This window comes from Danio aesculapii, chromosome 11 (genome assembly GCF_903798145.1).
Source record: "Danio aesculapii chromosome 11, fDanAes4.1, whole genome shotgun sequence".
Taxonomy (NCBI): domain Eukaryota; kingdom Metazoa; phylum Chordata; class Actinopteri; order Cypriniformes; family Danionidae; genus Danio; species Danio aesculapii.
In genome coordinates this window covers 35662163-35802162 of record NC_079445.1, presented here as the reverse complement: position 1 = coordinate 35802162, position 140000 = coordinate 35662163, and the positions used below count along the sequence as shown (strand labels likewise).

The window sequence follows — 140000 nt, the reverse complement described above, 5'->3', positions numbered from 1 at the left end:
TTATAGTGGTTTTGTGACTTACTTTCATTTACTACATTACAGTTGTATTGAAAATTTTATCCAAGTTACCCATAATGAAGTTAAATCGTTTTGGAATGACCTAATGATGAATAAATAATGACGGCATTTTTTGGTGAACTATCCCTTCAACAGTACCTTTAAAATGAACAGCTCCTGACTGAAGTCAGATAATAAATCAGGATTCCTCAAGCACCTCTTTCCAAAATTTGGCCGGCCATCAGACCAGATCGGGTGTGTTTTGTGAATCAAACCAGACACTATTTGCAATCATGTCTTCTCACAGCTAACTTTTCCCGGCTGTTTGTTCGTCTGCGGAGGGGCTTGACATAAATTCAGTGCAGCTATTTCACTTCTCTTTGATTTTGACTCAAACCGATGGCTCCGTGTTTACAGAATGATGACGGCGGTCACTGCTGCTTGGTCAACAAGTGGAGCACCTTCCTGAAAGCCCGTCTCATCTGCTCTGTCCCAGGCGCTGACGGGATTGAAACGCACTTCGATGAGCTCAGTAAGTGTCCGTTCCCATCCCCAACAGATTAAAAAAGGCCTCATGTGGACTGTTAGGGTGCTCTTTCAGAAACTGCCATATTTCTCCCTTAGCTCTGTTTTGGGCATATAGTTGAAGTCAGAATTATTACATCTCCTGAATTATTAGCCCCCCTGTATATTTTTTCCACAGTTTGTTTTTTTTAACGGAAAGACGATTTTTTAACACATTTCTAAACATAATAGTTTTAATAACTCATTTCTAATAACTGATTTCTTTTGTCTTTGCTATGATGACAGTAATATTTTACTAGATATTTTTCAAGATACTAGGATTCATCTTATTTAAAGGCCTAACTAGGTTAATTGGGTTTATTAGGAAAGTTGGGGTAATTAGGCAAGTCACTATAGAGTGATGGTTTGTTCTGTAAACAGTCAAATTAAAAAAATATTGCTTTAGGGGGCTAATAATATTATATAATAAATAAAAAAATAAATATAAGAATATAATAAAGAAATTAAAACCTGCTTTTATTCTAGCCTAAATAAAACAAATAAGACTTTCTCCAGAAGAAAAAATATTATAGGAAGTACTGTGAAAAAGTCTTTCTTTCTCTGTTAAACATAATTTGGAAAATATTTGAAAAAATTATAATAATTCTAATAATTTTGACTTGAGCAAAACAAGCGGCTTGAGATTGCCTAAACGAGATGGTCTCAGCTCAGTTTCAACAAACTCTGGAACTCTTCGATTGTAATGAGAAAGCAATTCAAAGCAATGAACCAGGCTATATCACTGCGTATGATGGTTATGTAAGAAGACACATAATTGAAGTCAGAATTATTAGCCCCCCTTTGTTTTTTTTAATCTTTTTTAAATATTTCCCAAATGATGTTTAACGGAGCAAGGAAATTTTCACAGTATGTCTAATATTTTTTTTCTTCTGGAGAAAGTCTTATTTGTTTTATTTCAGCTAGAATAAAAGCAGTTTAAAAATTTTTAAAAACCATTTTAAGGTGAAAATTATTACCCCCTTTAAGCTATATATTTTTTGATAGTCTACAGAACAAACATACAATAACTTGCCTAATTACCCTAACCTGCCTAGTTAACCTAATTAACCTAGTTAAGCCTTTAAATGTCACTTTAAGCTGTATAGAAGTGTCTTAAAAAATATCTAGTCAAATATTATTTTCTGTCATCATGACAAAGATAAAATAAATCAGTTATTAGAAATGAGTTATTAAAACTATTATGTTTAGAAATGTGCTGAAAAAAAATCTTCTCTCCGTTAATCAGAAATTGGGGGGAAAAAGCAGGGGGGCTAATAATTCAGGGGGCTAATAATTCTGACTTCAACTGTATATAAATAAAGAGTTCAAATGCAAAAACCTCTTATTGCCATCTGAAATTTTCTTTCTAAAATTTGCATTTTCCCCAGGCTCTTATGTGCATGTTCAGTAATTCAGTAATATCATTTAACATAAACACAACGCTCATTTTAGAATAAAATTTCAGATGGCACTTAGAGGTTTTGCATCTGAACTTTTCAAATATATACAGATAATTGTAAAATAACTATAATAACATTACTAAATTGAAATGTGTTATTAACTGTATATGAAGCCTGTTCATTTAGGCCTTTTAACTTTGTGCATTGTATATACTGTAGATAAGGATATATTTTGTATTGTTCTGTATTCTGCAGGTGGAAATGTAATGTTCTGTTCAGGCTGCGATAATTTGCACATGGAAAATTGAACACCTTAAAATGTTGTTATTATTATTATTATTATTATTATTATTATTATTATTATTATTATTATTATTTTAATAATAATAATTATTATTATTATTCTAAAAATTTTAATTTTATTATTATTATTAATATTATTATAATTAACATTATTATTGTTATTGTAATTATTATCATTATTATTGTTATTATTTATTTTTATTTTTTTATTATTATTATTATTAATTATTATTATTATTATTATTATTATTATTATTATTATTATTATTGAATCAAAGTCACATATTTATCTATAATTCAAACTTAACATCTGAATGGTAGGCAAATAAGTGCTGTTTACCTGTTAAGAAAATTAGCCAAATGACCCCCATTTTCCATATATATATTTTTTTATTGTATTTTGTGTTTTTTTTGTTGTTGTTGGGAAACAAGACAAAACATTCATCTGCTTCATCTGTTAATTCTCGCCATAAATAAATGATAAGTGTATACATGCATAAACCTAGCCAGCTCGTTCTGTGAGCTCATAATTAATAATAAAAATGTGAATGAAAGCAAAAGTTATTATCTCTTTGGTGCTGAGGTCTGTGGGTGTCACCATTCATAATTGAAACCTTTCTGTTTTATAATCCTTTATTTAAATGCTAAAATTCCATTTAGGGACTTTGCCGTGTAAAAGCGAACTGCACCAAGAAAAAAAAAGGGAACATTAAAACATTGTTTCAGAACAAAACAATCGATCTACAGGTGTAAAAGCACCCTTAAAGAAGTTTGCTTTGGCTGCAGGCCAGTTAGGGATCACTTTAGCAGTGTGTGAATGAGAAAGATCCTCTCCCGGTTAGTCAGGTTTCAGTGGCCCTGTCCAATGTCGCCCACACCCTACTACAAAAACCACATGCAAAATCCCTCCGTCCACCCACAACATCCTGGATCCCCTAATGTGGGCCTCCAGGTCTGCATTTACACCGGGCCAGGTGACGTACCTCACCCTCTCCCCGCCATATGGCACTACATTCCCCCTTTGGTCGTACGCCGAGATGGATAATAGCTTATTCGGAGCCGTGTTACAGAAATCCACACTGTTTCTCTGAACAAAAGGCTCTTTTGAGAAAGCTGAAGGTGTGGGAGATGTGCCATGAGCTGCGGAGGGAGACATAAAGGGAGTTCGGATGACGTCCAGAGAGAAGGACATGCCCTGTGGACGGATCAGGTGGAGCGCTAGGAATGCTGGGACCACTAAAGGTCCCGCTTTTGCACTTATAGTCTAATTGGCCCCAGTGATGGAGAGGTTATGATCATGCTGGAATTTATTGCTATTGCCTATATTAGAGAAGCAGATCTGGGCTCCCGCCACTTATAAACATGTTTGGCTCTTTATTAGTGGGGAGGATGTTTACATAGGCTCATGGAGAGGTGAGGATTTAGATGTGTGTGTGTGCATGCGTGTGTGTGTGTTGAAGGAGGGATGTCCAGGCATTTTAATAGAACAGTAAAGCTGTATTTCATTGAGTTGTGGTGGTATATGAATGAACAGCATTAAGGTTTTATTGGAGAGAGAAAGAGTTGTGGAAAATGCTACGTTGTGTAGTAGTAGGCATAATTATACATTTGCTTTTTATAGAAATTATAGGTACATCACATATATAAATAATTGGAATGCTAATCCTCCAAAGGTTGACTTTATTATGATTTTGTACACTTACCGGCCACTTTATTAGGTACCCTAACTAGTACCGGGTTTGACCACCTTTTGCCTTTAGAACTGCCTTAATGATTATAAATTCAACAGGGTACTGGAAATATTTTTTAAGAGATTTTGGTCCATATTAACATAATAGCATCAATCAGTTGCTGCACATCCATGATGCGAATGTCCCGTTCCACCACATCCCAAAGGTGCTCTATAGGATTGAGATCTGGTGACTGTGGAGGCCATTTGAGTACAGTGAACTCATTGTCATGTTCAAGAAACCAGTCAGAGATGATTTGTGCTTTGACATGGCGCGTTATGCTGCTGGAAGTAGCCATCAGAAGATGTGTACATTGTGGTCATAAAAGGATGGACATGGTCAGCAACAATACTCATGTAGGCTGTGGCGTTGATAGGATGCTCAATTGGTACTAATGGGCCCAAAGTGTGCCAAGAAAATATCCCTCACACCATTACACCACCAGCAGCATGAACCATTGAAACAAGGCAGGATGGCTCTATGCTTTCATGTTGTTGACTCAAAGTTCTGACCCTACCATCCGAATGTCGCAGCAGAAATCGAAACTCATCAGACCAGCCAATGTTCTTACAATCTTCTATTCTCCAATTTTGGTGAGTCTGTGTGAATTGTAGCCTCAGTTTCCTGTTCTTAGCTGACAGGAGTGGCACTCAGTGTGGTCTTCTGCTGCTGTAGCCCATCCGCCTCAAGGTTGGATGTGTTGTGTGTTCAGAGATGCTCTTCTGCATACCTCGGTTGTAACGAGTGGTTATTTGAGTTACTGTTGCCTTTCTATCAGCTGGAACCAGTCTGGCCATTCTCCTCTGACATTAACAAGGTATTTGCGCCCACAGAACTGCCCCTCACTGGATATTTTCTCTTTTTCGGACCATTCTCTGTAAAGCCTAGAGATGGTTGTGCATGAAAATCCCTGTAGATCAGCAGTTTCTGAAATATTAATCGAGCCCGTCTGGCACCAACAACCATGCCACGTTCAAAGAAACACTGAAATCACATGTCTTCTCATTCTGATGCTCGGTTTGGAAAGCAGCAAATCATCTTGACCATGTCTACATGTTTAAATGCATGCCATGTAATTGGCCGATTAGAAATTTGTGTTACCGAGCAGCTGGACAACTGTACCTAATAAAGTGGCCGGTGAGTGTATGTAGATACCTTGCTTATTGTGAAATTGTATTGCTAAACCATTTTTAAAAAATAAAATAAATAAAAAAAATAATTATACCTTTTCTTTGTAAACATATTTTCAAATGTATTTTTATTTCTGCAATCCAAAGCTACATTTTCAGCAGTGTTAATCCAGTCTACAATGTCACATGATCCTCAAAAAAATCTGTTAATAAGGTTATCAATTAAATATATATTTTTTTTCACCAGAAAACATATGTGCTGGCCTTGTGTAAGCTTTAATGCAGTTGTTTTTTGTTTGTTTTATTTTTATTAGTTTTTTTTATTATATACTATATATTTTGTTTCTTTGATCAATTATTAGTTCAAAATAACTGCATGAATCGTTGCACATTAATCTGTTTATATAAGAAGTCTTCGTCATAATTGATTTTCTCAGACTCTTAAAGGTCACATTGGTCTAGAAATACAATATTAACCATAGTGTTTGCAATCCAGTCTGTAATTTATATTGCATATCATTGGAATTTAAAGTCTTGCGCTTCGTGTCTTACATTTCTTCTGAAAGAACTGTTCTGTGTGCTTTTTCTGTTGTGTATTATTGAGTATGACACTGTAAGTCTTTATATTGATTCTATACAGCTGCTGTGCTCATGTGACTCTGCCTTTGCATTTAAAAGCTTTCGTGAATTTGAACAGTTGGAAGACATTAAGGATTTGGCAGATTCGTCCCAGATGGACAAATGTTTGTTAGAGAATGCTGTAAAGATGTGTCAGATTAAAAGTATGTGTTCATCATTGTTGAGGATCCTCAGATACACTCCATTAACTGCATCTCTCCTGTTGTGAAAGAGGAATGGGGAAAATTTGCCTCGGGTTGCCAAATGCATTGATGTGAGTTGGAGAGAGAGGGTGTTTAAGATGATATTAGTTGAAAACATAAGAAAAATGTTTCTTAAAAAAAAAGAGAAATGTTTACTATATTATTATTGGCTGTAGTATATGATTGTGTGTGTGAATGTGAGAGTGTATGAGTGTTTCCCAGTACTGGGTTGCAGCTGGAAAGGCATCCGCTGTGTAAAACATATGCCGGACTAGTTGGTGGTTCATTTCGGTGTGGCGGCCCCTAATAAATAAGGGAGTAAGCCGAAGGAAAATGAATGAATGAATGAATGAATGGTCGTCTCATAAACCCAAGTCTTTAATCCATATCCACATGATGCTTCACCTGCATTACAGTATACTGTATGTACAGCTCCACTCAGATAGGATATAAAGGTTGGCAGGATGTGTGTGTGAGGCAATATGAACCATATGCTTTGCTGTCCTCATCCTTATTATCCTGTGAGTTTCCCTGAGGAGCAATTCAGTCATCCTTACACACACACGCACACACTTACTCTTCTATACACACAAACACATGCACACACAAGTGTTTATGCATGCCAGCTCAGCAGTTTTCAGAGTAGATTTTACACACAGTCTCTTTTTTTATAAATGAGGTAAACAAGGCGATGATCAGTACTTGTATAGTGTGTTCTAGTTAGTGAAAAGGCTAAAATATTTCAAATAATTATGCTGTAAAACTGAAGTACAATAAAATATCAATATTAGATGAAAACCTACACTGTTTACACCCAGCAGGCACACGTCATAAGACATTAATATTAGGTTAGATTAGGTAATGATGTCGGGTGACCAAAATTCAGTGTACGTTATTTTGATGTCCAATAATGATGTCAAATGACATTGATATTTGGTTGATTTTAGGTTGCTTTGGTAAGTGACCAAAATCCAATGTCAAGCCAACATCTTAGGCCAACGTCAAATTAACATCAAATACCAACATTTATTCGTCAGGTAGGCTATGGCAACCAAAATCCAACGTCTGATAGACGTCATAGTGATAACGTCCACACAACGTCGTTAGACGTGATGTAACATCATTAGACGTTGATATTTTGTTGATTTTAGGTTGCGTTGGAGCGACCAAAAAGCGATTAAAACAAAAAGCAGCATCTGCCGGACATTGACGTCAGCCTGATATTGGGTTCTGATGTCAACCCGATTTTAATTTTCATTCAAAATGCAACATCCCACAATTTCATATTCGCCTCCTGTGCCTGCTGGGCACTTGTTTTAATTTCAGTGAGTTGCAATATTCTCTTGTTATTTTTATGCACTACTACTACTACTACTACTAAAAATAACAACAACAATGATCATTTTAATAATAAAGCTATATAAGAATATTACACAATCAAATAACAAAAGCAAATCTTGAGGTAAAATATGGGCAAACCAACCCTGGTCTAAAATGATTTTAATAATATTTTTTAAACCAAGTGGTTGGGTTTGCCCATTTTTAACTCAAAATTGAGTTAAAACAACTTAAATTTAAAATGAACACCTGGATGGGGAAAACACGTAAAAGGATAATAAATACTAAAATCATAATAATGCTTAAAAAACCCACTGCATAAGAATTTATCTTGTTAAATGTATTCATTACTGTTTAAAATACAAATGTAGTGCAGTTTTACATCTTTCTTTATCTTTATGAAACATGAAAAAAATGTCTTGGACGTCTCATCTGTGTTTAATAACGATATACTGTAACCCAATCAAGCCTGATTGAAGAGATGCTAAAAGGAGAACCGAATCTCATGTTTCTTCATAGATGTTGAGTGAAATGCAGCGAGAAACTCTGAGTCACAGGAAGTTTGTCTCAACATTCAGTAAATGCGTTTGATTTATGCACTGCAAATATTAGCAGTGTTTCTCATCCAACTCCTTCACTCTGCTGTGTTTGTGTCTTTTAGGAGATGTGTACATACAGCCCACGCAGGACACTAAAAACCCAGTCATCTACGGGGTCTTCTCTGTGTCCGGGTGAGTCTCAGCTTTTCCTCCATCTGGAAACTGTAGTAACTCTGGAAGGTGTTTGCATCTGCTTTTTTCTCTTTTCACCTCTAGCAGCACTTAGTTCCACATATGAACTTTCTAACAAAAATGCTCATATTTTCCCCTCTAGGTCTGTATTCAAGGGCTCGGCGGTCTGTGTCTACTCCATGGCGGACATTCGGATGGTGTTCAATGGACCTTTTGCCCACAAAGAAGGTCCCAATTATCAGTGGGTGGCCTACTCTGGAAAAATCCCCTACCCCCGTCCGGGAACAGTGAGTTCTGCCTTCATATGAACCAGAATATTGATAATAAGATGGATTATAGAAAACTAGTGAGTAATATTAATCTAGACCTGCTGTTGAAGGTTAAAGGGATAGTTCACCTAAAAATTTAAATTGTCTTTATTTCAGTTCAGATCAGTTTTTTTTTCATCTGTTGAACACAAAAGAATATATTTTGAGTTATCAACATTCTTCGAAATAGCTTCTTTTGTGTTGTTGGTGAACACAAAAGAAGATGTTGAAAACTGGTTACCATTGACATCCATAGTAGGTATTAAATATACTATGAAATCAACGTCTATGGAATCAACAGATATTTTGAAGAATGTTAGAAGCCGTTGATTCCATAGTATATTTAATCCCTACTATGGATGTCAATGTAAGCAGTTTCCAACATTCTTCAAAATATCTTATTTTGTGTTGTTGGTGAACACTCAAGAAGATATTTTAAAGAACGTTAGAAGCTACTGACTTCTATAGTATATTTAATCCCTACTATAGATGTCAATGGTAACAAGTTTTCAACATTCTTCAAAATGTCTTTTTTGTGTTTTTGGTAAACGCAAAAGAAGATATTGTGAATAATGTGAGTAGCCATTGAATTCCATATATTTAATTCTTACTACGGATGTCAATGTAACCAGTTTCCAACATTCTTCAATATATTTTCTTTTGTGTGGTAGGTGAACGCAAAAGAGGATATTTTGAAGAATGTTAGAAGCCATTAACTTGCATATATTTAATTCTTACTACGGATGTCAATGGTAACCAGTTTCCAACATTCTTCTAAATATCTTGTTTTGTGTTGGTGAACGCCAAAGAAAGGTATTTTGAAGAATTTTAGTATCCATTAACTTCTATAGTATATTTCATTTCTACTATGGATGTCAGTAGCAACCTGTTTACAACATTCTTCAAATATCTTCTTTTGTGTTGTTGGTGAACACAAAAGAAGATATTTTGAAGAATGTTGGTAGCTGTTGACTTCCATAGTAAATTTAATTTCTACTATGGATGTCTGTGTTAACCAGTTTCCAACATTCTTCAAAACATCTTATTTTGTGTTGTTGGTGAACACTCAAGAAGATATTTTAAAGAACGTTAGAAGCCACTGACTTCCATAGTAAATTTAATTTCTACTGCGGATGTCAATGGTAACCAGTTTACAACATTCTTTAAAATATCTTCTTTTGTGTTGTTGGTGAACACAAAAGGAACATATTTTGAAGAATGTTAGAAGCCATTGACTTCCATAGTATATTTAATTCCTACTACGGATGTCAATGGTAACCAGTTTACAACATTCTTCAAAATATCTTCATTTGTGTTGTTGGTGGTGATACTTTTTTATCTGTCCCTTTTATATCAACAAGCTTCAAACAATCTGAAGCAGCAATTGAAAGTGTGTTAATGGTTTAGTATAAGCAAAATAATTGATTTTTTGTTGTTCGTTTGCTTGTTTTTCAGTGTCCTGGTGGGACTTTCACCCCGAACATGAAGTCCACTAAGGACTATCCAGACGAGGTCATCAACTTTATGCGGAATCATCCTACAATGTACAACTCTGTGTATCCGGTGCACAAGCGCCCCCTGGTGGTCAGGACCAACGTGGACTATGAGTTCACCACCATCACTGTGGACCAGGTCACAGCGGCCGATGGAAACTATGAGGTGCTCTTCCTGGGGACAGGTGAGTTTGATGAAAATCTTTGTTTTATGCATGTTCAGTTACTACAATTATATATAATACAAACTATTATCCATAATCAAATGTAAAAAAATTTTAACTATTCATATTGTAGAGCAGGGAGCTTTCACTTTTTCTTTTCTATTTTTCACAGTTTGTTCCATTCTGAATTTTTGTTTTCATATTTATCTAAAAATATTTGTTATTTTACAATTTTGATCTGTCAGTTAATGTGCTAATTACTATCATTTAGAAATATTTAAATTAGAATTTTTAATAATATATTTTAAAACATAATTTATTTCTGCTATGCTGAATTGCTGCATTATTAATTCAGTCTACAATGTAGCATGATCATTCAAAAATCATTGAATTTAATTACCAATTAAATCTTTAACAAAAAAAATAACATATGTGCTGACTTCATTTTAAATTATTTACCTGATTTTAAGGTCTTAAAATTACAAGAAACTATTATTATTATTATTATTATTATTATTATTATTATTATTATTATTATTATTATTATTATTATGTTTATGTTTTTGATTTTGGAGTAATTATTTTAGCTTTGTTTTGAAAATTTGACACCCTAACTAACTATGACCTATTTTCATCACTAATAATTATTATTATTATTATTATTATTTTATTATTATTATTACTATTATTTTTATTATTAGTAGTAGTAGTAGTATTACTATTATTATTTCTATTATTATTATTATTATTATTATTATTATTATTATTGGCGTCACGGTGGCGCAGTGAGTAGCACGATCGCCTCAACCGGGTCAGTTGGCATTTCTGTGTGGAGTTTGCATGTTCTCCCCGTGTTGGTATGGGTTTCCTCTGGGTGCTCCGGTTTCCCCACAAGTACAAAAACATGTGGTAGGTGAATTGGGTAGGCTAAATTGTCTGTATTGTATGTATGTGAATGAGTGTGTATGGATGTTTCCCAGTGATGGGTTGCAGCTGGAAGGGCATCCGCTGTGTAAAACATATGCTGGATAAGTTGGCGGTTCATTCCGCTGTGGCGTCCCCTGATGAATAAAGGGAATAAGCTGAAGGAAATGAGGAAAATGACAAGGAATTATTATTAATATTTATGTTTCTGATTTTGGATTAATTATTTTAGCTTAAGTTTAGAAAATTTACACAACCTAAGCTATGACCTGTTTTCATAATTAATGTTTACATGGTTTTGAGCCCTTAAAATGACAAGTATGTGTTTATTTATTTGTTTGAGGTTTTTGTTTACACTGTTCCAACTTTCTTTCATGTTTCATCTCATTTCTAATTTGATATTTTAAGTTTCTAACTCTGTAAAAGTCATGTATAGTAGTTTCTCTCTCTCCACTGATCCTCTGAGACCCTTTTCTGAAGCTGCCGCAGGATAAATGAACTCTATCTCCTCATTTATCAGAGACGCTGAAACGCATCTGACTGTACTTAGATGGATGTCAAACACCCCAAAAAAGGCTTTTGTGTTTCTCTTTCTGTTCTTGATATAAAATCTGTGAATGCAGCACCTTAAGGCCAGACGGTCACTGTCTGAGGATCTATCATCCTACACTAAACGATCCTTACCGTGTCTTATAACCTTAAAGAGTCAGACTTACATCATTTTGTGGGTGCTGTAGGTTTATCCCTTTATGTCTGTTTTTCTTGCTTTTGTGCGTCTGAGAGTCTAATGGGTTTTTAAATCAACTCTTCTTGCCCCATTGCTCCTACAAGCACTTACAGGAACATTCTAAGCTCGGGTCAGATGTATTGCTCCGCTTGCATTAAATCTCCAGCAGCGTGTGCAGAGGAATGCAACGGGCACGCTTAAATCAAACAAGCGTTTTGGTAGAGCAAAAAAGTCATTGAAATACCAGCAGAGACGGAGCTGAAAGATGAGTCTGCCATCAAACACAGAGAAAACAAAAGAGGGATTTTAAAAGGAAATGATGCTCCATGGAGAACGTGAATGGTAGATGGGACGGAAAGAAAGAGTAACTCAAGGGTTTCAGGAGTCAGTGAAAGATAATCATCGAGACGTTTTGTAAGATGTAAACACAAAAGGCTTGAAGTATATGAAACAGACTGTAAGATGTCAGAGGAATGACGTGATACTTTGAATATTTTTGGGTCAAAGATGGCCATTCTTTGTTGTTTTTATTTAATTTTATTTTATTTTAGAATTTATTGTATTTTTATTTTATTGTATTTTTTATTATTTTAATTTTATATTAATTTTTTATTTTACAATTTATTTCATTTTTATTTTATTGTATTTTTTATTATTTTTATTTTATTTTTATTTTTTATTTTATAATTTATTTCATTTTATTTTATTGTATTTTTAATAAAATTGTTAAGAATTTTTACATTTTATTTAATTTTATATTTTATTTCATTTTAATTTTATTGTATTTTGTATTTTATTTTATAAAATTTTATCTTATTTTATCTTTTAATTTATTTAATTTTTATTATTTTATTTCATTTTGTTTTATAATACATTTCATTTTTATTTTATTATATTTTATTTTATAATATATTTCATTTTTATTTTATTATATTTTATTTTATAATATATTTCATTTTTATTTTATTATATTTTATTTTGTAATTTATTTCATTTTTATTTTATTATATTTTATTTGTAATTTATTTCATTTTTATTTTATTGTATTTTTTATTTTATTGTATTTTATTTTAGCAAAGTGTGCAAAACATGGACAAAAATGTAAACAACCGGAATGTATGCACAGTAAGGACAATCAATTAGAATCTTTAAATAGTATGATAATAACAATAATAATAATAATAATAATAATAATAATAATAATAATGATAATGATAATGATAATAATAGTAATGATAATAAAAATTATAATCCTGACGTCTGTGATAATGCAAGTAATGTTTTGTGCATGCTACAGTGATATTAATAATTCTGAAGGTAATAATAATAATAATAATAATAATAATAATAATAATAATTATTATTATTATTATTATTATTATTATTATTAGTAGTAGTAGTAGTAGTAGTAGTAGTAGTAGTAGTAGTATTATTATGTAGTGACATTAATATTGAGAGAGAAAAAAAGAAAAGAAAAGAAATACACCTACCTAACACACATCACATCTGTCCTGTCTTCTGTATCAGTGACCTGGAAAGAGTCTGTTTCATAAATAGTGGTTGTGTTTTTGAATGCTATGACTGACAGAGTGACTTTGATCTACAGACAGAGGAACGGTGCAGAAGGTGATTGTCCTGCCCAGTGATGACCTACAGACAGAAGAACTGGTGCTGGAGGAAGTGGAGGTCTTTAAGGTCAGATTTCCACCCTTGATTTTCTTTTCTTCTGAATTCGTAATGCTGCATTTTTGGGTAACTATCCCTTTAACCGCCATCTCATAGCTATGCTAATGTCTTGTTTTGCATCTTTCATTAATTAAATTTTATTGAATAATTGTCATCTAATTTAAAGTCAACTTTTATACTTAGCAGTTGTTTAATCAAAATACATTCATTATTTAAAAATAGTAATAGTCTTGATATTTAATTTTAGATACACAATATCAATGTTTACCAAACTTGGTTCATAAACTAATCACAACTAGTGAATGCATGTTGTGTTGTACAATTTTCGTTTTCTTGAAAAATAAATAATTCTTGAAGTGACAATAATTTGATATGAAATTTGGCAGAAATGTTAGTAGACCTTAAAATTAGACCTATAAAATCAGACAACAACTAATTTTACTCTACTTAATGCATTTAACTCAAACTAACACCTAATAAATGCAGGTAAACTGATAATTGAAGAGGTCTATATTTTTTCTGTAGCTGTATATATAAATTTTCATAAAGTTTATATTTCATTTTCAGGTCCCTACTCCCATCACAACTATGAAGATTTCTTCAAAACGGGTAAGAATTAGTTACTAAACCTGGTCAAATTACTTGCTAACATTAATGTATTTTTTATGAATAAAACCATCAAGAGGAAAACAATGAACCAATTTAAATGGGACCTATTATGAATTAGTAACCTGTTATTAAGTTTCAGATCACAATATCCCACAAGCAATGTTTTATAACTCTTTGAACCTGCCCCTTTTAGGCTTTGATCTAAACTGTGCCATTTTGGTGACTGTCGCTTTAAATTCAAATGAGATTGTGATTGTGCTCTCAGCCCCACTTTGAAAAGAGGGCGGAGCTAAAATGCCTTTGCATTAGCAGAGCAGCAGATGCAAAAAGGCTGCTTCTCACTCAGGGCTGTTTATGCTAATGAGGGAGAGATCGTCAATAATGGGCGGGGCTTACCGAATGACACGTATGTACAAAGGGAGAATGTCAAAGTGTTTCTGCAGACTGTTTTTATGAAGTGTGATTATAAAAAAAATAATTAATACATTTTTACCATTAGAGGCTGGCTATTTTCACAGACTGTCACCACAAAATTGTGTTTAAACCCTTTATAAAAGTGATTTTTGCATAATACTCTAGGTTCCCTTTATACTAGACCCGCAGCTGCTATCTGTCTAAAACTGATCCCAGGCTGCTTTTATATGGGTTTACCAATTTCACAGATGCGTGGAGTTAAAATGTTAAACTTCATTTGTGTTTTATTCTTTCATCATAATCGGTATTGTTGGCAGATGTGGTATGACATCAGTGCTAGACTGTAATTTAACCCCCCCCTGCCAGAATAACTGATTTAAAACAGCTGATCCTAAAAACAGAAATGTCAAGTGTCTAAACGCTTGAAGAAAAACACTCCATTATCAGGACAGGCTTAAATTTGCAGTTCAGAACCTGCACAGACCTGCCTGCTCCTGCAGCTCAGAGACATTAGGGTTGCCGTCTTTCCAAAAGGGTTTTACAGCAGACGATTTATCACTTTGGCTTCTGTGATCAACTGTATGGAAGCATGTCAGTTGCAAAATTCATTTTGAAATGTACTATGCAAATCGGGCATCACAGTGGCGCAGTGGGTAGCACGTTCACCTCACAGCAAGAAGGTTGCTGGTTCGAGCCTCGGCTGGGTCAGTTGGCATTTCTGTGTGGAGTTTGCATGTTCTCCCACTGTTCGCGTGAATTCCCTCCGGGTGCTCCGGTTTCCCCCACAAGTCCAAAGACGTGCTATAGGTGAATTGGGCAAGCTAAATTGTCTGTAGTGTATATGTGTGAATGAGTGTGTGTGGGTGTTTCCCAGTGATGGGTTGCAGCTGAAAGGGCATCCGCTGCATAAAACACATGCTTGATGAGTTGGTGGTTCATTCCGCTGTGGCGACCCCTGATTAATAAAGAGACCAAGCCGAGAAGAAAATGTTAACGCGACGTTAACGTGAGACTTATCGGGCGATTAAAAAAAAATATTGCCGTTAATCTATTCTTAAAGTTGGGTTGGGAGCTGGGTCTATTCTACGCAAGCTATGATGACTTTCACCTTGATATTTTAGCGCGGATGTATACCTGACCGATGAGCCATCTGACAAACAAGTGCCCTTCTGAATCAAATCAGCAGGATGCCTTACTTTAACTGCAGTTCGGCAGTTTCACTGTAACTCATGAACATGAACATTCATGTCATTGTGACAAAATGGGGTATTAGACACAAATAAGGAGTAAGGACTGGTGAGAGTGTTATGGAATTTAATAACACACGCCAATTGGAAAGAAAAAAAACTTCCGCATTTTGCGATTTGTGTGTGTGTGTGCTGACAGTGTCAGTGTGTGTATATACTTTGCCGACAGGCGCGTGTGTGGATCTTGTCGGAAAATATGGCGAATAGTTCTACATGACGGTAATAGTTTGATCGCGGTGTTTACTTCAATAATGCAACTAATATATGCATACTCCACGTCTTAATTCCATTCCTGTTTAGTTCAGTTATGACTTAAGTCATATTAAGGTAATCAAAAGTCGTTGTTTGGAGCTTATGTAGGCCTACAGTTCAAAATTCATGTTTAACTGAATAAACAGTTAGTGTAAACAAGCAAATCTTATTGAACATCATTTATTTTCATCACCAATTTTCATAGTAAAACAGTTTCTCCAGCAGTTTGTGATGCATTTTGGAAATAGGAGATGAGCCCCTGGTCTAATGCGCCGCCTGGCCTGATAAACCCTGTCTCAAAGACTTATTATTTGGGTAGCACACATATTCTATATGGGGGGGTGCAAGGTGGAGAGCGGGTATGGAGATGGTTGCGCGTTGGGTTTTCCGGGAGACAGAACAATACGGGAGATGGGTCTGAAATACGGGAGATTCTTGGGAAAAACAGGAGTGTTGGCAGGTATGAAATTCTGAATGCCTTCGGCAGAATTCAAATGAGCCATTATAATCTAGATTAATTCTGAAATTAATAAAATGGCATATAAAATGGCAAATGTAAAGTATATCATTTAATTTTCATTTTGCATGAAACTTTGCTTACATGGGTGACATGGTTGCTCAGTGGTTAGCACTGTTGCCTCAGCTGGGTCCCGGCTGGGTCAGTTGGCATTCCTGTGTGGAGTTTGCATGTTTTCCCTTATTTTGGCATAGGTTTCCTCCGGGTGCTCTGGTTTCCCCCACAGTCCAAAGATATGCGCTATAGGTGAATTGAATAAACTAAATTGGCCGCAGTGTATGTGTGTAAATGAGTGTACAGTATATGGATGTTTCCCAGTTCTGGGATGCAGGTAGAAGGGCATCCGCTGTGTAAAACATATGCTGGATAAGTTGGCGGTTCCATCTGTTGTGGCGACCCCTGATAAATAAAGAGAGTAAGCTGAAGGAAAATGAACGAATGAACGAATGAATGAATGAACGAATGAATGAATGAATGAATGAATGAATGAATGAATGAATGAATGAATGAATGAATGAATGAATGAATTTGCCTACATGTCTTGGAAAATACAAATTTAAACACAGAAATGTGCTGTAATAGACTGCCATATTACATTTAAAAATGATTTTGACTACTGATACTGAATGCTTCCATACAGATGATGCTTCACCATGCAAAGGTAATGCTTAAATAACTTTTTTTTTTATTCTTTTTGCAGCAACAACTGTATGTGGCGTCTGCAGTGGGAGTGACCCATGTGGCTCTGCACCGCTGTGACGTCTATGGCGAGGCCTGTGCTGACTGCTGTTTGGCGCGGGACCCATATTGTGCCTGGGACGGCAAATCCTGCTCTAGATACTCAGCCTCACAGAAGAGGTAAATATGCCAAAGCATGCAAATAAGGCTCACATTCCAGGCATGAGGATTCAGAGGAAAAATGAGCCTCATTTCCAGTCACAGCCTCCTAATTTCTAGGAACATTGGGTTTTGTAACTGAACTTCATTTCTTTGCATGTGATCAGATGCATTAGTCATTTGTGAAATCACAGTTTTAATTGACTCTAAAGTGTTTGATTTGTTTGAACGTCATTTAGAGACATCATTCAGATTTTGAAACGGCAAAGGATTTTCCCCAAATGTTGCAAAAAAGATGAAATCCCTGAACAGTTTCTTCTGTTGAACTTAACACATACAAGATTATGTGTTGAGGATCGCTCATCGTGGCTTTGTGATGTAATACTGATGAGCAAAACACTGCTTTGGGAAGATTTCAAACTTTCACAGTTTTTATCCAATCATGAATTAATTTAAAAATGTGTTCATTATACATTTGTATGATAAAAAGTGGTAATTTAATAATCTCTTACAATCATGCTCTATGTAAAACAGCCAAACTAACTACAACATATTATAAAAACACTTCATATTTAATCCTCTGGCCACATTGTGCAGTCAGCCTTGAAATGATTTTTTTTTTTTACTCAGGATAATCAATCAGTCAATATATTTTTGTTCAGTAATATTTTTTTGATAGTTATTTAAAATTTAAAGAAGATTTTATGATGGATTTTATACGCTTTGAATATTTAAAATATATTATGTATTATAATATATAATGTATTTTTGTCCGCAAATAGGCAAGTGTTTTTTTTAACCCTTTAACATATTCACATCATTGCCAATCATGATTTTGATGACAAAAGTAACGAGATTTCATCCGGTTCCAAAAAAAAAAAAAAGTAATGATTTTAGATTGTGTTGCGTTTGCACTGATTTTTCAGTGCTGCGAAAAACCGAATCATTTATTGAAGAAGTTGATTCAGAAAGTTCTGTTTCTCCCATCACTATACTTTACACTATTCTTTTAAAGTTTGACAAAATTCCGATCCGATATCTACTACAATTTTCCCCCATGTGATATGCTTTCATGCTCTAATGATTACAGATGGAAATAAATCTCTTATTTTGTCTCATTGATGTCCTTTTAGACGCAGCCGTTGACATTTTAAATACACAATCATATTCAGATTGAATTCTCAAACATATAATTCATTTTGCATAAAAATCTACAAAGCTAAAATCTAAAATCCATCAGAACAGCAGAAACCGTCGCTACTTCACCAACGTCACTTTAGAGCTAGTATTTGAATGATTCTCTAGCGTAATGTCTAAAATGATGACAAAACAGGTGATTTTGCTCAGCATTTTAAGATTATAAGGCTGTACGGATTTAAATGGATACATCCCCCTCACTTTTAGAGACATTTAGAAACATTTAATTAATAATCATATGAACATAAACTATTGGATCCCATACAGCTGACCAGCATATGAGCCCCCCAGCAAATGGCATCAGTCTAGAGAGATTACCCAGTATCAATTGGGAGATCACAATAATAAACCCCAAAAAAGCCAAAGCAAAGCAAACACTACCAGATTACTATGGTATAAATACACACTACAACATACAGAAGAGAGAGATGGACTTAGAATGTCACTTACCTGTTTTAAAATGATTTTTCAGCAGTAGTTTAAATTTTATGCTGAGTTTTTCTCCCTAAGGACTTATTATGCAGTCTCTGTCACCATCTTGTAGCAGAACATCAACCGTCAATTTCTTTGCTCTGTTCAGTATGACAAGCTCATATCCGACAACGTGCTGAATTGAAATTTATAAGTATTTTTAAAATAGGCACTATCCTTATAAAATAACTGCAATTATTGCAATCTAAACTACTACATTCACGCCAAAAAAGCCTACAAAGTAGATCATGTTGTCCAACAGCTGCAATATTTGTCAAACTGAAGTGAGTTTATTCTTTTGCTTCTCATGTAGGTGGAGTAATACACAAGGGTGAATTATTTCTGTACGAGTGCTGTTATTGCATGGCTATCAGCCAATCATATTCGAGAACCAGACAGAACTGTTGTGTGTGTACAGTTGAAGTCAGAATTATTAGCCCCCCTTTTATTTTTATATAATTTTTTTTAAGTATTTCCCAAATTATGTTTAACAGAGCAAATAAATTTTCACAGTATGTCTGATGATATTTTTTCTTCTGGAGAAAGTCTTATTTGTTTTATTTCGGCTAGAATATAATATATATATATTATTTAAAAAAACATAAGTTTAATTTTAAGGTCAAAACTATTAGCCCCTTAAGCTATATATATTTTTTTGATAGTCAATAGTACAAACCGTCGTTTTACAATAACTTGCCTAATTACCCTAACCTGCCTACTTAACCTAATTAACCTAGTTAAGCCTTTAAATGCCGCTTTAAGCTGTATAGAAGTGTCTTGAAAAATATCTAGTCAATATTATTTACTGTCATCATGGCAAAAATAAAAGAAATCAGTTATTAGAAATGAGTTATTAAACCTATTATGTTTAGAAATATGTTGAAAAAAATTGGCGAAAAATAAACAGGGGGGCTTATAATTCAGGGGGGCAAATAATTCTGACTTCAACTGTATTTGTGTATATATATATATATATATATATATATATATATATATATATATATATATGTATGTATGTATGTATATGTATATATATATATATATATATATATATATATATATATATATATATATATATATATATATATATATATATATATATACACATGTATGTATATATATATATATATATATATATATATATATATATACATGTATGTATGTATGTATGTATATATATATATATATATACATACATGTGTGTATATATATATATATATATATATACATACATGTATATATATACACACACACAAAATTGTCTAATCAGATGTATTGTCTACTACTACTGTCCCCATGTAATATGCTTTGATGCGCTGATGTTTACAGATGGAAATAAATCTCTTATTTTGTCTTATTGGCTTCCTTTTAGACGCAGCCGTCGACAAGACGTAAAATACGGGAACCCCATACGCCAGTGCAGAGGATACAATTCCAACAGTAAGCTATCAGTCTAACATCACTTAATATTTGTAAATACACTAATTTAATGCATATAAGCTCAATAAATAGACGTAGTCCTGTCTGTTTTGTTAGTAAATACGTCTGTCGAATAAACATTTTTACGCACGACTAAATCACTCCTAGTTAATACTGCTTTGACACATTTATCAACATCATCAGCTCATACATTCAGTTTCATTAATTTGCGAGATTTGTTGATGTGAATGAAGCGTGTGTGTGAAATTCAGTCATGTTTTCTTGAATGAGCTGTTAACAGAAGAGCGTGTGTTTACATGAGCTCAGTCTGCTGGTTCTGATGTGATGGATTTGATGTGGAGGATTGAGGAGTGACGTGGGTTTTTTTTTTGTTGTTCAGTTAATAAGAACACACTGGAGACGGTGCAGTATGGGGTGGAGGGCAGCAGCACCTTTCTGGAGTGCCAGGCCAGATCACCACACGCTGCCATCAAGTGGCACCTTCACAGAGACAACAGCGACAGGAGAAGAGAAGTGAGTACTCACACACACACACACACATACTGTACATGTACAGGCATGAATAAATACAGCAGATGCAAAGAATGTGAGTCAGTAACCTTATTGGTAAGAGACAGTATTTTTTCATCTTAGATTCATCCGTAAGAAATATCGATAAACACAGAATTTGCCCATGCAGAAATGCAGATTTTTTTTAGCCCATCATTGAGTCCATTTATTTCATAAATTTAAATGTGTGTAGGAATATTTTTATTCAATTTTTCTATTAATGTCAGTAATATTATTGACTAATATGCAAATGTTTATATGATTTATTTACATTACAGTTTGTAAAGTAATATTTGCTGTCTTTTAGTAGATATATGAGAGACTTGCTTTATCATACAAGTAGATTAGATTTGCATTGTAAACCTTAAATAAAAGGTTAAAAGTAGTTTATTTTATTTTTTATTACCTATTTTAAGTTTTTAGTTACTGAATACTTGCAAAATCATACTTGCAAAATCTGCAGATTTTTAAAATTATTTATTTTTTACAAAATTCTGCACAGGAATAGCAAAAAACATACAGTTTCTGTCATGCCCTGCTCTCAATGCTTTCCTGTCTGTCCTCGACTATCCTATCTCAATAAATTGTGAAAAAATAATTATATACAATATAAAAAATGACAAAATTAAATAGTAAAATACTATAATGTGTGTGTGTGTGTGTGTGTGTGTGTGTGTGTGTGGTGTGTGTGTGTGTGTGTGTGTGTGTGTGTGTGTGTGTGTGCGTGCGTGTGTGCGTGTGTGTGTGTGTGTGTGTGTGTGCGCGTATCTCTGCCATAACAAGCAAATGAATATTGGTAATTAGTATGAACTGTAAACAGTGCCAATAATAATGCCAATAATTGTTACTGTGTGTGTTTGTGCAGGTCCGCAGTGATGGCCGTGTGCTGAAGACGGATCAAGGTTTACTTCTGCGCTCTCTCCAGTCCTCAGACTCTGGCATCTACATCTGCACCGCCACAGAGAAGAACTTCAAGCACACCCTGGTCAAACTGCAGCTGCTCGTCTTGACCAATCAGGCCGTCAACAACATCCTTGTGGACACTGGGCGTCCGGCCGTCTCTCCACTCCAGTCCAGCACCTGGACCCCCAGCACCGGGCAATACAAAGACCTGCTGACCATCCTCAGCCAGCCCGAGATGGGCCTCATAAACCAGTACTGCCAGGACTATTGGCAGTATGGAGACCCTCTGACCGGGGTCATCAAGGCCAAAGACCTCAAAGAGCTCAAGGAGCAGAAGAAACCACGAAATCGCAGACATCACGGGGACGAGGAGGAGACATGAGAGAAAAATAAAACAAAAATAAACGAGTAAAACTTCCACCAACTGAACTTCAGAAGGGAAGACATGTCCTTTTAACACATAAAGATGATATCATACGCAGTATTTATTGTAGGTTGTATATAGTACCATTCTGTGGATTTCTTTGTACTTAAATAGAAAAATGAATGCTCTTTTGTGTATAAGTACCTAACGGGCGAATATTATTGTAATATTATTTTTCAATTTCCATCTTCCGGGCATTTGACGACTCGTGTATATCGAAATGAACTCACAGACTATTAAACTACTCTGAGAATGGAAAGAGCGGACGGGAAGGATTCTTCCCTCTTGGACTCTTCATGCGGAAAACAGGCGGGGCATGCGGCGGTGACATCATAATGCTCTTCACCACTAGTCCCACCCCCTAAGTGCATTCTGGTCCCTCATTGGTTACAATGAAACACCAGCTCATATTGTCTTCCTAATGTCAGTCTATATGCACACAAAACATCTGTTCTCATTGCACAAATGTTTCAAGTAATCATGGCACAACTTTTATTTTTTGTGACTGGACAAGTTTTGACTAATGTACAACAGCTGCTGAGGGCTCTTAGTACGCTTTTATTGTTTTTTATGCCACTTTTGAAAAGACTAAAAGCACAATCCAAATTTCACCATGATGATGATGTCTTGTGTCCACATATAGGAAAGTATGTCCAGGTCATATTTCAACATTTCATTCATTTGAGCCGTTTTGATATACAGTAAGCATATTTTAATGCTTTATTTTACTGTGTTATAGACCATTTTAGGGATGTAAACAAAAACAATGGTCCCAACGTATTTCCTGTTTTACATTTTTATTTTCTATAGCCTCCAAGAATCTAAAAAGAGCCACATATTGATAAATAATGTTATGATAGCTGTGACATAAGTTATTATTGAATTGCCTCTTGTTACAGTTATGAAATAGTTTGATAACAAGCAGGAAATGTTCATGGGCCAATGACATGACCACATTGAAATAGTCTATACTATGTTTTAGATATTTTGCCCCATATTTTATAGTTTTACATTAGAATCAGTATAATTATTAGGTTTGAATTAGTATAAACCCAGGTAAATACTAATATTTAAAATTCTTCAAAATTAAACCAACATGTTTAAACCAAGAATGGAAATTTATAGACAGTTAAGCCATTAATTGACATCATTTTCATAAGCATATCCCCCTTATTTTACTGTTACAATACATTTATTAAAGTTTTTTTTATTTGCATTAAGAACACATACTAACATTTTTTTTCAAATAGATTTACAAAGCTTATCATCACAGTAATAATTAGGCTGAAAGATAATTACAATTAAAATTACAGTCAAAAAAGTAAAAAGGCCTCATTTGTAATATATAGATGAGCAATATCACACGAGTAGCAGTGCAATGTGGCTGTATATCGGCACTGGTGGGAGGCGTGCATGCGGTATACAGCAACATCACACTGCTATTCATGTGATATTGCGTTTTTATACAACAGTTTGACTGCGTAATCGAATATATAAAAAAATTAAATCAAACACGGAGAGTCTAAAAATCCTTTTGTATGAGGAACTACTTTCTTCTGCCATTCCTTCACATCTACAGCTGACGTCAGAACAGCAGAAACCTTTACTCGTTCACCAATGTCACTTTAGAGCTAGTATTTGAATGATTCTCTAGTGTAATGTCTAAAATTATGACAGAACAGGTGATTTTGCCCACATTTTAAGATTATTAGGCTGAACAGCATGAAATACAATTAGTCTACAGAGATTTCCCAGTATTTCTCTGTTGCAATTAGATCACAATAATTAACCCAGAAAAAGCCAAAGCAGCTGGAATTTAAAATTATGCTCGGTTTTTCCTCTCATGTAAGGGCTATTATGCGGTCTCTGTCGCCATCTTGTGGATGGACAGCGTCAACCGGCAACGTCTTTGGCCTGCTCAATGACAGGCTAATGGTCTCGGAGAAATTATAAAAATTTAAAATAGGCACTATCCTTATAAATAAACTGCATAGTTGCAATCTAAATAACTACATTCTCAACTAAAAAAAGCCTTAAAAGTACATTATGTTGTCCAACAGCTGCAATATTTATCAAACTGTAGAGTGTCCTCTGCTTGTTGCTGTATGTGGGCGGAGTAATAAACAAGGGTGAAGGGGTGAAAAGGCTGGACGAGTACTGTTACTTGCAGAATATCGCCTGGCTATCTGCCAATCAGATTCAAGAACCAGACAGAACTGTTGTATAAATACTTTTACTTCATTCATTTATTCATTTTCCTTCTGCTTAGTCTTAGTCCCTTATTTATCAGGGATTGCCACAGTAGAATGAACTGCCAAATATTCAGGCACATGTTTTATGCTGGGGATGCCCTTTCAGCCGCAACTCAATACTGGGAATACTTTTACTTTTGGGATGAAATATGATCTGGACAGGTTTTATGAAATTCAGTCAACGATGGCACATAAGTTAAATACGTATTTAGATAAACTGGTGAAGGCTACAATATAATATAAGACGGATCTACATTCATTTTCAAAACGTGTTCACACTGTATAGAGCATTTTATCATGGTTTTAAACTACTCGAGGTCTTGGGAAGCTGGCTTTTCATTGTGTGCATGATTTATGTAGTGGTATCGTAATTACGAAATTAAAGATAGCTACGTTGCAGTTCTGTTCCTATATTTTATGAAAAGGTCAGTGTTGGGCAGAAGGGCAAAGTGTTATTTTCTCTGAGTGGCTTATCCAGGCAAATGAGGACAACAATTCACCTTAAAGTGATGATGACAAACCATTTAGTACAACGGTTGGTGCTATTTGAAGAGTTTTCCCTGCACAACACACAAACGGCCCCAAAACCAGTGTCTTGCATTGAGAGGAAATGGTTGTACAATTTCTTGGTATTTTTAAGATGAGTCTTTAGAAATGTTTATGTTTTTATTTTGTCATCAGTTTGAAACTAAATGCACAGGTGACGTTACTGTGATAATTGTGTAAATGATTTTCCTTTTCCCCTCTTGCTGTTGCTAACTAATAAATTAAAGCTCTATATTTTATAGTAATTCAACTGTTCATTTTTATCTTTATTTACCTGATGATTCTTTGATCAACTTCAGATTGATAATAAGGTTGCAAATGGTTGTTTTCTGGAAAAATGCTATTATAGTTCTTGCACGTGGTCACAGTGGCGCTATTTCTGACGAAATGTGTGTTTTTCAAGCTATTTTATAGGATTAGTTCATCCAAAAATTACCATTTTGTCTTCTTGTACCTCTCACCTTTCAGATATAAGACTCTTTCTTCCAATAAACACAAAGGAAAGCACTATGACCACTTTTGTGAAAGTACTATAGTAATTTATAGTAAATTATAGTAAGCTGTTGTTGTGGTAAATACTAAGTAATCTAAACCAATACTGAGTTTTCTTCAACTACACAGGCAACTGTATATCAGGCCTATATTACTGTTAATGTCAGACACCCCATACACAGTTATAGGCCTACACAAACTACTGTATGTTTTATAGTTGATCAGCTCACTAAATAACAGCTAGGCCTACCTGTACTGTAGGTCATAGCATTTATGAACAAAGTGTAGTCAGTGTGTGTGTGTGTGTGTGTATATATATATATATATATATATATATATATATATATATATATATATATATATATATATATATATATATATATATATATATATATATATATATCAAAATATTATAGTTAATGCTACTGTAGTACGGTTTTAATTAATAATTTAATCGGTTTAGTTGTAATTAGTTTCTATTATAAAATGTTGTGGCGATCATAGACTGTAAAAGGGTGATCCCATCTATTAGTTTGCACAACACATCGAACAAACGTGCAAATTATAATTTAACACAAACTAAAAAAAATCATCAAAATCAATTAAAGTACATATAAAATAAAGCCTAATGGATTACTTATTATAACCAACCAAAAATTACCAAAGTAGTTATATAGAAACTGGCCCAAAGTAAGCTTCGTTCCATTCCGCGCTCCCCTGTTTAGTAATTTGAGTTGGTATCTGCCGACTGAATAAATGCGCACCGCGCAAAGTTTTCCCGTTTGTCAGTCGAGAACTGCGGCGAGTAGAAGGCGGATCATTCCAGTCTAACACACAGTTGAACTCAAACCCAAGTAGGTAACACTTCAAACTTAACAAAACGACTACTAAAGTTGATTTACAAAGCGCTAATAGTATCAAACAAAACCGGTGTGATTTTTTTGTAAAAATTTCCTAGATAAAGCTAATGTATTTTTTAATGGGTCGACAAAGTAAGAATTAGCTGAGAGAATTAACGTTAAACTCACAGTGAATGGATGTCATCGAGGTAAAAGTGGTTTTATATTCGCACATTCGTTCATTTTAACGCACACTAATAGTTTGCCATGTTAATTTGAATATTCCGTCTGTAATCGCATGAAATTTACTTCAAAACAACATTAGCATCATTTGACTGTAAACAATGTTGAACTAGTCATAGGCTGATGATGTGATTTCCAAATTTAGCATTCGAAATAATACTTCTCTGGTGTTATATTATTAAGGAGAAAGTCTAAATGGGCGAATATAAAACCAACTTTACCTCAAATTTATCCAATCCTATTGACTGACTTAAATTTTCGGATGCACAGCAAACAAGCTTTAAAAACTTGTATTTTTAAGTAATTTTTTGTTGCTTGTGTCATACTTGATTTAGTAGTATGTGGATATTATGGACATATTGTTTAAACACGTAATATTTTTGGATTTTGGAAGGTCCTTACATCAAATCAATATCAGTGAATAACTAAAAAAAAAGGTGTAAAAGTCTCTAAAATGTATTTCTTGAGTGTTGACATTATTGTTGCTAATTTTAGTAAGACTTTTTTTTTTTTTTAGGAATAATACCAAAAGTTTTATTTTTTTACATTTTAATTGTAACCGATTTGAGGGGATAAGAGTAAAATGAGTTACTAAAATTTAGATTTTATTAAACCCTTTTGTTTAACTAAAATTGACCAAAATCCCAAAAGTTTATATGAACAAATTAATGAATAAATAATTAAATAAAGCAGAATTTGGGGTGGGGGATTTATATTTTATACACTATAGATTATTTATTAGGGCTGCATGATATTGAAAAAATTTTGATATTATGATATTTTGCGATATGATTTATATTGCGATATGAATCAAATTTCAGCAAATGAATTGAGTTGCTCTATTTGGAGTGAAATCATTAACTTAGATGAAATAGTCTTGTAGAGGAGTAAATCAAAGAAATTGCAAGAATAAATAAATAAGATAAAAGTGAAATAAGTAGTCAGATATTCAGGTTCAGTAATACAATACGATATGATATTTTGTCCCTGATAATGATAGATCACAAGAAAACCATCCACAATGAATTTTGTAAAAGAAGAGGGAAAAATGCATCAAAGTTATAAGACGTATTTCTTTTGTTAACAGCACATGTGTTTTAGATTTGCCACATTGATATGTTCAAGCCAGCATAACGAGAAGTGCCAACTCATGCATATCATTATTTTGTCCTGCCCCTAGGGTTGGGCGATATGGCAAAAATGCAAACTCTATATATATATATATATATATATATATATATATATATATATATATATATTTTTTTTTTTTTTTCCCATATTGAACAATAACGCTTTAAAAGTGATCACAACAATGACTGTTGCAACCAAAATTAGAGGGTTCAATAAATTACAATTTAAATATTTTTTATTAGCAAAACAAATTACACATATCATTGGTTTTGTATTTTTTAAGTTAGCTGCATAAATGGGCAACACATAGGCTATTTGTTCAGAGAACCCACAGGCTCTTAAAAGCATTGAAAAAGTCTTAAATTTGACAATCTCAAATTAAGACCTTAATAGCCTTGAATTTCGTTACAAAGGTCTTAATTTTATTCATTTATTTTTGCCTTTCCTAGGATTAAGTTCATATCGTAACAAAATTAACTTGCGTAATGTTATGTAGGCTAACAAAAATGTAATCATCGTAACGTTGAGTGCACGCTCCACGTCATAGCAGAAAGCGCAAAAGCGTGCGCACCCGTTACTATGGTTACTTGAGGTGAGGTACAAAACAAGATAGTCGCTAGCCTAGTTTGTCAGCTAAAATGGGAAAGTGTCGCTATGGCCAAGGAATCCGAATTGCGTTTGGGTCAAGCCTGTGCCAGGAAATGACCACGACGCCTACTGTTGTTGATGCCGGAAATCTTTTAAGCTAATGTTAGCGACAATGTGTGTTACGGCCCTGGACTCCCATATGGGGGGTTGCCAAACACACTGCCTGTAGTACTGCTTGTCAGCGCCAACCACCTATTGTGCAGTTCTGTGCACCGAGACCTCTTCGGTTACTGAAACAGCTTTGGCGATCAGTAATGAAGAAATTTCTACATTAGAAGAATGACAGTTTCTTCTTCTTCCTGTTTTACGGTGGTCGATAACAAAGTTTTTGATGCGTTACTGCCACTTCTCACTCTGCTTGAGGATGTCGCCAAACAATCATTGGGCTGACACGAGAAACTTGCTTGATTGAAAGATGACTGAGGGAGATTCTATTAGTTCATGATAGTTATTAATGATACTACATTTTATAGTGTAATTCTGTAATGAAGAGTTGTAAATATATATACAATATAATGCTTATTGCAAAGTATTTCCCTTTACTATAAATTACTATAGTATTTAATGTGTAACACCTGGTTTTATTGGGGTTTTTTTTGGTGCATATTATTTACAGTAAATAACTGAACTGAATTATGTCTCATATGTTTCATTGACAGTTTTATTGATTACTAAGATTTGATTGACTTGGATTTAAGTTGCTTCGATTTAAAAATTAAAATTGTTAAAATTTCTTAGATGTAGCTAAGCTACTTTTGCCAAGTAGTTTTTAGCTTAGCTTGCTACATTTCCCAGAGGGTAGCTTTTAGTGTAGTTAAGCTACATTTTAAGTAGAGTAGCTAATAGCTTAGCTTACTACATTTTTCAAGTAGCTTGCCCAACTACCACAGCAGATGTAAGGACATCCTATCTTACTGTGGCTCAACACCAACTCTGCAGGCAGATGTGATGTGGGTCTTTAAAACAATCTCTGAGCACCACTCTTACACATTGAATGAGAACATTACAGAGGTTTTTAAAACCATGTTTCCTGACTCTGAGGTTGCAGTTACATTCTTGTGCGGAAGCAACAAAACTGCATAAATTACTTTATTCAGATCCTTTTATAACTAAAGAACTGACTGACCAGGTCAATAAGGCCAACGGGTTTGTGGTCATGTTTGACCTTCAGTTGGACCTTCATATTCACTACTGGGTGGACGACCACGTTGTTGTGTAGTGTAAACACTGTACATTCTTCATTGCTAATTAACAGTAATAATCCAAACTCCACATTACAGATGCTGCAATGTGACTATTGCGGATGCACACATTGTGATATTGGTGATGAAATGATATATTATGCTGTGTCCCAATTCACATACTATCTGCCCAAATAGTATTCAAAAGTAGAATTAGTATGTCCCAAATCATAGTATGTTGAGTATGACAAAGGTACCCAGATGGGCAACTATTTCAGGCAGATATTCAAAGTGCTACTTCCACATCACATTGCGCGTTGGATGTAAATTCAATTAGAACTACAAACCCAATTACTGTAAACCAACTACAAACATGGTGGACACGAGAGACTCACGGTCATTAGGCTTCAGTAAAGATGTTTGAATTACTATTATTAATATCTAGCCATCTGGAAAATATTGAAATCATGTTTTCCGTGATATTTTTCCCCTGCAACAACAATGTGAACTTTAAGACGTATGTCGACTTTACCTTCTGAGTTAATAATTTTGCAAAGGCCTGAGGAGATTTCTCTGCATGAAAGATTTATGAATGCAAGATTGTCCTGCTGCTGCATTTCCAATATGGTTTTTAATTAAATATAAAGGAAATGTGGATGATGTGTCAAGATGATTGTAGGAGCCAGACATTGTAAATTGGTGATTGGCCACAAGGTGTCAGTACCAGACTATATAACTGTGGCTTCACTGTATGAAGGAAAGAGAGAGCGTTGGTAGGAAGCACACAGTTTTTGACCGTAACGAAATGTAACTCAACGTAACAACTTTAGGTAACAGAGAAGTGTGCATATAGATTAAGGAAAAGTGAAGTAATTCTGTTGATTGGAAAATAAAGACGTTTTTATTTCCATCTATTTTGCCTACTCTGACTTTACCCGTTAAAAACTTGCTCACTCTACCAACAATAGCGGCAATTGGAAAGCCGCTACTATGATTGACAGGGGACGTAAATAAGCAACACAGCTCTCTGTTAATGAGGAAGTAGTATGTCCCAAAATTTGCATTCTCTTCTGTTACACACTCAAAAGTATATACCTTTATTCACAAAAAGCTACATACTTTTAAAACGTAGTACAAGTATGCGAATGGGGACGCAACGCTAGATTTTATACTGTATTTATATATAATTAAAAATGTATACATTTGCAGAACTGGTTGCAGGCTAGAATTCATCTAATCTGTCGATCTTTTGACATAACGTCTGTCGTATTGTTGTATTTGTCTCAGTTTCTGAATATCATTCCAAATGATGACATACAGCACTTTTCCCTGATACTATACACTACTGTTCCCTGGGTATCGCAGGCATCACATTCAGACAATAAGAAAAGCATCATCACTAGCCTCTTTTGTGTAGTTTGTGTCCCTCCGCAACAGTCAGAGCTGTGTCTCAGTCTTATCTGATCAGTGAGTGGCAGCGGTGGGCACAGTGGCATCAGCAGCTCTTCATGTGATGATGGATGATTATCAGAATGAATAGCTGAATATCTGCTCACAAACCCACATGCTTATCTTCTCCACCCATCTGAAGCGCTGCCATCCTTTCAGCATGCCATCATAGGCTGTCATTATTATGGAAAGGCCTCTATTCATGCTATTGTTCACTGTTTCAAAACCTCCGACATGAAAGCTCCGGTTACTTTTTAATCAGCTCTGTTTTTAGCAGGTGGTGTTTTGGAAGTGTAGCACTTTGGGTATGAAATGAAAGCTTCGTGTAACCTGATGGGTCTTTATCAGGGTGTGAAATCAGGGAGGAGGAAGGGAATTACTGGTATTGCTATAATAAGTGAGTGTCTTTTGCCTGAATGTGAACAGTATGTGATGTTTTGTGGTCTGGACGGGACATTAGTAGGCTAGTGCAGACTCTGATGTCATTGTAAACAGCTTTGGAAGTGGTTTAGATGCAGACGATAAATGTGGATTCATCCTCATTATTTTATATTATGTCATTTGAGGTTGAAGTGATGCACTGGACTGACAATGAAATGCCATTTCTTATCGGAAGCATGTGGGCTTATTGTGTGGCTGGTGTTCTCTCATTCACTGTGATGATCAGATTTCTTTGTGTATTAAGTGATGTGAACCAGCAGAGGGCAAGCTTTGCTAAACATTTATGTATGATTCTCTTCATTAGAGGAATCCACTAGTGAAGCAGTTTCTTATGCATCTGTTGTTGTTTTTGTTTTTTTTGTTTGTTATTTTAAAGCTTTTAATTTTAAGATTATTTTGATATATTTAATATATTTCATCTCTCTCACCACTCAAATTCTCACGATTTTTTATTTGAATTGAATAAATTGAATTTATTTATTTATTTATCTGATTTTAGACAAGCTGTACTAAAATACAAGTATCCCATACATTTTTTAATAAAACTATTAAGGATAAAAACACAATAAAGCCTTGAGCTTGTTTCCACTGTGGTCCTCGCTGTTAAATAAAACAAAGTATGGCTTCAAAACACAGGTGATGCATAAAACAAACAGTGCCTCCACATTTTAAAACAGGAACAAAATTATTCACAAATACATTAATTCCGTCATTCATTATCTTTTCAGCTTAGTCACTCTGTTAATCAGGGCTTGCCACAGTGGAATGAACCGCCAACTAATCCAGCATATGTTTTACGCAGCGGATGCTGTTCCGGCTGTAACCCTATTCACAATACAATTACATATAAAATAAAACATCATCATCATCCAGCATGCACACTAATTATCCTCATCAAACAACCATCTTCAGATCGCCTTTTCGAACCTCCCCAAGTCTTATTTTCTTGATCGATTTTGGTAATTTGTTCACATGATTGCACTTGTATATAAAAACACATGTTAAAATCCCAACCTGTAGTACTGTGTAAATGCTGTTGCCTCACCATTTGAAAATATTTGACCAAATAACTAGGAACCACATTATTAAACATTACATTTTACATACTGTATCATTCCCAGTTTTAAAGAACAACTATTTTACTAACCGTTAACATCACTAATTCTTTAAACTCTGGTGCAAGTGCTCTAGAATTAATTTTTAAAATTACTCATACTAATTTATTTTGTGCCTTTTGCAGTTACAGGTCAAATAATATATATATATATATATATATATATATATATATATATATATATATATATATAATATATATATATATATATATATATATATATATATATATATATATATATATATATATATATATATATTTTTTTTTTTTTTTTTTTTTTTTTTTTTTTTTAGACCTGTAACTGCAAAAGTGCATGAGATTTAAAAAATAGTTTTTTTTTCTTTTGCATAAATCTGTTAATCAACCTGTAAAAATTAAAGAATTTTAACTCTTTAATTGCCAAATTCATAAATGTCACTGATTTGGTGGAAAAAAAATGCATAAAATGACATTTTCAATATAAAAAGTAATTGTGGACTGGATTTAGTTTTACCTTTTGTCAGTCTTGGACATGTGAACGATTATAACAACATTGCCTTTGATGCATTGTTAGATTTGTATTTTTTTCTCCCTAATTTACTGTTGGTAGCTATTTTTGCCCCATTGACTTCCATTATAACCACATTTGATGGTGCATAAATAAAGTCTTTGTTTTTGTTTACTCCATGTAGTTCTGAGAGCTGAGATGCATTTTTAGATTTTCTCAGACACATCAAGGATTTCAAACATTTTCTCCAAACAACTCTTATTTTTCACACTTAATGAATTCAACCAAAAAAGCAAGGAAAAGGATAACAGTGGCTGAAATTTTGTCTGTAATTGGTGTGCCTGTTGAACAGGTAGAGGAGATTAGGCTTCTTGGAGTTCTTCCTGAAAGTAGGTATGTTCGAGTGCATCAAGTAAAGATTGATCTTTCAAGTAAAGATAAATTAGTTAGTCCACAATAGAGCTGCACGACTCATTTTCTGCAATAGAAGAGTTAATATTATGAAAATGCATCAAGCTTTAGATTGGTTGTTGGTGAAGGATAGGGTAATTGTTTCTCTACTGTGTTTCATAGGATATATGTCTGTCAAGAGTTCCAAGTGTATTGTACTGTCAACTTTTGTATAGTAATGCTAGTCATAATTTTAAAGCCAGGCATGCATCAAAAGGACATTTTTTGCTTCCTGTTTCAAAAACTAATGCAAAGCAACAGACTGTAATGTATAGAGGAATAAAACATGGCATGAATTACCATCTGACATTACATGCTTTGTAACAAGTAAAATGAGGTTGAAGAAATATTTAAATGCACAATATTAAGTGTTTTGTTGATCTGGGTGTTATGAATGAATTTGGGGTTTTTATGATTTGTTTTGGTCTTTGTTGTTATGGGTTAATGTAATTTTGGGTTTGATGGACCCCATGAAAGAATACCTTGTTAGTGGCTAATGGGGATTCTAAATAAATAAATAAATAAATAAATAAGCAGAAGCCCACTCTGTCATGGAAATGTTGGCTTAAACCATTAGGGAAATAAAATAATTTTTTAAAAATTATATAATTTTTTTTACAGATTGGTGATTAAATAACTTGTAACCACAAACCTTTTTTTAAAAAAATATTCTTATCTTTATATTCCTTTTTTTTTAATTGTCTGTATTATAAATAATCCAATCTGAGCTTCAAAAAGTTTTTGCAGGATGTCAGTTACAGTGTTTAATATCTTCATGAAGTCTGTGCCTAATTCTATTATTACTGCACTTTTCAATAAACATTTCACGGACTCTCCAGCATCCCCAGTTTGAAAATGTAAGGAAGTTTCCATATTACAACATTGCCATTCACATCATCTTTCTTTCCCAGTACCACATAGCAATCCACCAAGCTGTATTTCTTCTGTATTTCCTTTCATCTCTTTTTTCTTTTCACCAGCAGATGGCAGCTACTAGAGGACAAAGATTGATAAAGGTTGTTGCAGAAAAGAAGAACAATGTCAAAGTCAAAACACTTCAGGTAGGGACGTGTCTCCATGCTAAAAAGAAGGTCAGGCTGTTAATGTGACTGTCTACTTAAAATACAGGGTGTCTGCGAGCTCTTAAAGTCTTAAATTGACTTAAATATTTTGTTGTAGGGTTAGGGTTGTTTAATCATGTTAAATAGGTCTTAATTTCCCTATGTCCAAGTGAAGCTACCCAATGACCAATAATCAGGGTTCATACGGTCATGGAAAAGCTGGAAAAGTCATGGAATTTTGACATGGCATTTTCCAGTCCTGGAAAAGTTTTGTAAAAACTGAAAAACCCACAGAGTTTTGGAAAAGTCCAGGATCCAGATATCTGGATACCTGAATTAGGGCTACACAATATTGGAAAAATCTGACATTATGATATTTTGTATTTCTGTGATATATATTGCGATGTGAATACAATTTCCCCAGATGATTTAACAGGTTTATTGGGATTGATTGGGGGATTTTGTAGGGGAGTGAATCTCGAATAATATATAACAAATAAATTACAAGCAAAGATGAATAAAATATAGTAAAGACAAAAGTGAATTCTAGTTTTCAGGTAATCACTATTCAGGTACAGATATTGAATAATCAACACTGCATAGTCTTCATTGTATATTATTTCATCTTTATTAAAGTTACAAAAAATTACTTGTGGCCGGATGTTTGAAACTCTGAAATATTAAAATATTCACACAGTCACAGGCCTTAAAGGAACAGCTCACTCAAAGATTAAAATGTACTCACCATTTACTCCCACTTCACCTGTTTCAATACTATAGGAGTTATTTAATTATATTCTTTTTGTGTTCATTTAAAAGAAGAATGTTTGAAACAAGTGAAGAATGTAATGAAAATGGTAAGTAATTTTGGGGTGAACTGTCTCTTTAAAAATGCATGCAGATGATAAACTTTAACTCCATTATAATTAAACTCTATATTAAACTATAATCCCAACATTGCATATGCTGCGATGTGACTATTGCGGATTCACATATTGCAATATCGATGCTGAAACCATATATTGTGCAGCCCTAACTGGAATAAAGGTTAGTTGTCTTTACTTCTTTTCTGTCCTTGGCCAAATACATGCTCTCAGATTATTAGTGCTGTGTAAGCATTATCTAAATCAGTTTTACATGGATATAAAAACAAATTTAAACAAAATAGATTGTTGCGTGCTCTCCGATATGCTGTAATAAAATTGAACGTCATTGTTTTTCTTATTATTTACCATGTTTACATAGACATTACATAAAACTTTGTCATGAAAATGTACTTGAAAGTTCTGGAAAAGTCATGGAATTTTAGTAGTAAAAATGTGTATGAACCCTGAATAATCCATCTTAAAAATGTATATATATATATATTTGTTTCTATTGCAAAGAGATACAAATCACAACAGCTGTTAGACATGTTTACAGCAAATTCTCCTAATCAATCTTCCTAAGCAGGGAAAGAAAACTAAAGCAACACATCCCTTTACATGATCTTCCATTAATGCAAAAACTATTTACTGAAGGAACTGGGCCATTAGAAAAAACACTCACTGTGTAACCCTGTATAAGTCTAAAATTTCATTCAGAATGGTCTTAAAGGGGTCTTAAATTTGACTTATAGAAACCTGCAGAATCCCTAATTTGATTATTTAATGAATAATCTATGAATTCTCCATGTAGCATATAAGAAATAACTCAGAACAGTCATATTTAATCATTCAGGATGTGTTTATTCTGAAAGCATGAAAGTCAGTTGAAGAATACAGAGGTTAAAGTGGAGAGAGGCCAGTCCTCAGTGTATTCACAGGTTCACAGTCAACCACACTGAGAAAAAACATCAGAGAGAATGTGGAAATCAACACACATCGAACACCAAAGGCAATAGTGAAGCACTATTCCAAAAAAATTGCTTTGAGTTGTGTAACACAGTATCTAGTTGCGGTTTTAGTATACACAAATGCTATAGAAAAACTTTCAGACCTACATGAAACATTATTTACCACTCGTTTTTTATTTTAGGTCTCACCAGTTTAAGCTTTTAGGAAGAAATCAATGACAGAAAAACAAATAACATCTCAAAGATAGAACAGATCAAGGTATGGGATAGGTTTCATAAGGTAATATAATAGAAAAGAGAAAATAAATGACTGACACCATGTGAGATCTAAACTGACTACAGTAGAAACCTGTAACAGAACACACACACACACATACACAATCCATGTGGTGTGTCATCTTGAAATCAATAGACCACTGACAGCGTAATTGCAGATCAAGGCCTTCTTCAGGCAAACCTCCACTGACTCCTATGATGTTTGGAAAATTACAGTATGTCGCCGCTGCACAACAATTACAGATCGTTGGCCACTGGAGGGGAAACTGCTCTTGTTGGTGACAGGCTGTAAATAATTGTCCGATAGTTGCACTGGCTTCATCTGTCCTGCTTAAGTTTTGACCTGGATCACATTACTATTGTCAACTTTAACGTAGGACACGCCAATCAGAAATTGAGCGCTCAGACGGACACCGACATTGACGTTAGCATCACAGTATCGCAGTTGTAGACTATTGCTCATATTAAGAGGTCGACCGTTTCATTTGCTTTCAATAAATATGCTCTTGTAATCCTACATCACCTGCCGTTTCTGTGCTAAAACATCTTTGTGTACTGAAAACTTCTGACAGCACAAAATTATTGTCCAATTTAAAAACGCATCATCTATGAAATGAGTAAATACTGGCGTCATGAGTTACAGATGTGTCTAGTGAAGCATGAATGTTTCATGAGGAAAATCTCTATAAAATTGTGAAATCTTGCAATCCCTCATCGTTTAAAATGAGGGTTTGTTTACAGTATAAGGTTTAAAAAAAAAAAAATGTTTACAGATGACAAAATAATCCCCATTCACGCACAAGAACAACTAAAACTGCTGTATTCTGCTTTATTTGTAGGCTCTAAGAAGCAGGTGTTGTGTAAATGAATGGCCAAACATATAAACATGTAAATGTCCCTGAAATAAAAACTAAAATATAACTATCATTTAAAATGGTTCATGTTTATGATCAGGTTAACGGGTCTAGACTTCATTAGCATAATCATGTCCACTAACTCAAATCTAGATTTCCAATACAGAGTGCTGCAGGGAGGATTTTTGTAGGTCAAAGTTAGTATCATCTTGGTTCCCTTAAAAAAAAGTATAATAATAAAAAAAAACTGCGACCAGTCAAAGTCAAGCAAACGTAAAATGTAAGCTAAAGATGATCTATGCTGTGTTCAGACTGAAAGTGTATGTTTCCCAGTACTAGGTTGCAGCTGGAAAGGCATCCTCTGCGTAAAACATATGCTGCAATAGTTGGTGGTTCATTTCGTTCTGGCGACCCCTGCTAAATAAGGGGCTAAGCTGAAGGAAAATGAATGAATGAATTTAACAGTTCCAAGTTACAGCGGGTTTTCTCTGTTTTTATTAAGTTAACTTTCGTCTTTTGGTGAAGTTTGTTCCTCACCACTGTTGCCATTGGCTTGCTTGGTTTGGCACTTGTGGAGCTGTGCATTGATGGATTTGCCCTTCAGTGTTTGGAATTTAGTGGTAATTAAACCACACTGAAGTGAATTAAACTGAACTTCAGCTCTTGAAACTGGACTCACACGGTTTCAAATTACCAGAGCTTCTATGTTAAGCTGCTTTGACACAATCTACATTGTAAGAGCGCTAGAGGAACATGAATTGAAGTTAACTTGTCATCTTCGAGGCAATGGGTTTACTCACTTTTTTAAGGTAAATCACTTTACTGTGTACTTTTCACTATAGTGTGATCATAAGCACTGTGGAGCTGTAAAATGATGTTTTTCTGTTTGCTTTGATGACTTGCGATGTCAGCCGGTGCTGTGAACTGTTTAATTGATTAGGGTAAAGTGGTTGTTTCAGCTATTGTACAACGGGTGCTATAATTTCTACAGAGAGATGAAGATTAAAAAAGGTAAGATAAACATATTATCCCTCCTGTGAGTTTTTTATTATTATTCACATATTTCCCAAGTGATGTGTAACAGAAGAAGAACATTTATCACTGGGTTTCTTATGAAAATATTCTTCTGGAAACTCTCTTTTTTTAGTTTGGCTGGAAATAACAATATTTTTAAATATGTTGATCACAGAACAAACCATTATTGTCTAATGATTTGTCTAATTAACCGAACTTGCCTAATTATCTTAGTTAAGCTTTTAAATTGCACTTTAAGCTGAATACTAGTATCTTGAAAAATATCATGTACTGTAATGGTGAAAACAAAAAATAGTTATTAGAAATTAGTTATTAAAAATAGTTAAAAAATGGCTTGGAATTAAAAAAACATTAAATCACAGAAGGACTAATAACTTTGTTTTTAACTGTACTGCATATACACTCTTGTTTGTAAGATGCAGCCACTTGTTGACCACCTTTTTAAAGATCAGTAAACACTTAACAGATGTATTTTATGTAGAAGCAGAATTATTTGATAAACCACAGACTTTATTTCAGGCAATCAAAAACCTATTGAAACTTCATGACAATGGAACCAAAATCCAAAAAAGAAAAGTCTTTCCTGCAGCACTTTACATCATGGAGATGTTTTAATCTGACCCAGTTTACATTTCCTAAAGAAAAAAAATATTAACAATGAAATTACTTTGATACAATCTGTATTATATAAAGCGCTATATTAATAAATATGAATGTGTATATATAATTCCTGTCAAGCATTTGCAATTCAAAAAAGATCTGTGTTCAACTTAAACAGTAAATATATAATATGTTTTATTTTCAAGAGTAAAGACTATTTATTTAATGCAATAATACTTGAATTTCATCAGTTTAGTAAAGGGAAGTATTCAAATTTAAGTAGTTTTATGATGATTAAGAGTATATTTAACCTAACACAAGGCATGTGCAATAAAGCCTCGTGAAATCCTGTTCAAAATAGTGTAGTTGTGTATTTTTAAAAGGGACATGTATCTTATTAAAGCATGTACAATGTATGTAAATGAGTCTATATTACATTATAAGAACAGATACGTTTTCCACTGTCCATGTGGCTAGCTACCAAGCAGATCTACAGTATTAACGTTACCTGCTCTGCTCCGTTTATTGGGCCACATGTCTCAACCACTGAAACACCATCACGAGATGAATTGAGCCGCTTTAGTTGCTGCAGAAGCGCTGTGCACGTAAATCCTGACATTTCATGAGCATGTGTTTGATAATGAAAAGTAAAGCTGAAGCCGGACATGTGTCGTAAACAGCAGATCTGAAAAAGCATGCTGTTCTTGGCTACGTCTAATCTCCAGAAGTTAAGAAGCTATTTACAGAAACTTTACATTTCGCATGAAGCTGTGTTTCTGTGTCCTCGAGCTGCGATGCAAATAAAATAAACAGTAACTTTATAAAATGATAAATCTACCCTAAAACATGTAGCAGATCAGTGCTAGAGTTTCCAATCTTGGCTTAATGTAAGCAGAAAACAGCTTTTTTTCTTCTTTTACATAAAGTGGCTGGAGCCTTCGCTTCACACAGCTTTGATTCAATAGAAAACAGATGTATGCTGGGAAATTGTCGGCTCGTGAGAGAGTGTGGTCAGATTAATGCTATGTGCTGCAGAATCATCAGTATTAGCATGCTTGCTGCTTATGTACAATGTGTGTGCGGGTCTAACCCAGGGTGGGAGAATTAGCAAGATTAGCCGCTCTGTTCCTCCACTGTGTCCAAAGCTGAAGCCTCTCCGTTGCATCGTGACGTGGGAACGGGCTGTTCGGGCTCTGGGATGTGGACAACAGGTTCAGCTGGCGGCTGAACGACTGCGCTCGATGCTTCTGCATTGGCAGCTTCCACGGCAGGGGCTTCTATGCTTGCCGAGAGGCTTTCAGCAGTACTGGACGGGGCTGTGGAGGCCTCTGATGCAGCCTGAGGGGTTTCCTGAGCTCCTGCTGCAGGATTGGCATCACTGGGAGATGCTGCGGCAGCTTCTGCTGCTGGTGCTGCTGCTGCTGTCTGATGCTCTGGTGCCCGGAGACGTTTCATCATGGTCGTGACCCGCACTGCTTTCTGTGGAGAGGTGAGAAGCAGATTTAACTTGGACATATCCAGTACATTAACACAATAGTGCTGCGAAGAGAGAACTACTACTAGAACGGGTGTCCAAACTCAGTCCTGGAGGGCTGCTGTCCTGCTGTGTTTAGCTCTAACTTGCTTCAACACACCTGCCAGAAAGTTCCTTATATATTTAGTAAGAGCTTGATTAGCTGCTTCAGGTGTGTTTGATTAGGGTTGGCGCTGAACTCTCCAGGACACCGGCCCTCCAGGACTGAGTTCGGATTCCCCTGTTCTAGAACATACCTTCCACTTTGCTTTGGCGAAATTCTTCTCAATTTGAGCGCACACGTTTTCCTTGATGTTCTTGTCTGATGCAGCATTTCCAGATATCCTTTAACAGCACAATAAGCTTGTTAAAAGACTTCTTTCAGATATAAACAATCTTTCAAAAATGTGGGGTCAGTAATAGAAAAAAATAAAAACAACGAGAACTTAATTACCAACAACTGCTATCTTTTGATCAGTAAAAAAGCTTAAATTTAACTTTTAAAAAAAAAAAGTTTACTCAAAAAAAAAAAGTGGAAAAATGGTTTCCACAAAAGTGTTCATCAGCACAACTGTTTAACACTTATAATATAAAAAATGTTTTTAACACCATATCGGCATATTACAATGAATTCTCAAGGGTTATAAGTAGGGATGTTCCAATCAGGATTTTTGCAGCCAATACAGAGTACCGATTCTAATGCTTCACGCTTTATAATGCATAAAGCACAATTTCCCTATAAGTGTAAACCTTAAGAGAAGATCCTGCCTTACCTCAGAATAAGAATTAAGGATGCTGCATATAATACCCTAAACACATGTCTTATAACCATTTAGATCAGAACATGTCATGGCCAGAAGCAGCTTTACAGGAAATAAGTCATTCACTAATTTTATTTCGGCGTAGTCCCTTATATTGGTAAGAAAAATGACAATGCAATGCAATCTGGAAAGACTGCAAATGATAAACAATTCAACATGTCTCAATCAAGAAAAAGTTTGGAGCGCTTATTTGAGATATATATATATATATATTATAACCTGCTGTGACTTCAATAATATAATATACGGGAGCACACCTGCATCTTCCTCTGCTTGTAAACTCATAAACAAACCCTTGCGATTGGTTCATGAGATCGACCAGATTGGCAAGTATCGATAGAGTCATTAAATGTGATTATTGGCCGATACTGATCTTTGGCCAATCAGAGCATCCCTAGTTATAAGACTATGAAGACTGAAGTAATGATGCTGAAAGTTTGGTTTTACATCACAGGAATGAATTACATTAGTATATTAAAATAGGTTAAACACATTAAATGGTTATTTTCAAATTGCAATAATCTTTAACGTTATTACGGTTTTGTTCTGTATTGCAATCAAATAAATGCAGCCTCAGCAAACACAGAAATCCTCTGACACAAAACATTTGAACATTAGTCACAATATGTGTTAAGTACAATGGTTATACAAGTACCATTCATGGTTAATGGCTTCTTGTGCAGTCAGTCTCTGGTCCTGGTCCACCTCCATAAGACGTGACACTAAGTTTTTAGCTGGAGACCAAACAAAATAGAAGAAACTCCGTAAACCCAATTTTCACATTTAAGGTTTATATAAGAAGTTTTCTTCAGTAGAATTACCAGAGTCTGAGATTTCATCCCAGTATGGTGAGTCAAACTCATAGTCTCCAGCTAGAATCTTCCGGAAGAGGTTTTTGTCATGGTTTTCATAGTCATCATCATCTGCTTCATCATAGAATGGAGGATTTCCAGAGAGCCTGTGCATGACGAGTGAAATCATTAGTTTGTGTACATACTGTTCACTGCCATCCTCTCTGAGCAACATAATATAACTAATATCAGCTGTTTTTTTTTTGAGACTTCAGAAACGTGAATTTTTCAATCTAATCTATTATTCTGGTATTATCGGTTTCAGATTCAAACCTCACACTGCACAATTTTGCCAAAATGGGTAGTTGTTGGCCAGAATAAGTTTTCATAGCTGTAGTTTAGTTTGTCTGGTTCTGAATCATTGTTACATTTGTATGCATTAATTTAAGGTGACTTAAAGGTCCTGTGAAGTGCTTTGAAATGTGCATTTTTCCCGATGTTTGACAATCTCGACTTGTTGCGTTTCTTTGTTCTATTGTTGTTTTTCTTCATTTGAAATGTATTATTAGGATTTGTTTTTGTATTTTCGTTTTGAATGGTATTAATGTGTATTCTTCAGGGTTTTTTTGTTGTGAGATCATGTATGAGATCATGTGATCCAGAAGTGTATAAAAAGCAACATGTGCTGAATAGTGTCTGATGAAGAGTCGGTGTGCTTGAAACATTACATGCTTTGTGTTATCCTTTTTAATTTCATTAATTGGTGTTGTCACCTTGAATACATTTTTGCACTTTTTGTTGTTTGGCGGAGCACCCATTTAGACTGTGTGTGCATTTTTCATAATCTCAACTAAAACAGAGAGTTTAGGACATCAAGTAGCTCCTCCCTTTAAAAAAAAAAAAGGCCAATAGCATTGTTTTTATCACAGCTCTGCCAGTGAGAGTGGTTGAACTCAAGCACATTAAATGAAAAGCAAGTGTGAACATCAGATACTAGAGAGCATTTGATTGGTCAAGATTTGATGATGTGATCAAATTTGTTATGTGAAAAAAAAAACAGTACATTGAGGATTTACATGTTTAAAGTGATGTTTTATCTTCTAAACACAAATGTTGCCACTGTTTTGTAGCACACTAGCTACTAACTTAAAAAAATGTTATTTTCATTTCACTGGACCTTTAAATAGTTGAAGTCACAGTTTTTATTAGTTTTTGCTTTCGCTGGTAATCAAACTTACAGCTTTGGCAATGCAAGCACTTTGCTGTACTATTTGAGCTACATGAAGACTCGATGTGATAAGCAGGGATTAAAATACTTTGGTTCACGTTCACAAGGCAACATTTACTGTATATGCACACCAAAATTTAACTCTGTGAACTCTCCTCTCATTGGTTAGAATATATTCTTGTATTCTGCTCTGCCATTAGGACGGCTAAACAATAGCTTTGCTGGGCATCTGTCATTATGTACTCTTACATTTTGAGCATATTTCTGCAATATAGTCATCCAGCCAAATTTTAATTAGGTCATTTCGGTTGACCTTGTTTCAGGTTCAATTCATTTCTTGAGGCATTTGCAACAAACTGCTGCTTTGTAAACATTCATTCATTCAGGGGTCGCCACAGCGGAATGAACTGCCAACTTATCCAGCATAAGTTTTACAATCTTTTACACCCTTCCAGTTGCAACCCAGTACTGGGAAACACCCATACACACATTCATTGCAGCCAATTTAATTTATTCAGTTCACCTGTACCACATGTCTTTGGACTGTGGGGGAAACTGGAGGACCTGGAGGAAACCCACGTGAACATGGTGAGAACATGCAAACTCCACTCAGAAATGCCAACTGACCCAGCCGATGCTCAAACCACTTTACTCCACTTTGAACCACTGAGCTGTGATAAAGTCTGGTTCATTAGGTTAAATTGGTTTCTCAGATAGCTCAAAACTAACTTGTTTTTGTTCTGAAATTCACTCCAAATGAGCGAGGTGTGAAAATGGTACAATGTGGAGCAGAATCTCCATTAGGTGTGTAAATAAAGGTATTCAAGTTAAAACACTCACAGTATGTACATGATCACACCAAGAGCCCAGCAGTCCACAGGTCGACCATATCTCTGCCTCCCAACAACCTCTGGGGCTTTGGAGAGAAACAAAATAAACACATGAAAAACATTTATAGAAACAATCACATTTTTATAATAATTGCTTGTCTTATTTTAACAACCTATCAACATGTAAACAAACTTCTGTTTGCTCTCTGTGTAATGTTGTTGTTCCTCAATGAACGCCATCTGTTGTGTCTCCCCTATGAGTGTTTAAAGAGGTTTTGCCTGTTTTGAAGAGCTTCTTACCCAGATACTCAGGGGTTCCACAGGGCTCCTTGATGAGTCCATTCTCCAGTTTTGCCAGATGGAAATCGCTGATGACTATTTTCGAATGTTTCAGTCGGTTGTAGTACACCAGATTCTCAAGCTAGAGGGAATGACAAGATGACATGCCACTTCATGAGATTTCTTAAAGAAGACTATGTTTTAAGACAACTACGATTTGTGAAACAGATAGATGATTTAATAGATGAGGATGTTTAAACAAAGGGTAGATCAGCATTAATTTATCTTTAGTTTCTGAAAAGAAAAATTCTGTAAAAGATTTTAAAAAATAATTTATAAGTAATAATTGCATTTATTGGAGTAATATCATCCTTTATATTCCAAATTTCCAGTTATGCTTAGCCAATAGGCCTTTCTTTGTTTGCCACACACTTGGTAAATATAAGCTTAGCTTGATAAAGTTGCCAATGGGGAATTCAACATATTTTCACTAAAATCAAATCTTTAGTTTATTAAATACTGAAGCTGTAAAACAAAGTGTGTTACCTGAAATAAATTAGTTATAAATAATGTTGTTTTTAATTTATCTTGAATTAATTTCTCATATACATTGTAAAATGAAAAAATAAATAAATACTTATTATAAAACAACACTGCTCAAGGAAAAATATATATATAAACAGTTAAAGTCAAAGACATTAGCCCTTTTTCCTTTCAAATGTTTCCCAAAGTTTAACAGAGCAAGGAATTTTTCACAGTATTTCCTATAATATTTTTTCTTCTGGAGAAAGTCTTATTTGATTTATTTCGGCTAGAATTAAAGCAATTAAAATTTTTTTTTAAACCATTTTAAGGTCAATATTATTAGCCACCACTTTTGTACGACTGTCTATAGAACAAACCATCGTTAAACAATGATTTGCCTAATTACCTTAACTTGCCTAATTAAGCCTTTAAATGTCACTTTAATCTGAATACTAGTATCTTAAAAAAATATCTAGTAAAATAGTCTGCAGTCATCATGTCAAAGATAAAATAAATCAGTTATTAGAAATGAGGTATTAAAAACTATTATGTTTAGAAATGTGTTGAAATTTTTTTTTCCCATTAACCAAAATTAGGGAAAAAATGTACAGGGGGCTCATAATTCTGACAATTGTATGCATGTCAGGCCTGTAGCCAGCCTATTGAAAGGGGTGTTTTTTTTTTCCTCAAAAAGGGGACCTTTTTGCAGTTATTCGCCTCATTTTCTATTCAATTATGGGGTTCAAATAGTGCATCTTAACAACATTTTAAACACAAACTTTTGGATCAGCTTGTCCGATGGTGATTATAACCACACTTGCGACAATGCGACAAAAGTATTCCCTACATTTTTGTTAAAGTGCTTAACATATTATTTTACCTCGAAGTGTTCATTTACAAATGTGCATTTAAACTGTAAATTATTAATAATGTTATGAGAATTCTTTTATAAAAAAATGTGAACAATATATGAAAATATACCTGCTTTTAAAATACAATTTTTTTTTATCCTCCATCATTAAAAAAACCAATTAGGAATCTGTTAAAACTTATTTTAAGTTAAAAACTGTAGCCTATAGGCAAATACCAAACTGGCCAGCTCGTTTACTCAGTCAGAATTTGTCCATTTGAATAATGAACAATTACATTTGTCTTAAAGCCACCTTCTATTGGTCCAAAATGGGACAAATGAGCTTCTATAGCAGCCAAATTCTGGACTTTGTCAGTATGGGGGTAAGTCTTTTGAACCACCTTGCCATTGGAGACAATCATAGTGGGTAACGGGGTTAAATATGAAAAACTAGTTGTACACCACCAGAGGGCAGTGCTGTGTGCTGTACCTTCAGGTTCCTGTGGACGATCTTCAGGCTGTGCAGGTATGCCACCGCCTCCATCACCTGTCTGATAACATTACTGGTGTCCCTCTCAGAATAATAGCCTTGATCCAGAATCCAGTCGAACACCTCCCGTCCTGTGGCTCTGCAAGAATACACAGCACACGCTGAGCTGCTTTTCTGCGCAATTATGAATTATTCACACCCTGCTTTATACACTAGCACCTTCAAAAGCTTTACTCCATCATGCAGGTGTAGCAGGCCGGTCCACGCCACACATAGAGCGTACGGCAGGGACGAGGCTTTAAAATAATGAATGCAAATCCAAACAGACAGGTAGGAATGTGACAAGGACAAGGTGGTATAATCGTGTGAGGACAGTCTGAGCGCAGGGTTTATTTCTGTTAGGTCTCAGGCAGCAGCAGCTTTAGCCTCTTGAAGTCAGTATCAACAGGAATAGAATAGAGACGTTGTTACCAACAAAAAAATAATTTGTTTTCTGCTGCTTTTATGTCAATGGCCTTTGCATTTAGTGCCAACATGTTTTCAGAGCTTTCAAATGCTCACATGGAAATTCTCAAGTTCTGTGTGTTTTTGGAAGCAGTTAAGAGCTTATTTTTTACAAATCATGGAACGAAATGTCTAATATATATTTCTTACATCTTACAGTGTAAATGTAAACTATCTAATATGTCCTAAATAATATTCAAATAGCAACAATTACAAGCCCAAATAAAATCACTCTCTGATCTTGTCTGTATAACTTGAAAACGTTAATACTTTAACCCTATAAATTCTGCTGAATTGGATTTATTTCTAAGGCCACTAAACCATTAACGAGATCAGACATTTGCTGAAAAACTTGCATTCTGCGGTCTCATTTATAGTCGCTACTTATTTTAGTGTAATTGTATGTTCAGGTTGTGACCTACGTATATTTCTGCTATGAAATCTTCAGTGCTTTTTATTGATCAGATGTGCTATAATGCTGGGTTAACAACAAAAGCGTACAGTGTAAAACCCAACTGTCAACTTTATCACATGAAATGAGTGTAGTTAAATCTAAATGTACTGATTAATTCTACTCATTTAAAAAGAGTTTTGAGGTAATGAGTAAATTAAATACCTCATTACTTAAATAGAGTAAGTACACAGTACTTATATTGATTAATTTTTTAACTTAAATGGTTTGAGTTGCCTTAACTTACTGGGTTTTACAGTACTCCGTTGGTTTTAGTTCTCTTCATTTATTGGGTTTTACTGTGCTCAAATTGCTTCATTTACTCAAATGATTAAGTTCACAGTACTCATTAGGATTAGTTTTTGAACTTAAATGGATGATGCAACCGGTTTCCTCAAATGGTTTGAGTTACCTTAGCTTTTTTGATTTTACAGTGTACTAAAGTATTTGTGCGAGTATAGGTTACATACAAAGTCAATGTAAACCCGTTTGGTGATGGGTGAAATATGGGTGATTTTCCACTGAGCTGCGTGAATGAGGTGAAAAACACAATGCATTTTCTGCGAATGCAAGTTCAAATAATTCAACGAGTGAAAAAAATTCCATGAGTAAACTATAGAGAGTGATCCTGTAATCTGCGTTTGGTGTGAACCCAGTTTAGGAATAACTTCTATATTGTTTTAAGGTTATTGTAGTTTTGTTACAAAACAATAAATAAAAAATAAACAATAAGTGACATGTAGAAAAAAAAATGCACAAATGTTGTTTCAGCTAGCTGCTAAGGAAACATTTATTGGTTTCCTTATTGTTTTAGGAAACATTCAGGAAATATCAAGCTAAATGTGGGCCTCTTAATTAAATGTAGGTGTTATCTGCCTCACTTATGATCTCCATATTTTTTTGAAACAAACTATATTAACCAGTAAGGCCCAATCCCAATTCTACCCTCTGAGCCCTTCTCCTTACCCCTAGCTCTCATTTTGCACGTTCACCTGAAGGGGTAGGGGTGTCCCAATTCTCTTTATATTAAAGTCGTAGGGCTAAAAGGAAGGGCTAGATAGTTCTTAAAAGAGAGGCTTTTCAGGACAACTGTCGAAACCAAGGGGTAAGAAAATTTCCCAGAATACACCAGCCACACCGGCAAAGCATAGCTGCACCCAGAAGTCAGGAGATCCACAAATGAGTGTTTTTTTGTCATTATCACGAATTTTACAACAAACAAACATGTTTTAATACATTTATAATCGTGTTTGTGTTTTACTGCTAATATAAAAACCGCTAAATTTCGTTATCTATAATCCCTAATAACTCCTGTATAGCAGTCCAACATTCTGACACTCGATGACTCTGGGATACCCTGTCAGTAATGTCTAGTGGCTGGGAATGAGCTTTTTACAGTGTCTGCTATGTTAATGTTGTTTTTGTGCATTTACATTGATGAATATGGCCAGGGTGTAAATGCACAGAACAGTTACGATCTTATTGCCACATTACATCATTATGATATCACTGCCTTCAGAGATTTTTCTGAAGATAAATACTAAAAAATAACACAACTGGAATAACTACAGCAGTCGCCATCATCTGATCTCATATGAAGCAAGAGATCGCGATGACATATGATGACGTGTGCGGAGTGCTGTTGCTGTAATGGTGTAATGGTACCCCATTTCTTAGGGGTACATTTTGAAGCCCTTCCCCTTCACACTCTGGTACAAAGGGGTAGGGTGTACAAAAATAGAATTGGGATTGGGCCTTAATCTTGTGATCCTATTTTTGACTTTTTTTCTGAATTTACTTTATTTATTGAGACAGTTTAAAAATTGAGAAGCAAATTAGTTTTGTTATGGTGTTTGATTTGGAAAACCTGGACTGAAATCATTACAGTAATACTACCTACAGTAAAAAAATGGTAATTTCAGGACTTACAGCTCCAAGAAGAGGTAGTACTCTTTCCGGGTCTCATATACATCCACCAGCTGGAGGATGTTGGGGTGTTTGACCCTGGAGAGGAGAGATGGACAAACAGTTAGAAGACATAGGAAGCTAATACACATGTAGTATTGTGTCCACAAATTTACTCTACACTCACTGCCACCACACGCTCATCCAGCGTCACTCAGCCACCATTTACACTGTAAAAAATGCTGTGTTTCACACAACTGATGTGTGATAAAGAAATTGAATTAACTGAACAAAATTAACAAAACATAATTTTATTATGCTGCGTTTCAGCTCATTTTAAAAAAGTCGTTTGAACAAATAGCAAACGTCTATTTTTTTTCTATATTCATTATAATCACATTTAATTCAGAACAAATGTCAGCTTTTCGTTAATGCGCTGAAGCTGAATCACATCAATATTGACGGCCTGTAAATGTGCTTTATTTCATTGTTTTTAACTAAGGAAGCCTGAGAATGTTCCTCTAAAGTCTTGGTTCCTCTTAAAATAAGCTTTATTTAATAAATCGTAGGATTTGTCCTTGCTCTTGGCTAATCACTGAGGCATTTATTTCATATTCTTAATTTTTCATGGCTGCTTTTGAACAATGCACATTATGAAAAAGCCTTATGGAAAATAAGTGAATAGCTGAGAGTTTCCAGGAAACTTCCCTTAGAGCATATTACATTTCAACACATATAATTTCATTCATTATGCAACACGGACACTGTAAAAGTGTTTCAGATCTTCTCTTTTAATTGACTTTTATTTATTTTTATTAAGCCGGTCATGTCAGAACTTTCAAATTAAGAAATGAAAACACTGATTATGCTTTGAAGACACTAATGTGCACTTATGCCAGTGGAAGAGAGGAGAACTAAAGGTGAACCTGCTCGTTTGGAAAAGTGACGTTTCTTTTATGTGTTATTCATGAGCTGTTGTGATTTGCGAGCGGGACACAAGCGCAGCGCCGCATGATCAAAGTGACATCAGTGACTCGCTCACAGACTTTCAGATGCAGGATAATCATTTATAATCAGACACTCATGCAAAGCATTTATATATAATATGTTAAGACTATGACATATTTGCTTTATTTAATAAACATTTGGTGTTTCACGTACTGTAGGTTCTTCTTTTTTGAGTGGACTGAATATCTCGATAATGAATATTGGCAATGCTAAGCTCCCCAAAGTCCTAAAATTGGCTTTAACTGAACTAAATGAAAAAAGGTATTTGGAAACCATTACAAATGTTTTAAAGTAAGTGAAAGTGTAACAAACATCAGATCTACTGTACAATATGTGCAATTAAACTGGATGTAATGTCCAAATAAAGCGTATGCACAGGACTGTAGCAATACATTTGGGTAATGCTCGATTTTAGTGCCGTTGCTACTTGTTTAGTAATAACAGTAAGTTATGCATAATTGCATGCAACTAGCCCTAAATTAAACCCTAATCCTACATGAACCTTATGTTGTTAATTATTGCAACTCAGCAGGGACGTTCAGTTCAGTATGCACTCGAGAGAATGAGTTTGCCAACAAGCTAATTAATATTAACATTACATGTTACACTACACCTACTCTACATATTCTCTTTCATTAGAGGTATAAAGCATACATAAAATCCCGTGCATTATTTATTCAACACTTTTTTTTGCAAACTTGCTAATCTGTTGCAAGATCTAGATGACTAAAATGCACATTGTATTTGAGGAAACCGTGATTAAATCAAGTGAAACTAGTGTATAACTCCTTATAAAAGAAATTCAAATGAAAGAGAGTCATTTTAAGTTGATTAATAATCAAATAAACACTACTTTGGTGAATTTTGCTAATGCTTCCAGTGTGGATTAAATGATACAGCAATATAAATAAAGCTTAGATATGTGTATAGGATGTGTTTGGGGATACAAAAACATAATTGATTAACAAATGGCATATTGCATAGTCAGTTCTGGAATACATTAATTCTAGTTGATTTTCAAAGATGTTGACATTTTTAAATACTTTTCTGTAAAGAAAGTGACAGCAAATCCATTCAGCACAAAGAGGATTTGCAGGCTTCTGCAGTACAGAAATCATCCCAGAGGAACGACAGCATTAATGGAGCTCGACAACTCATTATTTATAAATAAAAATGATGATTAAAAAATAAGATTTTCTATAAACCAAATGAAATCAAAAGAGCAGACCTGAGGACTGCTGGGGAAAACAAGTGATGAAAAGTTCCAAAAAGGAAATCGCAACTCACATCTTTAGGATGACAATCTCATTTTTGGCAGCCTTCCGCACCTTTCTTCCATCTTTCTTCAGGAATTTTTTGCAGGTGTACATTTTCAGCGTGTTTTTATCTTTTGCCCTGAATATCTCACAGAACTCCTCCCTTGAGAAGAAAAACATGTATTGATTACATACGGATGTATACAGACATAAAGGCATAGTTCACCAAAAAAACTCAATTCATGACTGCAAAACTCGAATTTTATTCTGATTGTCAATCTTCTCATTCTGCATTTTGTGCAAAAATAATCTTGCTGCCTAAAATAAATCAAATCAACTTTTCTATTCATCTCAACATCAGCCAAACTGACTAAAAATATGAAGTTAAACTTTGTATAACTACAATATTTAGCTGAAACCTGATTAACTGATTAAAATTAAAGTAACTGGTCATATAATTGTTTTACAGTTGTACTCATGTATTCGCTTCTCTCTCATACACTCCAATATTTAATATCCATTTATTTGCTAAGCAGCAGCATAATTATTGCTTACGTACAGTCAGTCATAAAATCTAAATCAACTCTTGCGGGACTCTCTTCATGTGTATTTTGCAATAATGACTGATTAAATGCTAATTATCCCTTACAAATCCTTTTGAGAACAACGTGTGCAGCTTACTGTAGATGCATAATAATAATAATAAAAAGAAAGTTCACTTACGATTTGACAATTTGCCCCAGATCATATTTGTCTGTGATTTCTGTAGGACTGTTGTAGTCCTTCTTCTCCCCAGGTTTTAAACAGCCGAATGGCATGGCCCACCTGCCCCTGAGAGAGACACAAAATAGTACATTCTCACACTCGTATAATCAAACGCACATTGTTTGAATATGTATTACTCATTCAGGATTAATATGCATGCTCAATATCACATTCTGTGACTTTTTTCATCCCGAAGGGAAATAACAACTGTGCAGTAACACTCCTGTTTGACATTCAACAACAAAACATATTCAGTGGCCCCAAACAATGAGCATGGCTGAGGGATTTGTCTCTCTACCAAGCTCATTTCAAATCAAACAATATTTATACAATTTTGGAAAAATGAGAGTGGTGCTGCATGTGGAAATTGTCCAACTGCAATGCCGGGATGAGGTTGCTGAGTTGCTTTTAAAGTTGCTGTGTTTGTTATAGTGCTTTAGGGTGGTGTTTCTCAACCATGTTCCTGGAGGACTATTAACACTGCAAATTTTGGATGTCTCCTTAGTTTGTCACACTGATCACAGGTCTTTCAATCTCTGCTAATGAACTGATGATATGAATCAGGTGTGTCTGGTTATGGAGACCCAGAAAATGTGCAAAGCTTGTGGATCCAGGAACATGGTTGAGAAACACTGCTTTAGGGTGTTGTTTATTTTTTTTATCACTGCGGATCCGTCAACGCTTGACAATTTTAATGCACCCTGAGGGGTGAGGGCATTGGATGTGAGGTGGGTTCTACGTAGATTGTTAGGTGACCATCAACTGTTTTCTCAGAGGATGACGAGCTGACAAAGCATTGCTTATTTATGGAGAAAAGTAAAAAGCACTGCAGTGTTTGGGTGTTCTGTGTTTGTCTGAAGTAATTAGTCTACTGAAATGTGTATATTCCATACAAAGTATGATGCTCAGTCAGTTCTTGTCACATGACTTGCGGTGCACTTGTGGCATTCTCGCTCACGTCGCTTCCTCCATTGGAAATAACAAACTTGCGCATAAAAAAAGTGATGTGAATGACTCCTAAAGCCGCCGTCATTTGCGATCCCCAGCAGTTGATCTTCTTTCACAGACATGCTGGATTCACCTAATTTGTTGACAAGTAGGTTGTGGATCCATTCCTTGGCAGTTCGTGGCTCCTTCACTGGGGGTTTTCCCCTTCGCAAAAAAAAGAAACTTTCCAAACATCTTTTTTTGCTAACATGTGGGTTAAATTTGGGCACTCATGCGACCGAGATATAACCCAGAGAATAGTAATTTTTCTAAATAAAAGATCATTCAGACTCCAGATAATAAATAAAACGGAAATTAATGAGTTGTTGTGCAGCCCGGTACCAATTGATTAACAAACCAGTACAGGTTCATGGCCCAGGGTTTGGGGACCACTGGTTTACAGTACCTCTTCATAAGACTCTGCTCTTTAATCTACAACAACACACAACAGAATTAACAACGTTTTCAGCCAAAAACTTTTTATACGTGTTGCCTGTTTGTTTACATGACAACATCGCTTTTGGGAGTGAAAATGCATAGATTTAAAAGCAGAATTCAAAGTGAAAGTTTTTGAAAACACTGGCAACCTTGTGTCTGTGTAAACACCCAAAAAAGCCTTTGAAAACAATGACTTGAATAATACACGCTTAGTGAGATTATAGGCAAGCGTGAAGAAACGCACAGCAATGACAGAGTATGTAGTGTTCCTGCTCATGTGTTTCCTGAAGCTTCATCAGCAAAGTGTGGATTTACTTCCCATAACAATCAACAGCAGAGAAATATCTTACACACATGGCAAATTATACTTATACATTAGCGCCGAGCCACTGACAGCACATTTCCCAACAGCATAGGGAAACACAATTTCTCTACAGCAAACACAATTCCTGGAGGGCCGCAGCTCTGCACAACCCTGATCAAACACAACGGATCCAAATAATGAAGGTGTTCATGACTCTTTTCTGTTTTTAACTAGATCATTGTCACATAAATGTAGCCTTACCACGCATTCACTCCGCTGCCAGTGACCATCAGAATTAGCTCTGGCCACCCTGTCATTGACGCTGCTTTTTGTCCTAACCATCTGTGATGGCAACGCACAGTTGTAGAAATGCTTTCTAATTTCTATGTCGCAGCAGAACTACAGCATATTTTACTATGACAAAGATCACCTCAGGTACAGATTATGTGCTTTATACAGAGTTAAATGCTACCAATGCGAGTTTGAACAATATTTTTTGTCATACTACAAAAAAGCAACATGATAATTTGAAAATGAACGCCAGAACTATTATTAGTTGCAAACCAACAACATCAGTCACTCAGTAACCTATAAATAGTGCTAAAGAGGTTTTGATTTTCAGAATTTGATTAGAGTAAAGTTTTGGTGCAGACAGCCAAATTGCTTATTGCTGCTTGAATCTTGTAGTGTTGTGTGTCATTAGGACATGGTGTGACAATAGAATATGTTTAAAACAAAATATACCAATTAAAAGCTGTTCGTAAAGTTAGGCATGTGTTCATGTTTAAATGCTACTCTAATTTTAACATGTTGTTTATAGAAGACAGTAAATAGCCTTGATCATCACATTAACTTTACTTGGTGCACATCCTACATTACAAACAGAAGCCTGCATAGCAATAATCAACCTTGGCTTTCATTTCACTTGGGAACTAATGTGGTTGGAACCAAAGTTTTTTCTCTGGAATCCTCTCAAGCAGTGGACTAGTACATTCTGATAGGTTGTATAACCACGTCATAGCTCATTACCATAAAGCTGACCGGATTTCAACTCTCTTTGATGCCCACATCATTTAAAATGTGCCACGACACTTTCACCAGAGCTTGCCTCTGTCTCCCAATGAAAATGAATGACTTCTGGCTACTTCAACACTCTCGTCAGAGGCAGTGTGAGCGCACGGTTAACCTAGCATGCATCTTACAATTACTAGCATAAGATATGATGCATTTTGTTTAAATTACGAGAAGAAATAATGAGAAGAAAATGAAGTGTTGTTATACTGTATTCAATCTGTAAAACAGCATCTTACTACTATGAAGTGAAGGCACAATACTAACAACTAAAGAAGGCTAAAGAAGGATTATTGGCAAAGGAAATGGGCTGAAGCAGACAAATCAAATGTTTTTTTTAAACACTTACAGTCGAAATCACTGTCCTTCAATTCTCTCAAGCAAGGACAAATTAAATTAGACAGCAGACTCTCACTTTCTTTCTTTGCTAAAAGTGAGTTTATAAGTTGTTATTGTTTTTTGTACTAAAACTTGTGTGAATGTGCAAAGGAAATTGAGAACAAATCAACTTGTCATTTCTTTGAATGAACACACCAAACAGATGCTTAAAAATATGCCTTATAACATGATGCTCCTATTTTAATAACCAAAGTTAGGCTTGAAGTAGCCTTGTGTTAGCACTAACAGACACCTGACAAATGTTTTTAAAGGATCAAACTACAGGAGCTTTCAATATAAGGTTTACATCATCTGGAATTGCATTTATAGCAGACACTTTTATTTATTTATTTTTATATAATTATATTTATAATTATATTAATTATATATATTTAATAATATATTAATTTTCGGGGTTTTCACTTTTAATTGGTAGAACAGTATAGAGTATTGACAGGAAAGCGTGGGGAGCAGAGAGAGGGGAAGGATCAGCTTAGGACTACAAGGCGGGAATCGAACTCGGGTCACCATGAGCATCGAACTGCATGTGTCGACGCACTAACCACTACATCACTGGCGCCGACTATAGCAGACACTTTTAGTTTGAAATTTTGTGACTGAATAAAAATATGTATTATAAATGACTGTAATTCACTCAAAGTTATAAACAGACATTCTTCTAAGTTTAATAAATGTTCCTTCATAGATATTTGGTGATTAATATTGCTCTCAAAGCATTAGAACAAAAAGTAATTCGTACATCATTCATTGAACTTATTACTTGTTATTACTAAAAATATTGTTGGAGAACAGCAGCACGGTGGTGCAGTGGGTAGCACAATCGTCTCACAGCAAGAAGGTCACTGGTTCGAGCCTCGGCTGTGTCAGTTGGCATTTCTGTGTGGAGTTTGCATGTTCTCCCCGTGTGTTTCCTCCGGGTGCTCCGGTTTCCCCCACTTGTGCTAAATGTGAATTGGGTAAGCTAAATTGTCCGTAGTGTATGTGTGTGATTGTGTATGGATGTTTCCCAGTGAACCTTTGGAACATTCAGATAATGTTCTGCTATATATACATAACTGTGACCTTTTATAACACTTCAAACAATTCTGACTTTTTTCTCAGAATTTCATAATGCAAGCTTTATTTATTTATAATAAAGACTGAATTATTAGACATACATAACTGCGAGAAAAAGAAAAAAAAATCAAGAGAATTATAGAAAATAAACATTGAAAATTGTCAAAATTTATCAGATATAAACCTGCAGTTCTGACTTTTCTACTCATATTAAGACTATTTCTCTTATTTGTATTTCTGACTCTAGTTGGGAATTAACCTACACTACACTACCTGACAAAAGTCTTGTCGTTGATCCCAGTTGTAAGAGCAACACACAATAACTTGACTTTTAGTAGATTATTTGGAAAAGTGGCAGAAGGTTGATTTTTCCGATGAATCATCTGTTGAACTGCATCTCAATCATCACAAATACTGCAGAAGACCTATTGCAACCCACATGGACCCAAGATTCACACAGAAATCAGTCAAGTTTAGTGAAGGAAAAGTCATGGTTTGGGGTTACTTTCAGAATGGGGGTGTGCGAGAGATCTGCAGAGTGGATGACAACATCAACTGCCTGAGGTATCAAGACATTTGTGCTGCCCATTAGAGGGCAAATTCTTCAGCAGGATAGCGCTCCTTCTCATACTTCAGCCTTCACATCAAAGTTCCTGAAAGCAAAGAAGGTCAAGGTGCTCTAGGATTGGCCATCCCAGTCACTAGACATGAACATTATTGAGCATGTCTGGGGTAAGATGGAGGAGGCATTGAAGATGAATCCCAAAAATCTTGATGAACTCTGGGAGTCCTGCAAGAACGCTTTCTTTGCCATTCCAGATGACTTTATTAGTAAGTTATTTGAGTCATTGCAGAGATGTATGGATGCAGTCCTCCAAGCTCATGTGAGTCATACACAATATTAATTCTTTGTCCACTGCAGCTTAACTTTATATTCTATACTGTACATTATTTCTGTTAAGTGACAAGACTTTTGTCTAAGCGAAGTCAGACCTTAAAGAATTAAAAATCAAGGCATGATCATATTTTATTTTGGTAAAATAAGCGTAATCTAGAGGCCTTTAACTTTCATATAAGCCACTTCTGATAGCAAATGATCCACTACAAGTCATTATTTGTTGTTCCTAAAACTCGGATAGGTGACAAGGTAGTGTATACAGTATTTGATGCTTTGCTTTAAAATTCACACTCTGCGTTTTGGACAGTAAACCCTGCGTTTTACAGCATTTTGATTGGCGTACTCAGTCATTTTAACAGTGAGAAGCACTGGTAGACCACTGAGGCAAACCACCCTAAACATGTTACTTTTAAATATTTTATCCTAGCAATAAACAGAAAACTGCTTAATGTGGAGTGCAGAAAAACAGTGCATGTTTCAAATATCAGGGGTCTCGTCCCTCCTTTACTAGAACACCAGGTGATTTGGGTGAGAAATATAAATCAGGCAACAGCAAGGGAAAGTGGTTCACAAGGGAAAGTGGTTCACAAGGGAAAGTGGTTGTGATGAGTGAACAATCTGCGATTTGGCTACAGTACAAGAAAGTTGACCCAAAGTTAGGAAAGTACAGCTGACTTAATAAGGTTGATCATCAGATTATGGTACTACAAGGTCTACAGAGCATACTGAAACAAAAATAATAATGCAGACACGAAGAAAAGCATGGTACACAAAAGCAGGCAGAAAGAGGACAAGCTCTATAATTTACTGTACATCCTTGCTTTTCAGACGCACAGATAGTGTCCTTAATTTCTCTCACACTCATATTTCTCATTTATCGCCTCTCGCTGCACTCCTCTTTATCTTCTTCCCTCTCTCTTTGTTCATTTTTGAAAACCTACATGTAATGCTAAGAAGTTTGTTATGTAAGTGATGAAGCTCTCTGCTCTATGATTAATTACACTTCTGTTTGCTGTGCAAATTGCTTTGAATTCCTTAAAGGGAGAGTTTACCCCAAAATAAAGATTCTTTCATCATTTACTCTTTTATTATATTACAATCCAACACAATGTTTGTACGTTGCTGTTATATATCGAATGAAAGCATGTTTATGCACTTATTAATCTGGCTGAAATGTCCATGAATAGGGTCTTGCATTATTATTTTTTATAAAATCAATGGATTAATACCATAATGCCCTAAAACAATAGTTTAATCATGGCATATGTTAACACATTATTACTTTCTCTCTTTGCTGACTATTGATCTCCCAATTTGGCACAAAATATTCACGTGTTGAACTGAAATCTCCTATTATTAACACAGCATAATGGGCCATTTGGCACGAACACAGAACATATATTAAGCATTACTATCTAAGAATCTGGCCTGAAGGTCTTTGGAAGACAGCACATAAGGTGATCAATACTTTGAAATGTTTCTTTGTGTTCCGGCCAATACCATGAGCTCCAATTTCATCAGTGATTTTTCTGCTGATAGAATAACAATAACTTTAATGGGTCTATTTTAAGCCTCAGGTGTCCCCAGAATATGTCCCACGAGGTTTCATTTTAGAATTCCTCAAGAATCATTTTTATACCATGCTAAAAGCGGCCCATTTTGGGTGGAATCGAAAACAATTATTAGTGTCTCTTTAAATGCAAATGAGCTGCTCCTCCCCACCCCCTTTTCAGAAGAGGGTGGAGCCTTTACAGCCTATCACTACAAATCTCTAGAAAACATTGTGAATTTCTGACTGTGCTTCACACAGGTGAGTGGGCTTGACAAACCACATGTAGAAACGCTTCTCTCTCTCTCTACAGTATATTCACTGAAGACTTCTTAAAATCAATCTTACAAGGACTCAATAAGAAAAATAATGTTTGCTTGTGAATGTACAAAAAAATCTAAATCTTAAACACCTATTTTGCCAAAATATTCCACAATATTGTTTCAATAAGTATTTGTTAAGGTGTCTTAGGGTGCTTTCACACCTAGACTTTTGTTTCGGAACTTTTTTTTCTTTATAAATATTTCTCAAATGATGTTTAACAGAGCAAGGAATTGTTCACAGTATTTCCTATAATATTTTTTCTTCTGGAGAAAGTCTTATTTGTTTTATTTTGGCTAGAATAAAAGCTGGTTTAAATATTTTTAAAACTATTTTAAGATCAATATTATTAGCCCCCTTAAGCAATATATTTTTTGATTTTCTGCCGAAGAAACTACTTTTTTTTTTACAATGACTTGCCGAATTACCTTAACTTGCATAATTAACCTAGTTAAGCCTTTAAATGTCACTTTAAGCTGAATACTAGTATCTTGCAATATATCTTGTCAAATTTTATGTACTGTCGTCATGGCAAAGACAAAATAAATCAGTTATTAGAAAAGAGGTATTATAACTATTATGTATAGAAATGGGTTGAAAAAAATCTTTGCATTAAACAGAAATTGGGGGGTATAGAGCCGTTAATAATTCAGGAGGACTTGGATACCTCAGTTTCAAGAGACCGCAGGGGATGGGGGTGGGGGTATTTGAATTCATATAGTTCATTATATAGTTTTTTTAGCCTGTATGTTTTGTTAACAATTAATTAAAAATAAATAAATAAATAATTCAGGAGCGCTATTAATTCTGACTTCAACTGTATATATATATATATATATATATATATATATATATATATATATATATATATATATATATATATATATATATATATATACGTATATATATATATATATATATATATATATATATATATATACGTATATATATATATATACGTATATATATATATATATATATATATATATATATATATATATATATACGTATATATATATATATATATATAATATATATATATATATATATATATTATATATACACACATACAGTTATTTTCCTCCCTGTAAATAAGGAAAGGGAAATAAATACATTAGAATAAAAATATGAAACAAACTGTGCTTTAAGCATCTTCACTGTAAGAAAAACAACTTTATTATAGCTACAAAAGTCCTTCAGTCAAGAGCAGTGAGTGATTTTGTCCTTTTGTTGTTTGATTAATGAATAAAACAGTCGGCAGCGCTGTCACTTTAAGAGCAACACTGTTCTGATTTATGGTTTCACTTTCACATGTCTTTTTGATCCTCAACTCGTTTGTTTATTATGAGGGTTAATATGAATAATCACTAAACACCATGTTTTGACACAAATTTGCAAGTATAAGACCATTAAAGCACTCACATTAAGATGACTTTAGATGTGTGTGCACTGCTCGTCTCTGAGGCTGAGCGCGCACACAAAACAGCATGCGATCTCTTTCGCTCTTTTAAATACTGAATGATTCGAATGTACATCAATGAATGATGAGCATGCCATGCTGCAAAAGTTACATTAAAGTACATGCTTGACGAAACCACACTGATCTACTCCTTAGGCTTTGGTTAAGTTCTCTGTTAAGTACAGCAGTCTTAACTTGAATATTTCTTGTTTAATAGTTTAATTATTTGTGCAGTTTCTAAGTGAAACTCTACTGACTTTTATCTTTTGATTATTACTTCATGCAAATGTTTAAATAGTGATGTAAAATTCCACTTATTAGATGTAATAAATACTATTGTGTATTTAAAAGGTATGAACAATTTCCCTGCCTGGGTTTCATTTCTCAAATGACGCAGTTACAATAAGGTAATTCATAACAGAGTTTGTATAATTGCAAGACCTTCAAGCGCATTAAAGTCCGCAGAGCATTCCTCTCTTTTCATGAAGTGTTCCTCTGTGCAACAAGCAAAGAACTTAATTGGCTGAAAACTCAGGAGGATTTTTTTTAAAGCAGGAGCAAAGAGGGAAACGGACTGCGTGAGCGACACAGAGGAAGAATACAGCATTCTGCAACATCATCGCCAGCTCCTCATTACCAGCTCTCGAAAGAAATCAGCCACTCCAGAACTTAATTCGAAAGAGGAAACTTCTAAGAAAAAAAAGAAATGAAAGTTCCTTTGCTTTTCCCAAGGGCACTGTGAATGCTAATTAAACCCAGTGGCTGGTACATTAGACTCTGTTTCAACCTTTCTGCAGACCGTGGAGAAATACAGAAAAATAAAATAGAGACTAGGAAATAGGGAGCGATAATAATCTCATGTAGGGAATATGAGCGAGAAATACCAGAGATAGTCTTGCTACACACATCAATCATGAGTCGTGAGGATTGATAAAATGACAAGAGACAGAAAGAGAAGACAATAGTATTCATTATTCACACATCAGCATCTCCGTCTCTCAGGAAGAGTGCTTTGCAGTTAGTAACCGAGCATCTCTCGTATCCTACGGCATCGCGCTACCCGACCAGCTGAAACTTCACTCACATAATTACACCATCTTTCCCAGTCTTCAGAGCTGGCAGAATCTGTGGCTCCCTCCATCAGTCCCATCTGCCTTTAGTTTGTAAATACATGACATCAGTTTGGGCCACGGAAAGGCCGAGACGGAGATCACTGAGCTTCTGATGGCCCACAGATTGCCTTTCAGCAGGTGGGTTTAGACATCTGATTCAGAGACGCTTTGAGATCTAACTGCATACTGAGCTGGCTCAGATTGCCCAGAGATTGAGGCAAAATTCCATAAAATGTGGCACAAATCCCTTATGGCCCGTTTCCACTGAGTGGTACAGTACGGTATGGGTCACCTTTATCAGGCTGGTACCCTTTTGGTGGGCGTGGTGTATGACAGAAGTTTCAGTCAATGTCATTCACGCTTAAGGAAAAGTCAAAGTAAAGCTGTATGGGTTGTTCACATATAATGAAAAGCACTTCTCACAAAACAGATGCTTTATACACAAACTCTTGTGTATAAATGTTCATTACTAACCTTTCTATGAACATGATTTGATTATAACTGCAAATCGATGATGTGAAATAGCCCACTACTTTATAAACCAAAAAGCTTTTCAGTAGCATAGTTATTTTATTAGTAGCGCAGTAGCGTCCACACAAGCTACATTTACCGATCGCGGATCAATAAGTGACAGCACCGACATTTAGGGAGCTGTGAGGTTGGTGTCTAGCTGATTAAACTAAACCTATATGATGGCGAGAACGCTAATTTCTTCTTCTTCCTGTTTTACGGTGGTCGACAACAAACGTTTTGGTGCATTACTGCCACCTCTTGCTCTGGTCAGTGACGTCGTCAACCAATCATTGTGCTAAGAACCTTGCTTATATATATATATATATATATATATATATATATATATATATATATATATATATATGTACCTATATATATGTATATATATATATATATATATATATATATATATGTATATATATGTATATATATATATATATATATATATATATATATGTATATATATATGTATATATATATATATATATATATATATATATACATATATATATATATATATATATATATATATATATATATATGTATATATATATATATATATATATATATATATATATATATATATGTATATATATATATATATGTATATATATATATATATATATATATATATATATATATATATATATAAACAATATAATGCTTATTTGTAAAAATTTTAGATTTTATTAGATTTTTTGTTTTTTGTTGTTATATACATATATATAGATAGATATATTATATCAACAGAAATTAGTGTTGATGTTTTGATGAATCCCTCACCCAAAGAGCACCGACCAAATATTTGAGTTACGCCTGAGCGCTTTTTGTTTGTTTTTCTGGATTTATATATATTATAATCCTTTATGTTATATTATTTCTCTTTGGTACAGCATATTATTTACAATAAATAACTGAACTGAACAATTATCCCTCATATGTTTCATTGATAGTTTTATTGATCACTAAAAGGTGATTGACTTGGATTTAAGTTGCTTTGATTTAAAAATGAAAATTGCAAAAATAGCTTAGATGTATTTTTTATAGCAAATGCCACAAAAATCACCCTGCACAACTAACTACAATTTTGATTTTGTAACAACAGTAAACTTTTTTTTTTGTTATAAGGTCTGGTTTTGTGGTGGCTGTACTTAATATAATCTTAATTCAAGTGATGAAAGATTTTGAAATTCTAACAGTAAACAGAGCTACTGTAAGGTCACACCTGCTTGGTATACAGTAAATGGTTGAAAAGGATTTAGTTGAAAATATCCATTAGAAACTCAAAAGTAATCAAAAAGTAATCAGATGTAATCAGTTACTTTACTTTTATAAAGTAATTTTAAAAAGTTACACTACTTATTACATTTTAAATAGGGTAATTTGTAATCTATTACATTTCCAAAGTAACCTCCCCAACACTAGTCCTTATTTGGGTAGAAAAACAACACGCAACATCAGAGCAAACCTCTCATCTGTATCTTTAATCTTCACCAGCACATGTAACTTCTGTTAGAGAGTAATTCCGTCATTCCGAGTTCATAATAGTCCAAAAGGCGATGAAAATGGTTAAACATGGCGGTTAAACACTTTTCAGTTTGTTCATGTTTTAGATTGCTGAAAAAATCATTTGGTCCTTTGTTTTGTCTGGCCTCTCATTTGTTTTTTCGCCTGAAAGGATGTCAGAAGCACTTCATTAATCACGCGCAAGTTGTTATCATCAGCTCTAGAAGTTTGTTAAACTGCGGAGATATGACTAAGACCTCTCTCGCGCGCTCTCGGTGTTGCACGCACTAATAGTCAATACTGACCTTAAAATTATAATTTTAATAACTGGAAAAATAACGGGAGGGCAAAAAAATTGACTTCAACTGTATCTGTTATAGTTTACAGGTGCAAAAATGTGCCTTGATGTACTTAAATGTTAGAAATGTGTTCTCCTACAATATAAAGTTACTATAAAACAAATAAATGAACATGGAAGATTATTTTAGTTTAAGTTATTTAAGTAGCTTGTTTATGAAGACTGAAGAGTGATGCGTAAAAAAATGACTTTTTAATAATATAATTGTTTAAGTAGTTTGTGATGTATGTTAAAGTGTGTCCCCTAAAAGGACAACTGGCCCCTGCCCAGCCCCACCAGTTACTCTGGTCTAGAACCGCCACTGCACATGAGATTGTCTGTGTGAGTGTTGACTGATCTAGCACACACAGATCCAGCAGTAGGAAATGTGCAGAACTTTCCACTGGTTAATTGATCGCGAGTGTTTGGCTTTCTTGGACGAATACAAAAAAGTGTAAAAGGATGATAATAATAGTATTATTCATGTGTCACCACCAAATATACCTGGGCGGGCCGTTAATATACCTGGGCGGCCTGCCCAAGCAAAGTCTATGTGTGGGAAGTACTGATTTACTCACCCTTTACTTTTATTTTAAAACCTTATGAGCTTCTGTTAAAGAAAGCATTTGTTTTTCAGACTAAAGTCAAGCTTTACAGGTTTTCAAATTTCTTCAAAAAACATTCCTGCGTTCAACAGAAGAAAGAAAGTGAAGGGAGAGTAAATGACACTGTTGAGTGAACTATCGCTTTAATACTACTTTAGACTGGATGAAACCAAACTGGACTATAGTTGTCCCAGGCCTTCAGATGTCCTGCTGAAGTCTCTATCCAGCTTAGTTGTGCTCAGTTTTAGTCTTCAGTCAACGTGGCTCTCAGATCTCCTCTCTAAACAGCTCCCCCTGGCCTTTTTTTCTATCTCACAAATGGGAGTACTAATGTGAGTACTGACAAAAAGGAGCATCAGTCATTTGTGCTTCACTCTGTCCTGTTTGGGCATTGGAGTGTTTTTCAAAGACTTTTTGAGGCCAGTTTTAAAGCAAAGCTGCACCGCACTCAAATGTGTGATGAAGGCACAAATAGTCGCTGCCTCCACAAGAAGCTCCAAGACTCTTCGCGTTGTTGGACCAATGGTGGAACAACACAAAATAATGAGAGGGGTGAAATGATAGAGGGATGCTCTATCAATTATTTCTGTCTAGCGCAGCTGTCTGACAGGCTAGGAGCTCCAGCGACCGCTTCTTCAGTTATTCCCTGTGCAATGTTGAACCAAGTCTCCTCCAATTCCTCATTGTTATTTCTTTACTCTGCATGTCTCTCTCTTTCTCTCCTGTATTTCTCTCCTCCAGCTATCTGTTTTGCAGTGGTGTACTCCATTATTGCTGATCATTTTGTTATAGAATGAAAAATTCAATTCATGCATCATACAGCTTATACACAAACAACACCTTTGCGGGGTTGACTCTTAACTGTTGAAACTTTTTATCAGACAACTTTTTCTCTCTGCATTAATCTTGCTCTGTGAATTATTTTTCTTTGTCCTACTATTTTTGTGAATTGACTATACTGAATCAAATCATTGTCACGTAGGCAGTCATCAATACACCAGTCTGGATTTTGCTAAAGAAGATGATACGGTGTCCAGAGATCTGAGAGTTAAGCTCTAAAAGGATTTTCTCCAATTATAACACCCAGGGTTAGAGATAGTTCAGCTGTCAGTAATGCACAGGAGCAGCAGACTGTACAACCATGCTGCAACCTATCATTGTAGTTCAATGGTTTATTGTTGAGGTCACAGCAGCTGTGCCACAGAGAGTGTTTGTTCCAGACTTAGAGGGTGCAGTATATATTGAAATGCATGCAGATTACACAATTATAAATGCAACTTTGGCCCATAAGGCCTAGTGTACAGGGAATTGTATAAATGCGTATACTTGGAATGTATAAAAGTGTGCAGAGTTACTCAGTTTAGCCCGGTAAACAAGATAAATGCTTCATAAACGACAATATACACTCTGTAAGTTTTTGTTGTTGTTCTTTTATAAATAAATTGATGAAACATGCATCAATTACAAAATAAAATAATAAAAAATACTTTAAGCGCAAAAATCTATGAAATATAATGTCTTATTGTTATTAAACAGCCAAATACACACGCAATTATGTCAATATTCTTAGTGTTTGGACTACTCTAGTAAACAGTTGATATGTAGAGATCCTAGCTTAATATTTGATGCTGTAAACTTTTAAAGGATGGAAAAAAAGTCCTTTCTCAATGATCATTTAACACTGATGACTAGGCCCACACGGAATCTGTGCGCGCAGAATTCAGCAGATTTTTAGCCCATAATTAATTCTGTTTATTTACTTGAGTAAATGTGTGTAAATCTATATTTATTCAGTTTTTAAATTAATTACAGTAATATTATTGACTAATATGAAAATGTTCATCTGATTTATGTACAATGCAGTTTGTACAGTAATATTTTCTGTTTTTAGTAGATATTATATATATTATATGAGAGACTTGCTTTGTTTACCAAACAAAGTGAATCTAACTGGATTTGCAATTTAAACATTAAACAAAGTTTAAAAGGTATTATTTTTTATTTCACATATTAAGGTTTTAGTTATGATACTCCCAAAATAATTCTGCAGAAATTCACAGATTTGTACCAAAATTCTCAGCAGAAATTGCAAAAAAACGTCCACAGATTCCGTCTGGCCCTACTGATGGCTAGAGGAATGACTGGTGAAAAATCAGCTTTTCCTCACATAAATAAATACAAATTTGTTAAATAAACTTAATTAAAAAACAATGCAGTTTCAACCCATATTCCGGTCAAATATGGACAAACCCGAGCATTAATAGGGTTTTTCCTACATTTAAATGTTTTTGGCAGCCACCAGATGATTTCTTTTGTCCCATCAAAGTAAGTGTTAAATATATCAACATATTTAGAAGCACGACAGTCCTCTTTGTGCGAGAGGCTTATTAACCAATAGCGAGTTGTTTCGGCATTTTAAGACAGATAACGTGAGTATTCAGAAGCCCGACAGGCTGAGAAGTAGCAATAATTAACGCATCAAGCTTCACGAACTTGTCTGAAAACTAAATTTAGAAATTATTCTCATCACATAAGATTGTATACACTGTAAAAAAAATCTTGCTGCCTTAAATTGTTTAGTTGACTCCATTAACTGATGAAACCAAGTTAAAGCAGCATTAAATTATTTGATGTCTTGGCTTTTTGTCATTACATTTCCTACAGTGTAGACGCATACAATATGCATACTTGTATCAATGGTCTCAAACTCAATTCCTGAAGGGCCACAGCTCTGCATAGTTTAGCTCCAAACACCTCCAACTCACACCTGCTTAATAGTCTCTAGTAGTCTTGAACACCTTAATTAGTTGGATCAGGTGTGTTTGATTAGGGTTGTAGCAAAACTATGGAGAGCTGTGGCCCTCCAGGAATTGAGTTAGAGATCTATGATCTATATAGAAATATTTCAGTGATACATACATTTTTCTTTACAGTTTTCTTTAAATGCACCCAATATATGTTGTTTATATTTTAACAATGAATAAAAATATTACAATTTTATTATTCATTTACGCTGTGCTCTATATATTCACCTTTTTTCAACTGTCAGGTTTGCACCCCTGTCAAATATACATCGGTATCAGTGATGTTTTGTAAAATAAGTTGGAATCGCTTTCTTTTACTATCTGTCCTGATGGTGATTATTTTTTCATTAATAAATTGGATAAGCAAAATCCTTTGTACTGTCTTTGTATATATTTAAATGTATTGTTAATATTGGGCTCGTGAATCACCAGGGTACAAAGGTACTCTTTACTATATGTGGATAACCATGTCGATCAGCCACCACCAAAGACCAATTTAGAGTCAGGAAAAACCCTGTTTAAGGGGGTTTTATTTACATTTTTGATATACTGACGTGTGAAACAGACCAATATGATAATTACAAGCAGTTCACAATCATATTTTATATTCACAACAGAGAAAAGGTTGTTAATATCTAAAGCAGTGGCCATGTGACTGATTTTAAGCACACTGCATTTACATTACGCAACCACATCAGACAGATTCATTTATGCTTACCAAAAGATCTGGGAACAAGCATAAACAGGGTGATGACAAGCCCGAAATACTAACACACTTCTCAGTATTTCCATGACAACAGCAGACTGCTCTCTTACAACACCGAAACTGTATAACACACACACTGCAACAGCAACTTACAGCAATAAAACCAAGCAAAGGATCATTTTTACGTGCATCAATGCATCATCGACTTTCTTTACGCTCTCATTTGACAGAGTTATGCATTTGCTTTGTTTTTATATGCTCTTCTCGCATCTTTTGCTACGCTTAACATCGATGGTAATTCCGCTGCAGTATGGCGAAATGAATCTTACAGGCCAGTAAGGAGTGATGTGTGCACATTTTTAGTGACTCTAGAGGACGTTTTCCAAAATCACTGCCATAAATATGTCTCTTCATTACAGAAGGATAAGTTTACGAGTGCGCACACCCCTCCAGATCAACCATGCACTCTCTCTAATCTTGTTGGATGTCTGTGCCTCATATGCTGCTTCAGCTACACACTTTTTAATTGGCTTGCATAAAATTGACATTACGAGAAATATTTTAAGCTCACATGGCAGATAAATAATAATGAAGTCAGTTTGAATGCCGGCCGCACGGTAATTGAAGGTCCGTTTGGAATGCTGACTGCAGTAGTCAGGAGAGGAGAGACAAATTACAGGCTATAAATTCTAGTGTGCTTGCCATACAATTGCAAGCAGTCTGAGTGTGTTTTCAGATCCATCTGATCACTTTCAAGTATCATTTTCATGATAATACCTTGCACTAGGCTTCTATCAGTAGCAAACTTTCTTGTTTTTCATATTTTCGATTATATGCTGAAGCTTTTATCATGATGCAAAAACTACTTAGTCTTTACATGTTAATAGTAAATAAATGTTTTAAATTAAATGACAACAGAATGATAAAGAACAATAGGTAACACTTTGCAGAAGTCACATGAGTAAACGTTAAATCAACCGTTAGAAAAAGCCATATTATAGTTATTTTACAGTTAATTTAAAAAATACTAACTATTTGTACGTTATTAACTTCATTTAATAAAACGGTTACTTTTATAATACATTACGCATTAGCTAAGAAAAATTAGCATCATGTAAAATTGATAAATTGTGTTGTATATTATTGTTATGTTAAAGTTAATTTAAAAATACAAAATATTTAATAAAACTTACTTTTAATGCAATATTATGCATTAAATAAGTAATTATTCATTAATTTTCCTTCAGCTTAGTCCCTTATTTATCAGAGGTCACCACAGCGGAATGAACTGCCAACTTTTCCAGCATATGTTTTACGCAGCAGATGCCCTTCCAGATGCAACGAAGTACTGGGAAACACCCATACCCCCTCACATTCATGCTCATCCAACACGGCCAATTTAGTTCATCCAATTTACCAGGGTAGGGTTGCACCAGCTGATCGTAAGTTCTTTCTTAAACTGTAAAGTACACACTAGGGGCTTAGTAGCTACTAGCTAGTTTGTAACCAAATTTATTCTCACTTCAGTTGCACCACATGTTCTTAGAGCAAACCGTAATTAGTAGGTCGTAAGCCAGGGGTGGGCAAACTCGGTCCTGGAGGGCCGGTGTCCTGCATAGTTTTGCTTCAACTCTAATCAAACACACCTGAACATGCAAATCAGTGTCTCCAAGATCACTAATTATCTATAAGCAGGTGTGTTTGATAAGAGTTGGAGCTAAACTGTGCAGGACACCGGCCCTTCAGGACCGAGTTTGCCCACCCCTGTCGTAAGCAGTCTATAAAGTCATGCGTAGTTGCATTGAATGACGTAATATCCAATAAAAAGCATTTAATTTGTTAAAAGAAATTTAAACTTTCTTTTCAAAACCGGAAAAAATGCGAGATTTAGGAGGAAAATAAGGCTGTGAGTCGAAGGAGATCATTCTTTACTATCATCTGGAGCTCCTCAATGTAAACTAATCATCTCTTTTCTACCGTTTTACATGGGGGGAAGCTGCCGTAAATATTTATTTAGAACTTAATGTTACGTTTAAACTCAGTCCAGTGGTGCAACACAAAAATATTTAGTAATGTGTAAGTTGTAACTTAGTGACAGTTTAAGTCACAACTAGGCTACGTTTTAACTTATGCACTGCTGGTGCAACCCGCCCCTGTACTGCATGTCTTTGGACTGTGGGGGAAACTGGAGCACCCGGAGTAAACCCATGCAAACGAATGCAATGCGAAAACATGCAAACTCCACACAGAAATGACAACTGGCCCAGCTGGCACTCGAACCAGTAACCTTCTTGCCGTAAGGCGACAGAGCTAACTGTGCTGCCCCCTAACTAAGCAATTAATATTATATAAAATTGATAAATAAATGGTTTTGTAGTCGTCTTTACGTTAACTTTAGTTAAAATGATCAACAACTGAATATTGTAATGAATGTTAACAAATGAAAATTTACTGCACAGTAAATTAGCAAAAAGTCTGTAAATAGTCATAGAATACTCAATGTCGTAGGTAAAATTAACGTATAAATATGTTAAAGATCCCATGAAGTGCTTTGAAATGTGCATTTTCTGTTTGATGTAATCTCAACTGAAAAAACATCAAGAGGGTAGGATTTAGACATAGCCAATAGCATTTTGTTTTTATCACAGCTCTGCCAGCGGTTGAGCTCAAGTGCATCAAATGAAAAAGCAAATGAGAAGTGCCTTAAAGGGGGTGGGACATGTCAGATACTAGAAAGCATTTGATTGGTCAAGATTTGAAGAGAAACTCCAGAATGGGCTGACGTGAAAAAAAAAAAAAAAAAAAGGTTGATCCATTTAGGTGAAAGTGACAAACTGCAAGCTTTGGATTGTTATATATAACAGACTCCCTAGCATTTTCACGATTCTGCGATTATTGAATCCAATGCAAAATCAACAAAAAAGTCTCAAATTTTTGCCATCCAACAAAATTCTTAATTAAATGCAAAATAATCACAAAAAAACTTAAATAATCTCATAAAACATCCAATTCCAAACCATATAATCAAATTATATTTATTTCAGTTTGCAACTTATTGTTTTACATGACTTATAGACCTCGCACGTGATGTATTTGAGTGTCTGTCAAAAAATTACGTCTCACCTGTGCCCTCACAATCATTACATTGTTTTGCAGCCTGTGCAGTAAGCAGATGCGGATGAAGCATGAGTGATTTACATGTGAAGTCAAGGCAAAAATTGGATTAGGCATCCTGTGGCGCGAATTGGGTGTTTTGAGCGTTTGACATACTTCAGACTACAAAAGAAAGTAGGAAACGTCTAACAAATGGAGCAATGAAACGGAGGGAACAGCAAGCAGCTTACGATGGAGATTGGTTCAAGGATGACAGCCGCTGGACGTGACCGAATTGAAGGGCATTATTTGTGCTTTACTAAATGGCTGGTATTATGGTGTGCATAAAATTGATAAATGATTTTGTTAAACTCTTTCCCCGCAGTTAACGAGAGAAAACGCTTCCCTGCCATTGACGAGTCAATCCGTGTTTTAGGTGTATTACGGTAGGGGAAGCCCTAACGCATGTCCTGAGTGAGGTACATGCCAGATGCTCCAGGGAGTGAAATCTGAAAGTAAGATCGTGGATAAAAATAAGAGTTATACAACCTTCCACTGGCTTAATCCCTATACTGTTTAAAAAAGCTTTATTTTTATGGTTTGTGTTAAATTGCACACCTAACATAGTAGGCTCCCTAATATGATAAATCATATATATGGATGATTTGGATGTTTTATATTTTCTTAATGCGAATTGTCACTGCTTTGGAGCACACAGGATGACAATATATATACTTAAAAGTAACAGACTGAAACTAACATCTAAAAATGTTTTATTTTAATTTCATGAGACCTTTAAGCATTTTGTTTTGTGGTGAAAACCACTGCAAATACAACCATAATATTATTAAAAGGCACTCCAAAAGTTAGTTTAAAAACTAAATAATAAAAATGAATAATTATTCACAGGATTTTGAAGCGCCCACAATATCAATGTTAAGCATGTTCATTATTACGATATATTGAGTATGCAGTTGTAATAATTATTAATCCTCCTTTAATTTTCTTTTCTTTTTCGAATATTTCCCAAATGAAGCTTAACAGATTTTTTCACTGCATTTCCGATAATATTTTTCCTTCTGGAGAAAGTCTTTTTTGTTTATTTTGGCTAGAATAACAAAAGCTTTTAATTTTTGTAAGTCAATATTATTAGCCAACTTAAGCACTATTTGTTTTCGATTGTCTACAGAACAAACCATCGCTATACAAGGACTTGACTAATTACTCTAACTTGCTTAACCTAGTTAAGCCTTTAAATGTCACATTAAGCTGAATGCTAGTATCTTGAAAAATGTCTAGTAAAATATTATGTACTGTCATCATGGCAAAGATAAAAGAAATCAGTTATTAGAAATGAGTTATTAAAACTATTATGTTTAAGAATGTTTTGAGAAATCTTTCCATTAAAGAGAAATTGGGGGGAAAATATGTAAGTATATATACATATAAGTATACATATAAAAATATGTAAATATATAAGTCTGACCTCAACTGTATGTCTACCTTCGACAAATACTAACTTTAACTCACAGAAACATTCAGTATCTAATTAAACAAGGCACATTCCATTAGAGCATATGTATATCATTAAATAAGTCCTCATTTTAAAGATCATATCATGCATGCATGCACCTGTCCTATCATGCTCATTTATGACAGGTGCACACGGGTCTGTTGGGAGCACTACAGCACACTGCGCTTCTCTTTCCCCCATTGCCGTCCTCTATATTGTAGTCGTACAGTCTGTCTCTCACATTCTAAAAATAGTTGGATGTGCCTTACAGTGTCAGCTGGCAAAGACTGCACCATCTGCATTACAACTACACGAACAAATGCACAGAAGTTCAGTTCAGTTAGTTTACTAACTGAAATTTCGTCTGCGCCATTGCACTCCATTTCAGTCACTTGACTTTTGTAACCAGCAAAGAAGTTTAATAGTGTATAATAAGATGAATTGTGTTCATTTCCTGCTGAGCTTCCGCATTTGGAATTAAAGCCCCCGTTTGAGCCATTAGAAAGGACTCTAAGGAAAATGGAACAAAGTCACTTATAAATGGAAATCAATAATATGACTAATCAATGGCTATGCTGCATTATTCAGGGGTAACTGCACTCTCATTTGCCAAGCTCAATATGCAGCAATAATAATTCTTAGCCCATCAACCATAAAGGACATTTTTTGACTGGAGCAGATCATTACAGGAATGAAATGTTAGTTAAAAAAAAAAACTTTGGTTTGGGAAGTACAACAGTATGTTTTAAAGGTTGCGTAATATCTACAACATCTACAACACTGGAGTTGTAGCTGAAGTCTGAAATAGTTTATGATTGGTACTGCATGCACTTCCAAAGGATGAGGACTCATTCTGATACGGTTGATATGGTAAAACCAACACCATTCTCACTGTTTGCATCACTGGTTTTACAAATGGATATGATATTCGTATGATAATAGCGTATGACAGTTGCTGTCATTATTTATTTATTTTTTTCTTCTGACCAATCAGAGCAGAGTAGGCTCTTGGAAAAGATGGGTTTTAAAGAGGCCACCTTCTTAAACCGTTTCAAACTTTGAGAAAGGTGGAAATGCTATAATGTATATAATGAGACCTTATTGTTACTTTAAATATATAAAAAAATATAGAAGGAGATTACAAAAAACAGAATAACGAACATTTAAATTAGCATATTATGCAACCCAGGCTCATTCTGAAAACGTACCGCCATATACATTTCTGGAGATCATGAAATATGTTCTTGGAAGGAAATTTCTTTGCAGTTTTTGTTTCCATGAATCCACCAGAGGTCGCTGTGTATGCTTTTTGGTATTACAAATTTCTTTTGCTAGTGCAAAAGAAATTCGCACCTGCTGTTCTCGCATAAACCTACCAGCGGCCGCTGTCGATTGACTGACCAATCGACTGACCCACCCTTCTCCTTCCTTAAACCCAACCAATAGTGTTTTAACGCACCGACTGACCCATCAACCAACTTCCCTAAACCCAACCGACAGTTTTAAAAAGCAATCCAGAAAAAGAAAAGACCTTGCCTGATTTTTACCACGCAAAGCTATTTTACCACATTCTCACCCTGTTATTTACTTGTTTATTTTATTTTTTGGCTTCTGCTTTTGTCTTATCTGCTTTCTGGAACCGTTTTTCACCGGACTCGAACCCCGTTATCATGGTCAACTCCTTTCTGCGTCTTATGTCCACTGGCGGACACGCCGAGCTAACTGGACAAACTGGTAACAGTGAAAAAGCCATCCATATGGAGGTAAGCGGTCATACGTACTTCAGGATACATAATTCGTGATCTCCAGAAATGTATATAGAGCTACGTTTTCAGCCTATGATGATATATAGGGCCTCCTCACACAAAAATTAGATGATTCTTATACTATCCACACACAGTACAATAATATAAACTCATTTATTTTTCTCAGATGAAAATAAGCAGTATTGTACAGTAATGAATACATGAGCTAACAAGCTCCCCTTCCATCAAATTTTTATGGCAGTAACAGATGTTGACTCCATAGAGGTGACAAGAAATGACTTCCAGCAATCACGGTTTTAACACTAATGCTTTTTGCACTACAAGACGAGACCGATAACCTCATAAAAAGGCAAATCCATAGTGCTTGAAGAGTAATAGTCCTTTTACACAGTTTGAAGGCATTGATTTGATTGGTCGGACAATGATAAGTGCACTAAAGGATTGTGGGAACAAATAAACTATTGTGCATTGCAGAAACCGTTTCTGAAACACACTATTTCTGTGTCGAGGCACAGACGACTGATAAAATATAATGAAAATGTAAAATATAAAGAAAGAATGAGAAAAGATAATATATGGTTTCTGTTTGCCATTAACTTCCATTCAGTGGAAGAACACTGTGTATGAAGAGATTTCTACTATGAGGTTATGTAAAAGGTATTTTAATGACAATACATCCAGACATTTGACAACAGAGGGGCTTTCAGGAGTGTTGCATCCTTTAGATTTTTCCAGAAAACGGTCTTAGACTAAAAAATTGGTCTAATAATTGGGGGGAGGGGGGGTTCTTATAGTTTTGTTATAAACTATTCACACATTTGCACTTAAAAGGATATTAATGCATGGCAATTCTTACATATAGCTGTATATTTAAATGATCTTGATTTGTAAATTAGAACAACCAATGATACAGTATGTTTTCAGGGTAATTTATGAAGTCTGTGCCACATTTGCATGTTGAGGCCATGCAGACTCGTAACTGCCAATGGTCTTAATTAAGGGTTTGTTGGCTTTTTCCCCCTTCAGAAGGAGATGAAGGATCTATCTTCTATTTCCCCCATTTTTAATCTTGAAAGCACTGCCTTGTAGCTTTCATTCCTATTTCTCTTTAAGTTGTGGAAATCTGCCTTCTCTTAGTGGCCTGAGATGAAGATCTCATTAAGACTATATATGTATTGTGTTTGAAATAAGATACTGATGCTGTTTGGGTCACAAAGGAAAGCTTGCAACATGTTCATGCAGCCTGTTTCCAGAACTCAAATAGAAATATTGCTGGATTTTTTCCACCAATTTTTTTGGTAGATACTGCACTGCATCTTTGATGTTTAATTCAAAGCTAAGACTAAATTCTGCTGACATAATCAAGTTCAACTGAAAAATATTGCCTTAATTTTGTTAGTAAAAAGAAAGAACAGAGTCAGACAGCTAAAGGATAATAAAAATAAACCAGTTTACATCTGTATATCTGTGCAGTACATTATTATTAAAAAATGCTGTAAATTGAATTTTGAATTTAAAAAAAAAAGTTGGTCTTCAGCAAATTATGCTTCACAATCATAAAGGATTAAATATCCAAGCCTTCAGATGTAGAAAACATTTTATAGATTAATACTTAAGGTCTGAGGTTAAACATTTGTGAAATTTGTTGTTGACAAGAGAAAATGACTGTTATATACACAATATCTCTTTCTCTTGTTGAATAGAGACATCTACACACTCAAAAAGGCCCAACTCCTTTGGGAAAATGTCTTTGGATCACAAAGCAAGAAGATGGCATTTCAAACTAAATCTGTCAGAAACCCCGTGACTTACATAATGGAGAAAAAAACAACTTGTGGAGGTTACTGAGGGTGGGGTGGGGGGGGGTGTATATTCAAGATAGAAGACAGATCTGAGATAGTCAAAACTTTTGAACAGGAGTATTATATTAGAGTATTAAATAATGCTCATCTCCAATTGGCCAATTTCAGACATGCACCATAGAAATTGCTACACAGTGCCAAGTGAGGCAACTGAGCATGTTATTCCATGGATTTCATGGATAGCAATAACCACATGCTCTCAGCAGATGTCATTTTGAACCTTAAGAGGCTATAAGATGCCTTTCAGTACAAAACATGTTTTATTTGTTCATGTTCACCTTCTCTGTGTTCCCATCTAGTGTCTTAATATGACTAATTTCAGTATTTGTCAGCTTTAGTCTTGAGTGTCTCGCTGTCCTTTCTGTCTTTGAACATTGCACAGTGCTGGAACATGCTGTAATTAGATTGGACGCAGCCCACAAACACATTTTAACTCGGAAAGAGAGCCAAAGACTGAAATCTGCAACAGTAACTTGGGCCTTTATGTATTCCCTTGGCTTGATTATTTTAGTGGTGTTATCGCTGTGCATTGGCAAGCCAATCATTATATTGCTCATCGCTGCCGTCCTGACATCCTGCCTCTTATATTTCCTACACCTTCAGATATTACAAAGCTTAAATGCGAGGTTAATTAATACGACAATATGCAAAATTACTTCTTTGAAATGAAACAGACTGAACAAAATGTGGATTAGACTTGTAGTTTCTTGATGAGACTGTAGTCTAGTATGTTTAGAGGACCAAAAGTTGATTATAGGTAGACCCACACGGAATCTTTGCGTCGGGAAATCCGCAGATTTTAGCCTATCATTGAGTCTATGTATCTACTTGTGTAAATGTGTGTAATTTAACACTTATATTATTTTGATATAATAATAATATTAAAATGTTTATATGATTTATTTACAATACAGTGTGTAAAGTAATATCTTCAGTCTTTTAGCAGATCTGTTATATGAGAGACTTGCTTTGTTTACCATATAAAGTGGATCTGATTGGATTTGCATTGTAAACATTAAATAAAAGTTAAAAATGTATTCTTTTTTTTATTTCATACATTAAGTTTTTAGTTATGATACTTCTAAAATCATTCCACATAAATCCGCAGATTTTTACAAAATTCTCAGCAGGAATAGCATAAAATGTCAGCAGATTCTGTCTGGCCCAAATTATAGGTAACACTTTAAGATAAGGTTGTATTAGTTCATGTCAATAATGTATTTACTAATAAACAATGAACAGTACATTTTTGCAGTATATATTAAACTTTGTTAGTGGAAATAAAGTTGTTCATTAGTTCATGTTAACTCAGTGCACGAACTACTTTTAACATGGATTTGGATTTTAATAATGCATTAAATGTTGAATTATGATTAAAAATGCGGTACAAGTATTGTTCATTATTAGTTTGTGTTTGTGAATACATTAACGAACATAAACTAATGAAACCTTATAGTAAAGTGTGACTGTTGTTATAATCACTGATACTGTTTTTGCTTTCATTTTTGCTTAATTTGTTTTGTTGTACTTTTTATGTTTCATTTTAATGTCAAAGTTTTCGTAATTTTTGGAGCATTTTTAAATCCCCTTTTTAGTTTGTTTATTCTTTTAGTGTTTTTTTTTTGCTTTGGAACCTATCAAACTAAACAGTTGAAGTAAGAATTATTAGCCCCCTGTTTACTTTTTCCCCCCAACGTCTGTTTAACGGAGAGAATATTTGTTCTTAACAGATTTCTAAACATAATAATTTTAATAACTAATTTATAATTGCTCTAAGTTCAATTGAGCTGAGGACAAAGACCATGACCGGGTTTGAACAGTGTAAAGTATTTTTAATAAAGAACAAAAATTTGCAAACCAAATGAATGATGTATTCCTTTAAAGAAGAAATCAACCATCAGTCCATTTCAGAAATTTTTGGAATAAAATACTTTTTATTAACTGTATTTATGTTTTTATTTCAGGGACAGATAATGTACATTTCTGATGGAAAGCCCCATACTGTATATCATCACAAAACATGGAAAAACATTGTTTATATCTTGTTATCTCTGAAAAACTGAGATTTGTTGTTAACATAACTGAGTCCTAGCACACACACATACACACACAAAGTGCTCTGGGAACTGAAACATGTCTCACACATCCTGTTTGCACATATCTGTCCTGGACACTCATAAGGGTGACTGCCAGCTCTTAGCAGAGAACAGCAAGACCTACAGTACTTCTCTCTCTCTTTCATCTGTTCACTCACTCTGCATCTCCCTCCTCTTGCTAATTCAAAACCTGAGAAAAGATTAGGCAATACATGCAACTAAACCAATATTCTTTATATCACTATTAATGAATCCTGCTGCTCAGAAATAATAAAATCATATAATTAAAAGAAATGTGTAAAAGAAAATGTCCAATGCAGTTCTAAAGTGTCTGATGTCCAGTCAGTGTTGCCAGATATAGCGGATTTTTCCAGCCCAAAAACTGTCCAAAACCCACCCAAATGCACAATAAAAAAAAAATAGATTAATATTTTATTTATTTTTAATTTATTTAAATCAGAAATTAGCCTAGTTACTTTAACTGTCATATTTTTAACCATACAGCAACCAACACCAACAGTCACAGAACCACGATAGTATAGCAAAAGCAATCCAACATAATTGGATCACATCATAACATTGCACTTATTGTTGTGTAGATTACACTACCCATTACAGTTGAAGTCAGAATTATTAAACCCCCTGAATTATTAAAACATTTACCTTAAAGGGGCTAATAATATTGACTAATAACCATTAAATAAAATGGGTTTTTTAAAAAACTAAAAACTGCTTTTATTCTAGCTGAAATAAAACAAATAAGACTTGAAGAAAAATTATTATCAGACATACTGTATTTCTTTGCTCTGTTAAACATCATTTGGAAAATATAAAAAAAATGAAAAAAGTGCCAGAGGGAGTTTAATAATTCTGATTTCAACTGTAGCTTAGATATTGTAGATTTATTTGCTTAAAGATGATATTTAAAGTCCATAAATTCTTTGCATTAAATGTCCACTGTGTCTCTAGTAAATCTGGTGAGACAAAAAAATAATTCATTTGGCAACTCATAAAACGATGACTCGTTTGACACAACAGAAGCAGGACACAGGAGTTGCAGCTTCCACAGCCGCTCCATGGATTCAGGTAAATACATAATGGCATCAATGCATAAATTCGTCCCATTTGGTGTTTTACACTCATTTGAACACATTTAGGTGCTGCTTGTCAATCAGACAACGCTTCTATCTTTGTTCTTGCTGTCAATTGCGGAAAAAAATGATCGATAGAAGTTTTATGATAAACTGCTGAGTTTAACTGCAGGCGCTGCGTGATGCACGTGCATGCAAAGAGTAGTCAGATTTGTCCGGAGAGTCAGATTTTGATACAACTTTCCTAACGCAGTTTGCGCAATGCACTGGACACTACTAACTGAATGGAGTAAGAGCACACAGTTACGTTTTGTTAAAAAAAATTGGATATAGTCCATTTTGAGGGATGTAAACAAAAACAATGGTCCCAACATAATTCCTGTTTTACATTTGTAATTTCTATAGCTTCTCAGAATCTAAAAAGAGCCACATATGGATACATAATGTGATGATAGCTTTTTTAACATTAAGTTATGATTAAATTGCCTCTTGTTACAGTTATGAAATAGTCTCATAACAAGCAGGTAATGTTCATGGGCCAATGACATCACCACATTGAAATGGTTTATAAGATGCATTCAAAACCACCCAAATTTTGTCAACCCACTTAAGCCATTTTTTACCCACACAATCAAATTCAAAACCACCCAATCTGGCAACACTGTGTCCAATACAACAAAACAATTTAAAGAGATGGTTAAATCAAAAATGCTGTCAAATGATTAAATCGCATTCAAAACAAAAGTTCATATTTACAAACAAATAGTGTGTATATTTTGCATAATGTGTGTATATTTTTTTTTATAAAAAAATTGTATAGTTTATATATAAACAAATATACATATATAAACAAATCTAAAAAGTACACATGTATATTATGTAAATACAAACTTTTATCTTGGATGCGGTTAATCATTTGACAGAACTACAAAAACCTACTTATGAGTAGGCCCACACAGAATCCGTGCATGCAGGAATCCGCAGATTTTTAGCCCATCATTCAGTCTAAGTATTTACTTGTGTAAATGTGTGTAAATTTATATTCAGTTTGTAATTTAATCTCACTAATATTATTGTTATATAATAATAATAATACATTTTTATATGATTTATTCACAATACAGTGTGTAAAGTAATATTTTCTTTTAGTAGATATATTATATGAGAGACTTGTTTTGTTTACCAAATAAGTGGATCTAATTGGATTTACATTGTAAACTTTAAATAAAAATTTTAAATGTATTATTTTTTATTTCATATATTAAGTTTTTAGTTAAATCCGCAGATGATTTTTTACAAATTTCTCTGCAGAAATGGCAAAAAATATCCACAGATTTTGTCTGGCCCTTCTTATGAGTTTTCTGTTTTTCTGTTGAACACAAAGGAATAAATTTGGAAGAATGTTAGAAATCTGTAATCATTGTCTTCCATAGTAGGGAAAAACAAATACTATGGAAGTCGAGGGTTACAGGTTTCCAAGACTTTTGTTTTCAACTGAAAATTGAATAAATTAAGACAGAATTTTCAGTTTCAGAAGTCCACACGCTTGCTCAAAATGCACTCAAATTTTGTTTTTTACTTGTTTAAACTACTTAATTAAAATGAGCTGAAGCAACACAATGCTTGAGATTTCATTAGGACAACTTCTTTTTTTATGTTCGATCCACATAAATTTGTTAAAAATGTTAAGTTAACTTAATCGATTTGTGTCATTGGAAAACACTAATAAAATTACAAATACTTAATGTTTATTATTCACTCTGCCTAAACTATTAATATATATAATATATAAGAATATAACAATGTGTGCTTCTTACTCAAAGTTTTTAGTGACAAGCAATTTGTTGGTTTACACCGCATTCAAAACTGTTGCGCAATATGACGCAACTACAACTAATGAGACTTCACTGCTACCAGGAACACACCACAGAAACCCAATCTGCAAAATATCCTGCCACTCCTCCTGTCTTATTTGGACAAAACTCAAAATATTGCTTCACATCCTGTCAATTTCATGCTGTTTTCTCCAGGAAGTCATTGAATAATGTGCACGTATTGAAACTACTGTCCACTTTAGTGAATTATAAGTTATCATATTTAATAGCAAGGCAGTGATAGCCAGAGTGAAAGATGAAAGACTGACTGCTGCTCTCTTATAAGCTTTCAGACCAGCATTGTGAGCCAACAAAACTGCCCTCTGCCGCATATGTTAATAGAGCTGAAAGCCGTTTCGCTGCTCAAAACAGCCCCACCAGGCTTTACAAAGGATGATTTCCAGCATCCTTACACCCACATGGGTGAAAGAGCCCTCCTCGCTCCATTATCTCTCCCAGTCAATTGCGTGTAAGAGCTTTTTTCTGTCCTGCGGCCTAAATATAAACGGAGGTGCACTGCTATGGTGTTGGTCTGAACTGGACAGCGACTAGTCAGTGTTTTTATGTCAGTGCACATTGTGATTGGAGCGTACAGTTCTGCAGAGAAAAAGAGAGGGATGAGTCACTGAACGGATGACAGAGGTCAGCGCGGTGGGAGGATGAGGAGTGCTGAGTGATGAAGGTGAGAAACAGCTTGGTTAATGGAGGACTAACGCCCCCGCTAGTCGTGCTACGCTAATACCAGTTGAGAATGTGTGTGTGTGCGCATTTGTTTGACTGTGCTCCAGCTGACGCAGCTCACCGTGTGCAATCTGACAGCGTTTATTTTTCGCTTTTGCTGTTGCTGTCGAGAAAAAAAAGCCTTTTTTGAAATGGTTGGTTAGCTTATTAGACTCACACTGCAGGAAGTCTGCCAAACATGTCCAACACCTATCCAAACACCCTATCCAGAACACATCGCAAGCATTTCCAACAGGAAAGAAAAGCCACAAATGACAGCTCTTTAATATCACAGTTGTTTCTTTCCAAGACTGGAGTAAGGTTAAACAGATATCAATTTGAGATTTTTGCCATCTCAACTATATCTAAAGGGACTGCATTATGCTCATGTAACAAGTGCTCAAAATATCAAACCCTGCAGGCAAAGGTCAGGGATTTCAATAGCTTAAACATGTATCAAATATCATCTTTTCTCTTCCAAGAGCAAAATATCTGTGCTATGCTGGCTACATTCAGTTTATAACTCTTACTTAGTGATGCACAACATATTAGTATATTTTTATTACCATCGGTAGGGATGTATTGATTCACCTGACTCACGATTCGATACAATTCACGATACTAATCTCACGATTCACGATTTAGTCATGATTTATTTTTAAAGAAATTATTTGAAACAAATTTAAGGTGATGAGCCCTTTCATTTTTTCTTAAATACTGCACATTTTTTGCAAAATAAAAAATTTTCTGCAATAACCAAATTGATTTTTCCAAAACAAATAAATTCCCAAAAACTAATAATAAAACGAACTAAAAAAAGAATCAAACAAACTAAAACTGTGACTGTGCTGGGATTTACATTTTTTACATTTGACATTAGCATATCTCTGTTTTCTGGCATAGGCTGATACACTTAAGAAGAGATAATCTTGAACATTTTTAAATATTCAATAATAATAAGCAAAGGATTAAAATATGCATAAATTAATTTGACAAGGAGAGGGTAAAAATAATCTAATACCTGGTTCTGTAATGGCCCGTTTCCACTGAGTGGCACGATTCAGTTAGGTACGCTTTTATTGCCGTTTCCACTTTCACAAGCAGAAGAATGAAAACAAAGAAACCGCCATTTTTAAATACACAGTCGAGACATTACATCTTAATACTATATGCATATAATAACGAGCCATGGTTGACCCGAGCTCAGACAAACTTTGTCGATGTCTTGATGAACAGCCAGACAGCCAAGAAGAACAAAATCTGCCGTTTCTTGCTTTTGTTTTACGAGGTCGTCTAAAAGGGCGAGCAGTTTCACTATCACCATAGAGCTTGTGTGTCTGTACTTGAAATAAGGAACTTCTTGAGCTGATGATAATAATGTGCGCGTGATTATTGAAGTGCTTCTGACATCCGATCCCTTTCATAAACAGACAAACGCAAGAGTGAAGTGCGAAAAAACTACAGAGAAGCCAAAAACAACGAAGGAGCACATGATTCTTTCAACAACCTAAAACATGAACAAACCGCCATGTTGAACTATTTTCATCACCTTTTGGAATATTATGAACTCGGAATGACGGAATTACTCTCTAACAGAGGTTACATGTGCTGGTGAAGATTAAAGATACAGATGAGAGGTTTGCTCTGACTGTGGGCTATGTTGCGTGTTGTTTTTAAACCCAAATAATGACTAAATGTATGCTGTGTGCGGTTTTTCTGTAATTGATAACATATCAGAGACTGTAAGGGTCTATATGTGTTCATATATGTTGCATTTATTTATTTATTTTATATAATTGCAGAAGTCACAGTAGGCCATTTCGCACTGTCATAAATCTGCAGTTATAATCAAATCATGTTCATAGAAAAGTTAGTAATGAACATTTATACACAAGTATTTATGTGTATAAAGCATCTGTTTCGTGAGAAGTCCTTCTCATATGATATGTGAACAACCTGTACAGCTTTACTTTGACTTTTACTCGAGTGAGAATGACGTCTACTGAAGCTTTCTGTCGTACACCACGCCCACCAAAAGGGTACCCTATAGGCAGTGGAAATGAAAGCCTGATAAAGGTGACCCATACTGTACCAGTCAGTGTAAATGGGCCATAACAGAACAACTTTGTCTTTCAGTCGGAAAAACATCTTTACACTTTCGCTATAAATACACTGATGTACCTGTGACCTCTGTAGCAGCTCTTGCTTGCCACTGATTTGCAGGTAAAGCGAGTTTGCGCCTGTGAACACAGCGTCCCCTCTGTTCAAAAACTGTATTGCGATTCTTTCAATCTTTCTACTGGCTTAAATAGTCACATATTTTAATCGATTTTCAACCGGCTCACAGTGAATCGTTACATCCCTCGTAACGAATCATAATTATTACAACTATCAGTCTGCAAACAAATTAAAATATCTTGAATAATATATGGACTATTTGTATAATTATATTTTAATAACTGTCACTTGTGGTATTTAAAAGGTACTGTCCCTAATAATGTTGCAAGTTGCACATATACTATTTAGACAGGTTTATGAGGGAAGATAAGATGCTGGAGATGTGAGTTTTCTATTGTGAGGAAAAAGAAAAAGTAAAAAAAATTACATTTTTAAATGATTTTGGAAAAAAGAAAGTTCTAGGTGTTTCCTTGACGTATTCTGTAGTTAATGTTTTTAAAATGTAATCAGCTGTGCCACAGAAAATTATTAAGATTTTATTATATACATTATAAATATTAAGAATCTATTAAAGATTTGTACTTATTGATTTAAATATCTGTTACTGGCTTCCAAATATAAAGAGTCATCAAATCAGCCAATATATCCATTAATCTTTACTATTTTATATACTGTTACTGCATGCCAAGAATTGCCTGACTTGTGTTTAACTGTATTTCTCTACATAAAGTTAAGAGTTTAATAAAATACCAACACAGACTCATTCTGAAGATGTAGCCCTATAGACATTTCTGGAAATCACAAATTATGTAGCCAGAAGTACGTATGGCTGCATTTTGTCTTTAAAATGAATGCTATGGAGCGATATGATGCTGCTCCTTTTTTGCTTACCAGCTGACCGATTACCTTGTGTGGTCAATCAGTATTTTTTAAAACACTATCGGTTGGGTTTAGGGAAGGAGGAAGAAGGGTCAGTCGGTCAGTTAGTCAGCAGCAGCCTCTGATTTACGTAAGAAAAGCATGCACGAATGCCACTCATGTGAGAAATTTGAGATCTCAAAAAGCAGATAAAGCAGCCTCTGGCGGATTCGCGAAAACAAAAACTGCAAAAAAACAAAGCATGTGGGGAATATTTGGTGCTCTCCAGAAACTGATATAGGAGTACGTAATCAGAATGAGCCTGGGTTGTAAAATGTAATTATATTACTCCATGAATCTCTTATCTATCTAAACCTCTTAGCAATAAATACAAATTTCCTCCAGGTTACAGAAAGTCTAATTATTCTTTATACATCATTAACAGCCTACAGAGCCAATAACACAGGAACCATTCTGCTATAAAACATGCATGTGTTAAACTACAAAGTCACATGAACAATCAGTATGGATACTGAAACTCAAGTAAACAAATCTTAAGACATTACTGAAAACAATAGCCATGCTTCTATCAAAAATGCTAATTAAATGTATGCATAAAACTGGAATATCGCATAAAAGACGTGCGAATAAAGCAGCGTTACCATCCACCGAGTCAAAGAGAACAAAATTGTCACTTCCTGATTAACTGGCACCAAATATCAAAAGTCAAAATTGATTTTGCTGTGGTAGGAGAAGCTGCATGAATCTTTATTTAATACATTAATTGTGCCTCAGAAGGCAATGCCGACACATAATCGCATTTAAAGAGATGAGAGACGCAGAGCACGCGCTCTTGACAGTTCTGGAGGTCATTAATAATATACACTAATAGTGATGGCGTTCTAGAATGACCAAAACAACATTTCAGATGTTTAACAATGTGCTCAGCCTGCTGGCTTGTCCATTCACACACATTATTATCATCACATGATCTCTTATAACAAAATCACATGACTTTTTTATTGCGCATACTGGAATTTGTTTGGTAAATGTGTTTCCATCGCAGTTTAAGCGCATATTTTCTTATCAGATAAAAAGTTTATCCTACTCAGTTATGCGCATATGTTTTTTGTGAACATCTTGGCATTTCCATCAACTGTTTTGCAATGTGCATATTCAAAACGTGAATGGAAACAGCTTATGATGACTTATAGTTGAGTCCAATTCAGTTGATCAATCTGTAAAGGAATCATTATTTGCTGTTGTTGTTTTTTTGCAGGGCAGGATAACTTTTTGGGGGGAAATAGCTCTACTGCAGGTAAGTTTTGGCAGTCATTTCACAGCATGGCTCCCACCCAAGCAGTATATTGGAAAATAAACTCAAGTTTAAGCTGTTCACTCCTTACACACTAATCTGACCATTCTGCTACGCTATTGTTTGTTGCCTTGGTTACAAAGTCCCTCAATGGCATTTCACTCTACAGCTCCAGTAAATCAGAGAGCGAAAAAAACACACATGGTTTGGGAGCATGATGTTATACAAGGCTAAATTTAGGAGCCGCCTGTTCCAGCACTCATTGCTCAGAATTAAGAGGAAAATAAGGAAATGTCTTGCTTTTTTATCTAAGATCAGGCAGTTAAAATAGAACATTTACATGGACAGGCACGTGGAGATGAGGTCTTTGTGTGGGTAACTGGAAGCACAGCGAACCACGTGAATGAAAGCATTCTGAATTAGAGCTTTCAAATACGCTTGGAAGTATTTGACGACATAACCCACGCACACTCAATTCATCTGCTGGATATGTTCTGCTTGACGAAGTCTCTGTAAATCAATGAAACTGCTCCTCCTCACCATACATAATCTGTCTCAACTCTCTTCGAATTAATCACCTGCTGTAAAAACGCACCAGCATTGATTAACAATAATAATAGCAGTGCATGTTACACATAGACTATTATCTAAACATCAGTGCTTCAGGATTGTGTGCATTGAAATGTCACCATGCAAAAAACAATTAAAAATAAAAGCTAGCACTTCAAATCAGGGGTGCGCTTCCCAAACAATGACATAACTTGCAGCTAAACTATCATAGTACGATGCATTGTTTGGGAAAAGAATGATGTCGTGACGAGTGTTTGCCAGAACTGTAGTTTCTCTGTCGCAGATCCATCGTTTGAACCATGTTAGTTATAACTAGGCCCTCAGGGAATCTGTGTGTGCAGAAATCCGCAAAATTCCACTGCTTTTCAGCCCATCATTGAGTCTATTTATTTAGTTGTGTGTAAATTTATATTTATTCAGTGTTTAAATAAATTTCAGTAATATTACTGACTAATATGAAGTTCATATAATTGACTGACAATACAGTTTGTAAAGTTGTAATTTCTGTCTTTTAGAACAATGGTTCTCAAAGTGGGGGTTGGGACCTCCTTGGGGTTCCAAAACAATAAGGGGGGGGGGGGGGGGGGGGCTTGTTAATTTCCAAAAATCTGATTTCAACTTACAATATATTTAATATATACTTAATATTTAATAGTTACATAAAAATAACAATATGCAAATAAAAAGCCATCAGGCTTTAACATTTTGTTCCATTGGGTTGTTGGATTGTTACCCCTGGACTTATGCTAGATAAGCATCACAGCAATAGCGTTAATTGGAGAAAACTGATTTTATGGCACAAGTGGGGGTCACAAGTCACTGGAGTTGTTATTTTATGGGTCGTAGGCTGAAAAGTTTAAGAACTCCTGTTTTAGTAGATATGTGGTAGATATATTACATGAGAGACTTTGTTTACTAAATAAATGGATTTGGATTGTAAACATTTAAATAAAATTTAAAAATGTATTATTTTTTATTCAACATGTTAAGCTTTGTTACTTTACACCCAAAATCATTTCTAATACATCCAGACTCTTTAAAATAGTAAATTATGTCTGGCCTAGTAAAACATCCATAATGACGCTCTAATCGGGGTGGAGTAACTACTTCTTTACAGAAAAAGCCCATTTTTTTGCACAAATTGTTGTTTTATACGCACTTGTATTTCCAATATTAAAATCCAATATATATATATTTTTTTTTATTAAGTAGGATATTGTTTACTTATTTTATTATAATTAAAAAAAAATGTTCTAACCAATAGGCCCATGTCATATACAGTACAAATACATTTTTTATTAAATAACCTGCTATAAATTAAAACCATTAACGTATGCTATATATATATATATATATATATATATATATATATATATATATATGTGTGTGTGTGTGTGTGTGTGTTTTCTTTGGAGCATGTGGGGACGTAACATAGCCTAAAATCCACTTTTAAATAATAGGTCACCTACAGCTTTCATCATGAGCCACGGCTGTGTTCAAAATGGCACAAATGTTTTCAAAGTGCACTACGAAGGGAACACACTTGTCAATATGAAGATCGCTAAAACTGAAAAATACTTTGAAAGCAAATTAGGAGAGATGATTTTAATGAATAGGGGATAGGGCAGGGCAAGGCTAACTGCAGCTCTAGAGGTGTAGTCGCAAGCATACAAGATTGTGATGCAGTTTGCGTATGTTCGCTGGAACGACGGATTTGGGAAACGCTATGTTTGTAACGTCAGAACTTGTGACCTTAGTTAGCTAACGATGGATTTCGAAAACGCACCCGTGAACAGATCAGAAGAGTCATCAATCACATTATAACTTATAATAATGTCGGGAGGAAAATAGTTGTACTTCGTTCAGATTTTACACGCTAGGCTGGGCTCTAAATCCATCAACTATGAGAGCTGGAGGAGATCTCAGCGTAGATATTCACGCAAACACAGGCCAAATACTTGAGTCCTGGCAGTTTTAATGAAAATGGATTTTACTCTGTCCTTCACCTGAAAGTGTGACTCTGGCCACTGGATGATTTTACACTGTGTCTCACTGCAAATAACAGCTTCTGTTGACAGCCAACTTTACAAAAAAAACGAATAAGGACAGGCAATAACTTACATGGACATTTTAATGTGTTGCCTGCTGTCAATCAAAAAATATTTTTATTAGTGTAGAAACGTCTTCCAAGACACCTTGAATGCAATATAAATCTGCAAGAGAATGAAAAACTGTGCCCTTGAGACGTCATGAGGGAAGCAGATCCAAAAAATAAGTGAATTAAACAGACTTTGTTTCATCAAAACAGTTTGCATATCTATATCCTTGTTGCGAGTTTATTTTATGCATTTTCTCTGACTCAAATTGACAATGATGGAAAACAAAATGCTACGCTGCACAATAACAAAAAAATCAAGTTTATAAATGAAATGATGTGATGCTCAGATGATCATGGGAATAAAGTCATCGTAATTCCTCATACAAATGATTCAGAGAGATGAAAATGTCTTCAGTGGCAGCATGAATCGATGTGGAGGTGAAATATTAATCAATTTTTGATTTAAAATTCCCCTTCAAATTCGCTATTTATGGGGGCTATCAGCTGGAGTGGAGCTTTGAAGTTGCCTCATGCCACAAGTAACCCTTTCAGCGGAGAGCTGCGCTTCAGCTATATTCAACTATCCTTTTGTCTCTGAGAAAGAATTGACGTCATTGGAGGCTCTGTTCATGTGTGAGAAAATCTTTCCTTCAGGCAGTGTAACGGAGCGCCTTTATTTGACTTTTTACTACTGCCAAAAGATGATTGACACACTTGTGGCGATGGACTCTTTTGGACACATCACTTTGTCCCTTAAAGTGGCAGAAAGCCTGCAAGCGGCAGCCTTAAATGAGTTTTCCAACTGGGACAGTATATTCGGTATCAAACTCAAAGCTAATGTTCGGGTGATTTGCGTTGAGCTGAAAAGAATTGTTCTCTAATAAAATCTGACACAACTACAGTGTGGAATAATTTGTTACAAAGAATGTTCTTAAGTAAAATCTCTGACCTCTTTCCTCTCAATGAATCAGAAGGCTACCAGTTATTATGGTTCCTAAAAGGGGTACTTATTTTTTTGGATGAACTATAAATTTACAGCTGCTTAAGGTGGAGTTTAGTAACTCTTGATTTTAGTGACAATAGCAGGTACAGGTACAATATTTATGATATTTTTTAAGGATGTTTGACACCCAGTGGTTGAGCTAGGTATTGCAATCCTGTATCAAAACAAATGCAAGCGCAGGTTGACAGATTGACAAACAACAGAAGCGAGTCTGACAATCGAGCCTAAAGGCTGATTTAAGTCATGTTCTATATAAAAGCAACAGCACGCAATGGAAAGAATATTCCCCATATTACAAGCAGTTTATGTTCTAACCAACACCTCAAATTGATAGAAACAGAAATGGCTTCTATTTCATAAAGCTGAACAACACAAAGCTGACAATAGCCCCTTTCACACATACAGACCTTTTCAGAAAATTACCGGGAATTAAAAAAAAAAATTGAACTGGCCCTTTTTTAAAAAAAAAAAATACCGGTGAATTTGTTCCGGCTATTTTCCAGAAAGAGAAGTTGTAATATTAACTGTGATTTGCCGAAATGCTGAGCTGTGTGAAGGCAGAAGGAAGATTGCCAGAAAGAGCGCGTTCACGTCTAGAACATGCTGACATAAGACGTCTACTTTAGCCAAACAGAACACTCCGACGCATTCACATCTGCACGGTTTATGAGAATAAAAGCCTGTGAATATTTTTCCAGACACATTCAGCTGCTAGATGTTAGTCATATAACATTTCCATGTTCTTCAATGCCAACTGGGTAAAAAAATATAGATAAAATGTTTATAATAATGATGCTTATGATAAGCGTGTGCGCGTAAAGCAGCCGGTGAGTACCAGCACACACACATATTATGAACATCTCGACATGTGAAAGTGTTCCTCCATATGTTTTCATCGAAGTTGTTCACAATACTGATTCATCCACAGAGTTTGAAATGAAGTCAAATGTTTACAAATACAAGCGCAGCCATTTAGAGCTTATTTCTGGTTAATGATGTCAGAATTTACCAGTATTTTGGAATTGATGTGTGAATGCTCTTTTCCGGAAAAGTCCGTAATGTCCGTGCCTGTGTGAACAGCACTTTTATGAATTCACCGGTAAAGTCGTTCCGGAAATTTTCCGGATATTTACCGATATCACTGTGTGAAAGGGGCTAATGATCATATCAGGTATACCTCATGTGCTTTATTTAGTGTTAAATGCTAAAATGTGATTTTAATATCATTTTACATTATATTTATTGCCATACTACTGAAAGCAGCAGCAGTTCACCTCAGATCTTGAAAATAAAATAAACCATTTGAAATTGAACTTTAGAACTGTGACTCAAAACCCACACATAGGCTATCAGTTATTCAGCATCTACATTTAATAATGTTAAAGAGGTTTAATATGCATTAATTAGATTATAAACCTTACTGTTTTGTGAGTAAGTGCATATTCTGTTCTTCAGAATGGCTGTATTTAAATTTCTGTGATGTTTCGTCTGGTGCAAACAGCCAAATGGCTTATCACTAGCTACGTTGCCATTCACCTATTTTTATGCGCATTTGATGGAAACGCCAAGATGTGCATACATTTTGAAAATGCGCGTTAAAAAATGTATGCGCATAACTGAGTAGGATAAACTTTTTGGGAACACTTTGGAAACACTTTTACTGAACAAATTCCAGTATGCGCATTAAAAAAGTCATGTAAATTTGTTATAAGAGATCATTATGATAAAAATCAGTGTGAATGGACAAAACCAGCAGGCTGACCACATATTAAAACATCTGAAATGTTGTTTTGGTCATTCTAAAACTCCTTAACCATTTTAGTGTTAGTGTTATTATATTATTAATTATAAGAGCGTCTGTGCTCCGCGTCTCACGCCTTCAAACGCCACTCCTGCGTGTCAGGATAGCCTTCTAAGGTGCGAGTCATTTATTAAATGAAGAAAAGATTCACGCAGCTTCTCTTATCGCAGCAAATTTCATTTTTACTGTTGATTTTTGGCGCCAGTTAATCAGGAAGTAACGAATTTGTTCGTGTTTACTCGTTGGATGAAAAAACTGCTTTATTTGCAGGTCTTTTATGCGATAATTCAGTTTTGCGCTTAAAGTTAATTTGCATTTTTGGATGGAAACATAGCTAATGCAAATCTTGTCACGTAGTATGTCTTTAGGATGTAACCTGCTCACCTAATATTTACATTTGTAATGTTTACATTATTTATTAATTAATAACTTCATGTGAAACTCTGAATCTGCGTCTCATTTCTGAGTCTGCTACTGTCCACGGGAGGTTGCATTTCAGTCACGGACACATGCTTTGAGAGCCTTTCTGAATGAATGAATGAAATACACTGTTTTCCAACAAGGCAACCTGGGTTGCTGAAATATAATTGGCTAAAGTGGCAGTGGGCGGGTTAAAAGAACCAAAACAAAGACAGCATTCCAGCACGTAACAGACATTTTCAAAGCAGAATATCTGACTTCAGCATTGTTTTTCGGATAAACAAGAATGTTCACTTGGTCAAAGACTATAGAATACACAAGACATGTCACTTGTATACTTTTGAATGGGAAAAAGTGTAACTGTCAATATGGCGAATGAAGCCGGAGTAGCTTCTAGTACAGGAGCCAATAAGCAATAGCTATATATGGCAAATAAAGCCTGCATTCTAGTACAGGAGACAATCAGCGATCACTATGGTATCACAACTCTCTGGGGGAGGGGCTTGGAGCAGACGTGAGTTTCTGCAGAATTTGTGTGATACGAACATTTAGAAATTAAACTAAATAGACAGTTGTAGTTTAATTGTATTGGTGATTCCTAATATGTAATCGTAAGCTTGGCAAGTAGTTTTGGAGAATTTGATGTTTCTCCATTCAAACAGAATGCTCGAGCGTCCTGCCCAAGAGTCGTTTCAAAGATGGCCGCCGAGTGAAATGACTTGCCTTAAAGTGACTTTGACTTAGCATGTTTCTTATATATCTGTAAACATATTGTGGTACTTTTATGCTTTAGAAGAGTCAAAAACTTACATACAGCACCTTTAAAATATCAAAAAACACCAGAACAGTGTTATACATTTTGCTGACTTGTGTACTTACATTATCCCAAATGTTTTTAAAAAAGTTCAAACCCAGAGAAATAAGCAATGTTAGTGACATAGGCCGTATGTCCCCATGCTAATGACATCATACACCCTCGTTTTCTGGTTTGGTTTTATTAAAAAACATTGAAACACTAAAGGCACTTTTATATGTTGTGTGTTTTATTCAACAGGCTCATTGGGAAAATGTGCCTTGCTGTACTTCTTTTTTTTTTTTTTTGAGAACTGACAAATATGTGCTTGCAGGTACACATGACTACATTTTGTGTGTAAAACAAACTCTATGAGGTGGAGCAGAATGGACTGGTACTTTGAGTCCAGCAAAGGACTGTTGTATAAACCAAGTAAAACGAAACCCAAAAAAAAGCAGCGTATGGTCACAGTAGAAGCATCCAGCCATCATCGCTTTTCTCTTTTAGTTTGCTTTTGAAAACCCTATTGCAGGGGTTCTCAAGCTCAGTCTTGGAGGTCCGATGTCCTGCAGATTTTAGCTCCAATTTGCCTCAACACACCTGCAAGAATGTTTCTAGAAAGCCTAGTACGAGCTTGATTAGCTAGCCCAAGTCTGATTGGGATTGGAGCTAAATTCTGCAGGACACTGGACCTCCAGGACCGAGATTGAGAGCCCAATTGGTTGGGTTAAATCAGGGATGGGCAAACTCGATCCTGGAGGGCCGGTGTCCCTGCATAGTTTTGCACCAACCCTAATCAAACACACCTGCTTGTAGCTTTCTAGTGGTCTTGAAGACACTAATTAGGGTGTTCAGGTGTGTTTGATCAGTGTTGGAGCAAAACTCTGCAGGGACACCGGCCCTCGAGGATCGAGTTTGCCCATGCCTGGGTTAAGGGAAGGGGATGGGTGGGTCAGTCGAAATTAAGCTGATATATTATGCCTGACAACAAGCTGATCGACTTCTCTCATGGAGAACGAACAAGAAGGACGTTGAGATTGACAGAAATGTACACAGCGGCCTCTGGTGGATTAATGAGAAATGGCACATATGAGAAAACATGCCCCAGTAATAAATTTGAATGTACACAGTGCCCTCTAGTAGATTTATGAAAATAAAAATTTGTTATAATGAAACCAATCTAGGATCATTGGAAATATGAAATATCTCAGAGCAGCATTATAACAGAACTTTAAAATGTATTTAGTATAATAAAACGTCACTGCTGCTTCTCAACATGATCATAAGCAGCGGTGAACTGCTATATAATAAAAGCCCTGCTGCTTTCCCGCCGTTTCGACACATTACGTTACAATAGTAACAGTGCTCTTATGTAAAAAAATAAGGTAAATACTTTTAATAAAGTTCATTTTCTTTTCTTTGCTTAAATTCACCTTTAAAATGTTTCATTACAAGCTGTTCACACACTGGCAGTAAAAAATAAATAAAATCAATACATAAACATTCTTCACTTCAGTTTAAAAAGAAGCAACTGGAAGCATCTAATCTATATTTAGCATTAGCATGGCTTGTGCACTTTGTTTCAATGACATTTATGAATTCGACCCAGTGAAGCTTTACACATTACACCCCTCCATTCCCAAAACCATTAGCAGAATACCAATTAATCACTTAATTACCAGGGGGGATGCTAAATAACAGTCAGCTGAGGATATCTGGCTTACTCCTGTCCAAGAGAAGCTAGTTTAACCTAAACCATGTAGTAAGACAAAATATGACTGCTTCCTCCAGTCTTGCTGGTGGTGTGATAGTTCCAGCTTTGTGTGATTTTTTTTTTTAGTACCCTCAGCAGATCAATATACTGAGAGGTTGTTATCTCGCAGGAAAGGTCAAAGGATTGCAAACAGTATCCCAGAGGTCAATTACCTATTGACTGAGGTCTTGAACACTAATGGCTTACAAAGAAATATACAAATGAGCGCACTGGTTGCTGACAGCTGGAGATGCTAAAACAAATATTAGCTAGCTCTGCGAGAACACACAGTTGTTACAGATTCAAGTTAATAACATTATAAAGACTGAAGGGTTAACATGTACAGTTAATCTTACATCGTTAGACTGCTCTCTGACTTCAACAAATTGTGTAAAGGCTCATTATTAAAAGACGCAGTGACCATTCCACATGTTCTGACATTCTACAGAGCAAGGTGCAAAATGTGGACCAATGTGCAGCGAAAAGGAACACGATGTGTCTGGTGTCATTAAAACTTGAATTTCTTTTAACTTAAGATGCAATACAGCAGAAGGTAGCATATGTAATTATACAGTTTGGTGCAGTACTGATGCATATTATGAGAGTTTATGTATGCCCCAGAACAGTAAAGTGGCTTGTGAAAGCCACAGTTTTATTAAAATTAGGTCTAATAGATTTCCCCTTAAGATGTAAATGTTTAGTGTGAAATACAGTAAACTAAGTGCCATTTGCCATGTGTATATCATATTAAATGTATGAGCATGAAGACAATTTCCGCCACCAGTTTTAGCTCCTTATAGACCTTTTACTTCGTTGCTACATGGAGGGTGCCATATGGATCAGCGTCTTCCGGTAGGATGCTGAGAACTTCCGTTTACAGCATTTACAACTGGTAAATCTTGATCCAAAAATGGTTGTCAATACCGTTTTGAGTGGCTTAGGGAGTGTTTTTGTGATCCACAACTTCGATTTTGAAAGGTGTGTGTTAAAGCCATTATACTTCTGTCAGATGTAGCTCAAGCGCGAGAGAGAAACGTTCTCTTAATTCAGTGTCTGCCATCAGATCAGATGCTGAAATACACATCAGTGTTCCCAACCTGTCAGCTGTCATACTGTACCCAGCAGCTCTTCAATGCACACACATGCACTATATTACTGCATTATAGAGCAAATCATATTACTGGCATGAAACTTAAAAGGTGTGTAACAAAGCCATGCAATTTCCAAAAAATAAAGTACGTTACTGATGCTCTGCTGGCTGATGTTCATGTTGATTCTATTCGGTAGCAGTTTATGTTTCATTTAGTTTTCTATTTTTCATTTTGTATTGTGTAGTATTTACCACGGTATTTGTTTTTCTGTCATTTGCCATTTTATTTTCACTTTGAGTGTCAAACATTTTGATGAATAACATTTGTTTGGGTTGGTTATATATTTGAAAAACAGAAAATTATCACTTTAGCAATGATGAGGCTCCATTTAAATGGCACAAGATGCCATCTGACACTAATAGTATGACTCGCAAAATGTTGATTTTCATTCCTATTAGATCACATTTTTTAAATTATCAGTCCAGACGGTGGCGCTGATCGATAGCAGTATTAGTTCAAAGACATTTAAAGCAAGTAAAATAGATTAAAACTATTGTTTCATAGCTGTCCGAATGTGACTTTATACGCATCAGCCACCAACCGGAAGTTCTTAGCATCCTCCTAACGCATACACGCAAAGCATAATGGGTCATTTTGCTTTATAAGAAAATGGTCTATAGAGGGATGGGATGCTTTAAATTCTAGAGAGAATTCGATTGGTAAAAAGATCTGATAAAGAAATTTTAAATAAAATTATATATAAAACAAAATATATAATAAAAAAAACAATATATATATATATATATATATATATATATATATATATATATATATATATATATATATATATATATATATATATATATATATATATATATATATATATATATATATATATATATATAGGTTCCATTTAAAAAAATCTAATTTAATATCTAAAATAATAGTTTTAACAATTTTTTTTAAGTGCAGAACCAAACACCACCCTTAAATGAAATTACTTTCCCCTTTACAGGATTTCCAATACATGCAGTGTAATGACGTTTAAGTACGTGCAGTCATCATCTTAACAGAAATGCTGTTCTTATATATTTATTATATATACTCAATTGCTTTTGACCTTTAGTGAAACATGCTTCTGCCTGCAGTATTAAAAAATAACATTGAATAAGCATATTGTATAAGAGTATAAGTGCATTTTTAATTTAAAGACATGAAAAAGCAATGACTCATTAAGCAGAGTTTTTGCGTTTCACTGCCTTTTTTAAAAGAATCCAAAGTCCAATACATTAGCCAATTTCCAACTGAACAGAGTCATCTTAAGTACAAGAAACTGCAGAATTCTATATAGCTTATTATGCATTAAAATTCCTGACCTGACTCATGCCAGAAATCCATACAAACATACAGTACATTATAATGGTCAAGCAACCGCTTGGTTTAAACCGCAGTCCACTTATTGCTACATTTGTCTGGATCTATTCACTGGAATAGTCAGTCAGGCCACAAAACTCACTTAGGAGCTGCGGTTTAGTGCATCTGCTCCAACTCCATAGTGGTTAACAGGCGACATGAATCTTGCAGCATTTCCTGATCCCATTTCCCCTCTTCTCCATATCATTCCCAATCCTCTCTCCATCATTTATATCAATAAATCTGACAGTATTTCATTTACTTGAAGGCAGTGCTCACAAAAACTCTAGCCATACAAAACCCTTAAATCCTGCTTGCATGATATCCCAGCATCCCCAGTTCAGGACCCTCCAAAAGTGTGATGATATTTATGTCATGTGTCAAAAGGGAAAATAATATGAGATGACTTTGAACCAATAAAAACCAAAAGATTGAGGTGGGTGAGCTTACTCCATCACCAATGTAATAAATGTACTCACAGTACGTAAAATATTATTCAGGATACAAGCAATCTATTAAAGACAAAGCGATCTTCATTAATCATGTCAAAGAATGCTCATTAAGCAGAATGCACAAGCTGAGTGACAAAAGGGGTCAACAGTTTCCCACAAGCGTTTGCTAAAGACCACCTGAGACACTAGGTTGGACCCAGATGCTCACTGAAGTGCCTTGAAATGTGCAGCTTTGTTCACTTGATTGACATAATTTCCACTGAAACATGATGTTAGGGTGGGTCATACTGTGTGGCTCCTCATCCAGTAACTGATAGCTTGTGACAATCACAGTTTTATTAAAAACAAGGTCTAATATCCAGTTTAAATGTAATGTTCAGCTTGAAAAGTAACAGTAACTAAAAACACATCCTATCCCCTCTGGAGTGAACTATGTAAAACCACTATGTACAGTAAATGTATGAGCATGTAGACCATTTAAGCCACTGTTTTAGCACCTTGTGAAGGGGAGAGAGGCTTCAGATTGTAGAGAGAATTTGATTGATAAGAAAACCTGTTTTTAAAGCAATTTTTATTTTCCATTTTAAAGTTTAAATGAAATTCCAAAACATAAAAATGGTCATTTTTTGTCATGTTGTATTTCAAGGTATAGTTGTCACTTAATAAACCATTAACTATGATTTAATTATGGCATTTGCGGCTTATTAATAGTTATTAAAATAGTAGTTATGTTTCGAAATAAGGTAGGATTAAGGATGTAGAATAAGTGCATAATAATATGTACTTAGTACTAATAAACAGCCAATCTAAACTCACCGGCCACTTTATTAGGTACACCAGTCCAACTGCTCGTTAACGCAAATTTTTAATCAGCCAATCACAACTGCTCGTTAACGCAAATTTGTAATCAGCCATTCACATGGCAGCAACTCAATGCATGTAGACATGGTCAAGATGATCTGCTGCAGTTCAAACTGAGCATCAGAATGAGGAAGAAAGGCGATTTAAGTGACTTTGAACCTGGCATGGTTGTTGGTGTCAGATGGACTGGTCTGAGTATTTCAGAAACTGCTGATCTACTGGGATTTTCACGCACAATCATCTCTAGGGTTTACAGAAAATGGTCTGAAAAAGAGAAAATATCCAGGGAGCGGCAGTTCTGTGGGCACAAATGCCTTGTTAATGCCAGGGGTCGGAGAAGAATGGACAGACTGGTTCGAGCGAATAAAAACACATCAGTAACTCAAATAACCACTCGTTACAACCAAGGTATGCAGAAGAGCATCTCTGAATGCACACCATGTCGAACCTTGAGGCGGATGGGCTACAGCAGTAGAAGACCACACGGGGTGCTGCTCCTGTGAGCCAAGAACAGGAAACTGAGGCTACAATTCGCACAGGCTCACCAAAATTGGACAATAGAAGATTGTAAGAACATTGCCTGGTCTGATGAGTCTCGATTTCTGCTGCGACATTCAGATGGTAGGGTCAGAATTTGGCATCAACAACATGAAACCATTGATCCATCATGCCTTGTATCAACGGTACACGGTGATGGTGTAATGGTGTGGGGAATATTTTTTTTCTATTGGACCAATTGGGTCCATTAGACATTCGTGACAACGCCACAGCCTACCTGAGTATTGTTGCTGACCATGTCCATCCCTTTTATGACCACAGTGTACCCATCTTCTTATGGCTACTTTCAGCAGGATAACACGCCATGTCATAAAGTATCATAAATCATCTCAGACTGGTTTTTTAAACATGACAAGATGAACATGACAATGAGTTTACTGTACTCAAATGGCCTCCAGTCACCAGATCTCAATCCAATAGAGCACCTTTGGGATGTGGTGGAACAGGAGATTCGCATCAAGGATGTGCAGTCGACAAATCTGCAGCAACTGCACGATGCTATCATGTCAATATGGACCAAAATCTGAGGATTATTTCCAGTACCTTGTTGAATCTATGTAACAAAGCACTAAGGCAGTTCTGAAGGCAAAAGGGGTTCAACCCGGTACTAGTAAGGTGTACCTAATAAAGTGGCCAGTGAGTGCATGAATAATAGGCAGGTAATAAGCTACTAGTTAATAGTGATGATTATTCCCTAAAGTAGTTTATCTGTATTTTTATAGTTTCAAATTTGAAATCTGAAGAAATTGTTTAAAAAAATCCCTTTTAATAAGATTTTATTTAGACAGAGTACCACCTCCAAACCAGTTTCTTCTAAATCAAATTTATTTTCCATTGACTTCCAATATAATATTTTTTTTCACAAGGATACTTTCAGATGGCCTTTAAGAGGTAATCCAATACTTGTACAAATCTATTTTAAATAATAATAATACATTTTAAAACACTTAATCAAGTGAGAAACTTAAGTTATTAATCTTGGCCTCTCTCCATGTCAATTTCATTTCTGATTAAATTGATATACGAGCATCCAGCAGAGCAGCTCCTGTTTTGTACGGACAGAAGAATATGCCTGCAAAAGGTTGGTGTAGCTATCTAGAGGCAGTATGCACCGTTTTTCAGAGTTCTGACTCTACAGCTCAAGGTCCAGCAGTAAGGAAGAAACTCTGGTGTCAATCACTGGAGTAGTTTTGTGAGAGCGCTGCTTTTATTATGGCAGCCACGTTTCAGCACCACGGACAGCAACACTATATGCACAGCCCACACCAAGCACTTAATTTGAGTGCTACAAACTAGAAACCAACCCACCCCATCAGATTCACTGGACAGTATTGAACCAGTCCTGCGCGGATTGGTTTAGAATATGATACATTTTATACAAGTACATGAGGAATTCTGTTGATTATGTTGGTCATGCAGATAATAAAATAATGCATTCGTACATTTTAAAACAACAAACAATAAACCATTGTGCATCACATTACGCAAAATCAAAACGTCAATAGCAAAATGAATATGCAAACACAATTTATTTATTTTCTATTAGCATAATTATCTAAACACCACAATAGCAGGAACATCACGTTGACTGCTATTGAGATTTACATATAAATGTGTATTAAGTAAAGGAATTGTTAAACCAATTAATGAACAACCATGATGAATTACTGAATAAATGGTGATGAGAAGTTTTTTTTTTTTTTTGCAGTAAAAGGAAAAAATTGGTCTTAACTATGATAATAGGTCTTACACTATGACACACACACATAAAGGATAAAGGACAAGGCTTTATATAATTGCTGGTTAAATTAAAACATTAAATTGGGGGTGTAGGGTAAATTATCATGCAGCAGGAGAAAGATGGTGAACTTTTACACTTTTATCAGTAAAGTAAAGTGTAAAAATCATAAACCAAGCTCCTAAGCACAGAAATACTTTCATTCTCTTCTACCTAGTGTCTTTATTATGAATGAATGGATGTGTCTATCATTCGAAGGCTCACGGTTTCACGCGACTCTCCTTTCAACAAGTAGTCGTATTAAACTGATATTTTATTAAACTTGATTATTTGTGATATAGAATATTATTGCATTGATTATTATGAAAAACCAAACTGCTAAGTAAAAACCCACCGTATTACAAAGCCTTCCGCAGCAGTGCGTCTTTCATGCAGCAGATCACATCAAACAAATACATAAAGACGAATATGTTACTCAAGTTTGACGTCCATTTCATGTGTTTTGGTGTTATTTACTTAGTACGTGTATAATTACAACGTACTGTAATAGAAACACACAAAGGTGACCAAAACTGTGTAACATTTACCATTATTCTGTGCTTCAAAGTTTTAATTCGTCTAATGACGCTTTCATTTCTACATATTGTATGTACAAATCCATTTCACACACTAAATTTCCTTTTAGAACACGGTTATTAATGTAAAACTTACTTTTCCAGTCGTGAATAAGCGTGAAATGTCCTCAAGTTCTCAGTCCAGAAGTCTTCCGGACGAGCTCAACTTCTTGTCGGTGTCCGTTAAGTTTTGACGGTTATTCACTGGACGGTAACGGTCGCAAATTCCGCGGATGCCTTCCCATCTGTTTCGCGCTGGCGGGATTTTTTTCTCAGTAGCGAGAGGATGATGGAGATGAGCGCGCGAACGGGAGAGAGAGAGAGAGAGAGCGAGAGAGAGAAATAATGCGCGCTAATCTGACAGGCGTTTGCAGGGGTGTGGCCATCTAACATCATACGAGCTAACAAGAACATAAAGCGTTATTTTAGGCACATGTCCTGTTGGTAAAGAGAGAGAATACAGCAGAATGCTTATTTTAATTAGCCTAGCTGAAAGGAGATTAGCGAAAAATCACACTTTCATAAAAGTGAGTGTCAAAACTGTCCATACGGAGCAGCGACATTAGATTAAAGAAAACAACTATAGCCTATTTAAAGTAGGCTACTGAAACAAATAACAAAGGTAGCGTGCTGCTTAAGAAAATAAGATAGCATATAAAACATGAAAGATGATTATCTTGTATCGATCATCATGAGGACATAAGATTAAACAAAGTATCCACACCATAATAAAATATATTAATAGGCTATAGTTTGCTGATAATGATCTCAATTCAAAAAATAAATAATCAATATCTTTTAACCTTCATTTACAATAGCCTATTTGGCCAAATAAATAACAAGCACCAGACCACCCTAATAACCAATGCTAAAAACTTAGCAATAACCGAAAGACACACATAACAGAACACCCTAACAGTCACTTACAATGCCAAAGCACAACCCAGATAATATCAGAATATATAATAATTTCGAAAACCCCTGAAATATGTCATGTATAATTTATACTGATGCGATGGATGTTTGTGCAGCTATCAAACGACTTCAAATAAATTAATCAATAATAATAATAAGAGGAGTAATACAAAGCATGCAGTATTCAGAATATCAGCATAAAACTGGTCTATACAAGAGTCTAATTTGGAAAAGGAATTTACGGTTAACAACGGATCATGCAGCACAGGAAGGACATTTTTTCACTTAATTATTAGCAGATTAAAGAGATAGTTCACTCTAAAATGTACATTCACTCACTATTTTTTCACCCTCAAATGGTTCCAAACCGTTATGAGTTTCTTTTTTTCTGCTATATTTAGAAAAAGGCTGGTAACTTGCATCACCCAAGAAAATATTTTTGCTGCTTGTTTAAGCTACTTATTTAAAATGAGCTGAAACAACTAAATTTTTGAGATTTTTGAGGAGACAAATTAATTGTTTTATGTTCAATCCACTTCAGCATTTTTAGAGTGACCCCTTGACATCAATAGTATGAAAAACAAATACTATGGGAGTCAATGGCCAGTTTCCAACTTTCTTCTGAATATCTTTGTGTTCAACAGAGGAAAGAGACTCGAACAGGTTTGTTAAAAGTGAAGGGTAAATTCTGGCATATTAATATTACTATTATAGGTTTTGGGTGTATATCTTTAAAGTTTGACACTTTCAACTCAAAACAAACTTAAAAAGTATATGACTGTGGATAAGACTTTCAAGATCGCATCATTAATGATGACTGACAGACTTTTTACATAATGTTTGTGTTCAGCCATCAAGATTACAATTCATACACTCAAAAAGATGATTGTGTTGCTTGTTTAAACTACAAATTTAAAATGAGCTGCATCAACACAATTCTTGAGGTTTTAGGTGGACAACTTAATTCTTTTATGTTCATTCATTCATTCATTTCTTTTCGGCTTGGTCCCTTTATTAATCTGGGGTCGCCACAGCGGAATGAACCTCCAACCTATCCAGCATATGTTTTACGCAGCGGATGCCCTTCCCATCACTGTGAAACATACACACTCATTCACACACATACACTATGGACAATTTTATCGTACTCAATTCACCTATAGTGCATGTCTTTAGACTTGTGGGGGAAACCGGAGCACCCGGAGGAAACCCACGCCAACACGGGGAGAACATGCAAACTCCACTCAGAAACCCCAACTGACCCAGCCGAGGCTCGAACCAGCGACCCTCCTACTGTGTAAAAACAATTAAGTTCACTTAATTTGTGTTGTGAGAACATAATTGTGTGAAAGCTAGCCATTTTTTTGCAGTGTACACTCTAAAAAAACTAGCTGGGTTGTATTAACGTTGGGTCAAATATAAACACCCAACTGTTGGAATAATTTTTTTCTACTTAAATTTAAATTACATTTTTCAAACCTAACTGTGGCAGCAGGGTGGCTCAGTGGTCAGCACTGTCGCCTCACAGCAAGGAGGTCACTGGTTTGAGTCCCATCTGGGCCAGCTGGCATTTCTGTGTGGAGCTTGCATGTTTCCCCCACAGTCGAAAGACATGCGCTATAGGTGAATTGGATCAGCTAGATTGGCCGTAGTGTATGAGTGTGTACGATGTGTGTACGAACGAACGAGTGTATGGGTGTTTCCCAGTATTAAGTTGCGGCTGGAAGGGCATCCGCTGCATAAAACATATGCAGGCATAATTGGTGGTTCATTCCGCTGTGGCAACCCCTGATAAATAAGGGACTAAGCTGAAGGAAAATAAATGAATGAAACCGAACTGTTGGCTTTGTCCATGTTTGACCCTACATTGGGTTAATACAACCCAACATGTGTAGATAAAGAGTCACTTTATGATGTTGGAATAAAAGAAACTGTACTCCTACTCATTTCACTGTTTGTTTAAAAGGGCATATTGCTTGTAGGATCACAATCAATCATACAGAGCCATTTCATGCCTCCTCCTCTTCCTCAGCGAAACAGCTGAACAGAAGGGGTCGGACTCAGCCACCATGGGGAATTTGCTGTTGCATGCTATGTTCCTACTTGCGATAGTAGTTTGCCCCTAAGGGTCTCAATGTCGAAAAGAATTAGCTGAAGCATAAGCGTATACTGTCTGCCTGAGTGGCTTCTGTGTATATAGAGAAAATATAATGGAAGAAAGAAATATGACTGAAGAATGTGAAGCCTGAACACCTTAAAGACCAAAAATCTAGCCTGCTCTGACTGAAGAAAGACTTTTCGTTTGGCTGAATATGCATTGACTGCCACTTCTGTATATTCAGAAGTGGTTTTGAAATTATGAAGCAGCTCTTGTATTCCAGAGTGCGCTACAGTATATTGTGAGAAAAGCTTTTTCCATAATGACAGCGTCACTAGTATTGACAAATAAACAACCAGCACATATTGACTTACGGCAAGGGACGTCATCTTCCTCCAGCCTCTAAAAACTGTAAAATCTCACACCGAAATCCACTAGAGACCACACTAATCTGCACAACCTCGCTTTCACTTGGCACTTTTTACTATAACAGTACTGTGAACTCAAAGCTAGAGCCCTCCATCAAGTTTAAAGGACAGACATTACCTTAATTAGTAATCAAATGCAACCATACTCTAAAAAGACGATATCTTTTTAGAGTATGGCTGCATTTGATTACAACCATAATTTTAACTATAATTTGGGTAAAACATGGGTCTAAGAAATGGTTGGGTTAATTAACTAACACAAATTTTATTTTGGGTTGTTGAAGTAGGCATCAACTTTTCTTGTGATTAACTGAATCATGTATTACGGTTTTATCACGATATTGCGTAATTTAACAGGTAACCCAAAATTACTTCCTTGTATGTAAATTTTAAAAGTAAATAAATGTTTTAAACAAATTTAATTGAAAAAGGATCCAATAAGTAACACTTTACAATCAAGTCTTAGTAAACATAATTAAAGAAAATCAAGTTAATTAGGTAAAATCAAGCAGCAACCTCTCGCTCTCTCTCGTGAAGCTAATACGGAAGTAACTGAAACTGCAATTTATTAAAATTCTGCTAGTCCTGGATCCATAATAGAGCAAATTTCTATTGGGCCCATTGTTAAAATGGCCAATTTTACAGCAGAAAAAAGGTGTTTACAGCCTGGTACAAAGAACGATTTGGTTCATATAGCTAATATTACCCTTTATGACAACTGTGAGGGGGTGAATTTTTTATAACTCATCCGTATTGTTTATATTACGTCTGCATAATTAAGGGCGTGGCTACTTGAGTGACAGGTCTTGCTGGTCGCCGTCACTTCACCTTAGCTGATTCCGGCTGATTAGCCGCTGAGCTCAGCATATACATCGTACTTTTATTTTGTTTTATGTGGCTTTACACAGTCAATTGCCTTTTGGAATTATTTCTTACAATTATCAGATGATATGGCATGCTGTGTGTACTTAATTGTGCTCACAAACCATTCATGTGGCCTCCGTTTTCCAGGTGAGTGAAATTGAATACTTATATGCCATATCGATAAATGTATTTGTTTTATTTAAGATCATTTATCATTTATAATTTCTTTAGAATTGTAATTCATTGCAGAATCTGACAGATTAATTAGCTGTAGGCTTTAGAACAGTCATCTGAAACATTGTCATACAGTGTTATGCCTGGATTTCATCAATAGCCATGCATTTACTAACACAGAGTCTGATGTATTTGGAAGTCATTCGCGTTTTCTTCCAGTAGAAAAACATCATAAGAACAATGCTTAGTGGCTCAATGTATTAGAGCAGTGTTTTGAAAAGACTAAACACTTTATTGATATAGTGTACAACCAAGCACACGTGGTCAGAACACAAACGAGTCGCAGGTAATAAAGTATTAAGTATTTCTCCCACAGAATAGCCCATCTAAGCGAAAAAATAGCAGGCGTGTGTACCTCAGTTTGGTTTGATGACGCGCGAACAAAATGGCAATGGTTGGCCATGCCTACTTGTAGCTTCTTTTGCGTTCTTCAGAAACCTATGGGTCACGGATACTACGTCCATATCTTTTACAGTCTATGGTTAAAATTAACAGTAAGAAAATGGCATATTATTTATGTAATATACATTAATATGTTAAAAGTTTGATTTTAATTAGTTATTAGGAATTAATTACATAATTAACATCACCTAAGGTTTAAAATGCTATATAAAATGACATACAGTAGTAAATGAGTACCTTTTGGAAAAACTAGCACCGCAGTATAAGGTATTTCTGAGAGTGTGACCCTTGTATTTAAAAATGGCTATATGATTTCAGCAGTCTTAAAATACAAGCATACTTTTATAAAAGGCTGAACTTGAAAGTTGACGCCAATCTACATTTTTCAGCAACTTCAACAAAATCACTGGCTCCTCATTGGTTTTTAATATGAAACTTGCAAGTCAAACCATGACCTCCACAAACAGTACAAAGTCTTGTCGTCGATCCCCATTGTAAGAGCAACAAAGAATAACTTGACTTCTAGCTGATCATTTGGAAAAAGTGGCAGAAGGTAAAGTTTTCTGATGAATCATCTGTTGAACCGCATCACAAATATTGCAGAAGACCCGCATGGAACCCGCATATATTGGAACCCGCATGGACCCAAGATTCTCATAGAAATCAGTCAAGTTTGGTAAAGGAAAAATCATGGTTTGGGGTTACATTCAATATGCGAGGGATGTGCAGAGTGGATGGCAACATCAACAGCCTGAGGTATCAAAACTTTTGTGCTGCCCATTACATTACAAAACACAGAAATGGGCAAATTCTTCAGCAGGATAGCGCTCCTCCTCATATTTCAGCCTCCACATCAAAGTTCCTGAAAGCAAAGAAGGTCAAGGTGCTCCAGGATTGGCCAGCCCAGTTACCAGTAATGAACATTATTGAGCATGTCTGGAGTAAGATGAAGGCATTGAAGATCAATCCAAAGAATCTTGATGAACTCTGGGAGTCTTGCTAGAACGCTTTCAATGCCATTCCAGATGACTTCATTAATAAGTTATTTGAGTCATTGCAGAGATGTATGGATGCAGTCCTCCAAGCTCATAGGAGTCATACACAATATTAATTCTTTTTCCACTGCACCATGACTATTCTATACTGTACATTATTTCTGTTAAGTGACAAGACTTTTGTCTAAGCAAAGTCAGACCTTACTGTACTAATAAAATCATTAAAAATCAAGGCATGATCATATTTTATTTTGGTAAAATAAGCGTAATCTAGAGGCCTTTACCTTTCATTTAAGCCACTTCTGATATCAAATGATCAACTAGAAGTCAAGTTATTATTTGTTGTTTTTAAAACTTATATTGTTGACAAGACTTTTGTCAAGTAGTGTAGATTGGAACTTAATTTTTGATCTTAATATATATTTCCTTGCCTCTCTCACATACAGTTGAAGTCAGAATTATTAGCCTTCCTGTTTATTTTTTTCCCAATTTCTGTTTAATTTATTGTATATTTGCCATGATGACAGTAAATAATATTTGACAAGATATTTTCAAGACACTTCTATACAGCCTAAAGTGACATTTAAAGGCTTAACTAGGTTAATTAGGTTACCTAGGCTAACTATTTTAACTATAAAAAAAAATAAAAAATCCAAAGAGGGGCTAATAATTCTGACTTCAACTGTATGTATAACATACAAACCTGAGATAAAGCACTGGCTGTTTTTGAATATAGGCTAGTGCTCATCTGTGGCATCACAGTGCTCATGCACTGTTAACATCACCACATTACACAAGCCTGTGTTACTATGGTTACAGATTATCACAGGCAAATATGCACAGCATGGATATCATGACTGGTGAAATGGAAGGGGGGACAAAATAAGTGATGCTTTACATCTCCAAAATATAACGAGATGGTCTTAATCATCCATCGAAGTGAAATGCAACTAGTATTCACCAAAAGCATCTTACCAAAATATTTTAAATGCATTGGAGTTATGATCAAATGAAGGAATGCTACTGCTTTTTAAATTATGAAGTATTCATTTTTATGTCATCATCATGTAAATATGAAAGAATAACCGCAGCCATACCACAGTTATACTAACTGCAGCACAAAGAAACAAAATAATCTGAATCAGCCAATGAGAAGCTAATTTAAAGGGACACATGACAGAACTGTAGTACATTAAAGAGACAATTATCATGCACTGGTGTGGATGTTAATGTAGTTTTTGTTATAGTAAGAGATGAACAGAAATTATATCATCTAATTTAAATAACTACCTCCCAAGCTAATGTACAGTGCTCAGCATATATGAGTACATCCCCCACAAATCTCTCATTTAAATTTATATTTTCTATAGGATGCTTTACAATATTATATTTGTGCACATACAGTGCACCTGGAAAGTATTCATAGCCCTTCATTTTTTCCACATTTTTTTTTTTTATGTTACAGCCTTATTCCAAAATGGAATAAATTCATTTGTTTCCTCAAAATTCTACACACAATACCCCATAATGACAATGTGAAAAAAGATTTTTGGAAATTGTTGCAAATTTATAAAAAATAAAAAAGCTGAAAAATCACATGTGCGGAAGTATTTACAGCCTTTGCCGTGAAGCTCTAAATTGAGCTCAGGCACATTCATACTGTACATACTGGTCTTTTGAGACTAAAATTGAACTCTTTGGAGTGAATGCCAGGCATTACGTTTGGAGAAAACCAGGCACCACTCATCACCAGGCTAAAACCATCCCTACAGTGAAGCATGGCAGCATCATGCTGTGGGGATGTTTTTCAGCAGCAGGAACTGGAAGACTAGTCAGGATAGGGGGAAAGATGAATGCAGCAATGTACAGTGACATCCTGAATGAAAACCTGCTTCAGAGTGCTCTTGACCTCAGACTGTGGTGACGGTTCATCTTCCAGCAGAACAATGACCCAAAGCACACGGCCAAAATATCAATGGAGTGGCTTCACAACATCTTGGTGAATGTTCTTGAGTGGCCCAGCCAGATGCCAGACCTAAATCCTATTGAACATCTCTGGAGAGATCTGAAAATGGTGGTGCACCGTCGCTTCCCATCCATCCTGATTGAGCATGAGAGGTACTGCAAAGAGGAATGGGCAAAAATTCCCAAAGACAGGTGTGCCAAGCTTGTGGCATCATATTCAAAAAGACTTGAGGCTGTAATTGCTGCCAAAGATGCATCAACAAAGTATTGAGCAAAGGCGGTGAAGACTTATGTACATGTGATTTTTCAGCTTTTTTATTTTTAATAAATTTGCAACAATTTCAAAAAGTCATTCCTCACATTGTCATTATGGGGTATTGTGTGTAGAATTTTGAGGAAATAAATGAACAAACAATGAAAAAAGGCTGTAACAAACAAATGTGGAAAAAGTGAAGCGTTATGAATACTTACTAGATGCACTGTACATTACTTAAGTCAGTACTGAAGCCAAATCTGGAGCTACTCTAACTTATGATAATGCTTCAAAAATTAGTAGGCCAAATTTATATGTTAGGGAAAAATATTAAATATAATTTAATATTAAAATATTAAATACAATTTAATTAAATACAATTTTATTACCAAAAATCAAGAGAAACAAAAAATATATACAATTTTGTTGAAATGTTGTAGTTTGTCATTTTTTTCCAATATTTTACATGAATTTAATTGTATTATCTTTTAATTTCTAAAGACTTTCAGTGACTAAAATATTATTTTAACAAATATACCCTTTAATAAATCTGTTTTGTTCAAATGCACCAATACATTACCCTTTTTTACTAAGAAATGTATAAAATATTCATTTTCAAAATAGGGTGTACTCATTTATGCTGAGCACTGTATGTAGCATGACTGTGTGGATTGTGATTGCAGTCCAGCAGTTTTCTCTTATTATTAATCACTGCAAATTCAACTTTCATAAAGCATATAAAAACACTCATATTTAACACTTTTCTTATTTCTAGCTTAAAAAAAAAATCAACCAATTTGCATGTAAACTTTGGCAACTAGAATCAATATGAAAAATTAAATATTAGTGCAGATATCTATATTATGAACGGGCCTTTGCATTAAAGCCAACTTAAATAAAGCATTATACCATCAAAAAGAGTATTTATGCTGCACTGAGCATGCATGCATCCTGAAGACCTGGACCTCCAGAGATGTGACCCACTGCTCTACAAATCCACATAAGAAGTCCCTTGACACTCACAATTTATAAAGCATCCAGTAATGATTTTTTATTTAGGGGCACATCATATATCATATATAGCAATCCAATATGTCAGAAGCTCTTTCCAGAAGAAACGTGGGATTTAAGGTCTACATGCTTAGCTTAATGGTGGTGTGATAATACAGAAGAATTCTGCATTTTATATGTTAAAACTGATCTGGTTGGATCTTTCTCTTGACACAACAAATCTCTCAGCTGAGTGGAATAGTGTGGTGCTTAGATTGAATTGCTACATAAAGTCCACAACAATCCAAACTGACATTATTCATTTTCTTATTTCCTGTCTTAATATGAATGATTCATCAGAGTGTTGTCAAGCTTGTCTTCTTAAATCAAAATATAATAACTTAGTCCACCTCTGAAACAACTTTCCATGTGGTTGATTTTTTCCATCTACAAACTAAAGTGGTTATCAGCCTGCTGCTTTGACTTTTTTTTTGCATTTCAAAGACGAAGGGATATTAAAGAGTTTGCAATCAGTTCGCTGCAGAATGCTTTCAAAAATTGAGGCAACACTAAAACTCTAAAAGCCTAAAGTCAAAATTATATTAAAGCAGACCTGTTTTTTTAAACAGTTTCTGCAAATGCAAATTTCTGATCTTCATCTGGAGTGTGTTTCCCATACAACTTTCTGCTGGTCAGGACTGTCATCCAAACATGGTCACATATCTCTATCATTTAAACTATATTGGTTCAGTAATATAGGACTGATATTACGTGCATGTGAGGAGGACCCCCTTTAGCCCTTAGAATAGTTTTAATCCTTCGTGGCATAGTTTCAACAAGTTACTGGAAATATTTTGCAGATTTGTCGGCTGCACATCAATGATGTGAATCTCCTTTTCCACCACATCCCAAAGGTGCTCTATTGGATTGATGTCTGGTGACTGTGGAGGCCATTTGAGTACAGTGAACTCATTGTCATGTTTAAGAATACGAGTGTTACTGGCCACAGAACTCACAGACAGATTAAAAGTGCCTGAATTATCAGGAGAAATAAAATCGCATTGGGATTCAGTGTCTTTCCGCAGGTGCAACTTAAGCCCCGGTCAGATCACCCAAATTGTCACAATTTCGGCATGATTTCCTTGACGTAGGGTGTCGTGGGGATTCATAAACGACAAATGGGCATTGTAACACAAGATTTAATAGCTTCTTCTCGTGTAATGTGGCATTGTTCATGACAACCGATACCATGACTGCGATGCCTCACAACAACATCACAGAAAGTTTAGCATGTTTAATCTTTTTCTCGTTCACGACGGGTTCAGTCACATGAGTGACACTGTGCAATAGAAACACATGATTTCTCGATTATCGCAGTGGGTGCTGCCGTTAATGCGCTGGTCAGGTAATCAGAAAATAGGCTGCATATTTACTTATGGGTGGGTCACGGGTGGATAAGATCAATCATTGGTTATGCAAACTTTAACTATACATGTTCTAAAATATTAAAGTGTTTTGAGCCATTTTATCTGACAGACTGGTACAAATATGCAGACATCTCCATTCTAACAACGAGTTTCTGAGTTCTCTCATTCCAAGTTCTCCCTTCCAACAGAGTTTGTTCTTTCGAGGTATTCTGGGAACATGTTCAGTGCTACGAATACATTGCAAAAGCATTTCCTGCTTATTCAAATTTGTCATTAATAGTGAAAACAGTTTAATATAGGCTTCTCTGAAACTGTGACAGTTTCATTTGGGCTAGATTATTCTTTTATATAACAAACCAACACAATCTCACAGCAATTCGTGTTTTGGCACATATAGCGGACTTGTTTTGAAGCGAATCACCACAAATGTTATTCATTATTCTTGTTTATAGATAACTGACCAATAAAAGACACATTAAAATTAAGATAAAAATGATACAAAATGAAAATATTCCAAGAAAAATAAACGAATTATATTTTTGTTTGTGCCCCTCCACTAACTATACGGGTGGATGATTTGTTTTCGCTCTGTGGAAAATTAGGATTTAATGAATGCTTCACTGTTATATTTGCTAATTTTTAATATGTCATTATTTTAAAGATTATGTCTTGAGCATCTGATTTTTCCTTGCTGCTGATGTGCTTTTATTTTCTCCGTCTCAATCGCGGCATGTTCAGGCTAGGTTTAATAAGCAACCCTGGCTGGAAAATATACATTTAGATTTTAAAGAAAATATCCTAATATTAAAAAGGAATCATAAGTTTGATAATATCCATGTTGTAAGGAATGCCCTTAAATAATGTGCCCTAGTTGTCAGCAAACATCAGTGTTTATTGAGATTGACATAAGATAAAAAAAAACATTGAAATTAAGATAAGAAATATCATTATAGCAACACTTGTGACACTTGTGCTTTGGGAAATAACGATCGTCATAGACGTCACAGGAAGACTGATCGTGAGGGAACGTGTAGTCTGGTGCATTTGTTACCCACGACAAGTCAAGATTTTATCAAGAAAAAAAAATTCACAATCTGACAAAGTGACTTTAGTAACCGCCAATAAAAATTGTGTTATCTAACCGAGGCTTTAGTAGCATCTGAAGTAAACACAACGTGCATCACCATGATAACCCACAGCGCGTTTTTTCTCTATTGCAGATGATATTTTGTTTCAAACACAGTCATTAGTAGTGATAATAAATGGCTTTTAACAGTATGTAAATAAATACATAGATGCATTAATAACAAAACAAAATGGTGTATCACAGGAGCACTGTTCATAAACAATCAGCTGTGAGAGCTGTAAAATGTAAGCTCAGCATCTGGCTACGCAGCTGGCATTTTAAAAATACAGTGCTTCCACTGACAACAACAGGAAAAAAACTAAAAATGCTCAGCTATCATTTCTACAGTGCAAAAAAACATTTCGGTGGACACACTACATTAGTACAAAGTACAATAAAAAATGAGGTGAGGTGTTTTGAGCAGAAACATCCAGAGACACCTGATATTTATAAAAATGTATTAAATACACTAAACCTTTGCTATTAGCATGTCTATAGACAGTGTATTTAATACATTTTTAAATACACTGTAAAAAATGGCTGTAATTTTAACGGTAAACAAAAAAAAACTGTAAAAATGTTACAGTAAAAATCTGTAACCTGGTTAACAGTATGTTTCTCTAATATATACGGCGAATAACCGTAAATTGACTTTCCCAGAATTCCCTGCATGACACATCACTTTTTATGCATTTTGTTGACATTACTGTGGATCTTTTTAGTTGCTTCCCCATCAGTTATGTACATTAGAGGTTTATGTTACATCTAATGCTGATTAAAAATGTTTATTTCATGACTTTTATTTCAAGCATTTTACCATACTGGTGTTTAGTAGCAGTGTAAATGACACTGAGCACCTTCTATACACTGATACAATTTTCTGCTTGTGGGAAAAGTTGTTTGTGATGAGCTTTGGTTCAATAACTACCTCATCACCACCTGCATATGGCTGTGTTAACGTGTCTATCTGTGTAACAAGTGATGTGTAGATGTTGATAATTCAAAATACAGACATATTACATCTATAAATTAATGAAATACGATAGTTTACTGTAAAAAATGAGAAATTACTTTTACGGTTTGTACTGTATATTTAACTGTGAAACACTGACAACCACAGCTGCCATTTTATTTACCTTAAATTTTACGGATTTATTTTTTACAGTGTGCATCATGTGGATGAGCAGTTGCAGTGGCTGAACAGAGATTGTTTTAAATACTTAAGAAAAAATCATGAGGAAAGCAAGTGGAAAATGCTGCCTCGGGGAGCTGCTCTGCTGTCCCATGTGCACAGCTCTTAAGCTATATTTCATGTATGTACTGAGTATCTGTGTAATGACAAAGACCATGTGTCAATTTGATAGCATTCCCCAGTGACTGCTGTATGAAAACATGCCTCACTATGGATCGAGAAGCTAACACACCACTGTGAGATTAGTAGTTCATGCATTATGGTTTAATGTCGTGACAATGTGCAAAAGAACTTAATGAATGCAAGAGAGTGAAACCAGATCATACTGGAAAGCACTGCGCTTAAGGAAAATTTGAAATATCTGTTGAGCCAACGTATAAAATATAAATAAAGCTTACAGCAAATGCTAGACTGCCCAGATGGAAATTATTCCTTTATTGTGTCATCCGGCGTTTTTGTAAATAAGTCCAAAGGCCCTTTCACATGATTTGCATCAGCATTCTCGTACTGGAAAAAAACATGTGGATCTAAAAATGCGTTTGATGTGGGAACATATAAAATAATTGCTTTTATTCAAGTTGAAAGAAATTTAAATTAAAAATCACTGTAAGAGCCCCGAGTTATGATTTTTTAAATAGTACAGATGTAGATGCAAATAATGAATAGGAGCATCAAATAATCTTGGAAATATTTCCAAAAACACTTTAAATTAATGTCCCAATAATGATGTAATTTTTAGCAACTTCTTAAATAAGTAAGATTTAAGCAATGCAGTTTTTTTCTTCACAGTGTCACCAGTTAATTTGTTATAAAACAAACATTTTAATATAAACTAAACACAAATCATTGAATGAATAAAAGACATTTAGTATCATTGAGGTACTATTTTACTTTTTATACATTTTATTTTCAGTTTTAAAGGGCACCTAGGTTACCCCTTTTTCAGATTTAATATAATTCTTTTGTGTCTCCAGAATGTGTCTGTAAAGTTTCAGCTCAAAACACCATCAGATTTTTTATTATACCTTTTATAAGTTTCTTTTTTATAGCTTTTTGAATCAGGTTGTGGATTTGTTGTACTGCGCCTTTAAGGCTAGTCCTCCCCGCCCACCGTTTCTATGTGCCTTTCTGCGTGCCTTAATCTCCTCCCTCGGCTGCATCAGACAACAGACAGACTTAAAGGAAGCAGATCTCACGAAGCGTTTGTGAGAAATACTACAGTAAGAACTTTACCAATGAGTATTTGATGCATTTGTTGTAGAGTTGCAACAATGAGTCACACACAATGTCGTTACAAAGTTCACTCACACAGACACACACACACATACACAGCACAGGCTCAGACACACACAGACAGCACGTGTGTTTAGCTTTGCACTCTTTTTCCACGTAAAAGTGACAGGACACAGGTTAATATCCACTGCTTTATGAATTTAACGTCCACAAACCGGGATTGAAGCGTCTTCTTTTATAATCGTTCTGACACTGGCTGTGGTGATAAAGTAAAGCTGAAGTAAATCGTTGTAATTCATTACACACATGCGCTGTTTTAAGACATTTTGAGCTTGTAAAACTCACTCTTGATCACGTTTGATGATGATTGATGATCCTAGCAAACTGAACAGACCTTTTATTCCCGGTTACTTTGCGTGACTACCGAGACATGCTAATACGCAGCTGTCAATCAATTCGGTGGGCAGGGGGGACCAATCAAGTTGCGGTTGTTCTGAAAACCGCTCCAATTGGTCCACCGTTTTTATGTTGTTAAATTGAAAAAAAGGACTGGATGTGTTTATATCACCCCAATATGACGGTCTATATACACTATACCTACACATATGTCTATCCAAACAGCTTGAAAAGTAGATTTTTCACCATAGGTGCCCTTTAATTTCAGGTTTAATCATTTTGTTTATCATTCTAAAATGTATACTGCATTTAGTTATTTTAAAACATCAAGTTACATCTAATGAAATAATGAATACAGCAGGGGAAATGAGTATTGTTTAAAATGAGTAACAGGTCATGTTTTTATTCCTGGGAATAATATTTCAAAAAGAAGCTGTTGACATGGAGTTGAACCAGATTTTGTTAACCCCCCCCTTTCAAAAAAAAAAAAAATCTGAAAAATTAGTTATGTGTAATAACATTAGACTGACACAAGGAGAAAGTCCCAAACTACTGAAATGTATTTAATACTTTATATAAAAGGCTTTTTTGGTGATGAAAGCTTAAAGACGCCTCTCATTTGGAGAATGAAGTCACATGGATTGCTCATGTTATGGGTCCCGGCTGTAGAACTCGTAGGCAGATTAAAAGTGCCTGAATTATCAGGAGAAACAAAATCACATTGAGACTTCAGTGTCTTTCCCCAGGCGCAGCTTAGTAGCATCTGTTTATTAACATTCATATTATAGCAAAATATCCTCACAAATCATGTTTCATTTAATCAAACATACAGTTTTGTTCCCTTTATTTGTATTGTTTTTCTCTTTTTAGAACAATTAATTCCTCAAATACTTATCCACTCTGTACTCTCTTATCATTAACACATATAAATATTATACCTTCTGTATTTTTATCAGTAGGATACAGAATACACTTTAAATTCTGTCAACCATCTTGTTCACTTTTCTTTCTCTGTAAATACCTCTGTTTATAACCATTTACCATAAACCTACTAAACTCACAGAACAATCATGCGTCTGTTATTTGTATCATTTAAATTGTAACAGTTACACTTGACACCAATTACCAATGTACCTAAACTTTATACATTAACACATATATAACCAATAAATACAAATCATATAATAAATACAAGTCACTTTCTGTTCAATTATCACATACTGAGATAAATACATATTATTTACTGGGGGGAGTCAGTTAAAACAAAAGTAACTCAGACCAACTGTCATTTTACCGGTACTTTCGTCTGAATCACTCTACTCAATTAACAACTGTAAAAAAAGCTATTCACTTTAAAACACAGGAAAAATATACTTAGATGTTCTTTTTACATTAATTATAATAAACACTTTTTGTGAAACATTCCTGAATTATCAGGAGAAACAAAATCACATTGAGACTTCAGTGTCTTTTCCCAGGCACAGCTTAGTAGCATCAGAAGTAAACATAACGTGTATCGCCATGGTACCCCACAGTGCATGCTTTCTCAACTGCTGATGTTTTTTTGTTTCAAACACAGTCATTAGTAGTGATAATAAATGACTTTTAACAGTTTATGAATATATAAATAGATACATTTAAAAATATTGATGGTTCTCTTGGTCTCATCCATCAAATTTAATCTTTAAATTGTGTTTTCTATTTCATTTAAGTCAGGTGATTGGCTGGGCCATTCTACAGCTTGATTTTCTTTCTCTGAAAGCATTTGAGAGTTTTCTTGGCTATGTTTTGGATCATTGTCTTGCTGAAATGTCCACCCTGGTTTCATCTATATCATCCTGCTAATCATAATATTAGAGTCATCTAATATTAATTTACAATGATGAAGGGCAGAGTGTTGCTGAAGAACTACTCAGAGATTTCAGCTGCTGCACTGAAAAAAGTGTTGCATGCAAAACTGTTGTAAACAATTTATTTGTGTTGAATTTAAACAAACAAATTAAATTGAGCAATGTTGAACTTAATTTGTTTGTTTAATTTCAACACAAATAAATTGTTTACAACCACTTAACGTAAAAAAATTTAGTAAATCCAAGGAATCATCTTTGAATAATTTTTTTCAGTGTGTCTAGGCTTTCACTGCCATTCTACACCTTCCTTTTTTTATGTGTTCAATAGTTTTTCCCTGCATCAATTCTTTTTTTTCACACACAACTTTATTTGTAAACTAATTAGATGTGTTTTCTTCGCATAAGTGGATTTCTTTGGTTGTTACCAACATCAAGGGGAAAATTTCAAGTCAACAGCACCTTTAGAAATATGTTTTTCTGAGAAAAATGGTGACGTGTTCTTTATAATTTTATGGCAACTAGCTAAAAGATAAAAAAAACATTTAAATGTTTCATTTTGCTTTAATTAATGTTTATTCATTTATTTCACATAACAAAAAAAATGTTGATGTTGGGTTTTAATTTTACCCAAAAAAATTCTGAAAGAAGTTGCTTGAATATCAGCAACTACACTCAAAAATTGATGCTTCCTTTTTGTTCAAACTACTTGTTTAAAATAAGCTGAAACAAAACAATTTTGAGCTTTTTTGAGACAACGTAATTGTTTTATGTTCAATCCACTTAAATTTGTAAAATCTAATAAGTTAACAATTCCTTCACATTGTCTCAACACAAATCAATTGTGTGGAACCCAGCATTATTTACAGTGTAGGTTCATAGAGTATATAAGTCGATTTAAATATATCTAGTTAACCCAACAAAAACAGATCAGGTCGAAATATCTGCTGTAACTATTGAACTATTGTAACCAAGATAAAGCCATTTCATATCAACCAATATAAAAGAATCTGAAAATCTGTCAAGACATGGTAAAACTGCCCTTCTGTGGCACTATCTGCAGCTTTATCATGCGTGTTAAACCTCTGACGCAAGTCATGTGAAAGGGACTTAACACCTTCCTAATTGTGTTTATGTCTCCAGCACGAGGCTTTTAAACTACTATCTTTAAACGCTGCGCTACAAAACAGAACAAATGAGAGCTGAGAGGTGACGATGAGCTTTCTAAAGCACTTAAAACCAGCCCAAATGCCTCCCATTTTAGAAACCCTATCTCACTAAAGATTCTCCCTCCATCATTCTGGCCGTCTCCATATATCGCTTCTGGGTCAGTCTATTGTGCGAAACTCTTACCTCAGAGTGAACAATGCTTCATTTTCTTTCTCGCGGAGAGATCTGATCTGGAAATATAATTCAATTCCAAGAGATGTATTGTCTTTACAGATTTTACTCAAACACTTTCTTCATGCAGTATGTTCAGAAGGTGTAGCCTGTAGTCTTTACATGAATGCTGGGTAGGAAGAGAAATGTGGTGCAAGTAACTTCAAAACTGATAATCTTTTTTTTTTTATTTGGTTTAAAAATCAAGCTCATGATTCTTTATAGGAATACATAACTAAAATAGCATGTCATTTACAAGAGGTTCTGAAAGAATAATAATAGACTGCTGCAGTCTATTGTTTACTGTAAATGAGTGCTGCTAACTGAACAACTAATATCAATGTTAAAATAGGTGTGGTAACCATGTTTTGAAAGTGCATTTTATTTAGTTTAAGCATTCACTTTTGGTATTTTGTTTTTATGTAGTTATTCAAATTGAACGTGAATGTCATAAAGGGGTGGAAAATGTAACAGCAGTAAGCTGGAAGAAGTAAAGTGGGTCAAACACAATTTTTTAACTACTTTATGTGTTTTTGGTGATCGATTAATGTATGTAGTATATTGAATTTCGCTTGATTTAATTTTTATCTTAATTTTGTTGCATTTAATTGTTGGTAAACTACTTGTTTAATAAATAAGAAAATTAAATAAAAGCAAATGACATGGTCAGCAACAATACTCAAGTAGGCTGTGGCTTTGACACGAAGTTCAATTGGTACTAATGGGCCCAAAGTGTTCCAAGAAAATATCTCCCACACAATTACACCACCACCAGCCTGAACTTTTGAAACAGGGCAGGATGGATCCGTGCTTTCATGTTGTTGACGCCAAATTCTGACCCTACCATCCAAATGTCGCAGTAGAAACCAAGACTCATCAGACCAGGCAACATTTTTCCAATCTTCTATTGTCCAATTTTGGTGAGCCTGTGCAAATTATAGCCTCAGTTTCCTGTTCTTAGCTGAAAGAAGTGGCACCCGGTGTGGTCTTCTGTTGCTTTAGCCCATCCGCCTCAAGGTTGGACGTGTTGTGCATTCAGAGATGCTCTTCTGCATATCTCAGTTGTAACGAGTGGTTATTTGAGTTATTGTTGCCTTTCTATCAGCTTGAACCAGTCTGGCCATTCTCCTCTGACCATCAACAAAGCATTTGAGCCCACAGAACTTCCGCTCACTGGATATTTTCTCTTTTTCTGACCATTCTCTGTAAACCCATTAAGATGGTTGTATGTGAAAATCCCAGTAGATCAGCAGTTTCTGAAATACTCAGACCAGCCCATCTGACACCAACAACCATGCCACGTTCAAAGTCACTTAAATCACCTTTCTTCCTTATTCTGATGCTCAGTTTGAACTGCAGCAGATCATCTTGACCATGTCTACATGCCTAAATGCATTGAGTTGCTGCCATGTGATTGGCTTATTAGAAATTTGCATTAACAAGCCGTTGGACAGGTGTACCTAATAAAGTGGCAGGTAAATGTACATCAACGTACTGAAATAAAAATCTCTGCGACTTAGTTCATGCAGAGGTTAAGCAAATTTGATAGGGTGATTTAGGCTGTGTTTATACATAAAGTTGTATTTAATTCAAGCAAAACTTCATTTGTATAAGCGTGAACGAATCACAGAATCCTGTTGTGCCTTCAACAAGTGGACAAAGACTGCTGAATAGCTGAATCTTGGTCACAAATGGTGCAGCTCAACTGAATTATGAACACTATAACACAATACAGATAAAAAAAAGAGAGATAAAACTAAAAAAAAAAGGACATAATGCTCAAGTATGCCTGGTATCTTATCACAATCAGAAAGTAGTTGTTAGGACTGCATTGTTTTGGTTTGTTTTGCGTGTTTGGTCTGTTCTAGGTTGGGGGTGTGCCTTCAGCGCACTTGATGCTGGTCAGCACCCTTATTTAAACTCAGTGAGAAAGTTTGTCGGGGCCGCTGTTCATTCACAGTTTGGGCAGTTGGCCAGACCTGTGCTCCAATTTGGAATTTCTGTTTTGTTTTGCATCCACTATCACTGACATCACTTACCGCATCCATTCACTTGCTTTTCACACTAATTGAACATACTGATACTGGTGTTTTGATTATGTACTTTTCAATTGTGTTAAAATTAATTTTCTTTTTGACTATAAATTAGCTGTGTCATCTGCCTCAGTGTTACGTCCTTGAGCCAGGTATAACAGTAGTCATCATTAATGACTAGCTTCATTAATGCAGTTTTAAATTGAATCTTTAAAACAGGGTTTTTGGTAATTCATACGGTGAATGTGAACATTGTCAACAATAGATTCAATCATTCATTTTCTTTTCAGCTTAGTCCCTTTATTACTCTGGGGTTGACACAGCGGAATGAACCGCCAACTTATCCAGCATATCTTTTAAGCAGCGAATGCCCTTCCAGCTGCAACCCATCACTGGGAAACATCCATACACACTCATTCGCATACATACGGACAATTTAGCTTACCCAGTTCACCTATACCACATGTTTTTGGACTTGTGGGGGAAACCGGAGCACCCGGAGAAAACCCACGCAAACACTGGGAGAACATGCAAACTCCACACAGAAAAGCCAACTGACCCAGCCGGGGCTCGAACCAGCGACCTTCTTGCTGTGAGGCGATTGTGCTACCCACTGTGCCAGTCAACAATACAATCAAAATAAAAAACAAAACATTTTCAGTTAGTTGGACGTCACTGGTTATTTATACAGGATGTTAAACCACTAATATCTTGCAGTAATCTCTACATTATGAGCTGAGGCAGTAGAAAGCAATTAAATGAGAAAAATTGACACGCTTCCCCTTCATGGATGTTAGGAACATGGATAAAATGATGTCCTGCAACAAACAGCACAGATTGACCATTATCATCATCATCCGGGGCCATTTTCAAGATTATACCTCTGATTAGGCCTCATCAGAAAGAAAATGGGGCCTTTATGTCAGAGCCTCCTTTCAAAGGTCTCATTTTGTGCCTCTTTTCTGACAGGCTGTAATTATAGAGATTTTCCACCCAACAGAACGATGCTCAGAGGTAAAGGTCAGCAGTTCACTGATGGATGTGACCTGAGTCAGACTGAAATATATACACGTGCATGACTGCCTGTGAGCAACTTTAGTTGTTATATCACGCACGCTGATGGGTCATTCATACAATGCAGTACATTTTCATGTTTCTATTGCATAAGCCTGATGAAATATTATAATGTAAAACGTAATTATAAAACTTACAAACCTATAATTTTGTTAGTTGTTTGATTAAAATAAAGGAGGTTCCACTATTGTTATATGCTTGGGTACGAAAAGAAAAGAAAAGAAAAGAAAAAAAGAAAAGAAAAAGAAAAGAAAAAGAAGAAAAGAAAAGAAAAAAGAAAAATGCATTTATTATTTGCATTCATTTTATCACTCGATAAAATAAAATAAAATAAAATGCATTTATTGTTATCTAGTATCAATTCAACTTGCATTCATCTGATCACTGGATAAAAAAAATAAAAATAAAAATAAATAAATAAATAAATAAATAAATAATAAAATAAAATAAAATAAAATAAAATAAAATAAAATAAAATAAAATAAAATAAAATAAAATAAAATAAAATAAAATAAAAAAAATAAAAAAAAATAAAAAAAATAAAATAAAATAAAATGCATTTATTGTTATCTAGTATCAATTCAACTTGCATTCATCTGATCACTGGATAAAAAAAATAAAATAAAAAAAAATAAAAAAAATAAATAAAAATAAATAAATAAAATAAAATAAAATAAAATAAAATAAAATAAAATAAATAAAATAAAATAAAATAAAATAAAATAAATAAAATAAAATAAAATAAAATAAAATAAAATAAAATAAAATAAAATAAAATAAAATAAAACAAAATAAAACAAAATAAAATAAAATGCATTTATTGTTATCTAGTATCAATTCAACTTGCATTCATCTGATCACTGGATAAAAAAAATAAAAATAAAAAAAAATAAATAAATAAATAAATAAATAAATAAATAATAAAATAAAATAAAATAAAATAAAATAAAATAAAATAAAATAAAATAAAATAAAATAAAATAAAATAAAATAAAATAAATAAAATAAAATAAAATAAAATAAAATAAAATGCATTTATTGTTATCTAGTATCAATTCAACTTGCATTCATCTGATCACTGGATAAAAAAAATAAAATAAAAAAAAATAAAAAAAATAAATAAAAATAAATAAATAAAATAAAATAAAATAAAATAAAATAAATAAAATAAAATAAAATAAAATAAAATAAAATAAAATAAAATAAAATAAAATAAATTAAAATAAAATAAAACAAAATAAAACAAAATAAAATAAAATGCATTTATTGTTATCTAGTATCAATTCAACTTGCATTCATCTGATCACTGGATAAAAAAAAATAAAAATAAAAAAATAAATAATATAATAAAATAAAACAAAATGCATTTATTGTTATCTAGTATCAATTCAATTTGCATTCATTTTATCCCTGGGTAAAAATTTCCTTGCATTGATGTAGACATGCATAAGTGAATGATGATAACTGATATGTTATTTTCCTGTGAAACAATGTTTTTAAAAGGTGAAGGTAAATATTTCTTGTCTGGTTAATTATAGTATATTGAAATGAAAATGAGATTTTAATTATTGAGTGGCCGTCTAACTAATGACGTAATGTGATTGGCTGTGGGATAAAAGGGTGGAGTGAGAGGATTGTGTCACACACTGAGAAAGACATTGTGCTGAAACGTCTGTGTTTTGTATCACCTGAGGAATGTAAAATAAAAACTATTCAAATTAATTATTTAATTTGTGCGAATCATGACCTTCTGAATTATATTATTGACAAGATTAACGCACCAAAAAAGTAAAAAAAAACCACGAGCGTGCAGTGCAACACTTCATTACTCACCCCTGTGTAATATAAAATGATTAAATTAAATTAAATTAAATTAAATTAAATTAAATTAAATTAAATTAAATTAAAAATTAAATTAAATTAAATTAAATTAAATTAAATTAAATTAAATTAAATTAAATTAAATTAAATTAAATTAAATTAAATTAAATTAAATTAAATTAAATTAAATTAAATGGATTCATTCAAATCTGGTATCAATTCAATTTGCATTAATTTTATCCCTGGGTAAAGTAAAATAAAACTTCACTTAAAATATACTTTAAATATAAAATAGCTGTTTCTTTTCTATAGAAATATATCTATATATAATTAACATGCTTTTATAAAATCCCTTTTGTATTTTTAATTTGATGCAAATATCAAAATAATGTTAAAAATGAAATCAAGAAAAATTGTATCTGAACATTTCAACATATTGTTAAAATACATCCTCTTGTAAGCTTACAGTCATTTCTAGCAATGGCCAAGTCCCGCCCAAAAACATCGGCTGGCCAGAGTTTCTAAATCTCCTAAAATTTTGGGGATTCAGCGTTTGTTTTCACTTTCTAAAGCTGTCAATATTTAGTTATTTTTGCATTACCTTTTTACTTAACTACTTTTAATTGGATTTGCGGCTGACTGCGCATGCACAATCGTGAGCGAGAGAAACGTTAAATAATTCATTCTTGAATCTACACGACTCAGAAAAAAACTTTATAATATACTCAGAGAGCACAAAATGACTGGCTGCAAAATATATGTACACCATTAGTAAGGGTTAATCAATGTATCTGCATTGTTTAAATAATCTGTAATTATTATAATCTTTAGAAATATTGTCTGTTTTCATCTCTTTTTCTGTCATTTATTTCTCATTTGCTGTATATTTTATTAACTTGATGATGGCAATATATTGCTATTTTATATTCATATCTTAAATGCTTTGGCATCCAAGTTTGCTTTGAACTAGAAAGAGAGAGAAGCAGATTTGACCTGTCAGTGGGTGCACATGGCTCCTGAATAGTAAAAAAGTAAGATAAATTGGATTTTTTATTTTTATTTTAATAGTCTTTTTTTAATTTAACCCATTAAAAGAATCGGCGTATAACAGTGTCATAATAAAAATATAGTTAAAAATGTAATTATGTTTTGTTTGTCACATATTGTTAACTATTTATGTGATGTGGGTAAATGGTGTGTTTCAATCAGAAACCGTACCGCCGCAAATATATTTCAAACCTGTGGTAAGCACTGATGGCTATAACTTTTTAATTCTAACTCTACATTACAGAGCTTCAGAACTACAGAAATGACCCAGCAAATTGTGTAATTAGCCTATTAGTATACATTTTAATCACTTATTTTAGGCCAAATGCAACTTCAACAAGTCAACCGTTCTATTTCCCCATAAGCAACAAAAAACTCCAAATTTAAATTGACTCACACGGATATGATCATTGTAGAAGCTCTTAAAAAAAAGTTAGCGTTAGCTCTACTATAAAAGATCTGGGTGTCATATTAGACAGCAATTTAACTTTTAAAAATCATATATCCCATGTCACAAAAACTGCTTTCTTTCAGCTGAGAAATATCGCTAAGTTACGTAGTATGCTATCCATCTCAGATGCAGAAAAGCTAGTCCATGCTTTTATGACTTCTAGGCTGGACGACTGTAATGCACTGTTTGCTGGCTGCCCAGCATCCTCTATTAACAAACTTCAAGTAGTACAAAATGCAGCTGCCAGAGTTCTTACCAGGTCTAGAAAATTTGATCACATCACCCCAATTTTATCCTCCTTACTTAGTGCACCACTAAGGGGGCTTCCACACAGGTTCTGCATCTTGTTGCATTCTCCATTTCCACCTGGGGATACTCTTGCCGAGGCCCTCAGACTATGCAGAGTCACTGATTCGATCCAAGACCAACGACGAGATGATCCCAAGGTTTCCATATCCTGGACCAGGCTGTATCCTGAGCAGCTACTGTGGTGGTCATGGAGGAGTGGAGAACATGAGACTGATTCCTGTGACGCTCCAGGGACAGACGAGTCTTCGCTGAGGCCAGCTTCCAGCCTCCGCCACTGAGACTGCAGCTCTGCACAAGACGTTTGGCCAGCGGAGAAATTAAAATGGTCGTGCCCAACTGAGCCTGGTTTCTCTCAAGGTTTTTTTTCTTCACTTCCGCCATTAGTGAAGTTTTTTTTCCCTCTTCGCTGTCGCCACTGGCTTGCATGGTTCGGGATCTATAGAGCTGCACATCGTTGGATTTGCTCTTTAATATTTAGACTCTCAGTAGTGATTATTAAACCACACTGAACTGAGCTAAACTGAACTGAACTTAAACACTACAAACTGAATTACACTGTTCCTATTTACTATTTACTATGACCTTTTATGTGAAGCTGCTTTGACACAATGTACATTGTATAAGCGCTATACAAATAAAGGTGAATTGAATTTAATAAAACTTAGCTCTTACGAAGTTCACAATATTTACAGAACCTGAATGTGAAAACTCAAAACTCATTAGCATACAACAACAAGAGCAAACACACCGTTCATTTTTTCAGACAGGTGATGCAACATGTCAAAAGGCAACTAACTGCAATTCAAAAGCACACATGCATCTGTGATCTCTTTGAAATGGTAAACACAGAGCAAAGACCAGTAAAGATGCATGGAGAAAGTCAATCGCAGCAGATTTGCAGAAGTTTGTAGACTTTCTCAAGTTTTCGGCTTCATCCCAGCAAGGCAGATTTACATTTTGCAGATTTGCTTATTTGTCCCAGGCTATAAAAATGATAAAGTTTACAACATTCAACCCTGGCAACTTTGCACAACGTAGCAAAATCCCTCACACTAATCATTCTAATCTGTTTTCGGTGTGTGTTTACTGCACATACAGCAGGTATTCCCAGGATCATTTCAATCTCTTGCAGAGAGAATTAACTGGAAAATTATTGACAGCGGTGTGGAAGTAAACTCAGCAAATTACATATTTGAAAATCATTAGCAGTGCCTGCCCAAGACAAGCATCACTGTTACTATTGCTCAAACTATATTCACTATGTGACAAAAGTCTTGATGTTGATCCCAGTTGTAAGAGCAACAAATAATTGATTTCTGGTTGATCATTTGAAAAAGTGTCAGAAGGTCGTTTTTCTGCTGAATCATCTGTTGAACTGCATCCTGATCATCACAAATACTGCAGAAGACCTATTGGAACCCGCATGGACCCAAGATTCTCATAGAAATCAGTCAAGTTTGGTGAGGGAAAAATCAGGGTTTGGGATTACATTCTGTATGGGGGTGTGCAAGAGATCTGCGGAGTGGATGGCAACATCAACAGCCTGAGGTATCAAGACATTTGTGCTGCCCATTACATTAAAACCACAGGAGAGGGCCAATTCTTCAGCAGGATAGCGCTCGTTCTCATACTTCAGCCTCCACATCAAAGTTCCTGAAAGCAAAGAAGGTCAAGGTGCTCCAGGACTGGCCAGCCCAGTCACCAGTAATGAACATTATTGAGCATGTCTGGGGTAAAATGAAGGAGGAGGCATTGAAGATGAATCCAAAGAATCTTGATATTCTCTGGGAGTCCTGAAAGAATGCTTTCTCTGCCATTCCAGATGACTTTATTAATAAGTGATTTGAGTCATTGCAGAGATGTATGGATACAGTCCTCCAAGCTCATAGGAGTCATACACAATATTAATTCTTTATTCACTGCACCATGACTTTATATTCTATACTGTACATTATTTCTGTTAAGTGACAAGATTGCTCTAAGCAAAGTCAGACCTTACTGTCCTAATTAAATAATTAAAAATCAAGGCATGATCATATTTTATTTTGGTAAAATAAGTGTAATCTAGAGGCCTTTGTCTTTCATATACAGTAAGCGATCAAATAGAAGTCAAATTATTATTTGTTGTTCCTAAAACTTGGAGAGGCGACAAGACTTTTGTCAGGTAGTGTACAGTATTGCATACATTTGCAAAAAAATATGTTGTAAATAATGCAAACATTACTTGGAAATAATGCAAATATTACTAGTCTTTCCATTTCAAATAATCATATTTAATACAAGTTACTTGCGATTTATGAAATATGCTTGCAAATACTAATACTAAAATATATTAATTATTTTTAAGTGTAACCCTAAGTTCAAGAGAGACTCAATGGATACATTTAATCATGAATCAGACTTAAAATATTAAATCCTGTTTTCAGAGAGAAAATCCCAAAACTTTTTAATACAATATATTTTCAGAAGAAACATACACTAAAAATGCTGTAAAATTTATAGCATTACTGGTAATTTTGGTTGCCAGTAATACTGTAAATGTGCACTTTAAAATAACAATTGCAGATGTGCTGCAAAACTACATAGTTGTATTTGTTCATTTACAGTGCACTTGTCAATTTTGCCAGTAATACTGTCAAATGTACAAGCGCAATGTAAATTAATAATTACAATTGTGCTGTAAAATTACAGGAAAATTGCCAGTAATACTGTAAATTTTACACAGTCCTCATACACACTTAAAAAAGTCTAGAAACTGCATAACAAATGTACTAAAGCCGATAACACTTTATTTTGATGGTCCAGTTGAGTATTAGTAGACTGTCTGCTTAATATCTGTTGATACTGCTTCTTCAACAGACATTTAACTGACTATAAGAAACTTTGCAAGTACATGTGAACTTACACTAACCCTAACCCCAACCTAACAGTCTGCTTATAATTTAATGAGAATTAGTTAGCATGTAGATGCAATGTAACTTAAATTTAACAAAATGGACCATCAAAATAAAGTGCGACCCTAAAGGCTAATAAATCACTTGCATATAATGTTGCCAGATTGGATGCGTTTCCTATAAAGAATTGGGCTTCATTTGAGAAAGATTCCTTGAGCGTGTGGTCAATATTTGGGATGCTTTATTTAAGTTGTTTTGATTTGTTGTTGTTTTTTTGTTTTTTGCCAATGTAATTGTAACACATTTAAGCAAATATATAATTAAGAACGTAGGCCAATCAAATAAAGTAAGATGTGTTTCCAAGATCATTGGTTTAGTTTAATCAGTCAGGGCCAGGTGATATCTTTTGTCGTTAAGATGAGAGTTGATTCTTAATTCTGCTTCTGTTCACTTATACAGTTGAAGTCAGAATTATTAGCCCCCCTTTGAATTTTTTCTTTCTTTTTTTAAATATTTCCCAAATTATGTTTAACAGAGCAAGGAAATTTCACAGTATGTCTGATAACATTTTATCTTATGGCGAAAGTCTTATTTGTTTTATTTTAGCTTGAATAAAAGGAGTTTTTAATTTTTTAAACACCATTTTAAGGTCAAAATTATTAGCCCCTTTAAGCTATATATTTTTTGATAGTCTACAGAACAAACCATCATTATACAATAACTTTCCTAATTACTCTAACCTGCCTAGTTAACCTAATTAACCTAGTTAAGCCTTTAAATGTCACTTTAAGCTGTATAGAAGTGTCTGGAAAAATATCTAGTCAAATATTATTTACTGTCATCATGGCAAAGATAAAATAAATCAGTTATTAGAAATGGGTTATTAAAACTATTGATTAGAAATGTGTAGAAAAAACTTCTCTCTGTTAAACAGAAATTGGGGAAAAAAATAAACAGGGGGGCTAATAATTCTGACTTCAACTGTATATTGGGTTTTTTTTTTTGTCTGCACTTGAATTGGCCCATCTTCTCTGACATTAAATATTCATATGTGCATATCTGATGCATATGAGTTTCTGAGGGTTAAAGAAGTCTGTATTTTCAGGCTGCTGTTTGTAGTATTTGACATATTTTATTTTCTGCTTGTTTGGAGTTTTATTTTGTCATATTTGCTCCTTCTCTTTCACTATATATCAATGGTCATACTTTGATGCATTTACTGCTGGGACATGATGTATTGTTGTCACTTGAGTCAAGTACAAGTGCAGTGTCATTTGAGTGTACAGAGAACACGCCCTTTTGAAAATGAATATTCATCAATTTTTCAGAGAATAAAGCCAATAATTTATAAGCCAATCAGTTTTATTAAACAGTTATAGCCATTAAAATAAGCGTTTGGTCACTTAGGCCAGGGATGGGCAGCATTTATGATACATGTAGTTCAAATACGTATTTTAAATACAAAAAAGTATTTTGTAATTTGTATTTGATAAGGTTGATGAGGGTTTATATTTTGTATCAAAATACTTTATTGTCTTGTATTTTTGTATTTTAAAATACCTTGTAAGAAGTCTACATGATGACATCATAAAAATGGGACTCCAGATTGATGCTTTCTCAGTTATTTGTCTAGGCTTGAGATCAGAACAGAAAATATGATTCAAAAGGTGGTCAGTGGTTGGAGTATGGATAGTAATTATACAACACATGTAAGGAAAATACCTGACAAATGGGATGGGTAGATTTGGCAGCAAGTCCACAATCATTGAACATGGTATACAATGCTAAGACCAGTAATATTAATGGCAGTATTGTGTAGAATTTGGCATCAGCATCTTTGCTTAAGAAATTACATGGAATAAAATATCAGTCATTAAGAACAGGATGTGGAGCCTTCAGCATATAATCATTCTCAGTCTCAGTGCTGCAGGTGGAAATGCAGAGGAAGATTGACTGGCGTTCACTAAGAGGGAAAACTGAGACTCTTCCAGTTAAAGAAGAACTGAAAACATGAGAGTGAGTATACTAGGCAAATAATAGTAGTTTTGGATGGATTGCTGATGTAGACGCCAGGAAAAATAAGACAAACAATGAAGAGATGTCAAAATGACACAATACAGTATATGAGATACAAATATTTAATAATACTCCAGTCTATACGGCAGCAGCAGGATGTATATGAAGAGTTTATTTGCAAAAAGAGATCTCATCTCTCATGTTCTATGAGAGATCATGTTTTATGTTGTGCATTGAAGAGTACAATTGCAAAAACATGATTTATAGAAATGACTAAAACTGGAGATGTGTAGTTTTCAGACATATTTTTTACATTAAGTATTGACAATTTCAACTGCAAAAAAAATCTACATTTACTGAACAAACAAAATAAAATAAACTCTTCATATATCACCCTTTAAAATATATGACAAAATTTTAAGAGGTGGTTGCAATTTCATTGGCCACGCAATGGATGGAAATAATAAAGATATATAGTACTATATTCTAACTCATCTGCATGAAATCATCTTCAAGACACGACTTTCTGTATGAAATTTGTACAAACATTTATGCTAAATGAAAGAGAAAGTCAGTTTTATGGTGAAGGGATTGATCAAATATGCCTTTTGATGGAAGGTCTGCAAAGACATGTCATTCTCCCTTGTAAAAGTATTTTGTAGAATTTTCTAAATACAAAATACAGAATTTTATTTTGATACATTTGTGACTGCTGTATTTTGTAATTTTCTTTTTTGATACACATACAATTGAGGTATTTGATATTTATTTTAAATTATATTCAATGTATTTTTGACCATCCCTGACTTAGGCTCAATCCAAATTCTTCCCCTTAGCCCATCCCCTTAATTGTGTAGTGCTAAGGGGAAGGGCTAGATAACCCTTAAAATTAAGATTTTTCAGGACCACACTCGAAAAAGACCACACACGGAGGAAAAGAGATGGACAAATTATTATTTTTTGTCATTATTATGAATTCTTACAACAAACAAGCATATGTTTTAATACATTCATAATGGCGTTCATGTTTTACTTAAAAAAAAATAAAAAAAATAAAAATTAAAAACACTAAAATAAAATCACGAGAATTCCTGTACAGTAGTCCCACAACATTCTGTCACTTGATGACACTCGAATACCCTGTCAGAAAAAGTCTAGTGGCTGAGAATGACCTTTTTACAGTGTCTGCTATAATGTTAATGTTGTTTTCTTGTGTTTACATTGATGAATATGTCCACAGTGTAAATGCACAGTACAGTTACGATCTTATTGCCACATTATATCGTTATGAGAACATGATATATGCCTTCAGTGATTTCCTGAAGATAAATATTTATTAATTTTTATTTAATATTTACCCCCAACATAATAATTGTGTACTAATTGGTGTACTAATTTAATATGCTCCAGTTTTGTCTTTGGTCCCGACTAATAAACACAAATATTTTATAATAAAAACTATTTTACGTACAGTGCTCAGCATAAATGAGTACACCCCTCACAGATCTCTCTTTTTAATTAATATTTTATATTTAATATCTTAGTTGACATGGAAATAAAATTCTATAACCTTCATTTGGGTGTGGATTATTTTTTCTTGGAGAGCATTTAATCTTGAAATCATCAACTCAATCTGGCAACACAGCCCATAACAGGGTTTTCATGAGCAACCATCATTAGAAACTGTAAACATTCTATAATATCCTTGAAGATATTCGACTTTGTCTTGGAAGCAACTATAGTGGTTTAAAAAGCCAATTTCTGCAGAATAATGATACAAACAATGCTTCTGTTTACCAACATGTTGCTGTTTTGTATCATTGGTGAGATACAAAGAACCATTAAGCCAGAACATTGACTTAAAACCCTAATGATCTAACAGATATCCAGAGCGCCACCGTCTCTGACTGCAGGTGGTACGGTTGGCACAAATCTTCCTCCCAGCAGGCGCCAATATATTTTTATTCTTGTTGGATCATTTGCTGAGTGTGGCTCCTCGAACCTGCACTGACTGAATCATCATAATTAAAACAGTTAAAAAGTAAAGAGCAGATACAGGATTTAAATGAAGGGCCACCTATAAAGGACAGATTTATGACGGAGATCTTAGCCTCATTAAAAGAGTGGGGGGAAATATGAGCAAAAAGGCAGTGTTTTTTACCCGCAGCCTGCCGAAGCAGCTCTCCGGAGAGACCCTGCAACTGCTAGAAAATCACAGCACCGTAATGAACCCCACAGGAATTCCCCACTGCCGTACAGACAGCTAAATAAAGCTTCAGAAAGTTTTCAACAATAAACCCATTCCTTGAATGAACTGAAAAAAAAAAAAATCAGTATTTCAATATTTTCCATGCATTTTATAATACATCAGTTAAGTTGCCTAAAAAAAACTGTCCAAACAATTTCAAAATGATGGGTTTGGTTTCCAAAGAACTTGCTGAATTATATTGAACTAATAGCTCCTTTCACACAGCCATACTGGTAAATATCCAGAAAATCACCGGAACGACTTTACCGGTAAATTCATAAAAAAGGTGTTCACACAGGCACAGACGTTACAGAATTTTTCCGGAAAAGAGCATTCACACATTCATTCCAAAATACACGTAAATTCTGACATCATTAACCAGAAACGACCTCTAAATGGCTGCGCTTGTATTTGTAAACATTTGACAACATTACAAACTCTGGATGAATCAGTATTGTGAACAACTTCGATGAAAACATTTGGAGGAACACTTTCGCATGTGGAGATGTACATAATAAGTGTGTGTGCTAGCGCTCACTGGCTGCTTCAAGTGCACACGTGACGCGTCAAGCAACTGAAGGAAGCAGAGCTTGAAGGTAAACAAACAACGGCTCGTAAGCATCTAATTGATAACTATTTACAAAGTTGGCATTAAGAAGGAACAGAAACATTATCTGACTAACATCTAGCAGCTAAATGTGTCTGGAAAAATATTCAATGACTTTTATTTTCATTAACAGTGCAGATGTGAATGTGTCTGAATGTTCTTATTGGCTGGAGTAGACGTCTCACGTCAACACGTTCTAGACGTGAACACGCTCTTTCCTGCAATCTTCCTTCTGCATTCCACACAGCTCAGCATTCCGGCAAATTTCCGGTAATGATATAACTTCGCTTTCCGAAAAATTGCCGGAACGAATTTACCGGTATTTTCAAAAAAGGCTAGTTCACACATACAGACCTTTTCGGAAAATTACGGCAATTTTCCGGTAAAAAATAAATTCCAGTAAGGTCTGTATGTGTGAAAGAAGCTAATGTCGTGAATTTACTCTAAATTGTCCACCTCAAGTACAGTAACTGGATTTCAGAGATGAAAAAGGTTGATATTTTCTGGATCAAAATTTAATTGAAAGATCTGGTTTCAAATTTATCATAAACAAAAAACTGGCAGTTGTGGTTGCAAGAATTTAAAACAGGTTAAAACTAGTTCAAATACAGTAGAAACCGTAAACATTTTTTTTTTTACAGTAAACTATACCGTTCATTCATTAATTTTCTTTTTTGCTTAGTCGCTTTATTAATCAGGGTTTGCCACAACGGAATGAACCGCCAACTTATCCAACATGTTTTACATAGCAGATACCCTTCCAGCCACAACCCATCACTAGGAAACACCCACACACATTCCATTTACACACATACACTACGGACAATTTAGTTAATCCAATTTACCTATAGCGCAAGTCTTTTGGACTGAAAACCTGGACGAAACCCACGCAAACACGGGGAGAACATGCAAACTCTGCACAGAAATGCCAACGACCCAGCCGAAGCTCAAACCAGCGCCCTTCTTGCTGTGAGGTGACATCGCTACCCACTGCTTCCACTGTGCTGCCAGTAAACTACCGTATTTCATTAATTTATAGTGTTATACAATTATATGATCAACAAATGCTCATCACAACAGCTTTTCCCACAAGTAGAAATATACTAATATATACTGTAGAAGGAGCTCAGTGTCTCTCACACAACTCATAAACACCATCATAGTAAAACACAGAACTTTAAATTTCTAGAGAAATGGAATAATAAAAGACAAAAAAATGGGCGTGGCTTGTTTTTTCTACTGCAAGCTCATTGGATGTAGTAAAGCAGACATTTCATTCCGAAAAAATGGGAAAATGGTTTTAGAAGAGTTATAAGAACCTAAAAGACACCTGAAAACCTTATTTTTTTCTTAAAGACATGCACAGATAAATTGATCACCACAAAACTGGTAATATGAGCTAACAAAATCATATGGTTAGTTTGATTTCATTTGTACTTTAAGTAAAGGAATAAACATTATTTAACAACATTGGATGTAACAAAAAATAAATAAATAAATCACTAATGAGAAGAAAACCAAAAAACAACCACAGTAATGTCAACAAAAAAAGCATAAAAAGTGAAGCATCAGGGAATCCTGAGAAAGTAAATGTTACAGTTATTCACTGTAGATATGTAAAACATACTTTTAACCAGTTAGATTTTTTACTGTAGCATTTTTATATTAGAACAAAATCAAGGCTTAATAAAGTACATTTTTAGTTCGTTTCAGGTGTCTGAAACAGTTTTGCAAAAACAAACATTGCTAGAAAACTTTGCCTCAGCTTGTACTGTAAATCTAAATCTTCCTCTGGTCATATACTGAAAGTGAGGCTGACTCTGTGTTTTTAAAGTGCACCTATGATGCAAAATCAACTTTTGAAGCTGTGTGCAGGTATATTATATACACAGTCATAATGGAGTGATATAAACTCAACAAGTCTCTTTTTTTAATCCCCGACAATTAAATTAAGATCCAAATCTAAACAATTTTGAGGCCCACCTCAATGTGATGTAGGAGTGTGATTTTCTGCACCCACCGAATTGATTGACGGGTATTAACATGTCTTCATAGTAATTAGTTTAGTTTAGTTTCAAACTTTATTAATCCCCTTGGGGCAATTCATTCCGACATGGTGGTGCTTCACATATAAACAAGAGTGACGCATCAACACTTGACATCAAGAACAAAAAAAAAAATAATGCATTTAAACAAAACAGGATTTGCAAAGAAACTGGGATTAAAAGAGCTGTTCCAACTCTCTGTGATCAACTGCACCTCAAGAATGAGTTTACAAGTTTAAAAACGTTTTTTAAAACAGTGCATGTTTGTAATAAAGAAAAGACAGTAATTCATAACCGCTGGAATCACCCCAGCTGCATAGTGTCAGTAGCTACAACTATATACGAGCATGATTGAAAGACACAACTGTTTGAGGATGTTAAATCTGCTATTTTTTGTACTGTAGCACACTCTCAGGTTGCAAGGTACATGGTGGTACAAATAATCTTGCACTACAGATGATCTGTTTAAACGGTTTTCTCACTAGTAAAGCCTTCAGTTTTCCACTTACAAAGTCCGCCATGTAAATAGGAAATGAGCAATGGCACGACGCAACTGACTCTTAAAGGGGAATGGAAGATGAGACTCTGATTGGTTTATTCTCAGAACACACCCATAACTCATTAAGAGAATAAGCACAACCCTGTTAGACATGCACCGCGGCACAGACCGTATTTATTTATTTACATATTATCCGTCCTTAAAATAGTAAAAGTGGATTCAGACACGTCATTCGGAACAAATTCAAAACATTTTTAATGGCATATACTATTCAGTTTATTAAATTACAATTGTTAATAAATTCAGATTGTTTAGGCATATTTTAAGCTCTATAATAATACAATTTTAGTCTAAAATCCTGTTGAATTAAACCACCAAGTGTAAGCAGAAATTTGTCTCTCTCTTACTACGTATGATCTGATAAATAAAGACAAAAGCATCTTAGCACCAGCAGTAAACAGCAGGAGTCTTGAACAAAGCACAGAGAAATGGCATCACATCTGCATTCTCTACCACAGCACTTGAAGGTGGAAAACACCGTTTGATGGGCTTCTTTATTTCAGCAATTTCCCACCAAAGTCAAAATGTGTGGAAATAATTGCTGGCAACATTTTTTTTTATGCGGTACAGTGTGTTCTAATCTCCAGCACTTGCGGACGCCACACACAGATATGCCGACTTCCTTCACAGCATTACCATTTCATGTCACACTGACATCTAGTTAGGATGTCTCGCTAGGTACATCACTGTCAAGACACAGAAAATCTGTTTCTTACATCTCTAACAAACGAGAAACCAACAAGAACAGCATGTAATATCCAACAGGGCTGTAATCAAAGGACCAAATATGTATATACATTATTTATCTGAAGATCATTTATGGTGCAAGCTAATCCATACTGTAATCCCCGGGTTCTGTTTTTCAAACATTTGCAGGAGCACCCATACTTTATTATCTCTCCACGTAAGTGCTTGAATTGATTCTCATGTCAAGTCAGGCTAAAAGTGAAAGTGTGAAACAGTGTGAAACAGAAATCACCCTAGATGTGAAGTCAGGGCTTTGCTATTTGCATCTAAGTGGCATTAAACATCTAAACATCTTGTGGTAGAAAAAAAACCCTGAATCTGTCTGTGACACTTTGGGCAGAGAGCTAAACAGTGCTATGTATAGCCCAACACTCAGCATCCAAAATCAATTCAGCAACCGCAGGCCAGAACCTCTTTTTTCACATCATATTTTTTTTGGCTATTCAATTCATGTAGTGTGCAATAGGGTTGTTTATGGTTGTAAAAACTCTGCAACATTTCAGATACCTACAGTGCATCAGGAAGTATTCATAGCGCTTCACTTTTTCCATATTTTTTTGTTACGGCCTTATTCCAAAATGGATTATAATTCATTTATTTTCACCAAATTCTACACACAATAACGCCAAAATGACAGTGTGAAAAAGTTATTAGTTATTAAAAATAAAAAAATCACATGTACATAAGTATTCTCAGCCGTTGATGCATCTTTGGCAGAAATTGGGTATATGCCAAAGCATGCTAACAGGACTTTTAATTGCCAGTAACCTGGGTTAATCGTTCCAGTGAATTGTATGCCAATGCAAAATCGGCACGTGTAAAGTCGTGTTTCTTTTAAAATCTGCGATCTCCCCTGGCTGAGTGATATCCGATATAAAGGAGTCTCAGATTGTACAAGATGCACTGCTAACATTTTTTTCTACCATGTCTTCATAATATGAGCATTTATATTACCCCAGTATATTCAATGGAGCTTCTGTGCTAGCCGCCGAATCTGACGGGGACGTGCGAGAAAACGGCTTTTTGTCTCATTTTATATGCTTGAGCAACTAAATAAACGCCAAAATCTGTTAACTGATTGTATTTGAACTGCATTACAACATCAATGCTGTAAAAGGAACCGTATAAAATGGAAAAAACTCACAATAACAGGTCACCGGAAGTTTATCAGTATGGGAAACACACTAGCTTGGCATATATCTTTTTACAGCCTCAAGTCCTTTTGAATTTGATGGCACAAGCTTGGCACACCTGTCTTTGGGAATTTTTGCCAATTCCTCTTTGCAATACCTCTCATGCTCTATCAAGTTTGGATGGGAAGCGACTGTACAGCCATTTTCAGATCTCTCCAGAGATGTTCAATAGGACTTAGGTCTGGGCTCTGGCTGGGCCACTCAAGACATTCACCGAGTTGTTGTGAAGCCACTCCATTGATATTTTGGCGGTGTGCTTTGGGTCATTGTCCTGCTGAAATATGAACCGTCGCCCAAGTCTGAGGTCAAGAGCACTCTGAAGCAGGTTTTTCATCTGTACATTGCTGCATTCATCTTTCCCTCTATCCTGACTAGTCTTCCAGTTTCCTGCTGCTGAAAAACATCCCCACAGCATGATGCTGCCACCACCATGCTTCACTGTAGGGAAGGTATTAGCCTAGTGATGAGTGGTGCCTGGTTTTCTCCAAACGCAACGCCTGGCATTCACTCAAAAGAGTTCAATTTTAGTCTAATCAGACCAGAGAATTTTGTTTCTTATGGTCTGAGAGTCCTTCAGATGCCTTTTAGCTAATTCCAGGCGGGAAGTGGCTTCCGCCTGGCCACTCTACCATACATGATTGGTGGATTGCTGCACAGAGGGTTGTCCTTCTGTAAGTTCTCCTCTCTCCACAGAAGAACGCTGGAGTGACCATCGGGTTATTGATCACCTCCCTGATTAAGGCCCTTCTCCCCGATCACTCAGCTTAGATGGCCAGCCAGCTCTAGGAAGAGTCCTGGTGGTTCCAAACATCTTCCACTTATGGATGATGGAGGCCACTGTGCTCATTGGAACTTTCAGAGCAGTAGAAATTTGTCTGTAACCTTCCCCAGCCTTGTGTTTCGAGACAATCCTGTCTCAGAGGTCTACAGACAATTCCTTTGTCTTCATGCTTGGTTGTGCTTTGACATGAACTGTCAACCCTGGGACCTTATATAGACAGGTGTATGCCTTTTCAAATCATGTCCAATCAACTGAATTTACCTCAGGTGAACACCAATTAAGCTGCTAACATCTCAAGAATGATCAGTGGAAACAGAATGTACCTGAGCTCAATTTAGAGCTTCATGGCAAAGGCTGTGAATACTTCTGTACATATGATTTTTCAGCTTTTTTATTTTTAATAAATTTGCAACATTTTCCAAAAATCTTTTTCACATTGTCATTATGGGGTATTATTTGTAGAACTTTGAGGAAACAAATGAATTTAATCCATTTATTAATCCAATAAG

At 34.9% G+C, this 140000-nt stretch overlaps 2 protein-coding genes across 2 annotated transcripts in view; one reads left to right on the top strand and one right to left on the bottom strand.

The window, feature by feature from the left end:
• The window catches only part of sema3fb (sema domain, immunoglobulin domain (Ig), short basic domain, secreted, (semaphorin) 3Fb), a 140473-nt gene extending 115254 nt beyond the window's left edge, over positions 1–25219 (top strand). The window contains exons 10-19 of the mRNA XM_056467727.1: positions 415–529; positions 7945–8014; positions 8157–8301; positions 9778–10000; positions 13237–13325; positions 13884–13925; positions 17056–17214; positions 20222–20300; positions 20680–20813; positions 21715–25219. Of these exons, the coding sequence (XP_056323702.1) occupies positions 415–529; positions 7945–8014; positions 8157–8301; positions 9778–10000; positions 13237–13325; positions 13884–13925; positions 17056–17214; positions 20222–20300; positions 20680–20813; positions 21715–22134 (1476 nt within the window). The 3' untranslated portion in view covers positions 22135–25219. The remainder of the gene's footprint in view (positions 1–414; positions 530–7944; positions 8015–8156; positions 8302–9777; positions 10001–13236; positions 13326–13883; positions 13926–17055; positions 17215–20221; positions 20301–20679; positions 20814–21714) is intronic.
• A 14132-nt stretch (positions 25220–39351) lies between these two features.
• Positions 39352–102199, bottom strand: camkvb (CaM kinase-like vesicle-associated b). The gene is made up of 11 exons (XM_056468748.1): positions 102019–102199; positions 52284–52391; positions 51592–51723; positions 49321–49395; positions 46437–46575; positions 44593–44713; positions 44303–44378; positions 42265–42401; positions 42099–42177; positions 40880–40967; positions 39352–40588 (listed from the first exon to the last, which is right to left on the bottom strand). The coding sequence occupies exons 2-11, from the start codon at positions 52376–52378 to the stop codon at positions 40223–40225; spliced, it is 1308 nt and encodes a 435-aa protein (XP_056324723.1). The 5' UTR covers positions 52379–52391; positions 102019–102199; the 3' UTR covers positions 39352–40222.
• Positions 102200–140000: the final 37801 nt, after the last annotated feature.

Bases quoted from the DNA above. Each gene is read 5' to 3' on its own strand.
- camkvb (XM_056468748.1), bottom strand. From the start codon at position 52,378: ATGCCATTCGGCTGTTTAAAACCTGGGGAGAAGAAGGACTACAACAGT. The intron at 46,576-49,320 runs GTAAGTCCTGAA...GTATTCTTGCAG, and splicing joins TACTACCTCTTCTTGGAGCT to AGCCACAGGACGGGAGGTGT. The intron at 42,402-44,302 runs GTGAGTGTTTTA...CGTCATGCACAG, and splicing joins GGTGTGATCATGTACATACT to GCTCTCTGGAAATCCTCCAT.